At 46.5% G+C, this 123,841-nt stretch overlaps 6 protein-coding genes and 1 non-coding gene across 18 annotated transcripts in view; 4 read left to right on the top strand and 3 right to left on the bottom strand.

Annotated features, from left to right (window-relative positions):
- Window positions 1–13,279: 13,279 nt before the first annotated feature.
- On the top strand, window positions 13,280–26,545 carry LOC124511887 (C-type lectin domain family 18 member A-like). Its single transcript, XM_047079277.1, has 12 exons — window positions 13,280–13,418; window positions 13,929–14,020; window positions 16,115–16,354; window positions 21,496–21,593; window positions 21,984–22,105; window positions 22,295–22,402; window positions 22,983–23,075; window positions 23,479–23,585; window positions 24,195–24,324; window positions 24,617–24,713; window positions 25,904–25,995; window positions 26,508–26,545. The coding sequence occupies exons 1-12, from the start codon at window positions 13,280–13,282 to the stop codon at window positions 26,543–26,545; spliced, it is 1,356 nt and encodes a 451-aa protein (XP_046935233.1).
- An 8,500-nt stretch (window positions 26,546–35,045) lies between these two features.
- LOC124511483 (heterogeneous nuclear ribonucleoproteins C1/C2-like) lies at window positions 35,046–42,315 on the top strand. 11 transcript variants are annotated; one of them, XM_047078755.1, is made up of 6 exons: window positions 35,046–35,481; window positions 35,732–35,810; window positions 39,617–39,667; window positions 39,751–39,896; window positions 40,042–40,194; window positions 40,516–42,315. In XM_047078755.1, exons 2-6 carry the CDS (start codon window positions 35,740–35,742, stop codon window positions 40,911–40,913), a joined length of 819 nt encoding a protein of 272 aa, XP_046934711.1. In that variant the 5' UTR covers window positions 35,046–35,481; window positions 35,732–35,739; the 3' UTR covers window positions 40,914–42,315. The 11 variants fall into 11 exon arrangements, 9 of the variants coding, with proteins under 9 accessions (XP_046934711.1, XP_046934710.1, XP_046934709.1 ...); XM_047078754.1 differs by having other exon boundaries at window positions 35,047–35,481; window positions 39,614–39,667; XM_047078753.1 differs by having other exon boundaries at window positions 35,048–35,481; window positions 39,748–39,896.
- On the bottom strand, window positions 38,149–38,219 carry TRNAG-GCC (transfer RNA glycine (anticodon GCC)). Its single transcript has one exon. It is a non-coding gene; the product is annotated as a tRNA-Gly (tRNA).
- Window positions 42,316–43,072: 757 nt separating the features above from the next.
- Window positions 43,073–44,367, bottom strand: EXOSC6 (exosome component 6). The gene has a single exon (XM_047079252.1). It carries the CDS (start codon window positions 44,334–44,336, stop codon window positions 43,518–43,520), a length of 819 nt encoding a protein of 272 aa, XP_046935208.1. The 5' UTR covers window positions 44,337–44,367; the 3' UTR covers window positions 43,073–43,517.
- A 1,252-nt stretch (window positions 44,368–45,619) lies between these two features.
- AARS1 (alanyl-tRNA synthetase 1) lies at window positions 45,620–69,246 on the bottom strand. Its single transcript, XM_047078746.1, has 21 exons — window positions 69,198–69,246; window positions 66,097–66,261; window positions 62,021–62,209; window positions 61,528–61,673; window positions 59,116–59,307; window positions 58,425–58,569; window positions 57,917–58,062; window positions 57,186–57,294; window positions 56,880–57,030; window positions 55,804–55,928; window positions 55,228–55,372; window positions 54,270–54,448; window positions 53,041–53,154; window positions 51,393–51,599; window positions 50,682–50,866; window positions 48,797–48,905; window positions 47,973–48,086; window positions 47,253–47,372; window positions 47,051–47,137; window positions 46,534–46,647; window positions 45,620–46,145 (listed from the first exon to the last, which is right to left on the bottom strand). The coding sequence occupies exons 2-21, from the start codon at window positions 66,238–66,240 to the stop codon at window positions 45,960–45,962; spliced, it is 2,907 nt and encodes a 968-aa protein (XP_046934702.1). The 5' UTR covers window positions 66,241–66,261; window positions 69,198–69,246; the 3' UTR covers window positions 45,620–45,959.
- A 5,105-nt stretch (window positions 69,247–74,351) lies between these two features.
- On the top strand, window positions 74,352–94,759 carry LOC124511481 (ATP-dependent RNA helicase DDX19B). The gene is made up of 12 exons (XM_047078745.1): window positions 74,352–75,204; window positions 82,715–82,763; window positions 83,660–83,713; window positions 84,433–84,568; window positions 84,885–84,977; window positions 88,882–88,984; window positions 89,522–89,636; window positions 91,897–92,074; window positions 92,434–92,671; window positions 93,223–93,385; window positions 93,872–94,063; window positions 94,450–94,759. The coding sequence occupies exons 1-12, from the start codon at window positions 75,031–75,033 to the stop codon at window positions 94,509–94,511; spliced, it is 1,557 nt and encodes a 518-aa protein (XP_046934701.1). The 5' UTR covers window positions 74,352–75,030; the 3' UTR covers window positions 94,512–94,759.
- Window positions 94,760–107,068: 12,309 nt separating this feature from the next.
- LOC124511477 (ATP-dependent RNA helicase DDX19A) overlaps window positions 107,069–123,841 on the top strand; it is a 22,322-nt gene continuing 5,549 nt past the window's right edge. Inside the window, exons 1-7 of one of the 2 annotated variants that reach the window (XM_047078740.1) lie at window positions 107,069–107,182; window positions 113,049–113,097; window positions 115,658–115,708; window positions 116,948–117,083; window positions 119,439–119,531; window positions 121,288–121,390; window positions 122,004–122,118. In XM_047078740.1, the coding sequence (XP_046934696.1) occupies window positions 107,126–107,182; window positions 113,049–113,097; window positions 115,658–115,708; window positions 116,948–117,083; window positions 119,439–119,531; window positions 121,288–121,390; window positions 122,004–122,118 (604 nt within the window). In that variant the 5' untranslated portion in view covers window positions 107,069–107,125. Of the gene's footprint in view, window positions 107,183–113,048; window positions 113,098–115,657; window positions 115,709–116,947; window positions 117,084–117,392; window positions 117,440–119,438; window positions 119,532–121,287; window positions 121,391–122,003; window positions 122,119–123,841 lie in introns of those variants that run through there. The other variant, XM_047078742.1, reaches the window with a different exon arrangement.

Genomic DNA, 123,841 nt, shown 5'->3' with positions numbered 1-123,841 from the left:
GAGAGACAGAGCGCAAGCAGGGGAGGGGCAGAGAGAGAGGGAGACACAGAATCTAAAGCAGGCTCCGGGCTCTGAGCTGTCGGCACAGAGCCCAACGCGGGGCTTGAACCCAAGAACCGTGAGATCATGACGGGAGCCGAAGTCGGACGCTTAACCAACTGAGCCACCCAGGCGCCCCAGAGAGAGTCCAGATTTTAAAACCCCAAGCGATCCCATGTTTGGAAATTGCCTAGACCAATCAATATTAACTCATCCGACCCACACACCTGAGGCCTTTCCACCAGGAGCTGGGCAGACAAGCTCCCTGGGAGAGAATGAGGGAGGGCGTTTTTGTATCCATACGGCCACCGGACAACGCTGGTAAAAATAACAGCAGCAGGTGCCAGGCTAAGTCGGCTAAGTTCTTGCCATGGATCATTTTGTTTATTAATTTATTTATTTTTAGATTTTTTTTTACTTTTTATTTTTTTTAATTTTTTAAATTACATTCAAGTTAGTTAGCCTATAGTGCAACAATGATTTCGGGAGTAGATTCCTTAGTGCCCCTTCCCCATTTAGCCCATCCCCCCTCCCACAACCCCTCCAGCAACCCTCGGTTTGTTCTCCATATTTAAGAGTCTCTTCTGTTTTGTCCCCCTCCCTGTTTTTATGTTATTTTTGCTTCCCTTCCCTTACGTTCATCTGTTTTGTATCTTAAAGTCCTCCTATGAGTGAAGTCCTAGGATATTTGTCTTTCTCTGGCTGACTACTTGCACTTAGATAATACCCTCTAGTTCCATCCATGTGGTTGCAAACGGCAAGATTTCATTCTCTTTGATGGCCGAGTAATGCTCCATTGTACGTACGTACCACATCTTCTTTATCCGTTCATCCATCGATGGACATTTGGGCTCTTTCCTTACTTTGGCTATTGTTAGCGCTGCTGTGAACGTTGGGGTGCGTGTGTTCCTTCGAAACGGCACGCCTGTATCCCTTGGATAAATGCCTGGTAGTGCAATTGCTGGGTCCTAGGGTACTTCTATTTCTGATTTTTTGAGGAAGCTCCATCCTGTTTTCCAGAGTGGCTGCACCAGCTTGCGTTCCCACCAGCAGCGCAGAAGAGATCCTCTCTCTCCGCATCCTCGCCAACATCTGTGGTTGCCTGAGTTGTTCACGTTAGCCATTCTGACAGGGGTGAGGTGGTATCTCGTGGTGGTTTTGATTTGTATTTCCCTGATGACGCATGACGTTGAGCATTTTTTCACGTGTCGGTTGGCCATCTGGATGTCTTCTTTGGAGAAGTGTCTATTCATGTCTTTGGCCCATTTCTTCACTGGACTATTTGTTTTGTGGGTGTTGAGTTTGATAAGTTCTTTCTAGATTTTGGATACTAACCCTTTATCTGATACGTCGTTTGCAAATATCTTCTCCCGTTCCGAAGGTTGCCTTTTAGTTTTGCTGATTGTTTCCTTCGCTGGGCAGAAGCTTTTTATTTTGATGAGGTCCCAGTAGTTCATTTTTGCTTTCGTTTCCCTTGCCTCCAGAGACGTGTTGAGTAAGAAGTTGCTGTGGCCAAGGTCAAAGAGGTTTTCGCCTGCTTTCTCCTCGAGGATTTTGATGGCTTCCTGTCTTACCTTGAGGTCTTTCATCCATTTTGAGTTTATTTTGTGTGTGTGGCGTAAGAAAGTGGTCCAGGTTCGTTGTTCTGCATGTCGCTGTCCAGTTTTCCCAGCGCCGCTTGCTGAAGAGACTGTCTTTATTCCACTGAATATTCTTTCCTGCTTTGTCAAAGATTAGCTGGCCATACGTTTGGGGGTCCATTTCTGGGTTCTCTATTCTGTTCCATTGATCTGAGAGTCTGTTTTTGTGCCAGACACGGGTCATTTTAGATTCATAACCACCCTCTGAGGCAGGTTCTACTGTTCCCAATTTGAAGAAGCTAAAACTCAGGCTCGGAGAGGTTAAAGAATTTGGTTGACTTAGAGGAGAAGTAGTGGAGGAAGGATTCCAATCCAGGCAGCACAACAGGAGGGCTTAAGCTCCTCAATTCTCTACTCTGGGGGCGCCTGGGTGGCTCAGTCGGTTAAGCGTCTGACTTCGGCTCAGGTCAGGATCTCGCGGCTCGTGAGTTGGAGCCCCGCGTCCAGTTCTGTGCCCACAGCGCGGAGCCTGCTTGGGATTCTCTCTCCCTCTCTCTCTGCCCCTCCCCGACTCGTGCTGTCCCTGTGTCTCTCAAAATAAATCAATAAGCTTAAAAAAGTCATTTCTAAAACACCAGTCATCTACTTTGTTCATGAATCTGTCGTTTGGGCAGGGCTTGGTGGCGTCAGCTTATTTCCACACCGTGTGGCATCGGCGGGGGGAGTGGGGGGCCTGAAGGCCGGGGGCTGGAACCAATGAGGGTCACCTTTTAAGGTTCCCATCTTATAAAATTTCAGACTTCAGGTAATGGTGATAACTGAACATATATTTGAGGTTCCTCAGGCTTCCGGTTTTGTCACTGCAGCCTGTGAGATTATAAACGGCCCTGCTAATTTCTCTTGTCTCACCTGCAGCCTTCCCCCTGGGGAAAACCTGGATCCTTAGCCTCTTGCCAGAATTGGCAATTCCAGATGGCTGAAAGTTGTCACTTTGCACCTCCGTGGCTCTTCCCTCTGCACATCCTTAACCCTGCTGGCCACTGTTGCTTCTGTACCTCTCTTAAACCTGAAATATCGTCTGTTCCTCTGGCTTTTCTAGTTGTTTTCAGTGGGAACATTATTTGGCTGCCAACAACTCCATCCTACCCAGAAGTGAGAGTTCTTCATTTTCCTTTTATGGGGCCTGCATAGTACTGCATAGACCGGGTGTCTCATTTAAAACTTTATCCTCTCCTCTAAGTACATGTATTTTCTCATTATTATAACAGTCCTGTTTGTAGGTCTACCAATATACCTGAGTCCAGTTATTTTCCTAAGGTAAATTTATGGAAATAAAATTGCCAGATCACAGAGTGTGATGACGTACAGTTTTGACAGGTATTGTCAAATGGCCTTCTGGTGAGACCGGACGCTTCGGCTGAGCTGACGGTGTCTAATAAAGGACTACTGAGTTGTTCTGAGTGGGTCACTATCCTCTCTGCCTCTTCAGGTGCCCCAGGAGTCCTCCAGCCCTCTCTGTCCCAGCCTCGGTCTTCTGTGGTGAGTGACGAGGCAATCTACAGATCTAGTGTGTGGTGCAGGGAAGCCTTGCCTCTGTATTAGGCACCAATAAAGCCTAGAAAAAGAGAAAGAGCCTATAGGATGTGTGTATGGAGGGTGAGGTTTATTTTAAGGATTTGGCTCACCGGACTGTAGCAGCTGGTAAGTCCAAAATCTGTAGGGCAGTGGACATGGTGGAGACCTAAGAACGTTTGATGTTGGGTTCTTGAGTTCAAAGGTAGTCTAGGGGCTGAATTCCTTTTTCCTCTGGAGACCTTGGTGCTTTTTTTAATGCCCTGAAGTGAATGGATGTGGCCCATCCACGTTATAGCGAGTGATCTGCTTTCGTCAAACAGTTGACTGTCAATCATATCTAAAAAATACCTGTACAACAATATCCAGAGGAGTACTTGACCAAACTTCTGGACACCATGGCCTAGCCAAGTTGATGCATAAAATTAATCGTCCTAGGGGTGCCTGGGTGGCTCAGTCAGTTCAGCATCTGACTCTTGATCTCGGCTCAAGTCACGCTCCCAGGGTCATGCTCCCACGGTGTGGGATCAAGCCTCGTGTCCAGTTCAGACAGTGCAGAACCTGCTTGGGATTCCCTCCCTCTCCCTCTGTCTGTCTCCCTCTCTCTCTGCCCTTCCTCGGCTTGTGTGTATACAACTCTCTCAAAATAAATAAACTTTAAAAAAAAGTAATCATCCTAGCTTCTATCTACTTGCTTGTAAAATTAGCAATGATACTTTTTTTTGCAAGACTCAAACAATGTGTATAAAATACTTGGCTCCTTGCACAACAATCAGTGCCTGAGAGCTGCCTTTGTTACCACTCTTTTTTTAAGCATTGGCCTTTTAATTTTATTATTATTTTTTTCATGTTCTTTTATTTTTGAGACAGAGTGCAAGGAGGCGAGGGGCAGAGAGAAGGAGGCACAGAATCGGAAGAAGGCTCCAGGCTCTCAGCTGTCCGCATAGAGCCTGATGCGGGGCCCAAACCCACGAACTGTGAGATCATGACTTGAGCTGAAGTCAGACGCTTAACTGACTGAGCCACCCAGACGCTCCTTTCTGGCAGCTTTTCCAATGGAAGTTCAGCAGAATCGTGGGAGGGAGAAATTCCAGTGGCAACAAGCATGGAGGGCTTGGACGCAAAAAAGCAAGTTCCCATTCTCCTTTCCAAATCTACTGAGTCCAGAGCTCTGGGCCTGATGAAACACTTGCTTGTTCTAGACCCCACCTTTTCTTCTCAAAATGCTTTGTAAGTGTGTGTTCCCTCTACTCTTCTCAGTAAGGGTTAGGCACAGACTCTCTCCATATGACCTAGTGCCACACCTGATCTCAAATGTAAAACTCTCTTTGCCTAGCTAGGCTTTGCCTTCCTCCCCCAGGCGGGATTCCAGAACTCACACTGCAGCTGCTCAGCCAGCCAGGAGCCAAGAGGAACAGGAGATGGGCACACAGCCTCCAGGCTCCCGCAAACTCCAGCCCCCAACTGAGGCAGGGGCAGGATCTGGAGACTCTGGAGGGTGGGGGCCCCTCCAGCACCCAGGCGCCCTCCCCAGACAGAAGCAGCCCTGACCTAAGTGAGCCAGTCTTGGGCAATTTCAGGCTTCTCCCTGATCATCTGCCCCAAACAGGCAAAGGCTTCCGGTCTTATTATATTTCCAAGAGCTTAAGTATGAGCTTTTTGTGACTAATGTTTAAGTTTATTGATGTATTTTTGAGAGAGAGCATGCAGCGGAAAAGCAGAGAAAGAGAGAGAGAGAGAGGAAAAAGAGTGAGAGAGAATCCCAAGCAGGCTCCACACTGTCATTGCAGAGCCTGGTACGGGCTCAAACTCACCAACCTCGAGGTCATGCCCTGAGCTGAAATCAAGAGTTGGATGCTTAACCGCCTGAGCCACCCGGGCACCCCTGTGGCTAATTTTTTTAATTTAATTCTTATTTTTATCAAAGTAACACAGACACCAGTTTTAAGTTGAGCAATACTACGAGGCCGATAATGATAAACAGCAGGTCCCTGAACAACCCCACCCCTGCAATTCTCAATCAACTCTTACAGCTCTTTCTTCTGGTCATTAACTCAACCTCCTCAGTCGCCCTTATACTCGTATTTCTCAGACTTGAAGCCAGATACTCTCCACCGACTTAGACGGCCACGTAGCTCTCACCCCACCCCCATACTTGTCCCTTCCTCTTGCCACCTATTTTTAAACTTTGTCTTTCTTCTCCTTTTTGGATTACATCAATATTATTTATACTGTTTGACTTCATAAAATTTAGTCTCAGCTGAGCCATGTCCTGTGTTATGGATACATTTCTTTTTCCGTTTTATTATCAAAGATTTCAAAAGGTACTGCAAAGTTGAAGGATTTTTCAGTGAATGCCCAAATACCTAATGCTAGATCCTACCATTCTACTAAACATCTTTTGTCATGCGTTCGTTCATCTAGTTATCAATCAGTCTTGGTTTGGGCACATTTCAAACTAAACTACAGACATAGGGACACGTCGCCCTAAAAATTTTTCGTGTGGTATCTCTGTCCGGTTTTGGTATCTGTGTGATGCTGGACTCATAAAATGAGTTGATGTTTCCTACTGTTTGTTTTTTCTCTTAAACAGCTTTAGAGGGATATATTTTACCTGCCAGGAATTGCATCCATCATATATGTACAGTTGAATGATTTTCAGTCAGTTTATACATTTGGGCATCTGTCCCCACAATCCAGGTTCAGAACCTTTATGTCACCCCAAAAAGTTCTCTCATGAAATTAAAAAAAAAAATTTTGATGTTTATTTATTTGTGAGAGAGAAAGAGAGAGTGTGAGCAGGGGAGGGGCAGAGAGGCAGACACAGAATCCGAAGCAGGCTCCAGGCTCTGAGCTGTCAGCACAGAGCCCGACGAGGGGCTTGGGCTCATGGGCTGTGAGATCATGACCTGAGCTGAAGTCAGACGCCTAACCGACTGAGCCACCCTGGCGCCCCTCTCTCATGAATTATAGTCAGTCAAGCCCTATTCCCATCCCCAGGCAACCTTTTTTTTTAAAGATTTTTAATTTTTTTAAGTACACCCAACAAGAGGCTGGAACTCACAACCCCAAGATCAAAGTCGCGTGCTCTACACAAGCCAGCCAGCCAGGCACCCCCTCCCCTAGACAACCACTGATCTGCTTTCTGCCTCTAGAGAGTTGCCTTTGTGGACATTTCCTATAAACGAAATCGCCCAACGTATCACTTGTGTGACTCCACTCCCCTAGCTGAAGGTATTTGAAGTTCATCCAAATTGTAGTATGACTCAAAAGCATGTTCCATTACCGTCAATTATATCTCAGTAAAACAAGGTGGGGAAAACGTTTGGTCCTTTTTAATGCCGAATGGTGTTCCATTTTATGGCTAAACACAGTTTATCAGTTCAACATTTCAAAGGACATTGGGTTGTTTCCAGCTTTTGGCTGTTATGAATGTTACTGCTGCCATCACTTGTGGACAAGTCTTTGTATGGACGTGTGTGTCTGTCTCTCCTGGACAGATAACTAGAAGTAAAATTTCTGGGGTTCGTGGTAAGTATATATTTGACTTTCTAAGAAACTGCCACACTCTTTTCCAAAGTGTACAGTTTTCCCCGGCCACCAGCAATATATGCGGGTTCCAATTTCACCACATCTCACTCAAACTTGGACCTGTCTTTTGGACTATCCTTTCTTCTGGGTGCGTGATGGTATCTCATTGTAGTTTTAATTTTCATTTCCTTAGTGACTAATGATGTTTAGCATCTTTTCGTGTGCTTTTTCTCCATTCATATGTCTTTTTGTGTGAAACATCTATGAAAATCTTTTGCCCTCCCCCTTTTTAAGAGAGCGCGCGAGAGAGAGCATGAAAGGGACAGAAGGTGAGAGAGAATCTTAAGTGTGAGTGGGGGAAGGGCAAAGAAAGAGCAGAGACAGAGAATCCCAAGCAGGCTCCACACCGTCAGAACAGAGCCCGACATGGGGCTCAGTCCCACAACCCTGGGATCATGACCTGAGCCAAAATCAAGAATCTGATGCTCAACCCACTGAGTCACCCAGGTGCTGCACCTATTTTTAAAAATGGTTGTTTGTCTTCTCATTATTTCATTGTAAGAGTTCTTTGTGTACTGCATATGAGTCTTTTACCAGATATGATTTAAAAATATTTCCTATTGGGGAGTCTGGGTGGCTCAGTCAGTTAAGCATCTGACTTTGGCTCAGGTCATGATCTCACAGTTGATGATTCAAGCCCCCGCGCCGGGCTCTGTGCTGACAGCTCAGAGCCTGGAGGCTGCTTTGGATTCTGTGTCTCCCTCTCTCTCTCCCCTTCTCATGCTCTGTCTCTATCTCTCAAAAATAAATAAACATTAAAAAATTTTTTTTCTCTCAAAGTGAGGCCTGTCTTTTCATCTTCACATTGGTGTCTTTTGAGAGTCAAAAGTTTTTAATTTTTATGAAATTACTGATTTTTTGGTTTTATGAATTGTCTTTTTGGTGTCATATCTAAGAAATCATTGCCTGACTCAGGGTCACAAAGATATTCTCCCATGTTTTTTTCCCCCTAGATCTTTTACAGTTCTTGCTTTTATATGGAGGTCTATGATTCATTTGAAGTTCATTTTGTGGGTACTCTGAAATAACTGTAAATTTGTGTTTTTGAATATGGATATCCAATGATCCCAGCACCACGTGTTGACAAGATTATCCTTTCCCCCATCGAATTGTTCTGGCACGTTGGTCAAAAATCAGTTGACCATAAAACTTAATGTTTCTTTCTGAGCTGTCTATTCTGTTCCCTTGATCTGTAGGTCTATCCTTTCTCTAGAGCGCATATTTGTGATTGCTATAGTTTCACTGCACATTTTGAAATCAGGTACAAGTTCTCTATCTTTGTTTTTTTTTCGAAAACAATTTGGTTATTCTAATTCCTTCACCTTTTCCATGTACATTTTAGGATCTATTTCTCACCTTCTTTTATTTCTCTTTAAACATTTTTTTAACGTTTATTTGAGAGAGAGACAGACAGAGACAGAACTCAAGCAGGGGAAGGGCAGAGAGAGAGGGAGACACAGAATCCAAAGCAGGCTCCGGGCTCTGAGCTGTCAGCACAGAGCCCAACACGGGGCTTGAACCCATGAACTGTGAGATCACGACCTGAGCTGAAGTCGGCCGCTTAACCGACTGAGCCACCCAGGCGCCTCCTATTTTGGATTGTTTATTGCTAATTTGTAGAAATACGATTGATTTTGTCTATTTATTTTATATCCTAAAACCTTTGTGGTAGGGTTTTTTTTTAATTTTTATTTTTTAATGTTTGAGAGAGAGAGAACATGAGTGGGAGGGAGGGGCAGAGGAAGAGAGAGGGAATCCCAAATAGGTTCCACGCTCAGCACAGAACCCGACATGGGGCTCAATCTCACAACCCCGGGATCATGATCCAAGCTGAAACCAAGAGTTGGGTACTCAACCCCGGGCACCCTAGTAGGTTTTTTAAACATTCCTCAGGATTTTCTACATATAGGAGCCTATCATTTGCAAATGAAGATAGTTGTACTTACTCTTTTCCCTTCTGGATGCATTTAGTTTTCACCTTCTTGCACTAATCACACATCCAATAACATAATGTGGAATAGGAGTGGTGAGACTACACATTCTCACCTTGTTTCTGATCTTAGAAAGACAGTGTTTAGTCTTCCACCATCAAGTATGATGTTTGCTGTAGGATTTTCACAGGGTCTGTATTTGTTTGCCGGGGCTGTCGTAACAAAGTACCAGACTGCGTGGCTTAAATAACAGAAATGTATTTTACTCACAGTTGTGGAGGCTAGAAAGCCAAGATCAAGGTGTAACAGGACTGGCTTCTTCTGCAAGATGTCTCCTAGGCTTATAGACGGCCACCTTCTATGTCTTCTCTTCACATGATCTCCTCTCAGCGTTTATGTGTATCCTAACTCCTCTTCCTATAAGAGCATCAGTCATATTAGGTCAGGGCCCACCCCCATGACCTCCTTTAACCTTAATTACCTCTTTAAAGACTCTGTCTCCGGGGCACCTGGGTGGCTCAGTCAGTTGAGCATCAGACTCTTTTTTTTTCAACGTTTTTATTTATTTTTGGGACAGAGAGAGAGACAGAGCATGAACGGGGGAGGGGCAGAGAGAGAGGGAGACACAGAATCGGAAACAGGCTCCAGGCTCCGAGCCATCCGCCCAGAGCCTGACGCGGGGCTCGAACTCACGGACCGCGAGATCGTGACCTGGCTGAAGTCGGACGCTTAACCGACTGCGCCACCCAGGCGCCCCGAGCATCAGACTCTTGATTTCCACTCAGGTCATGATCTCACGGTTCGTCAGATTGAGCCTCGCATCAGGCTCTGCGCTGACAGTGTGGAACCTGCTTGGGATCCTCTCTCTCCCTCTCTCTCTGTCCCTCCCCTGCTTGTGCTTTCTCTCTCTCTGTCAAAATAAATAAACGTTAAAAAAAAAGTCTCTGTCTTCAAATGTATTCCAATTCTGAGGTACCAGGATTCGTACTTCAACATATACATTTGGGGAGGAGGACACATTCTAGCCCATAACAGGGCCCTTTATCAGGATGAGGATTTTGTTTTCTATTCCCAGCTTGTTGAGAACTTTCACAAGGAATTGGTTTGGGATTTTATCAGATACTTTTTCTGTGTCTTTGGGGTGATTGTGTGGGTTTTGCCCTTTGTTCTATTACATTACCTGACTTTCTTTTTTTAAATGTTTATTTATTTTTGAGAGAGAGACAGAGCGTGAGCAGGGAAAGGGCAGAGAGAGAGACAAATACAGAATCCGAAACAGGCTCCAGGCTCTGAGCTGTCAGCACAGAGCCTGACACGGGGCTCGAACTCATGAATGGTGAGATCGTGACCTGAGCCGAAGTCAGACTCTTAACTGACTGAGCCACCCAGGCACCCCATATTAACTGACTTCTGTTAATGCTCAAGCAACCTTGCATTCCTGGAGTAAATCCTACCTGGTCATGGTGTTGAATCCTTTTTCTATGTTACTAGGTAAGTAATATTTTGTAGAGGACTTTTGGGTCAGTATTCATGCCATATTCATGATATTGATCAATAGTTTTATTTTCTTGTGACATCTTTGTCTTGCTCTGATATCAGTGTGGTGCCAACCTTACAGAATGAGTTGGGAAATGCTCCTCCATTTGTGCTTTCTGAAACGTTTATGTGTGATTGGTATTACTCCTTCCTTAAATATTTGATGGGATTCAGCAGTGAAGTTGTTTGCACCTAAACTTCTCTTTGTGAGAAGATTTTTGCTTACTCATTCGATGCCTTCCATTGTGATTGGCCTATTCAGATTTCTTATTCTTCGTGAGTCAACTTTAGTAATTTGTCTTTCTAGGAATTTTTCCATTGTACTTACATTGTCTATTTTATTGACATAAAGTTGTTCTTAATATTCCCTTACAAGTTTTTTTATTTCTGCTGTATCAGTTGTTATGATGTCTCCCTCTTGAATTGGGTTATTTTGTCTTTCTTTCTTTTGTTTCTTTCTTTCTTTCTTTTGGTTACTAAAAGAAAATTTAAATTGTACAGCCACGTTGATAGCGACTTGTATTAATAATCAATTTCCTTTTGATTTACTTTATTTTTTTAGAGGGAGGGGGAGGGGCAGAGGGAGACGAAGAGTAAGGTAGAAAATCTTAAGCAGGCTCCACACCCAGCACAGAGACTGACACAGGGCTCGATCTCACCCCATGAGATCATGACCTGGATCATGACCTGAAATCTAGAGTGGGACGCTTAACCGACTGAGGCACCCAGATGCCCCAACAGCAACTTTATTCGTAATAAACAGAAGCTTAAAACACCCCAAGTGCCCATCAATAAGAGAATGAAAATCCAATGAAATACTACCAGCCAAACAAACAACAAAGCAACCTACTGACACAGACCACAACACAGGTGAATCTCATAGACCTGGAGAGCAGAGGAACCTAGGCCTTGAAGGGTGCGTATCCTAGGACTTGGTTTATATGGAATTCAGAACAATAAAACTAATCTTGGTGGTAGAAATCAGACTAGAAGATGCTTACTGGGACAATCTGCCAGGCAAGAAAGGAGGTGCCCACCCCAAATATTCAGCAGGCTCCTGTAAAAAGCCTGGACCCAGAACTAAATGTCACGTAAACCAAGGCACAAGGCCTGCTTAACACCATTGGACACTGACACCCAGGAGTGGAAGTGACAATCCCAGGGTCACACAGGGTGTCTCAGAACCCAGGCAGTCAGAAGTCTGGTGTTTTATCACCTTAGCTCCTCCTCTTCTAGCTCCTGAAGCTAGGTTCGCCCTGGCCTCCATTTGCAGTGGGCCAGGGCCCCTCAAAAGTTACTCCCCCCCGGGCCTCAAAATATATTTTCCGACCTGTCCCAAGTGCCGGGCATCGTGCTACACAGGAGAACCGCCACATTTATCTCTTAAGCCCAGGAGCGAGAATTGGGTTTTGTTACCCGGCATAGAGCAGGGCTGTGGGAATTTGGGGAACTCAAAAGGCCGCGGTGTAAATTAAACCAGATTTGCACCGGTGTCCAGGAATGTGAAGACAGAAACCCCGGATTGGCTGGGACCCTCCACGTGTTTGCCAGGTGACCTGGGGCAAGTCCCTCAGACACACGGAGCCCGGCTTCCTCATCTACAAGACGCGTGACTGCTGCGCGGTGCTGTTGCGACAATTAAGGGAACTCACGTGTATGAACGTGCTTTGTAAGCTCTACAGAAAGAGGTCACTACACTGTTGTTAAACATTGCTAGGATCCAGACACGATGACTCTGAGGCTGTCTCGCCATCCGTTTAGGGAGAAGACACTCAAGGCCCGGGTAGTCTGTTGGGGGGGATACAAAACCCCAGGCCAGCTTACGGGCCCTTGTGCCTGGCCCTGCCCCCACCCCCCATGAAGACAATACACGTTCCATCAGTGCTTCTCCCCAGAAACCCAAGCCCACTTGGGTCTCAGCAGAGTTCGCCAAAAGTGGACACCTGGCTCTGAGAGGGTGCTGGCCTAGAGGTCAGAGGTCACACAGACTCCAGAAGGAGGAAGTAGTTGGCTTCCAAGGCTATCCTCTGCGGTGGCGGAATAAACTTTGCTCTCCCCTGAGAGGGATATGGGCATTTGGGTAGGGCCTGCAGGACAGCCTCGTCTTTTCTAAGAGATGTGGGCCACGGTGCGGATCTGTTTCAATTTATTCTGGTGGGACTGTGTAGGCCTCGGCTAGGCCCCAAAGCATCACGGTGATTTGCTGCCCTCCTGCTACACTGCCTGTTTGTCTAGAGCCTGACTTGTTCCCAGCAGGACTCCAGTCAGCCAAGGGCATCACGTGGTCTCCTCTGCTTGCCTGGCCCTCTCCTGGCCTGCAGTCGTGCGGGGGGTGGGGGGGCCATATGCTGGGGCCCAGCCCCCGACACTGCCCAGACACACACCGCCCCGAGTCCTAAGGCACTTTTTTCGGCCTACAGGTGCAACCCTAGCCCCTATTCCCCTACAAACCCAACACCTCAGTGCCCCCGCCCACCAGTGGCACCTGCCTGGTGTGTGGTTACCATCCGTCTATGTTTAATTCATGGCTGGGGGTTGGGACGAGCTTCCCGAGAAAGGGAAGAATTCCCCTGGGGTCTTGCCCAGTTCCCGCCTGCCTGCCCCGGGCCTGGGAGTAGAAGCTACCGATGTGCCCAAAGGACACTGTCCCGGCCAGGGCACGGCCATCATTTGCTAATCCACAGCCCTGGAATGTCTGTGGGCCAATCGGCGGGGGCTCCCAGGGCTCCCCAAGGGCTCCAATAATCCTGCAATGATTAGCAGGGGCCACAGGGTCAGTGCACACTGCTGGGTTGGTTGTTATGGGCAGGGCTGCTGGCCAGGCCAGCGGCTGGAGGGGGGTGGAGCCCTGGGATTGGAGCTGGCTTTCTCTCATGCCAGGGCCGACCGGAGGCTTTTGGGATACACCGATTACTCACCAGCCTCCCCCTTTTGTCTGCCAGTACGGCCTGACCCCTTGAGATTGTGAACACTCCATCTAGCCTGGGAAGCGGGCTGGACGGCTGAGCCAGGCCACATCCAGAGTGGCCCATGCTGTGGCCAGAGCCCTCCACCAGGCTGGGGGGCCGCTGGCCTGGCCTCCTGCCCATACTTCTGGCTCTCCTTGGCATGGCCCGGACAGAGGTGGAGGTGCTGCTGCCGCAGGAGGAACAGGCTCCAGCGCCCGGAGGTAAGGGGCCCCCGGGTGAGGAAAGAGGTGGAGCCGCTGTGAGCTCTGCAGAGGGGTGCTCCGGGGCTGCTGGAAGCCAGTTCCCAGGCCTGAGCCCTGGGCAGGCTAGCTGTGGTTTAAAGAGTCCCCTTGGGTAGTCCAAGGGCCCAAGATGGTTGGGGGGTGGGGGCTGGGGAGCAGGAAGAATGAAGGGGAGTGGGCCCAGGCTGGGGGGTCCAGGAGGAAGACCAGCCAAGGGGCCCCAGGGCTGACCCCTCCACACACCCAGCCCCCGGCCCTCACCCCCTCCTGTTACCCTCACCCCCAGCCCTCAGCCCAAGGGTGCCTGGGCACCTGCCTCTCTCCCAGCCCCACACCTGTCTCCCATCCCTCTGCGCGAGCCCTCCCGTATGCCCACCATCCTCCCCAGCCCCTCCTGCTCTTGTTTCCTAAGGGCAGGGCTGCACTCTAATCTTGCCACGGTGACCCCCACCCCATCACCCAGGGGCCTGACCTTGTCTCCCACCCCAGCTCTGAGCAGTAAGGAGACGTTCCTGCTCCTGTCCCTCCACAACCGCCTGCGCAGCCGGGTGCACCCTCCTGCAGCCAACATGCAGAGAATGGTGAGGACCCCCAAGAGGGTGGCTGGAGGGGCAAACGTGAAGAGGGCTCAGGAGGCCAGACTGGTGCCAGGCGCCCATCCACCTGAGCAGGGCAGGGGGGTAGCCAGTCACCTGGCCCACTGAGGGGACCATGCCTGGTTGCGGGGGTTCCGCAGCTGCCTGCTTCCCAGAAGGGCAGTTCTTTGGCCTTTCCTCACATCCCATCCCGTTGCCCGGGAGACCAGAAGACAAGGAAGGAGTGCTCCACAAAGAAGTCCCAGCAGGATCAGAGGGGCAGAGGACTGGGAGGGAGCAGCACCCGCTTGAGGGAGGGGGCTTGAATGTGACCAGGGCCCAGTGCTTCTTCATGGTTTGTCTGGATGACTAAGTGGGGCCCCTCTGAGCTCCCTCCTCATTCACTGGGGGCTGGGTAGCATGGGAGGATTTCCCACCACACCAGCTGGGACCACCGGGCGGGCGGGCGGGGACCATCCGGGGCCCAGGAACGCAAGCCCGGCCCACGTTAACAGGCCCGGGAGTGAGAGCAGGATCGTGTGGGCGTGGGCAGGGTTCCCCATGGCTGCCTCCCATAAACTCCTCCGGGCTGGCTCAGTGGTGGTGACCTTGAGAGCTCCCGGGTCAGTTTCCCAGGAGGTGGGGGTGGGGCGAGCCGGCGGGAAGGGGTCGTTTCTCCCCCCTTCCCTGCTCCGCAGCAGCTCTGCCCCTCCTCAGGCGCAGGTCCTGGCCCCCACTGCCCACTCTCCTTGCTCCCAGCTCAAGCGCCTGGCGTGGGGGCGTCCCGATCACCTGGTCAGCAGTTTCTATAGTTTTCATGCCCCTTTGACCAAAGTCTTAGAAAAAGAGCATTTCATAAAAGATGAGAATGGAGCCCCACCACTCAGCCTCCCTCACCTCTGCAGCCCTCTAGGGCTTTCCCCCAGTGGAGGCTGAGGCTCTGGGGAAGTTGCAATCCCCATGACAATCTTACCCCGCAGGTACCTTACTGTCCTCATGTTGAGTCTCGTGGAGATTAGGGGACTGCTAATGGGGTGGCTGGGTTGGGCCAGGGCATGGTGATGGGGTGACCCATGTCTTCTTCATGGCTGAACCCCTCGTTTAAAATTTTTTAAGTTTATTTTGAGAACGAGAGAGCCAGAGTGTGAGCAGGGGAGGGGCAGAGAGAGAGAGAGAGAGAAAGAGAATCCCAAGCAGGTTCTGTACTGTCAGCACAGAGCAAAGCGGGGCTCGAACTCGTGAACCATGAGTTCATGACCTGAGCCAAAATCAAGAGTCGGATGCTTAACCGACTGAGCCACCCAGGTGCCCCAATGAGCCCCTTATTTAAGAGGACAGAGGACTACTGGGTGGCAGTGGGGGTATGAGGGGAAGTCTGTTGGTTTGTGGGTGGGGAGAAAAGATTGGGGCCGCTCCAGAGGACAGTGCTGGCTGGGGCCAGAGCCCTGAGGCCAGTAGCCTCTCTTGTCTTGCTTCCTTGTTGGCACCCCAACGCACTCCAAGGCCAGGGTTAGAGAACGGGACAAAGCAGCATGGCTGCTGAGGCCTTTTGCATCAAAGAAAAGTCAAGTGGGAGCAACTGAACCTTTCTGCCAATGGCCAAGACCAGTTGTACCTAATGGCAAACACAAAACCAGTTTGCAAGGCTTGGGCACTGCCCAGGGCTCGCATTACCAGACAGGAAAAAATACCAGAGAAGCCCATCCCATCACCCGGCTAACACTACTCCCTCAGGAAAACCCATCACCCCCCTTCCTGGGGTGGTGCCCAAGGCAGGGCCTAAGGGCACCCACACAGGAGTCAGAAGGATGGGAGCTCTCAGGCCTGGGTAGAGCCAGGCTCTGGGTCAGGCGTCCAAACATCGCCGGTACTTTTACAAACATATCTTGGAGATCTCCTTGCTCTCCAAGGTCCAGACTGACCTCCCCTGGCTCCGGGCGGGGGGTGGGAAGTGGGTGAAAGAAGCTTGGAGGGGTCAGGTGGCCAAGCAGGAATCCCCGTCCAGTGCTCTCTGCATGACCCTACACCCTGTGGGGAGGTTGAATCACTAAGGCCTGGCCCAAAGGTCCCTGCTGACGTCTCTGTTTGTGCCGCCCCCAGGACTGGAGCGAGAGCCTGGCCCGATGGGCTCAGGCCAAGGCGGCTCTCTGTGGTGCCCCAGCCCCGAAGTCTGCATCGGCACCTCGAGCCACGCAGCAAGTGGGCTGGAACGTGCAGCTGCTGCCCGTGGGTTCAGCATCTTTCGTCCACGTGGTGGGCCTGTGGTTCGCAGAGGGGCAGCGGTACAGCTACACAGCAGCCGAGTGTGCCCCCAATGCCACCTGCACCCACTACACTCAGGTGAGGCTGTGCCCCTGGCTCCAAGGCCCCTGGGCCACTGGGGGCAGCTCAGAAGGGCTACCGTTCGTCCTGAAATTGGTGGTCACTTTCCCCCCGAGTTGTATAGTTTTACTTTTTTCAGCTTTAAATACGAAATATTTCAAACATCAAATAATGGACTCCCTTTTACCCATTACCCAGATTTAGAAAATGTTTAACTATAGTTGTTTCTCATCTCTGAAGAAAAAACAAACAACAGAACTGAAGCCCTACTCCTGCTCTTTCCTCTGTCCTTCCCCAGAGGTGGGTGACCTTCCTGAAATCCAGGTGGATCCGTCCCAAGCACATTTCCTTTGTTTTATTTTATGTACCTGGCATTGTTTAGGCGCTAGGGTGCAGCACTGAAAAACACAGGCAAAGCCAAAGCATTTTTAATACTTTTACTGCATGTCTAAGTGTTTTCATACCTTTACAGCTTTTGCAAGTGGGTTGTGTGTTATTAAGTCCCATATTAGTGCTCTCTGTGTGTGTCTCGTTTACCACCCCAGACCATGTGTCTAAGATTTACTTCCATTGACCCAGATACACATGGGTGATTCACTATGAATAAACTGCAATTTATAGGCATCTAGGTTATTTCTACTTTTTTACTATTAAAAGTCATTCCGGGGGCACCTGGGTGGCTCAGTTGGTTGAGCACCTGACTCTTGATTCTGGCTCAGGTCATGATCTCAGTTCGTGAGTTCAAGCCCTATGTCAAGTGCACTGTCAGCACGGAGCCTGCTTGGGATTCTCTCTCTCTGCCCATCCCCTGCTTGTGTTCTCTCTTTCAAAACAAATAAACACAAACTTTAAAAAAATTAAAAAAATAAAAGTACTTCCACAATGCACAAATCCTACTTCAGCTCCTTTCGTGCATATGTGTCCAGAGTTTCTCTAGGATGCATTTAGAAGGTGAATAGCCAGGTCATAGCATAGCATGCAACTACGACCTTATGAGTTATTGCCAAAGTGGCCATGCCAACTGTACTCCCATCTACAAGTCAGTTCTCGCTTCCCCAGTATTGCCAGGCTCCTTGATTTTGACCAACTCGAGGCTGTGAAATGCTTCCTCACTTGATTTTTAATTTGAAATTGAGCATATTACCTGCTTTGTTAATTACCTGTTCAAATGTCTTGCCCATTTTTATAACACGGTGCATCTTTTTCTTACTAATTTTCAAGCATCCTTTCTACATTCTTTATGCTTTCTGTTGGTCATATGGATATACATTTTTTCCTAGCATAGGGCTTATATTTTTCTTTGTGTATCTTATATTTTATATGAAAGACCTTTTAGATTTTAGTATTAATCCATTTTCTCAGTTTAATGTATAGTTCATCTGTTTGTAGTATCATGTTTAAGAAATCCTTTTCCACTCTGACATCAGAAATATCTTTGCTTCCAAAGCTTTCCTTTTTCATATTGATGTCATTATGCCTCCTGGAATTTTTCATGCAGGTGTGGTATAGGATCTCATTTTATTGTCTTTCCAAATAAGCATCCTCTACTGAGTATTGAATCCTTCCCCACTGATTCATAATGCCACCTCAGTCATATACCAAGCTCACATCTGCCCGTAAGTCTTTTGCTGAGTTATTGGTCCTATTCTGTTGTTTTGTTGTTGTTGTTTATCCCCACACAAATCATATTTTAATTATGGCTTTATAGAAAAGTTTTTTTTTTTTCAACGTTTATTTATTTTTGGGACAGAGAGAGACAGAGCATGAACGGGCGAGGGGCAGAGAGAGAGGGAGACACAGAATCGGAAACAGGCTCCAGGCTCTGAGCCATCAGCCCAGAGCCCGACGCGGGGCTCGAACTCACGGACCGCGAGATCGTGACCTGGCTGAAGTCGGACGCCTAACCGACTGCGCCACCCAGGCGCCCCTATAGAAAAGTTTTGAAAGGAAAATTCTCCATCTACACACTATATGCTATAACAGTTATGCAAGTGCTAAAATACTGATGTATTAGTAAACAGTAGCTGCCCCAAGTTCCCAGAATGCACCTGGCCTAGCCTCTTCCCTGAGACCCCTAGAATCTGTCCCATGATCTAGAGGCAAAGAATGAATGCCTGGCACAGTATTGGGTCCCAGGATCCTCCTTCAGCCCAGTGTCTGTTCTGATTGGCAAGTACCCATGCCTACTGGTTGTTAAATATTTTGAATATTTGCCAACTTGGCATGTCATGTAATGTGAAATAATGTAATGCAGTGTGTGTGTGTTGTTGTTGTTACTGTTGTTGTTGTTTTAATATGTATGTATGTATTTTTGAGAGAGAAAGAGTGAGCAAAGGAAGGGCAGAAAGAGAGGGAGACAGAGAATCCCAAGCAGGCTCCACACTGTGAGCACAGAGCCTGATGGGGGCTCAAATCCATGAACCATGAGATCATGACCTGAGCCAAAATCAGCAGTTAGATCCTTAACTGACTGAGCCCCCCAGGCGCCCCTGTTGTTTTTAATTCATTGCTAGATCTGCTTTGCTAATTATTATTTGATATTGAAATTGACCTCTGATTTCCTTTTCTCATACTGCCCTTACTTGGGTTAGAGCAATGCTACCCTGACCTCATAAAATGAATTGCAAATTTTGCCTCATTTTCTCTTTCCTGGAATAGTTCCTATAATATTTGCTGTAACTCTCCTGTAAAACTATTTGGACCTTGTTCTGTTTTGGGGCTGTTTTGTGTGTATATGCGTTGTAAGTGTGGATTTTTAACTGCTGATTCAACTTTTAAAAAAATTTTTTTTTTCAACGTTTATTTATTTTTGGGACAGAGAGAGACAGAGCATGAACGGGGGAGGGGCAGAGAGAGAGGGAGACACAGAATCGGAAACAGGCTCCAGGCTCTGAGCCATCAGCCCAGAGCCTGACGCGGGGCTCGAACTCACAGACCGCGAGATCGTGACCTGGCTGAAGTCGGACGCTTAACCGACTGCGCCACCCAGGCGCCCCTGATTCAACTTTTAGAAACGGTCAGAGACCATTTCAGACTTTCTCCTTCTTCTTGAGATAGTTTTGCCAAGTTCTGTTTTCTAGAAAATTGTCCATTTTATGTTTTCCAATTTATTGGTCAGAATTGTTCAGTATTTAACAGAGATTTAAAACTAGAATTAAACAGGATTTTAAAAAGATTTGCTGTGTCTGTAGCTAGGTCCTTTCAAACTTTTCAGCTTTATCTGTGCCTTCTCTCTCATTCTTTACTAGTCTTGCCAGAGCTGTGTCTATTTGAACAAATCAGCTTTTTTTGATTTTTAGCCTCTTTTTTCTTTTTTTTTTAATTTCTGCTTATTTTTATTATTTACTTTTTAAGAGTTTAAGAAATTTTTTTAGTAATCTCTACACCCAACATGGGGCTCAAACTCACAACCCCAAGATCAAGAGTCCTTTGCTCTTCTGACTGAGCCAGCCAGGCGCCCCAATATTTACTTTCTCCTACTTTATTCAGTTTATTATTCTTTTTTTTAAATATTTTTTAATGTTTATTTTTTTTCTGAGAGCAAGCAAGAGGGGAGAGGCAGAGGGACATAGAAAATCCTAAGCAGGCTCCACACTGTCAGCACAGAGCCCAACGCCAGGCTCACACTCACAAGCCGTGAGATCATGACCTGAGCCGAAGTTGGATGCTTGACTGACTGAGCCACCCAGGCGGCCCTATTGTTTTTTATATTCTTGATTAATTTTTAAGTCTTTCCATTTCTGCTAAATTCACTTAAAGCTATAAATTTCCCTCTAAACTTCATTAGCTGTATCCCTTGAATTTTGCTGTTCAGTGATTTTTCATTTCTACATGTTTCCTATTTTCCATCATGATATCTTTGATTTCGAAGTGTATGCTTAAATTTTCTATGTTTTCTCCTTTCCCTTACTTCTAAGCTATTTACTCGATATTTTATTGCACTGTATTTATAGAATGCAGCCCATAGGCTATTGTTCCTTTGGTCTTTGTTGAATCTTGCTTTGTGGCTTAGGGAGGGGGGGTCAATGTTTGCAAAAGCTTCGTGCATCCCTAAAGAGAATGTACATTCTCTAATTATTGGGTACACACATATGACTACATGTCTGTGTCTCCCTAGTTCACAGTTGTCATTTTAAGTGCTGCAGGAGTTGAACTATTCCTGCGCTGTTTCCAAGTTATCGCTGATTTCAAGATTTTAAATCTAAGTTTGGAGTACTATCCGAGACCTACGCCTACCAGCTTTTGCCGTATGATACACTACCCCAAAGTTTAGCATCCTGTGATTCTGCAGGTTGACAATCTGAGCTGGGCCCAGCGGGGAAGTTCTTCCGGCCTTGGTGGGGCCCACGTACAAGGGCAATCACTTGGCTGATTTTCTGGGAGCTGGCTGTCTAGAGTGGCCTCAGCTGGCTCACCTCTGCCTGTGGGGTCTCCTGAGGCCTAGGTTCAAAACTGGCTCAAAATCACTTCTTCTGCATTCCGTTGGCCCACGCAAGCCACAGGGCCAGCCAGAGTCAAGCTGGAAAAGAGGGTCCTCCTCGTGATGCAAAAGAGCACATTTAAGCGTGGGCTGTAGGAAGGAGTGAAGGGTTGTAGCCATCTGTGCAATCAGTCACAAGACCTTTGATGTCCAAGACTTCTTTTTTTTTTTTTTTTTGAGAGAGAGAGAGAGAGACAGAGTGCAAGTGGAGGAGGGACAGAGAGAGGCGGAGAGAGAGAATCCCAAGTAGGCTTTGGGCTGCTGTCAGCCCACATCCCATGCGGGACCCCGTCTCGCATACCCATGAGATCGTGACCTGAGCCAAGATCGAGTTGGACCCCTAACGACTGAGTCACCCAGAAGCCCTGTCCAAGACTTTCTTTTGCCACTTCCACCCACACACCCACGATTCTCTCCTTTCTTCAGGTATCTGCTGACTGAAACCCCTCCACTCCCCCCACCCAGACAGCCTTCCTAGGCTATTCCCACCTGTCCTCATAGCCCTGCCCAGCCCAGCTGCCACCGCTGAGGCCCCGGGAGGTGATGGAGTTGTCTTTCTGTCTGGTTTGGGGCAGAGGCTGCGTCTCCCCTCCCCAGACAGGCATCGTCAGTGCCGTTGGCCCCCACAAGACTGGGGAGGGGCCCGTGATGACGGTCTGAGCCACTATGTCTCCTGCAGCTCGTGTGGGCCACCTCGAGCCAACTGGGCTGCGGGCGGCAGCCCTGCTCTGGGGCCCAGGCAGAGACTGAAGCCTTCGTCTGCGCCTATTCTCCCGGGTAAGCGCCCCCCGCTGCGTTGTGGGGTGGAGGGTACGTCCTCCCAGGGTAAAACGCTCACCCACCCACTCACAAGGCCTTTGCCCCTTGGTCTGCACCCTCACAGAAAGAAGGAAAGGGAGAGGGTGTGGAAGTGGGCAGCACTCACGAGCCCGGCCAGGCAGAATGTGGCTTCCCAGATGCCCGTCCTTGGAGGCACTGTTCCGCTGTGCCCGGTTGAAGTATGGAGCATTAGCCTTAGTTTGGAGGCCATTTTTTTCCTTTCCTAGGACACCTCCCTGTCACCTCCCTGTTCCCTGACTCCCTGGCCGGGCCAGAAGGAGCTGAAGGGGCCGAGGCCCTTTCCCCAGGCCAGGCCCTTGCAGCCCTCTCTGGTGCTTACTCTCACAGAGGCAACTGGGAGCTCAACGGGAAGACAATCGCCCCCTATAAGAAGGGCTCCTGGTGCTCTCTCTGCACGGCCAGCGTCTCAGGCTGCTTCAAAGCCTGGGACCACGCAGGGGGGCTCTGTGGTAAGTGCCCCGCCCCGCCCGCCTCCTGCTGGGACAGTGGTACAAGAGAGCTTGATGTGGTGATCCTCGTGGAGGGTGGCAGCGTCCTGTAGGACTGTCCTCCAAGCCGTGGCCCTTAGCACCCGGGAGGCACCTGGCTGGGCTGCCTGAAGGAGGTTCCCTCTCAGAGCTCCAACCTCGCCTGACCAGAGGTCCCCAGGAACCCATGTCGCATGAGCTGCCGGAACCACGGACGTCTCAACATCAGCACCTGCCACTGCCATTGTCCCCCTGGCTACACAGGCAGATACTGCCAAGGTGAGGGGCACGTGGAGCTCCAGATCACCCAGGGAGTGAAGTCCGGGCCCAGGGCACATGCAGGCAGCCTCAGGGGGTGGGGGGACACACGGTGTTGCGTGGGTGACCAGGGGCCGTGTTGCACTCACTCAAAGTGTTTGGAGAGAGTCTTGAGGGAGTTGGTGGGTGCTGACCAGGTACTTGCTGCCCCGGACACTGCATATAGTCATTCAACAAACAGCCTGAGCACCGCCGGCCAGACCCTGAGCTTTGTAGGGGATTCAGAGTAGATTCCGATCTGGCCTTTAGGCCGTGGATGGTAGCAGGAGGACATTATCAGGATCTAGAAGTAGACTCTCCTCCCAGTGTCCCCCTCCCGGCTCGGTGACCATGGGCAGGTCCCCCTCCCTAACCCCAATTTGCTTCTCTCTACAATGGAGATCAAACCAAGTGTAGCAGCAGTCGAAGCCGGGACGGGTTCTGTCCCTGAGGGGCGTGCTGGCCGCAGGTGGCCATTCCCCACACTCCGAGGCCTGGGAGAGGCAGCGTGGGGTCCCGGGGCTGCGGGCTGAGCTCTGTTCCTCCCCGCCTGCCCTGGCAGTGCGGTGCAGCGTGGAGTGCGTTCATGGCCGGTTTCGGGACGAGGAGTGTTCCTGCGTCTGTGACGTCGGCTATGGGGGAGCCCAGTGTGCCAGTAAGTCCTGCCCCCGAGGTCCCCCGATGAGCCAGGCCACACCCCAGGGACCCCCTCAGCAGCAGAGCGTTGGAGCCAGCTCGGACCGGCTCCCAGGAGTCTACTGTGCACATCTCTTCCCAACTCCCTGCTCGGTGACATCACATTGGTACCTTGAAATTGTCCCTGGTGGGGGTATTTGCACCGCACAGATTGGCAAATTCTATATATCTTTTTTTTGTCTTTGAAAGCAAGCCGACTGTTACACATTCACCAGCACGACACTGACTCCCACCCACTCTCCGGCTTGGAGAGGGTGGCCAGAGGAAGGGGAAGGGGCTTCTTGAGCTTGGCGCCCCGGCAGGGAGCGAGGCGTAATGAGTCTGAGGTCCCCACGCACACAGTCAGGCCCCCCTGTCCCCAGCCAAGGTGCGCTTCCCCTTCCACACTTGTGACCTGAGGATCGACGGAGACTGCTTCATGGTGTCCTCAGAGGCAGACACCTACTACGGAGCCAAGATGAAATGCCAGGTGATGGTTGACCCCTGCCTTCCCAGGGACCCCCAGAGTCTCCAGTAAGGGTCTCAGTGGAGGGAGCTGGGACTGAGAAGTGGCTCCTTTGACTTCTTCTGACCTGACTCTGGTCATTAGTGTAAAGCGGGGTTACTCAGAGGCCCATGGGAGCCAGGAGGTCACCTAATGAGCTGAGGGACCCAGGGGTGAGCCCTTGCCCAAGCCCCACCTCAGGAGCCGTCCTGATTCAGTCCTAGCTACTGGCTCTCACGTAGGTGTAGGAGTTCACAGAGGTCAGAACTTGGGATTTTTCAAGAGCACCAGCAATTCAGATTTTCATGGGCATCGCTAGATTTATTAATGTCGGCAACCAACTCAAACGTATTAAAGACACTGAACAGATGAAACAAAACCTTCCCGAGGTCAGGGCCCTGCCAGTCTGGGCCCCTGTGCACAGAGAGAGGAGATGCAGGCAGGGGAGAGGAAGGGGGACCCCTACTCTAAGAAGCAGGAGGCTGTGGGGCGGGGGAGAGGATGTCCCTGGCCACTTCGGGGTGTTGGGATGGGTAGGAAGGGCCGGCCTGAGCTCTGGGGCCCTGCCAGTGTGACGTGGAGTGGGGGTTACAGGGAAAGGGCGGGGTGCTAGCCCAGATTGAGAGCCAGAAAGTTCAGGACATCCTCGCCTTCTACCTGGGCCACCTGGAGACCACCAACGAGGTGACCGACAGCGACTTTGAGACCAGAAACTTCTGGATCGGTGAGTGCCTGGCTGGTTGGGGGTGCAGGAATCTGGGCTGCAAAACCTCCCCCAGCAGACGGTAAGGGTGTGATGAGGCCCGAGGACCCGGAACGGGGCTGGCGACCTCCTTCCCTGTGGGGAGCACTGACGAGAGGGAGGGGGAGAGCCCCTGGGGGCCGAAAGAGCTGGGAAGGTGATTAAGGACAGGCATTAGGCAGCAGGCTCCAAGCTCGGGGGCGCTCCTCTCAGGGAGCCTGGGCTCTGAGTGGGGCCCAGGGCTGGTGGGCCAACCTCAGCTGCTGGGGCCCAGGGCTCACCTACAAGACCACTAAGGACTCCTTCCGCTGGACCACCGGGGAGCACCAGTCATTCACCAGTTTCGCCTTTGGGCAGCCTGACAACCAGGGGTGAGTCTGGAGTGCCCTCCCTCCTCCGGGCTCCCTCTCTCACGCGGGACCGCTTGCTGAGCCCTCAGATGCCACTGAATAACCTCCACCCGGCCTGCTGCCTGGCTGAGCCCTGTGAGGGCCTGGGCCTTACCCGGGGCCCAGGAAGTCTGGGTACAGCTGATGTGAGCCACAGCCCAGCATCTCGGGGCTTACATAAAGGAGAGGGACCTCTAGAAGGCTCCATCCATCCATCCATCCATCCCCGCTGTTCCCTCAGCTGTCCTCCCAGCCCTCCATTATCTCCACCCGTCCCCCACCACCACGCTCCTCTGCCTACATCAACACCCTCATTCTGGGGTCTTTAGCAATCCACCCACCTGCATCCAGTCCTGCACATGCCCATCCCCCAGCCAGCCTGTACGGAGGGCCTTCTGGTTAGGCGGCCCTGCCCCGGTCATCAGAGCCCAGGAATGCCCAGGGCAAGCGGGGGGCAGGGTAGAGGAAGTCGGGCTGTGTGGACTAAGGGCTCCAAAAATCTGGCCCACGTCCTTCGACCTCATTGATGGCAGCCGGGCCCATGCCCCTGCTCTGTCACCTAGAGGACACTGTTCCGGTTGGGTTCTCGGGCACACCCTCTCCCTGCTGGGAGGAAGGACATGGGCCTGACTGTTCCAGGTCCTACCTTCACCCCCATCGGCTGGCATGGCTGAGTGCTGGCACTGGGCAGGGGGAGTTGCTGCCCAGGTAGGGGGTTTGCCGAGACCTCCCAGCTTCCCTGAGAAGAGCTACAGAGGCCTGAGTGGCAGGCATGGGAGCCTGGGGGTGGGTCTGGCTCCCAGAAGCCCCTTATGTGGGCTGGAGGCACCTAGGCTTCTTAGACGCAGGTGGCCTGCTGGAGTGGAAGATTTTTTTTTTAACGTTTATTTATTTATTCTGAGAGAGGAGAGAGCGAGCGCATGCTCATGAGCAGGACAGGGGAGGGGCAGAGAGAGAGGGAGAGAGAGAGAATCCCAAGCAGGCTCTGCACGGTCAGTGAGGAGCCCGACACGGGGTTCGATCCCACGATCCATGAGACCATGACCTGAGCTGAAACCAAGAATCGGACACTTAACTGAGCCACCCAGGCGCCCCTGGAGGAAGATTTAATCCTGCCCCAGGCTCCTAATTTTGTCCGTCCACCCTGAGCACCTGACATCTTGGCCTGGCAGGTTTGGCAACTGCGTGGAGCTGCAGGCATCAGCCGCCTTCAACTGGAATGACCAACGTTGTAAAACCCGGAACCGTTACATCTGCCAGTTTGGTAAGGGCCCTCTCACACCTCCCCTTTCCGGGTCCCTGTCCTCTGAGGTCCCTGCTGGCCCGCTGCAGGCACTAGGATAGCCAGGTCGCAGGCCCAGAGAGAGTCTGAGCGTGCAGAGCCGCCGGGGATGTCCCGCTCGGGGCGTTGTCGTACCTGCGGGCCCCTGAGGCCCAGAGAGGAAGAAGGGCCCGGTTTCGCTCGTCTGCACAGCAGCAGGACTGGAATACAGCCTGGCCAAGGATCTCTCCAAGGTCCCTTTCCTCCTGTCACTAAAGCTGCTGCTTGGGGACCTGTTGGTTTCACTGGTGTTCCTGATTCCCTAGGGCCCAGTGAACGACAGTGGGGAACAGGGGTGAAACCTGGCCCAGAACCGGCCCCCAGCAACACCCGCTGGAAAGGTCTGGAGCTCCATCTGGGCACGATAACCATTTCAGGGCCAGCTACAGGAAGGTCCCCGTCCGAGGACTGCCTGGGCTGCCACTGACCCTCGCTCGGTTCGGCTTCCTTTCCAGCGGAGGAGCACATGTCCCGGTGGGCCGCGGGACCCTGAGACTCAGCCAGGCCTCTCCCCGCCAGCCTCCCGAGGCACAGCCCTGTGTGCCCATCTGCACACCTGCCTGGAACGAGGGCCAGGCCAGGGCTGCAAGCCCAACATCCACAGAGGTCGCAGACCCTGTGGGAAGTGAGGCAGGGGGCACAAGTCAGACCCAGAGAGGGCTGGGGCCCCTCAGCCTGCTTTCATTGGGAAGATGGGTGTCAGGCGCCCCGGGCCGGCAGTCAGAAGAGACCACTCTCCTCCGTGCGTGCCGGACCCTGTGGGGCAGATGGGGGCTCCTCACTGCCCAGGGTGCACCCCACAAAGGATTAAACTAAGTTATGAATCACTTGTGCCTGCTTGTTTTGAAGGGGAATCTAGCCGAGTCAGGATGATCCTGGGAACACCAGAGGGTGCCTGAGGCTTTCCTGCTGGTTGCCCACCCCCGACCCCAGTCCCTTCCCTGCTCACCCATATGACCCAGACCACCCTCTGGAAGTTTTCTGGTGTTAGCCCCTGAATGATGCACAGATTTGGAAGCCTTGTTTGCATCCCTGACTTCCTGTTCCAGCTCCCCCTCACCGCTGCCTCTGTCGGCTTTGCGCTTCTGCCCACACCCTCTCCCTGTATTCACCGTGCCCGCCCCTACGTGTTCCCGCTTTCTTTGTGATTACCGGAACTGGGGTGGGTTATGGCCCCGTTGCCCTCCTCTCCCTTCAGTGGTGAGAGCGGCCGTGGGGGCAGGTGAAGACTGGCAGGTGCCATCATTAGCGTCCAGAATGCACCCCTACCCAGTTGCACGCTGTTATGTGTGAACATTGAGTTGCTTTGCTGGTTGGAGGTGGGAGTGTGGCCCGGGGTCACGAACGGAGAGAAGTGTAGCAGCCACAGTTTCTATTGTGGTTTTAAGCAATAGAAACATAGAAACAGTTGTGACTTAATCACGGCAGAAAAGGAACTTATCAAAAAGACAGTGATTGGGGTGCCTGGGTGGCTCAGCCGGTTGAGCGTCCAACTTCGGCTCAGCTCATGATCTCACAGCTTGTGGGTTCGAGCCCCATGTGGGTCCCTGTGCTGCCAGCTCAGAGCCTGGAGGCTGCTTCGGATTCTGTGTCTCCCTCTCTGCCCTCCCCTGCTCACGTGCTCTCTCTCTCTCTCTCTCAAAAATAAATAAACATGAAAAAAAGTTTTTTTTTTTTTTAAAGACAATGATTTACAAACAGGCAAAGGACATGAATAGACAGTTCCCCAGAGGAGCTATACAAGTGACCAACAAACACAACATCACTAGTCATTAGGAAATTCACAGCAAAACCACACTGAGATACCACTTCACACCCATTACGATAGTTGTTATCAAAGAAACAGATGATAACTGGGGTGCCTGGGTGGCTCAGTCGGTTAAGCGTCCGACTTCGGCTTAGGTCATGATCTCACAGTTCATGAGTTTGAGCCCCACATCTGGCTCTGTGCTGATAGCTTAGAGCCCGGAGCCTGCTTCAAATTCTAGGTCTCCCTCTCTCTCTGCTCCTCCCCCGCTCATGCTCTCTCTCTCTCTCCTTCAAAAATAAATAAAAACATTAAAAAAAGAAACAGATGATAACAAACGTTGATGAGGTCTTGGACCAACTGAAACCCTCATACACTGCTGGTGGGAACATAAAATCCTGGAAACAGTTTGGGGAATCCTCAAAAAGGTAAGCACAGCTACTACATGCCCCAGCAACCCCACTGCTAGGTATGTACCCGAGAGAACTGAACACAAGTACTCCAACAAGTCCTTATGCACCAACAAGTCCTTATGCACCAACAAGTCCTTATATGCACAAAGTTCCCAGCAGCATTATTCGCCACAACCCAAACGCCCATCAACGGACGAGTGGATAAACAAATCTTGGTGTGTACGTGCCAAAGAATATTATTCAGCCATTAAAAGGAACGAAGTACTGGGGCGCCTGGGTGGCTCAGCCAGTGAAGTGTCCGACTCTTGATTTCGGCTTGGGGCATGATCCCACAGGATTCTTTCTCCCCTCTGCCCCTCCCCGTGCTTGCGTGACACGTTCTCTGTCTCTCTCTCTAAGAACAAAAAGGAATCAAGTACAGATACGTGCTGAGGTGGATGAACCTTGAAAACATTTTCAGTGAAATAAAGTAGCCACAAAAGGTCACATATCATGGTTCCATTCATACGAAATATTCAGAATAGGTAAATCCACAGAAATAAAATCCATGTTGGTGGTGGCCAGGGGTGGCAGGAGAATGGGGAGTAACTGCTCGATGGGTCTGAGTTTTGTTTTGAAAACTTAGAGGTGGTGGTCTCACAAATGCCACCAAACTGGTTACTTTCCTGCTATGTGAATTTCACCTCAATTAACAACAAAAATCCTGATCACAGGATCCCAGGGAGAGTCAGAGAGCCAGCCCGGGGGCTTACGCAGCCAGAAATAGTGCCCCAGATTCGGCTGAAAGTCAGGCCAGGTAGACACCCAGGCCAGTGCTGGCAGGAACTGCGGAGGGTAAACTCCGGCAGCGACGCTGGAGCCACCCGTGTGGCAACCCCACCTCTGCGCTGACAACTAATGCTGGCAATCCCGTGCCCTCCTGAGCCCAGACACCAAATTCCCATTCTGCTGCGGCCTCGCCGGTCAGCATTCCCTGCACGAAGGCTTGTGCCCCGGCCGTGTATTTCTCAGCGCTGTGGCAAAGGGGCCATCCAAGAGTTTGCGAGTGGAGGTGGCAGTGGGCAGGTCCTACCTGAAAAGTCCATTCCAAGCTTCTCGTCTGGAGGCGGGGCAGCACAACGCGGAGCTTCTCCAAGTCAGGCTGCAGACCAGCGGCATTGGCGTCAGCCGGGAAAGTGGTAGAAAAGCAAATTCTCGGGGCTCCCAGGTGGCTCAGGCGGTGAAGCGCCTGGCTCTTGGTTTTGGCTCAGGTCATGATCTCATGAGTTTGTGCGCTTGAGCCCCGTGTCCGGCCCTGCGCTGGTGGAGCCTGCTTGGGATTCTCTCTCTTTCCCTCTCTGCCCCTCCCCCACTCGTGCTCGTATGCTCTCTCTCTCTCTTTCTCTTATAAATAAATAAATTTTAAAAAGAAGAGAAAATTCTCAGCCACCTCCACCACCTCCAGCCAACTGAATGGGGAAGGTGAGGCCAGGGCTTGGGTTTTAACAAGATCTCTGGCTACTTCAGACGCAGGCTCTGGTGCCAGAACCACGGCGGGGAGGTGGAGAGTTTGAGCCTAAAGTCAGGCCACCTGGATTTCAGGGCAGGCTCTGTCACTTACTGCGTTACTTTGCGCTAGACCCGTCACCCCAGTCTGCCTGGAACGGTCTGGGTGTGGGCACTGCAAGCCCCACGTGCTTGGAAACCCCTCACTCCCAGGCGATCCGGGACACTTGGTCACCCCAAAACATCTCTCTGCCTTCTGTTCTTCTGTAAAGTGAGGATAATAAACTGACTTGGTACATTAAGGTGTTGGCGACAGAGCCTGAGGTCAGCAAACAGGGATGAATGTCAGCTCAGCTGAGCTCGTGCCCCAAATTTTTTCGATTCCTTCATCAACAGTACACCATCGAACCTCGCTTGTTAACTAAGTAAATCTGTGAAACAAGTTGCTTGAAACTGTGCCTGGTCGTTAGTCAACTCAGAAAGTCAGGGGCTCATTTTTCTTCTTCGCCCTCAGCTAATGTCGTTTGGCCACGATTAAGGCCGGGTTTCAGGCAACCACCAGGGCAAACAATTAGAACTGTCCCAGCTACTCAGACGAGCCCCACTTAGTATCAGTACGTTCGACCCTGTCTCATGTTGTTTTCTCCCTCCCCCAGCCCTCCACCCTCAGAATCCGTTCCCTGATCACTGTGCCAGGTTTCTGCCGATATAAATTAGCAAAATCTCTGGGTTCTTTTGGTGATTCCATATCCTCCTTCTAGATTTGAAGTCATCGGCCCCCTGGGACCTGCAGGGGTCTGACTTGGTGTCTCAGTCTGGAGAAAGTGAGGGGTGGTGGGGTAGGGCACGCAAGGGGACTCGTTCGTGGCAAGGTCATAAGGGGGTGTGTTATTTCGGGAAGTGCCAGCTGCTGGCCACGGTTGCACGTGTGTACTGGTCACGTAGCACGTAGCACACTAACTGCAAGGGAGGCCAGGAAACTCCACCCAGATGTGTACCCAGGGAGGGGTATGGGCTTGGCAAATAGCCAGCAAGTGTGTGCCTCTAGCGTGTTCAGTAGGACCAAGAGGTAGCGTCTGCTGGCAAGGGAGGTTCCCTGGGCGTGGGAGGTGCCTAAGTCTTCCACCTTCCCAAAGAGCCCCGTTCTGATGGCCTTGCCTTCCATTCTCCATTCTCTCCCAGCTAGAGACCTAGCAAGGAAGGGTATGAGGCCACCTGATGGTGTTCTATAGCCACTGATCAAGCTGTAACATTGGTTTATTTTACTCTCTCATCCTTGTAACTGCAAGATATAAAAATTCCTGCTTTTGGGGGCGCCTGGGTGGCTCAGCCAGTTAGGCCTCTAACTTTGGCTCAGGTCATGATCTCGCAGTTCGTGGGTTCGAGCCCTGCGTTGGGCTCTCTGTTGTCAGCACAGAACCAGCTTCAGATCCTCTGTGGCCGTCTCTCTCTGTCCCTCCACTGGTCTCACAAGCATGATCTCTCTCTCTCTCTCTCTCTCAAAAATAAATATACATTTAAAAAAATGCCCTGGTTTTCTAACCATGACTTGAGCAGAGATTTTGGATTCTGAGATTGTCCTTTCCTTTAAGCTGTGCGGTGCCATTAGCACAGCCCTCTGGCCAACAGCCCTTGACCTCAGGGTAATCTTTATACCCTTCTATGTCAGGAGCCGCCAGATCCACAAAGCCCTGCCTTTGAGGGCCACTTTGTTCTGGGGGACCGCAGGATTAACTATCTCACCATGGCATCCCATGCACTCCTGGTATCCTGTCCCTTAATACTAGCTGGATTTTCACTGTCCTCTGGCCACATTCCAGCTTTAAAGCACCCCCGTTTCCCCCGGGCTTTTAGCCCCTTCCACACCTAATCCTATTTTGTGTCAATCAAGGTTCTTGTTTTAAGCAACACAAACCGCTTCTGGCGACTCGAAGCAGAAAAGGAATTTGCCGAAGCTACTGCTTAGTTCCCAGGAGCTCTTGGAGAGGTCAGAGCATCAGGTCGGGAAAACACCTCGCTGCCTGTGCCGGGCGCAGACGCCACACCAGTGCCTCCAACGTGGGGCGGAGGTGCACCGCCCCTGAAAGCTGGATGTAGCTGCGGCCACTGCCACCATCAATTGCTGAGAGGGACTTCTTCACGCTGGCAGCTCTCCTTCAAAGTCAGGCATGTGGGTCTGAGGAGAGGGGCCACGTTACGTGCCCAGGCCCTAAGGGCAACGAAGGCCGGGAGAGGGAGGCGGAAAAGGGCATTTTCAGCCTCTTTCATGGGAGGCAGTTTATGTCTCAAAGCTGGGGGATACCTGTAACACAGGAAGGGGGCTCAGATGTGAAGGGGTAGAAGGAATGACTCACCTCCACTGTGAGAAGCCGCCTGGCACGTCCGGGACTCAGGCCTGCAGCATTGCTCTGTCTGCCGGTGCTCTGTACTCACCCCGCTTTGGATTCTGCACAGGGTGGAGCCGGTAACGGAGCAGTCTGGCGCCAGGACTGTGCAGCCTGAAGGCGCTGACAGACCCAGCCTCCACTTCCAGCCGATCCCACTGGGTATTTTCTTTCTTTCTTTTTTTTTTAAGTTTATTTATTTCGAGAGCAGGGGAAGCAGGGGAGGGGCAGAGAGAGAGAGAGAGAGGGAGAGACAGCATCCCAGGCAAGCTCCTCACTGTCCGATGTGGGGTCGAACTCACAAACCCATGAGATCATGGCCTGAGCCCAAATCAAGAGTCAGACTCTTGAGCGACGGAGCCACGCAGGCGCCCCCCCACCGGATGGCTTCAAGTAAGTCCTCTAACTTGTTGGAACACTGCAGCGGTTGCAAGGCTGGGGACTGAGATCCCACCGCTCCTCTCAGCTCACTGTCCACCTGAGCCCGGTTACTGTAGCCCTGAGACGGGGACTCAGAGCATCTACCCTACGAGGCTGCGGTGAGGGTTGGGTGAGGTGCTGGGTGTGAAGATGCAGCCCCATCTGGCAGATGGTTAATTTCAATCACTTCTGGCCGCTGGTTGCAACATTCTAGCATTGGGGATGACACGGCGACCCTTTCCTTCCTGGGAGCCCTATGAAAATAAGTGAACTACTTTGCACCCATTTGATGAGGTCAGAGTGGGCACATCAGGGAGTCGGCTCAGGGAACCCTGGAGACCAGTTGTCCAGGATGTCCACCCCCTTCTGCTTCTCTCCCTTTTCCTCATTCTAGTCCTTCCATCCACTTGGTCTGTTTCTGTCTTCTGCTTCCTTCCCATCTGACTGCTGACCTCCCCTGCCCTTGTGTCATCTGCGGTCACTCATTATGACTTCTGTTCATATGACTCGGGACTATCTGTCCCGAGTTCCATGAATCAGGCTCTCATAGCCCCCGGGGGAATGTAAGAGGGCATGTCCCCCAGGAAACCTGTCCCGGGGTCTTTATGAGAGATGAATGTGGAACAAAGACCTCCACCCTGTTTCTTGGTGCTTGGTCCCTGTGATGGTTAAGTTTGTGTCTCACTTAGGGCCATGGGGTGCACAGAGATTTGGCCAAATATTATTTTGGGTGAGTCTCTAAGAGTGTTTTTGTTTTGTTTTTTATTTTTTATTTTTTAGTGTTTGTTTATTTTTGAGAGAGACAGAGACAAAGTGTGAGTGGCAGAGGGGCGGAGAGAAAGGGAGACAGAATCCAGAACAGGCTCCAGGCTCTGAGCAAGCTGTCAGCCCAGAGTCTGACGCAGGGCTTGACCTCACAAACCGCGAGATCATGACCTGAGCCAGAGTCTGACGCTTAACCAACTGAGCCACCCAGGTACCCCATTAAGAGTGTTTTGGGACGAGATCAACATTTGAAGGGGTTGATGCAGTAAAGCGGATGTGGGTGGGCCTCATCCAATCAGTTGAAGGCTCGAATAGAATGAAAAGATTTACTTCCCAAGAGTAAGAGGGAACTCTTCCTACCTGACTGCCACTGAGCTGGGACATCAGTTTTCTTTCTTCCTGCCTTCAGACTTGAACTGAAACTGACTCTTCTAGGTCTCAGACTTGTTGGTCTTTGGAATGGAACTATGCCATTATCTCTCATGGGTCTGCAGTTTGCCGACTGCCAATCTTGAGATTTGTCGGCCAATTCCTTATGATAAATCTCTTTCTTTCTGTGTATACATCCTATCGGTTCTGTTTCTCTGGGGAATCTTGACGATACAGCCCTTGAATGGGGGTGGGGCCAGCCATAACCAGGCTTACCTGCTCTGGGCTGCAGGTGATAGGTGCTCAGGAAGATGCCCATTACACATGTGGACATGGTTTGCCATAGGTGGTGAACTTCCCAGACACTCCACTAGCCCCCTTGTGATAACTGACTCATCACTGGCAATCTGGTAGCCATTGAATGGTTTTTCCCCCAAAGCTGGGTCCTATGATCGGGGCCCCAGGAGAATGATGCAGGTTTCTGCATTCTCTCATTTCTGTGCAATCACATCCTACTCAGTATTCTCATTTTTAGGGGATAGTGATGATGTTTAGCCCAAAGAGAATGATGAATTTATATTAATGCTGTGCCTTCTATCTTGGGCACATCAGGAATTTCTAAGTGCCTCTGCCCTGTGTGGTGGACATGCGTGTGATTTTCTGTCCCCGGTGGACATTGCAAATGTGAAAGTGACCAGGAGTATTAAGATACGTCACTGGGTGCCTGGTTGGCTCAGTCGGTTAAGCATCCGACTTCACCTCAGGTCATGATCTCACGGTTCATGAGTTCGAACTGACAGCTCAGGACCTGGATTCTGCTTTGGATTCTGCGTCTTCGGCTCTCTCTGCCCCTCCCTCGCTCATGTTCTGTCTCTCTCTCTCAAAAATAAATTTAAAAAAATAGATATTCCAAAGGAATAGACACAGAAAGCCAGATGAGACAAAGTACAGGCGTTCACCTTGGTACATGGACATTTGGGTAATGTGTCCTTAAGTGGATGAATCAGAACCATGAATGGAAGAGGAAGGCTAAGGTGGGGGTGATAAATTCCAACTTCCTCGTAATTAAACACACAGTCTGGATCGTCAGTGCCTCAGAGACACTATGGCCAGTCTCCTGTTCTCCACGGCAAGCAAGCAGGTGCTGAGTAAGTGCTCTTGGCTCTTGTGTTGCATGAAGTCTTGAGAACAGGAAAATGAGAAGGCTCCCATTTGTTACCATCTTGGCAGCCACAGTGGACCACAGACAGGAAGAAAGGGGTTGGGCTCAGGGGAGGGGCCTTGAAGTCACAAGCGAAACTCTGGGGTCTGATCCAACCCCCCCCCCAAAAAAAAAAAACAAAACAGAATCGATTTCATGGACTTCCATTCATGAATTCTGCAGACATCAAGTGGCACTTACTTAGGGCCAGGCCCTGAGCACCGAGTGAGGGTACGCAGGAGTCCCCTCCCTCTCCCACTGTGGAAGAGCTGCTTTCTCCAGTGGTGAACAGCCAAGGAGAGGAGCCCAGAAACTAGAAGATCTGCGGTGACTGGCGCACAGACCCATCTCAGTCCTCCCCTACATGGGATCGGCCGACTCTTGCCTCCCCCACCGACAGAGGGCAGTGCGGTGTTTGTTCCCCAGAGCAGGCCAGCTGCCGGCTTTGCTTCTCACTTAGAGCCAACGCGACCATCTCCGACCCAGGGGCTTAGCCCACAGGCAGCTGCGGCGTGGGCCGGGAGCAGGCAGGCAAGTGGGCAGGCAGACAGGCAGCAGGACACTCGAAAACTATCTCTGGCCAGGGCTAGGTGTCTCCCCAGAGGACACGAAGACCACGGATATCGTCCCTCCTGCCTTTTGATGGTACCACCAAGGGCATAGGCAATGGGGTTGATTGCCATGGTGGGTTCGGGGTGTGAAGGAGGCCAGGCCAGGCTGCCCATTCTGCTGCCCCGTGTCTCGGGGCCACTCAGGGGACCATACCCACTGCCTGGGGGCTGAGGAGCAGGGGGGGGCCAGCCTGGAAGTGAGTGAAGCCCCTGTGCACTTGGGCCCTTCCTCTGCACCCCTCCCTCCCTCCTCTTATGCTCTGCCCTGCTCTTTCTCTCTTCAGATTTAGACATGGCTGGAGAGCCCAGGCCCGGCCCCACCCAGCCAGGCCAGAAGAGGCAGCCGGGCACAGCCATCTCCTGGTGAGTCTGTCCAGGGTTGTCCGCAGAGGAGGGGGGCTGCTTGCGGGCTTGTCTGGGGCTCTGGGTCCCCCTGGGATGGAACAAGGAGCTCAGGAGGCCAGCTCAGGGAACTCACTGAGGCACCTGAGGGTTCCTTCTCACTCGGCCTCAGCTTTTGTCCATAAACTGAAGGAGATGACCCGTTCATTCCAAGGCTTCTCATCGCTGATGTCACCCAGCACCACCTGCTGACCGAGGCAGGATGCCCCCTCCTCCCACCTGGAGCCAGGGGGCATGGGTCCTCCCAGGGGATCCCCACCTTCATGGTGCTTGGGGGCTTTTTCCAGGTACAGATATTTGGGAAGTAGCAAATGGGAACTTCCCTGGATGAAATCTTGCCCCAAACTTGGGAAGTGTAAGAAAATGTTAAGGGGTGCCTGGGCGGCTCAGTCGGTTAACCATCTGACTTCGGCTCAGGTCTTGATCTCAGGGTTTGTGAATTTGAACCCCAAGTCAGGCTCTGTGCTGACAGCATGGAGCCTGCTTCAGATTCTTGGTTTCCCTTTCTCTCTGCCCTTCCCCAACTCATGCTTGCTCTCTCTCTCCCAACAATAACAAAATAAGCATTAAAAAAAAAGAGGATAATGTTAAGAAATCTTTAAACATTTTCAGAAAGGAGCTTGCCACGTTCTGCCAGCTAACGTGCCCTTTTCACAGGCGTAACGAGTGTCCCCTCAGCTGGGCATCTGTGATGGCCTCACTCAGCTCCTGGCCCTCCTGCAGGCATTTGGGTGGTTTCTGTCTTGCGGTGGAGGAGGCAGTGGGGCAGGTGTTTGCTGTTAGGAACAGCAGTGTGTAAATCCCCTGGGGCCAAAGTTTCCAGTCTCTTTTGGGTTTCACCTTGCCTCATCTTCCTGGAAAGGAGATGGCGGAGTTGGGCTGGGGGCTGATCTGAGAAGTCCCTGAACCTCCAGGTTGACCTTGAGAGAGATTAAACCAAATCTCTCCCTGTCAGCGTCAGCCTGAAGGTCTGTGTCACCCTGTGAGTGTGCCGGCGTGGGTGGCTTTTGCACTGCGTTTGTTTGGGGCTGATGAGTAGGTGTGTGCTCACAGGTAATGCGGTTTTTTAAACTCGCATCTCTTCAGTGGAGCAGAACTGCATATGTGGTGTTGGTTTGCCTTGCATCTCATGTGATTCTGGGGGTTTGGTAATTATCACTGTCTGATAGGAGCAAAGTGATTCTCTGCCGTAGTTCTCTCATGTGCTTTTTTACCGTGGCCACTTTTGAGGCCAATTTTGAGGCCTCCTGCACACCCCAAACTGACCATGGGAATCAACCCCATTGACCCTAAGGGCCTCAGTTCTTCGCTTTGTCACCTTCGGATTTCCTGTCCTCCCCAACTACCTTCCCAGCCTGCTCTGACCTACTTCTGCCAGACTTCTGAAGGGTACAGGTGCAGGAATAGGGAGGCAATGGGGTGTAATGGCAGCTGCCCGGCAGGGGCTCGGACTCCATTCAGAGGGGACCCGGCCTTCAAGGCTGGGGGCAGGGGTGACCTCCTTAAGTCACACATCCCCAGCAGGGACTCCAGTAGGGAGAATGAAGCATTTTGCGGGGTGGGGGTGGGGGCTGGGGGGCTGTCACTGGAGCCGCCTGGGTCCAGGGCAGCAGTGGGTGGGCCGCTGGGACTGTGGCTCTGGGCCTTAGGATGGTGCCCAGAGGAACGACAGGTTGGGGATGTGGTTCTGGCAGCCGCTGAGCTGCTGGATGACCTGTCCGTGAGAACTAGTCAAGTCCAGGACATGTGACCTGAGCCTCCAAATGGAATTTTTCAACCTGTAGGGAAAGGCCTGTGGTGTAAGGATTGTCCCAAGTCCCCGCGGACACGGGTGGTTTGACCTCTGCCCACAGCACCGTTCTGAAGGAGTGTTCTGTTTCTCCTTTTGTGGGAAGCCCGGACTTGCAGACTGTAGCAATTAACCCAGACCAGAGGACAGAGCACGGAGAAGCCATGTGACCAGGCCACTGCCCCTTGGGGGAAAAGACTCAAGGGCAGTTGCCATCAGCCCTGGCTGATGACTGAGGGGTGGCATGGGGTGGGATGAGGGTAGGAGGGCCGGCACCAGAGCCCACCTTCCTTCAGGACAAGAGGGACCCCGTAACTGCAGCAAGCACGGCTGTGGGGCGCATGTAGCCTAACATCTAATTCCCAAACCCATCCTGTGTGTGTTTCAACTCAGGCTGCTCTCCAGTCTGTGCTAAGCAGTCAATGAAATATCATTCCTACACCATTCATTTTTGACTACGTCAAAAAGTTGTAAGAAAAAAAAATGGAAGGGAGGAAAAAGTCAAACCACTGCATTGGCCGGGAATCGAACCCGGGCCTCCCGCGTGGCAGGCGAGAATTCTACCACTGAACCACCAATGCTGCTATGAAGAACTGTTTGCCGCGGAGACTCAGGTGGTCAGCCACAGGCTTCAGCACTATGTCTGCTCTCCGTCAACGTTTCCGTCCGGTCCGAGGGGGCGGAGCTCTCCAGCCAATCCAAAAGGATCCAGAAGAGAGAATTTTCCCTGAGCAGTGGCGCCCAGCGGAGACGCATCAGCTTCAGTTCTGTCCTAGCGTCCTAGCCCCCAAGCCCCCAAGTCCCCAAGCCCCCAAGCCCTCCCGCTGGCTGGTTCCAAGCCCTCCCGAGGCTGCGCTGGGCGCTGGGCGCGGGACCCCCACCCACCTCTAGCCCGACCCCCGGGGCTGCGCACGCGCCCTCCTGGCGCGCCGCCGTCACTTTCTCCTTTCTCCAAGGATGATCCTCCCACCACCGGAATCAGCAATCGGCATCCCTGCTGTGTCCAGGCCGCCCGTCCAGATCTCCTGAAGCCAGAAAGCGGAGGCGAGGATGGCCGGAAATTTCACTAACCGGCCTGTGGGGCGTCTCAGGATGAAGGCGAACTCCCTCCCCTCGCCCCCAACGTCCTCCATTCTGACCCAGTAGCCTTACAGGCCTCGCCCCTCGTGGGCTGGGCCTGAGCTGGGGACGCACAGCACCAGAAAGTTGTTTTAGAAGCTGTATTGCTGCCGCGTGCATCCCCTCCCCGATCCTTATCCCCCGTTCCAGCCCCGGGTGCAGATGGCAACCGAAGCTCCTGTAGCTGTGTCCCCACAGAGCCTCCCTGCCCAGTCAGGTGCTTAATTCTCTTTGCACCCATCTCCACATCCCTCCTAGGCACCAATTCCCTGCCTGGAGATGCATGGTACATGAGAGAAGGGGGAAAGGCCGGGCAACGAGAGTCTGGGACTTTCCAGACTCCTGCTCTCTCCCAAGGACTGGAGCAAAGAGGAAGGCGGCCTGGCCACAGCCTTAATCCTGCCTGGCTGGCCCTGCCAGTCAGTGCTGGGCCACATCCTGGCAATCCCAACCAAGGATTAAAGGCTCTCACGCCCCCACTGTGGCTTTGGGCCCTGACTTAACTCTTTCCTTTCATCCTTTGCCAGACTACGATCCAGAACATCAGCTGTTCCTGGGTCAGGCAGAGGAACTTTTGGAGAGCCCTGATCTGGCCGGCCAGAAGGCTGCAGGCGATTGACCCCTCCTGCCCACCGGGGCCACCTGACAGATACCCCTTATTAGAGGCCAGACATGGGGAAGCTGGTTTGCTGTGTTCTCTCAAAATGGCCTTGGTCAAGTCCCTAAGGCCTCTTCCAATGGAGAATTCTGGGATTCTAAGGAAAAGTTGCACACCTCAGTTTCTTCAAGTTAAATGGGTCTGGGAAAGGACTCTGGCCATGGAGAGTGACCCCTTCCCCATTTGTCTCTGTTGCAGCAGCAGTAACTATGACCTGGACTACAAGCTGTACAGGGAAGATGTCCCCTACCGGTAGGTGGGTCTTGCCCCGTTGGTCCTCTGGGTAAACAGGTGGGGCTGGTTGGCCTGACTCCCTCTCTATCCTGTCCCAGTAGTGTGTATGAATGCCAAAGAATCCCTCCACTCATTAACCGCGTGCCTGTCAAGATCCGGAGGATCCAGGTGGGCATGGGGATCAAGAGCAGCTGCAGTCCCCACAAGGGCCCCAGGAAGAGCCACCTGCCCCAAGAGCAAATAAAGCGTGAGTGAAGGGGCAGAGCCTTCACCTACAGGGCTAGGAAAGAGCTGGGAGGACCTCGGCAGTGAGGGCAGGCCCGGGAGCATGGGCAGCCATGCCCTCTGCCTCCTGGGCCGTGGGACACCAGCTCTGGCCCCTCTCCACCCAGTCCAGACCGAGGAGCTGCACTCCATCAGGGGGGAGCTAAGCCAGATCAAAGCCCAGGTGGACCGTCTGTTGGAGACTCTGGAGCGCATGGACCAGCAGAGGGACCAGCTTCTGGGTCAAGCACCTCCAGCTGGGGGCCCAGCCTGCACTCCAAGTGAGCTCCAGCTTTGCCCACTGCTGAAGGTGCCGGGGGGCATGGCACCTGGCATCCTGCTTTCCATCTGCAGGGCTCCTTCCTGCCCTCCCCAGGGTCTGGTTGTCCCCATGGCTGAAGACCCTATGGCTTCAAGGTTGTTCTAGGACCTTCCCCCCACCACTCAGCAGCTGTCTGGGGGCAGAGCAGTGTCCCAGTCCACCCCCATCTTGTCGTCTCAAGCCCTAGGCACCCTAGATCAGTGCCGGGCACCAAGCAGCCTCTCTGAGATCAGCCGGGACCTCCAAACCTGGCCACTAACTGGCGACTGTCCCTGAACAGGGTCAGAGGCCAGTGAAGAAAACAGGGCCCTGGTGAGTAAGAGATCCTCATGCAGAAACACTGAAGCCAAGCAGGAGCCCAGGGGCCAGAGGCCCCATCCAGAAGCAGACAGCCCCGAGGACAGCACAGACCCAGAGGAGGCAGTGAGTGGCCCGGCACCTCCCCTCATCCTCACCCTCCCTGCGTTTGAGTCCTTGTGGCCTCCCTGTGAACAAGGGAGAGACTCGGGTTTGTGCGGGAGCCCACAGTGGTGGTTGAGGGGAGACACAGGACTTCTACCGCAGGCAAGCCCCAGAACATGGGCCCTGCACTGCGTTGTCTCCCACTCTCAACTCGGGCTTGATGAGCTCAGCTGGACTAGGGAACACAGCCAGGCAGCTGGGCCAGTTCTGGGCTGAAATACCATCTTCTCCAGGAAGCCGGGAGGCGGGCTTTGAGCACCACAGACATCACAGCTGTGCCTCATGGCCCCACACCCCTTGCCTGAGAACCACCTGGCAAGCTTGTTAAAACCGATTTCTGCCTTTTCCCTGCCCCCACATCTTATATTGTACCGTGCTCCCCGGGGAAGCTGTGGCACATGGACCTTCCCGGATGGAGAACATCCAACCTGAGTCTGATAAGAGCCCTTCGTGCAACATCAAAGGGCCCAAATGTTCCCTGACCTACCATATCCTCCTCCCTTATTGGTAGTCCCTGAGATAGGCCGAGCCCCGGGTTTGTTTGGGCCATCTCAACAGGGCCCAGGATGCCGGTGCAGGGGCTGGCAGTAATGAACTTCCCTTCCTCTACCTGTCCAGCTTTGCCCCTCCAACTGCTGGGCTCTGGAGGGCCATTACTATTGCCCAGGCCTGAGTCACATCTGGGGAAAGACTGGGCTAGAGGAAGGGAATGTTTGTTTTGTCTAGGGGTTCTGGGTTCCCAGGCCTCTAGAAGAATCTTGAGGAGCACTGAGCTGCCCAAGCTGCCCAGAAAGAGATGTGGAGGTGAGGGGAGATGTTGGCAGACAGACCTCCCCTTCCCAGACACCCCATGGCTCTCACTCCTCCTGGCCAGAGTCCTGCTTCTGTCTTTCTACAGGTGAAGAATCATGCATCAGACCAGGAGGGCAGTCAGTAGAAGAGTGGAACCCCTCCCGGCTCCTTCCCAGACTTCCTTCCTTGCCTCGTATGATTTCTGGAAGGCGTCCTGGTGGCACCTGTGCAACCAGAGGCACCCATTTTGGAATGAGGACAATGAAGTGGAGGCTTGGCTCAGCCGCACCAGCAGGGAAGCCTCTCCGTAATGGTGGCTTTTGCTTTGGAGGCCAAGCTTCCAGATAGTCGGGGGGCTGAGAGGGAGGCCTGCAACTGCCTAGCACATGCTCGCCATCCTCATGAGGCTGAGGCCCAGTCTTGCAAGGGGCAGCTGAACAGGCCCCTGCCTTGGGAGCGCCTCAGCCCCTCTGACTGCAAGCACTGCTTTGGCTGCTTTTCCCTCCTCTCCAGGTCCTGCCAGTTCCAAGTGTGGAGCGTCCTGCAGCCACCAGCCCCGCTTTCCCAGTTCCAGTGATGCACAGGAAGATCCACTCAAGTTCTACAGTCCCTTCCGGTCTTTAAGCTCCTCGGTGTGTGTCCCACATAACCCACCTTTGGTTCCAGACTGCCCACCCACCCTATAAAGCCCTCATTCAGAACAGGGGTATCATTTTTATGTCCTGTTTCTATCTTGTCTCTCGCTTGACACTGTGTATTTCAGACCTGCTCTGGAAATGCTGTAATGTCAAAGGGGAAAAATAAAATTTGTATTTTTCCCTGGTCAGGGGTTCTTGGTATGGTCTCCAAGCTTCATTCTGGTCCTTTGGCTGCCTTAGGTCAGGCCTTCCGGGAGAAGCTGAGCAAGCCCCGGACACACGCACATTCAGAAGCTCCTACCAAGCCAGGGCACAGGAGCCACACAGGGAAGATGCCACTCTTGTGGTCACTCAGCTAGGCCAGCTCTGCCATATGGAATAATGGCCAGGCTGCACCTGGTCTCCCAACATCCAGAAGCTCTTACTCCTGGCAGTTTATCCGCCATCTCCCAGGAGCCAAGACTAGACGATAACAAAGCCAGCCTGGACCCCTACTTCTTACCAGCAATGCAGGAGGCCTCCGGCTGTGCTGCTCTGCACACGGCCAAGGAAAGGTGGGATCTGGCTTCCACCCAGAGCCAAACCCCTTTCTGCTACCCACCCCTGAGCTTTGGTCTTGCCCAGCACCAAACCAGAGGCCAGAGAGTGCACCCAGAGTGCTCCTGGGGCCACACAACCCTCCCTACTCGTGCCACACCTCGGCAGCAGCCGCTATGGTGCTCAAAGGGGCAGCCTCTCCTTCTTCAAAGCACATTTCCCCACACCAACCCCAGCACCTCCTTCACCTTCAGCCGGTCTCTTCTGCTTATGTTGCTCTAAGAAACAGGACACCTTTATGACAATGCTGTCCCAAGCCCTTGACACCAGGGGCCCAAGACCACATTACATGCTCAGAAGAGCCTTGCTCCGTTAAGTCCGCCACTGACAAGAAACACAACAGAAGACTTTTTCAGATATAAAGGAGTTTGTTTTAGCTCAGATATAAATGACAAGGCACAGCCCCCTGTCCACTCTCTCAAGAGCAGGCCAATTCTATAAAAGGGAGTCACTAGCTGGCCTGCATAGGGTCCATCCCTGACAAGACAAGAGCTCCAAGCCCCGTTTTCCAGGCCAGTCCAGCTGAAGTCTTTTTCAACGTGGGAGTCAGGCCGCATTCCCAAGTTTCCTCTAATTGGTCGGAGCTGGGAAGCACCGGCTCAAGTAGAAACGTTTCTTTAATGAAATCGTTGCAACACAGCTGTCCAGTGCCATCAGTTCTGTGCACGCCTCCTCAGATCCTTTCTGGCCTCGAAGTTCTCAGCTCGGCGCAGTCTGGAAGCTGTCGGCACAGGTCCTTTAGGGGATGGCGGCAGCTCGGTCCTTGGCGTCCGTCGTGGCTCAGGCTTCTGGTTCAGGACGGCGCGGCGGCGCTCCTCCGCCTGGCAGCCCGCACCAAGCACTGCTGCAGTACGGGATAGAGCCGCTGGCAGCCCTCGAGGCCCAGACGCACTGCCTCGGCCCAGCTCTCGGTCGGGCCGCCCTCCCCGCTGCCCAGCAGCCCGGCCACCTGGTTGAGCACGGGCATGAGCGCCACGGTGAGGCCGGCGGCGGCGTGCTCCTCCTCCAGTCGCGTGGGATCCAGTAGCCAGGTGGGCGCCGGCTCCGGCGTGCGGCTCAGGCCGCAGCCCACCACCAGGTCGTACATCTCGACCCCCGCGTCGGCCAGGGCGAGCGCGGCGGCCGTGAGCGCGGCAGCCAGCGCCGAGCCACCGTCCTCCAGCAGCAGCGCTGACACCTCGAGCTGCGCGCGCGGGTAGCGGCCCAGGCGCACGGCCGGCTCCAGCGCCTCCTGCAGGGCCAGCGCCAGCTCTCGCTCCTCCCCGCCGCCCGGGGGCGCGCGGCGCCGGCGGCCGGCGAAGGGCGCACGGCGGAAGTCGCAAAGCAGGCGGCCGCGCAACGCGGCCGGGGCCTCGCCGCCCGCCCCGGCCGGGCCGCCGCCGCGGTCGCCGCCCTCGGCCTGGCGCGGGCCGGACACGGCGCACAGCACCTTGGTGCCTCCCGCCTCCAGATAGGCCGAGCCCTTGGCCTGGCTCAGCAGCCCGGCGCGCGCATACACGGGCCGCAGCCGCGTCGGGTCGCGGGCTGCTGGCGCCTCCTCGTCATCGGCCGCGTACAGCTGCGGCGGCTGGGACTCCTCGGGCCCTCGGATACGGCGGTGGTCCCCAGGCATGGCGGTGCCTGGAGCGCGAGCCGCTTCCGCCCGCCGACCTGGGCTCGCGCGAGGGCTCTTCCGCCCGCTTAAAGGCCCGCGCCCGCGCGGGGTCTGTCGGGATAGCGGCGGCTGACGCGGCACCGCCCCCTGCCGTCCTGGAGGGAGAATAGCGAGCGGAGCAATGCCCTGGGACCGCAACAAGGATACCTGGATCTTGAGGGGTGAATGGATGAATAGATGGCGCGACGGGGCAGGCCTGCAGAAGTGAGACCTGGGCCGGCCTGGCTGACCTCTAGCCTCTAGGGCCAGGGCAATCCCAGGGCATAGGTCTTTGTCCTTTCACTTGTGCAAGTTATAGTGATTTTAATTTTGTGCTTATTTGTGTGACTATCTCACACATATTCCCCACTGCCTTGCTCCAAAATGATTCTTGTCTTTTGTCTTGGTCATTCCTGCCACCTTCAGTACCCTACCTGGAGTAATGCTTGTTGATGAATGGAACAGCCTCTCCTGCACTGGTTTGTGTAAACGCTTTGTATCCCTAGGGGTCCTCTGCACCCTCCCTCTGTGTGCTTCTCTCACCCTCCAGGCTAGGACAGCTTCTCGCCCCCAGGCCGTGACAGCTAGCTTCTGCTGCTTCTCCCAGCATAGGCCTGCTTTCCTCCTTCTCCTGCACCAGCAGGACTGAGAGTGAACCTGGGGCCCAGGGCCACCTCTTGTACCCCAGGGACATGAAATCAGCCAGAGCCAGCACAAGCAAGCAGTACCCATAACCTCCCCGGCACACTTTCCAAACCCAGCTATCCTCAGACCTGAGTGAAGAGATTCAGGACCAGGGCAGGTCCCAATCCTCACTGTATACCTTTGGGTCAGGAAACCAAGAATGATGGGTCAAAGAGGTGGTGGTAGGCAAGTGACGTACCCTAAATACCTCCTGTACTGGAGAACACCTCTGATCTCACACCCTACGACTCAACATCAAAAGGGAGGGACACAGGCCTAGGAAATGGAGAGCTTCTCCTATGAACTGCTTCCAGTAACCCCATGGCCCATCTTCTACTGAATGACTAATGCCTTTCTCCATCTCACCCTCCAGCCCCACGTTCTATGGGCCACCTCCACAAGTGTCTTCAGGTAATCCCAAATTTGGGCCATTCCCAAATTTCAGGGGTCTGGAGCTGGACTTGGTGAGGACCACAACCAGAAGCCAGGTGGAGGCACAGCATTTATTCGATAGATACCCAAGGAGCCACAGGCTGTTACACAGGGGGAGGTGGGGGTTAAGAGATCACATGGCATCATCAAGTATTGCACATGGTCCTTTTATTCTCTGCAGCAAAAATGATTCCTCCCTGTAGACCCACAACCTCAGGCCTACAAAGAACTCTACCTACAGACACGAGCATGACAATGATAAATAGCAATCCCGGGGTAGTGGTTTTACACAGATGGCGCTGGTGTGTAGGGCTCAGGGGAGAAACATAACGTGGGCACTGAGTCACGGGCCAGCTCCCAGGTGAGTTCCAGTTAGTGCTGGGTTAGGAGGACAGATTCACATGTCCTCGTGGCAGATGGAGAGCTGGCTGGACGGATGCATCGGGTGAGGGAAGGATGCTTCCCAGTGGAAGCTGCCCCTACCACTCAGTTCTTCACATCTCCCAGGCGGAGCTGGGCAAAGGAAGTGGCCAGTTGCAATGCCTCCTGCAGGCAGCCCACATTCTTGCCTGTGGCCTGAGCAGACACATCTTTGCCACCACCTTTGCCATCCATCAGGCCTGACACCTGCTGTACCCACTCGCTGGCTTTCAGGCCCCTGTTGGCTGCATTCTGGAAGACAAAAAGGAAAAGTGGGAGTCAGGACAGAGGATGAGACTGAGGGAGACATGGAGAAGGGACAAAAATAAAAAGGATGGGGGAGCCACAGACACCCACTCCCACCTGCCTGGGTGCTGCTACCGATGGAGACCAGCCCGCAGCCAGGATGAGGCACGCAGAGCGCAAAGCCGGGTATCAGCACAGTTACACACAGCCCCTAGGACAAGGCCTGAGGGTAGCGGTGCTGGAGGAGGTGACAAACAGGTGGCCAGGAGAATGGCCTTTTCTAACTGGTTGCACCCACACACAAGGGTCTTGGCAAACAACTCTAAGAAGCAAGCTTCCTCAGAAAAGCTACCAATACCACGACAAACAGCACAGGGCTGCAGGGTGTGCTGACCTGGGGGACTTGACACAAGCACGTGATCTTGCCAGCTTCATTATCCACGGTGAAGAGCATGGCAGATGTCTGAGGGGAATGTGTCTTGAAGAGCTTCAAGGCTTCATTCAGGGCCTGTGGGGAAACCTGCTGTCAGGCCGTGGCCTCAGGAAGGGGAGCCACGCTCTCCACAGGGCAGCGAGCCTGTGGAGGTCAGTTTTCAGAGCACCCCCGACTGCTACCCCCTCTAAGAGCAGGTGCTAGTCCCAGGAGACTCACGGAGAAGGCCCCAAGAACAAGGCCCTGCCCACATCTCTGGCTCTGAGGTTTGCCTTCCATCTCAGGAGCTGTAGCTCCACAGCCACCAGGTCTCTCCATGGCTCAGCCTAACCTCAATCCCAGAGAGCAGGCTGTCAGACAACCACTCCACTCAGAGCCACAAAGCTCAGACTCCAGCCACCAGAGGGCTGAGGCCCCAAGAAGAGACAAGTAGTGGACAGGCACAGGGCAGCACGTGCAGTCCCAGCCCCTGCGTTGCCTTGGCTGAGGCGCCGTTCTCCATCTCCAAGATGACAAGGGGTTGGTTGGGGTTGCTGTCAATGAGCTGCTTTGTCTTCTCCAACACCTGTAAGGAAGTCCAGAAGAGAGGCCTGAGGTCAAAGGCCCAGACAGCGGTCTGCACAGTCTTTGCTGGGTGAATCCTCCTGGCTCCCTTCAGCCACCAGCACTGTGGGACTCACTCGCTTCTGGACATCGGCTTTGCTAGCCCGGTCCAGGTCATCCATGATCTTCTTCAGGGATTTGAGATTCTCCCGGAATTCGTCCTTCTGCCACTGGGGGATGACTACGGTGGCCAGGGCCTGGAACGAGAACCAGAACACCACTGGGACCTGGACCACTAGGATGTGAGGCCCAAGTCCATCTCACCCTTCTGTCTTTCAACACCAAAGTCTTCCCTGACTACTATCCAGGAAGAGAGTGAAAACAAAAAACAAAAAGGTATCCACTGGCCTTAAGACCAGTCACTTTATGAGCAACTACGGCAGATGTAACAAGTAGGGCAAGAGAGAAAGAGGCAGATAAGGAGGGCTGGGACCCCCTATAAGCGCTGGTCCCTACCAAGCAGTGAATACAGCCTATAATGGGCTCACAGGAAGCCCCCACCTATTAACAGACATGAGGAGACCTGGAAATAGTGGATACCCACTCCCCCAACTCCCTCAACACTGCTGCCCACTCATGCTTGGAACGGGCTCTGCCATCGGCAATGGGGGCAGCAAGCAGATGCCAGGGGTCCACAGGCTAGGATCCATGGAGTCCCCTTTGTAAGGCTGCCAGATAACAGCAGTCAGTTCAAAGGGCCACTGGAACCAGGATCTGAGAGTTCTTCAGGGAGTGTGTGATTTATCTGGGCTAGCACTTGGCACTGAGCAGGGCCTGAGGAGGGAGGCCGCACCTACCTCACCAAGGTCAGCGATCTCCCTCTGCACATCCTTATTTGGCGCAGTCTGGGCCTTCACTTTGGCCTCCATGACAGAGAGAGATTTCTTCAAGCTCTCCGCCTTCCTGAGGGCCTGCACAGAGACAATCAGAGTTGTAAACTCCCAGTCAGGTAACTTTCAGCTTCACTCTTGTCTGGAAACAACTGTGGCAACTGATGGCAGGCTATGGAACATCACATCCCCAGGACACCAGAAGTTTCTTGTCCTCCAAGGAGCATGTGTTGGCAGCCTTGTACCCCAGAAAAGAGCACCCTCCTCACCGGTCTGACCAGCAGAAAGGCTGCACTAACTCAGGCTCAGGAGATAAACAAGAACTCCTGAGTTAGGAGGGCTTCTCACCCCAATGAAATGATCAATCCTCAAGCTTCAGCACACATCAGGCACCAGCTACAGCCCCACCCCCAGGGCCACTATCCCCGTACACAGTGCATCTCAAACTAGGCACGTACCCTTAGGGAGATGGCAGGAAGTGGCTGGGGGCACTGGAAGCCACAGCAAAATCATGGTTTACCCTTCTAGACACAGATATGCTATGGAGCAAATAGCAGAATTTACATATATTTTTAAAGATCAAACACAACATAGCTAGGAAGTCTCGTGTGGTGGTGGCTTTCTTCTGCCAGATAGGAGTAACCAGAGGACATTTGGGGGGTAGCATTGTACTTCCAATTCTGAATGCAGCAGCTACAAAACCAGCTACCTAATTCACAGACTGGGCTCTTCCTACCTTGTAGGCCACGAACCAGCCACGAATAAGCCATGAACCAGCCTGATGTGCTCACCTTCTGGGCTTCCGCACCTGTGACGGCAACAATCCTCCGGATGCCCTTGGCAATAGCTTCTTCACTCACAATCACAAAAGCTCCTGCGTGACTCGAATTCTGCAGGTGCCTGAATGGCAGAACATAAAGTCCGTGGTGACAAAAAAGCCCATGCACCCCGGTCCTTACCACATCTGCCCTTGGTGAGGACCTGAGGTCTTTGAGGTCCCAGGGAACCTCCCTTGAGGGGACAGTGGGAAGAGGCCCTTCAAGTTGACTTCAGGGTATGGCTCAGACAGGAAGCCCAGGAAAGTCTGGGGCTAAGAGCACTCTGACACTGAGCAAAACACCACCTTTCTGAGCTTCAGTTTTCTCATGTATAAAATGGGGATAATTCTGGGGCTCCTGGGTGGCTCAGTCGGTTAAACGTCCAACTTCAGCTCAGGTCATGATCTCACAGTTCGTGAGTTCAAGCCCCACACCGGGCTCTCTGCTGTCCGCACAGAGCCCGCTTCAAGTCCTGTCTTCCTCTCTCTCTGCTCTTCCCCTCCTGTGCTCTTTCTCTCTCAAAAATAAATAAACATTTTTTTAAAAATACATTAAGTAAAACGGGGGATAATTCTCCCTCAAAGGACTACAATGAAAATCAAAGGAAATCAAACAAAAGTGCTTTGTAATCCCTAACACCCAACACAATGCTACTGCTGGCAGGCTCTACATTCATTATTTTTGGTCCTCTTTGGAACACAAACTATATTCTTCAATCCCTGCCACTAGCTGAGAATATTGGAGGATTACCTTTAAAATCTCAGAGAGAATGCGAGGCAGGGAGGGACAGAGAGGGAGACACAGAATCTGAAGCAGCTCCAGGCTCTGAGCTATCAGCACAGAGCCCTATGCAGGGCTTGAACTCACAAACCGTGATATCATGACCTAAGCCGAAGCTGGACGCTTAACCGACTGAGCCATCCAGGTGCCACCCACCCCTCCGACCCTGCCGTAAATAGGTTTTATTCCCCAATTGCTCAGAGAACTTCAAACTCTGAGCTCATGAACTTTCAGTCATTCTGAGAGAGTGGTATAAAGGCTTTGCACGCAGTTTTCTGTGCTCCAAAGAATGTCTAAGGAGGCATTAAAGCAGAGTGGGACTCATCTGAAAGCCTGATTCAGCTGGGCAGAGGAGGGCCAGGAATGTGGTGCCCCAAATCCCTACCCCTTCCTCCATACGCTTACCTGTTCCCTACCTGCCTGAGGCTAGCAGGAGGCCCGGGATGGGCTCCATCATGACCTTAAGAATGTTCTTCTCAACAAGATTCCTGTGCAAGCAGGAGCTTCCCAGGCCACCACACCATCCCAAAATGACCCCAAGGGCTACAGAGGACTCCAAGTTGGAACAAACAAGTGGCTCTCCCAAGCCAACCTGAGCTGGGTGTGCTGCAGAGCCTGACTCAGGGGCCCTGAGACAATGGGGTTAACCCCCAGATGCTGCTCAAGCTGGCCAAGGAAGCTAAGTGAAGGCCCAGCGGTGGAGAAGAGCTAGGACCAGCTGGGGAACGTAGTGACCGCTCCATGGCCTTTCTGAATCCTGAATTCATAGGCCGCATTGTCAGGATCAGCCCAGGACACAAGAGCAAGCAACTGTAAGTGTTAAGATAATGCTTTTTCCCAGCCTAGGAAGAATATTTCATCACAAACCCAGCAAATGTCAACATCAGACACCAAGGGGTTTGACGGGGGCACAAGATACTAAGGTTCTTGGGAGTGCTGTTTGGCAAGTACATTTCTGAGAACTTCATGCCAACCTTAGAAAAATAAGAGTGGGTCTAGCCTATTACCCACATCCTCCAAGGGTAGCACCAAATTAACCAAAAGTGAGTCCATCCACTGCTCCCCCTGATGTACTCACGTTCCCCCACAGAACTCAACAGAAGTGAGTGAGCCAGCAGGACCAGAGGGGTCATCCAACAGCTCGGACACTGGGACCCCAATGGAGACGACTCGCACAGGGTCAGGATAGGTTTCATCAAACACAGCCCGCAGGCCCTGGATGGCTTTAGCTGCTGCCAGGGGACAATCCTGGGTGTAGACAGGCTGCCATGGAAAGAAGACAGAAAAAAGCTGGGAAAAGATCTTCTCTGGAGGTGCAGCAGGCAGGGGCAGGGAAAGTGTGGCCTTGTGGTCTTGCAGGCAAGATTCTGGGAGTCTAATCCTGGCTCTACCCATCACGTGCCCTGAGCCTGCTGATACAAGGCACTACATGTAAAGTCAAGGGGATCAAAATGGGAATTTCCAGTTATTTTGCTCAACTGTGAACCAAATCTTACGTGGATGCACTACATATGAAGGAGACAAAACCAGAAGAGCTCTGATTGTCCCAAGGAGGGGGTGGAGCAAAAACCTCCCTCTGCCCCCTCCCCAGGGGCCCTAAGGCTGCTCTGCAGGATACCACTACTGCCCCTACACCCAGTGTGGCTGACAATCACTGCTTCAAACAAATGTGCATGCTTGGCAGGGTATGTACAATAGAGGAAGGGCATCTGTACTGCTGAGAAGGTTCCACGGAAGGAAAGTGAGGGAAGAAGCAAGGCTCACGACCCAAGAGCTTACACACACCTACCTTGGCTGCCTCAATCATCCCGTTAGCAATCTCTTCAGCCTCCTTGATCTGCTGGGTGGACATGGCTCCTTTGGCAGTGAAGTCAAACCGAAGGCGGTCAGGAGCAACCAGGGAGCCTCTCTGGTCAGCTTCCCCGAGCACAGAGCGCAGGGCGAAGTTCAGGATGTGAGTAGCTGTGTGGTTGCTCATGATGGGCCTCCGTCGGGGCTGTGAAGGGCAGAGGCAGCTGGTGGAGAGGTGTGCTAGTCATACCTGCTCTCTGCTTCCCGACTACTCGAATTTTTAGGTGGACACATGGCTGCCCAGAATAAGAGCTACATTTCCCAGCCTCCCTTGCAGTTAATTGTGGCCATATGAATAAATTCCGGTCAGTGGGTTGTAAGCAGGTATGATGCACACCCTTAAAGGGAAGGAACATGCCCTCCCCTTGCTCTTTCCCACTGTCTAGAACAAGAGTTGGTAAATTACGGCCTGTGGGTCAAATCTAGCCTGTTGTTCATTTTTACAAATAGGTTTACTGGAACAGAGCCACTCCCATGTGGTTACATATTGTCTCTGGTGCTTTTATGCTACAATATTGTAAGTATATAGTTGTGATTGAGACCATATGGGCTCACAAAACCCAAATTACTTACTATCTGGAACCTTACACAAAAAGTTTGCCAACTCCTAGCCTAGAAATGGATCTGATGGCTACCTTCTTGGACTATGAAATCAAGAGCAACATCCCAGGAATGATGAGAGACAAACAAGCAAGGAATAGCTGGGCTCCATGATTTTGTGGGGCGGAGCCTCTATATCAGCTTGGACTTTGAGGTGAGAAACACATTTCTATCTTGTTTTAATCTACTGTTATTTTGGAGCTCTGTCACACAAACAAAACCTATTTCCTAATTAATACAGAATTTCAGGATCCTGAAGAAGTATTTGAGGTTAATCTGGAGAAAGGCAATCCATGAAACAAATCTGTAAGTCAACTAATATCACTGTCATCTGGGGTGCCTGGCTGGCTCAGTCAGAAGAGCATTCGACTTTTGATCTGAGTTGGACGTTCGAGCCCCACGCTGGGTACAGAGGTTACTTAAAATAAATATATAAAATTAAAATAAATAAAATCAGGGGTGCCTGGGTGATTCAACTGAGCCTCTGACTCTTGATTTCAGCTCAGATCATGATCCTCAGGTCATGGGATCAAGCTCCACAATGGGCTCTACAGTGAGCATGGAGGCCGCTTAAGATTCTCTCTCTCCCCGTCTGTCCATCTCCCCTGCTCACACTGCTCTCCCTCTCTGTCTCTAAAATAAGAAATAAATAAAATAAAAATCACTGTCACCTGACTTGGGAACATACACATTTAATAACTTGCTGCTGCACCCGTCATAAAATATACTCCTGTACCCGATTTATAATAATCTACTTACAATTTCACTTAGGAGTAACAATAATGATAGACCAATTTAAAGCAAAAGGAGATGAATACTTTTCATAATGTGTATCAAATCACCATTAAAGTGATGTACACTTTAATATCTTAGAATTTTGTATGTCAACTGTACCTCAATAAAGCTGAAATTTAAATTAAAAAAAAAAAAAAAAAGGAACAGGATTACTAATCAGGTCTAGTGCCAACTAGCATAACACAACTCACCTCATCAATAAACAGCCGGACCTGGTCCCCCACTCTCAGGCTGCCGTAGATGGTCCCGATGTGCAGCACATACCCTCCTCGCACCTGAGCATTCTTCACTGTAAACTCTGTTTTCTAAAAGCAGTCCAGGAGACCAGTAAGTAAATAAATCCAAATCTTATATATTTTTATATATAGTACATGCTATACACACATTCTCGAAGACGCTCCTTACTAGTGTGTATATACCATTATACACATGTTGCACCATTAATACCGTTGTACTTATTGTACATATACACATGCGCTATTATTATACGCCAAAAACTAATAAGGAGAAACCTCATTAAAGTGGAGCCAGGGAGCTAGGATCAGGAGCAGTAATCAATTTCAGAAAGAACTGTCAATTACAGACCCAACTGGGCATCCTCAACAGGAAAGAACCATCAATTACAGGCCCTAACAAGCAAAGATGCACACTGCATCTCCTGCAAGAAATCAACTCCCCTGCAACTCTGCCAGTGAGAAACCATCAACACGCCAAATTTGTGATTTTCTCTCATGGACTTTCCTTTAAACAACCGCTTCCAACTTCTTCCTCCTTCTTGTCTATAAAATATCAGTTCCTCTTTGTTTGTTGGACTTGCCTATGGTTTTGCCACAGCTTGCATGTCCCAAGTTGCCATTCTCTGCTATTCCCCAATAAACTCACTTTTCCTGGTAAAATAATGGTTTTGTTTTTAAGGTTTAACAATACTTATATTTACCATTAAATATACAGACCACTTTATATATGTGCATATATATGCATACATATTCACAGATACATAGACGTTCCCTTTAGGAGCATCTTAGAGAATTTAAAGCCATCATAAGGAACTTCAAGCCCATGAGACTAGGAAACTCATCCAAGATCACAGAGTCTGCACTGGCAGAGCTAGATGCCAAGGTTTCTGCAAGATGTCTGCCCTCTTCTTATTCACGAGGAAAGCTGGGAGGACCCAGTATCAACGAAGCAGCCTAATTGCAGGGATCCTGCTAAGAGGGGACCTAATGGCAATGAGGTCAGTGGTACGAGAGGCAGCTGCCTCAGCTTCAGAGACACTGACAACGGACTGCAACTCAAAGACTGGTCAGGTCTGCTCCGCAATGCCAGGATTATGAGGAGCCAGAAAAGCAACACTGCGTCCAGGCCCAGCCCTCTGTTGGGATTCCCCTTTCTGGCTGACAAGGAAGAACTGCTTGCTCACATCTTCGCTGCTGTCCTCAACCTTCACCAGGTAGCCTTCATCATAGATCTGCCCTCCTTGCTCAGCATAGAAACAGGTCTTGTCCAGCACCACTCCACACTCCTGGCCCGTGGACACTTCTTCCACGAACATCTTATCCCTGCGCAGAGCCATCACTGTAGCCACTGCACTCTCAAATGCTGCACAGAAAGGGGAAAACAGGGTCAATGACTTCATTCACATGCTCTTAGCTGGCTTTTGCTCGATTCTATTTCTCAAGCTCTCCTTAAGTCCTAAGTGTCTAATTTTATTTTACATGCAAGCCCATTAGACTCCACAAAAGGGCTTCACACCAGGGAATGTAACACTCAGTAGGGTGACCCACTGTCACAGGGAATAGGTAACTGGGACTGAGGAGTTCCCAGGTAAAACTTTGATAGTTCTGGTCACTCTAACTCTGAGCTACTGAGCAGAAACCTAGCAAGTCTGGTAAGTATTTAGGAGTAGTAATAAGTCCCCTACTCCCAAGGTCAATTCACAAAAAATGTATTCATTTTGTGGGCTTGCCTGGATACATTTAGGTATCTCTGCTGGAGCAAAAAAGAGGAACTATGCATTACCTGTTTATTTCTTTTGATTTCTTAACTTTAGAATGCCACTGTCCTGATGCAAAATTCAACAGCCACTGAAGGCTGTATCAGTGGCCATTTCCTGGTTTTCTGCAGGGTGTTACAATTAGGGGAAACTGGGTACAGGGGACAAGGACTGTCCCTGTAAATGTTTTCACAACTCCCTATGAATCTATAATTATTCCAAAATAAAGAGAAAATTAATCGCCAAGGGACTCTAGTATAAAATCACAGAGCAGGACTACACAGCATGACAGGAGAGGCCACAATAGATATCCTCGGTTCCTAATCTGGATGGAGACCTCTCTCAAAAGCTACCCGAGGTAAGCACAGTAAGCAGAGTAACATACCATAGCTCCCACTGGAATCCGAATGGTAATTATACTTCGGGGAATCATCTGTTGCTTCCAGACCCTTCTCCCTGAGCTCTTCAATAGCATAAATGTCCAGCATAATGAGATCTTCCGCACCAGCTCCCTTGCCCTGTGATTTCAGCTACCAGTATGAGAAAGAGACAGAAGTTACCTTAATGTGGAAAAAAAGAATTCTGAAGGACTCAAAAATCGCTAAACTATGCTCAATATAAAGCTCCAGAAGAGAGTTTTTCAATCTCGGCACTACCGACACTTGGAGCCAGGGAATTCTTTGCTCTGGGGGGCTGTCCACTGTACGATGTTGAGCGGCATCCCTGATCTCTACCCACCTGACACTGGTACCATCCCACCCTCAGTTGCAAAAACCAAAAACTGTCTTCATACATCACTACCAAATAGCCCCCTGGGCTGGAGAGCCCCTACTTGACACGCAGTGGTCTTGGGAAAAACAGACTTTCAAAAGACTTTAATGGAAGGAACCCTTGTTTGCTTTGCAGCCAAGTCCTGCCTTGTTTCGTGCTGGGTTTTCTGCTCACTCCCCAAGTTCTTTACCTGGGCCAGTTTCCTCTCCTCTTCAAATCCATCCATATCTACCACCAGGCCCTTCTCTTCAGCAATCAGTCCAGTGAGATCCACTGGAAAGCCATAGGTGTCATAGAGGAGCCACGCAGTGTCCCCTGCACAACACAAAAGAATTGTGTAAGAATGATGCAGACAGAGGCACCTGGGTAGCTCAGTTGATTCAGCGTCCAACTCTTCATTTCGGCTCAGGTCTTGATCTCGAGCTTTGTGAGTTTAAGCCCGGAGTCATGCTCTGTGCTAACAGCATGGAGCCAGCTTGGGATTCTCTGTCTCCCTCTCTCTCTAACCCCTCCCCTGTGGATGAGTGCACACGCATGTGTTCTTTCTCTCTCAAATAACTAAACATAAAAAAAATAAAAAGAAAAAAAAACGACATAGCCTCTTCCTTTTCATCCCAAGCCCTTCTCAAAGGATGCTGGCAGTGACAGAAGAATTGGAGACAAGGCAAGTTAGTATTGGTTCTGTGCACTTGTCAGAAAATCCATCAAATCTTTCAGAATTGACCTGGAGGAACCACAAGAGGTCTCCTAGTAAAAGTTCTGTTTCTTAATCTGAACACAAGTGTATTCAGTTTGTGGAAATTCATCAGGCTTTCCCCTTGTCCATTACACTGAAATAAAAAGTGAAAAAAATAAAGTTTTTTTTAATTAATTTTCCAGTCTAGTAAAACACAAAGCAAGTTGCAAAACAGTATATACCATATGTTCCCATTTTTGCTGGAAAACACACACCCCCCTACATACGTTTGTATGCGAACAGATAAAAGCTCTGAATAGTTATACAACTCTTAAGAATCGTTACTTCTGAAAAATGAGTTTAGGAAAAAGAATCCTCATTTTTTACTTCTGTGTTCTTTAAATACTTTGCCACAATAACATAATACTTTTACAATTTTACTGTAAACACCATTTTATACCAAAAGCAGCGTTATCAAGCTATCCACAGCCCTTGGAGACACAGACTCCACTGTCATTTGTGAAAAAGGGCTTGCCTCTTCTGGAAAGATGAACCAGGCTGGATGAAAAAAGGAACAAACTGGTCCTTACCAGGAATGGTTTTACAGTCTCCCAGGCTCTGAATTTTCCTGTCCAAGATACGACGCCCTCTGCTAAGAGTCTTGAGAAATTGCACTTCCTCTTCATTAATGATGTCCTTCACCATATCTGGGTCCTTCTTTAGCTCAGGAAATGCATCCCCCTGGAAAAGAGGAAACAGAGATGTGGGCACAAGAAAGACAGAGACCATTCTATGACCCCCCCTAAAAACTCTCATTAGCAGTATATGATTTCTCACCCCATCCCTCTAAGCTGTGTGCATTAGGAGAAAAGAGGTAAGCAGGGAGATATACCTACCAAGGACTGGACAACAACATCTACTAATGTGGCAAAGAAACCCCTGCTGGCGTTGAGTTTCTCGTGGGAATATCGAACAGCCCGGCGGAGAATTCGTCTCAACACATACCTGTAAGAGGCAGAAACCCATCTCCTCTAGACAACCTTCCCAGCTAAGCATTTTGTAATGGAGCTTTTGGAATTCTATCCAAAGCAACATGACCAGCTTTTTGTCTTTCTTTTCCAGAGACTTTGTTTTATTCTAAGACTGCTTCTTTTATGTGCCAAGGTCATTAACACAGTCCAGCAGAAAACTCAGGAATATACCCACAAATATGCATTAAGGGTGACCTGGGGTAACCCCAGTTTGTTTTTCTACCACATTCTGCTGACCCAGAAATGGAGGCAAGTACAACCCAGATGGCTGATGCCCACAATTCCAAGTCCTCCCTGTCAATAATAAAGCTGTCCAGGGCCAATCAATACCTACCCCATCCCACCCTGCCAATATCCTATCAGACAGCCTGAAATACAATCTTGACCACATCTTGTACTTAGCACCAAAGATTTAATATAGTGGCAACTCTGTAATGTTGAGCCGGAGCTCTCTTAATCCATAAAAAACATAAAGGGACCCCTCCAACTACCGAAATGACAAAGAAAACAATAATAAAGTACGGCTTTCAGTTTCATAGGGAGTCATCAAACTCACAGTGGCAGTCCTAACCCTGTCACATGTGTAATTCACTCACCCCCGCCCTGTGTTGTCAGGTCGACCACCATCCGCCAGTGCCACGGTGATGGTCCGGGCGTGGTCAGCCAGGACCCGATAGGCCATATCGATCCCATCGGCATCATCAGCACCAACCTTCCCAGTGTATGGCCGGGCACCTGTGCCCTACAGGTAAAAACCAGGAGGCAGCTCATTAGGAAGCAGCGCTTCTGGCACTGCCTTGAGCCAGAAGGTTCTGAGGACACTGAGTGGGCATTAAGAAAAAGGCTGGCCCTCTTGCCAGACTTTATAACACCAAGAAAGGTGACAGCAGGGGTAAAGAGCCTCCAGCCAGGCCCCTGCACTCAACAAACTACACCACCTGGTGTTTAGAGCCTCAGGTGATTAATGATTAAGTTGGCAGGTGGTCACAGGGACCCTTAGCTGGTAAAGCACATGATTATTTTATCTCTGGCAGTACTGCTAACTGTCCAGCCTAACAGTCCAGCCTCCGGGGAAGTTTGCAATGTTTGCGATAGGACCAGTACCTTCTGAATGGCCTCAAAGTAAGGAACAAAAAGGTCAGTGTCATAGTTGGACATCTTATTTTGCAGCACAGACACCAGTCGCTCCAGGCCCATCCCCGTGTCAATGCTTTTCTTGGGAAGAGGTTTCAAAATGCCATCGGTTTCCCTGCACGATCCAGAGAAAAAGGAAGTTGAAACAAGCACTCTGGGGTGTCACCCCTCCCTGCTGGCTAAAACTCATTTACAGAAAGCACAGATTGCAGGCTGGGACTATTTGCCACTTTCCTCTGCCTGGTTTGGTGGGAGGAGGGGAGTAGAGGGAAAAAGGGAAGAAGTAATCAGGGGTCTATTACAGAGTAAGGTGAGCTTCAAGGAAATGAGCTTTAACACAGCAGTGCAAATTACCACAAAAAATGACATTACAGGAATAGTCAGTCCTTAAGCAGGTACTATGTGGAATAAAACTAGTTTATAAAAGATTAGATCTCTGCTCTGTCTCAGAGATCAGAGGAAAAACCTGAGAAATAAAATCTAAATAAATAAATAAAGTCATCAGGCTCTCCTGATGCCTTTAGTGCCTGCTTTAGCTCCACTCCACTGTCCCCAAAGACGAGGATGAGAAGACAGCCTTGTGCTCCAAGTTCCTCTTTCTCTATTTGGCTTGAGGAAAGGTGCTGCTATTAGCAGATACAGTCCAGGACCCCAAGGCCACCTGTTATACTGGATGAACACAAGGTTCCAAATCTCCAGCACATTGGGGTCATCTTGGTTGACGAGGTGTGCAGCATCCCGACCACCAATCCGGTCATAGTGGATCTCACTGCACGGACCACAGGGGCCTGTGTCACCCATCTCCCAGAAGTTATCCTTCATGTTGCCAGGCAGGATTTTGGAGTCATCCAGCCTGTGCAGAGTGGTGAAGACAAACACAGTTACAACCAATGACAAGGATTCTGCCCAGACTTGCACCCACCATCAAAAGACCTTACGCGTTTCTATTAAAAAAAAAAAAAAAAAAAAAAAAAAAAAAAAAGGCCCACTCTTTGGCAATTACTAAGGCTGAGCCTGAAGATGCAGAACATGACTCTTCTCAAGAGTGACTACAATAGAATACAAAATACACATAGGCTGCCATCATAACCACATAAAAATAAGCAGAGGTATGGATAAAGCATAGAAAGGAACACATAAAAATGAAAACATCCATGCTGAATATGATCAGAATTTAAGCAAATCTTTTCTTTGCAAATGTTCCTTTGTTTTAAAAACTGAAATGACTTTCCTGTATGACAGTTACTATAAGCATGAAAACACCGGGGCGCCTGGGTGGCTCAGTCAGTTAAGCGTCCGACTTCGGCTCAGGTCATGATCTCATGGTTTGTGGGTTTGAGACCCACATCGGGTTCTGTGCTGACAGCTCAGAGCCTGGAGTCTGCTTCGGATTCTGTGTCTCCCTCTCTCTCTCTGCCCCTTCCCTGGCCGTGCTCTGTCTCTCTCTCAAAAATAAATAATAAACATTAAAAAATTAAAAAAAAAAAAAAACACATTAAAACCCTGCTGAGAAAACAAAACAAAAAACCCTGCTGAGTATTTCAAGCCATTTCTCTAGGCCCCAACGTAGTCAAGTCTTTCACCCTAAGATGATACCGAAAGAATTTAATAAGATCAAAATATTTCTAAAATATTGGACTCCACTGAGAGCCGCTAGATAACAGTGCACTCAAAAGAGATTGTGCTTGCAGGGGTGCCTGGGTGGCTCAGTTCGTTAAGCGTCCGACTCTTGATCTCAGCTCAGGTCATGATCTCAGGGTCGTGAGTTCAAGCCCTGCACTGGTCTCTGCACTGGGCATGAAGCCTCCTTAAAAAAAAAAAAAAAAAAAAAAAAAAATGACTGTGCTTGCTTGACAAACAGAGTCTGGACATACACAAGCCAAGCAAAACAGGACTCCAAAGTCAAGAGTAGTATGTAAGGTTCCCATGCATTACTGCCCAAAATGTCCCAAGTACACTTAGAACATAGTGTCTAACCAAGTAGGGATTTCAGACCAAGTACCAGGGGAAGCTGGGTTGGAATAACATACGTAGAGTAAAAGTAATTAGTTAATAAATGACAGAATGAATGAAACAGAGAAGTGGCACTAGTTAAGCGTGGTAAAAAGCTATGCCTCTTTTTTAAGACTTAAAGTAAAAGAATAAAAAAATGAGACAAAGACATAGGCATGCCAGCTATCTACAGGAGGTATGTCACCCCATTTTCAGATTCCTCTTGATGCTGCACTTCATAAGTCCTATTAAGTTCGAAGCATAGAATACATACTGCTCATCTGTCGCATCAACTTTCATGCTCCATGATTTTTCTTTAGAATTATATTACATTAAAGGGGGAAAAAAAAAATAAAACAACCCAGGCACCTGGGTGGCTCAATCAGTTAAGTGTCTGACTTCAGCTCAGGTCATGATCTCACAGGTCATGAGTTCGAGCCTCACATAAGGCTCCAAGCTGATGGTTCAGAGCCTGCTTGGGATTCTTTCTCTCTCCCTCCCTCTCTCTGCCCCTTCTGTGCTCTCTCTCTCAAAACCAATAAATAAACTTAAAACAAACAAACTTCCTTTGTCCTCGATCTGTTTGAGTCCATTCCATTTCCATAAGAAATAACATGTTTCATATGAAGAAAACCAGTGTGTTGAAGAAAACACACACATATACACAGGGTGACAGAAATACAAAAAAATGCCTGGAAGACTATATACATGGGGCATCAAACTATTAACACTGATTAATCTTAAGGATCTTCTATTTCCTATTTTTCACATTTCTATGTACTGTAGTGTGAATTTTTACAACATATGCACTATATGCACAATTTCTAAAAATATATAAAAAGCAAAACAATGAGAGACTTATATATACAGGCTTTGAACACTGGAATGATCAAGTAAATCTAGTAAGAAGCGATGAATGCACCAAAGGAGAATTGCTCCCAGTCACTCCCCACTCCCCCTCAAATTGCACAGCCCAAAACTGGAAAAGGCAATGCACTCCAAGACCTAAGACCCGTCTCTGGCACTGAGTCAGGAATCACTTTATTCCTCCACACCCTCAACATGTGAGATGCATTCCTACCCCAAGTTTTGCCAGATCTGTTTGCACTCCAGGTCTGGTTCTAAGCCGGCAGCTTCATCCCCACCAAAGTAAGTAACGTAAAGTCTTTCAACTGGAATGCCAAACTCTTGGGTGAGAAGCTCCAGAGCCATCTTACACGCCAATTCCTACAAAATAACAAAAAGAAGTATGTGTCATGTGGCCAAACCAAAATCCATTTAATATGAGTAGGGAAAGTCCAGATCCTTAGGAACACAAATATAAAACTACAACACCTTCACTGTAAACACAGCCAAATTCTGGATCAATTTATAGGAGACATCCAAATGTAAATTGAAATCAAATGATAGGCACTGCTTCCAGGAAGTCTTAGTATTAATAAATGCCCTTCACTCCTGAATCCCCTGGATAATGATACTTCATATCTTAAAACAAGCAAAATTAGAACCAATTTCCTTCAGTGGAAATGACCATTTTACTCAAAACCCCAAACTGATCTCCTTTTTGAGCTTACCTTGAAATAATCTCCAAAAGACCAGGAGCCCAACATCTCAAAGAAGGTGTGATGATAGACATCCTTGCCCACATCATCGAGATCATTGTGTTTGCCCCCAGCCCGGATGCATTTCTGGGTATTGGCAGCTCTGCTCAGCTTTGCCATCGGGTGAGATGGGTCAATAGTGTTCAGAAAGATGGGTTTGAACTAAAAAAAAAAAGGGGAACATTTCAACCTTTAAGGAGCTGCAGCTCTATCAGGCTGGCAGGAAGAAACCACACATGAACTGTTCAGCTTGTAATTTAATTAGCCTGGAACAGGGAAAATTCTGAGGCAGGTGGCCTGACAGGGCTGCGATAGAGGCAGCTGATCTTGAAGCAGCTTGTCCCTGTCCTAGTTCTCTAACGGTCCCAACCACTGCCAGTAACACCACCTGCACAAGGGAAAGGCCTTCTGGATGTGTGATAACAGCCAGAGGCTGATGTAGGGAAACCCGTGCTTCCTCACAAGTCTCTGGTGGTCAGGACTTACATCTTTCTGGAAGAACTTATTCTAAAAGTGATGTGCTGGGGGTGTTGGGCTGGCTTAGTTGGTAGAGTGAGCGACTCTTCATCTTCCCCGTTCAAGCCCCACATTGGGCATACAGCTTACTTTAAAAAAAAAAGTCAGCGAGCCTGTGTGGCTCAGTTGGTTGAGCATCGGACTCTTGATTTCAGCTCAGGTCACAATCCCAGGGTCATGGGGTGGGACTGAGACCTGCATCAGGCTGCACACTAAGCGTGGAGCCTGCTTAAGATTCTCTCTCTCTCCCTCTGCCCCTCTCCTTCTCTCTCTCTAAAATAACATTGAATAAAAAGAAAAAAGAAGAAAAATAGAAGAGTACAAAGTGATGTGCTGGCTCAATAGTAAAGGTGATAAGGGAGAAAAAAATGGAGACCTATTAAGGGAGTAAAATCAGCACATTTAATGAATGACTGGATGTTCAGACATAAGATATTATTTGCCCTTAATATTTATCAAGTTACAATTTGATGTATCATTGTTATGTGACTTAGTTTTATTTTCCCACTAGACCTGTCCAATTTGGTAACCACTAGTCACTTGTTACTTGTAAACTTACATTAATTAAAATGAAATAATTAGGAACTAATTAGAATTTTTAAAAACAAAAAAAATCTGTTCTTCGGTCACACTAACTCAATAATCATGCATGGGGGCGCCTGGATGGCTCAGTCGGAGGAACATGCAACTCCTGATATTAGGGTTGTAAGTTCGAGTCCCACGCTGGGTGTAGAGATTACTCTTAAAAATAAATAAATTAATTAAAAATCTAAACAAATAATCATGTATGACTAGTGGCTACCATATTGGGCAGCCCAAATATAGAACATTACTATCACTGCAGAAAATTCCATTAGACAGTTCTGAACTAGACCATGAACTCCTTTTTTTTTTTTTAATGTTTATTTATTTTTGAGAGACAGAGCATGAGTGGGGGAAGGGCAGAGAGAGAGGGAGACAAAGAATCCGAAGCAGGCTCCAGGCTCTGAGCTGTCAGCGCAGGGCCCAACACAGGGCTTAAACTCATCATCTGTGAGATCGTGACCTGAGCTGAAGTCAGACACTTAGACTGAGCCACCCAGGTGCTCCCAGACCATGAACTTCTTAAAAACAATAACTATTATTAGTTATCTTTGTATATCCAGCACCCAGTCTAGTACCTGAAAAAGGGAAGATGTATAATAAATACTGTTTCTAAATATTATAAAGAAAAAAAGAAGCAAAACAACCATTAAGATATCTCTGATTAAGAGACAGTACAGCACAAAAGTTAAGCAAATGACTACCTAGGCTCAAATCCACACTCCAGCACATACCAGCTATGTCAGCTTGGGCTATTTACTTGAGCTGTGAGTGCTTCAGTACAGAGTGAGGATCAAATTAGTCAACATACATAAAAGACACAGATCAGTGCCTGGCATATAGTAAGTGCTACAAAGAGGGGAATAATTACTGTTATTCATAGAACATTTAGAAACACTGAACTCTCATGGTTCTTCTCCCAAGTATAGTCAGCACATGTGGGAGAAGACAAAACCCATGCCTAGGAATGCCTGAGTAGAAAAGAACCTCTCCAGTGTTCCAGAAAACCAATCACCTTGCAAGTCCACATAAAATCAGTGCCCCCATCCCAAGTGTATACAAAAGATTTACACATATAATTGAAAACCTGTATAATTTCATAGTTAACGTTATACAAGATGGAAAATGTTCCCATTGCCTCTAATTTTCCATGCCAGGAAAGAGACCAGAAAGAAAAGAAAATGTCAACTTATCCTTTACCCAGGGTGAGACACATTCTAAGGGCCAGTGGGTACACTGCGTTAAGCAGGGCTCCAAAAGAACCACCAAAGGAAAACCCTGAGAGCACTATCTAACCTGAATCCACTTCCATAATCAGCCTGGTAAACAGTTTTCAACATCACAATAAAGCTTTCAAATTATCTTTTACATTTTATAGTTCAATTGCCCCAAACATAAACCCTACTAATAGTTTCTTCAGCAGTGGATCTAAACTGGCATCAGTGGCAGCAGCTTCAAGAAAGAGTTTTTAAAAAATCAGTAAAGCTGAATGGTTCAGAATGGGAATGAATGCAAAGCTTTGAAAGAATCCTGAAGAACTCATTAAAAAAAAAAAAACAACAACAAGGATAATGGAGGATTGAAGGAGAATGACAATAGCTGAGTTAAAAAGTCTCTTCAGAGCTCAGCAAGATTAACCTAACCAACGACTAATAAAACCCAGCTTTTTCCTTAGCAGAAAATAAAAGCAAGACTTTACAGACTAGGGGCGCCTGGCTGGCTCAGTCCGTAAAGCATGTGATTCTTGATCTCGGGGTCAGGAGATCAAGTCCCATGTTGGGCATTGAGCTTACTTAAAAATATAAATAAAGTGAGGGCGTCTCAGTGGCTCAGTCAGTTGAGACTTCAACTCTTGATTTTGGCTCAAGTCATGGTCTCACAGTCATGAGATTGAGCCCAGAGTTAGGGCTTAAGATTCTCTCTCTCCTTCTCCCTCTGCCCCTCCCCTTGCATGCATGTGCTCTCTCTTTGTAAAAATATAAAATAAATAGGGGTGCCTGGGTGGCTCAGTCTATTAAGGGTCCAACTCTTGGTTTGGGTTAAGCTCATGATCTCACGGTATTTGAGTTCAAGCCGCACACTGGGCTCTATGCTCACGGCATGGAGCCCGCATGGGATTCTCTCTCTCCCTCTCTTTCTCTCTCTCTCTGCCCCTCTCCCTCTGGCTCTCTGTCTCGCTCAAAAATAAACATTTTGGGGCGCCTGGGTGGCGCAGTCGGTTGAGCGTCCGACTTCAGCCAGGTCACGATCTCGCGGTCCGTGAGTTCGAGCCCCGCGTCAGGCTCTGGGCTGATGGCTCAGAGCCTGGAGCCTGTTTCTGATTCTGTGTCTCCCTCTCTCTCTGCCCCTCCCCCGTTCATGCTCTGTCTCTCTCTGTCCCAAAAATAAAAATAAATAAATAAATAAATAAATAAATAAATAAATAAAAATAAACATTTATTTTTTTATTTTATTTATTTTTATTTTTTCAATGTATGAAATTTATTGTCAAATTGGTTTCTATACAACACCCAGTGCTCATCCCAAAAGGTGCCCTCCTCAATACCCATCACCCACCCTCCTCTCCCTCCCACCCCCCATCAACCATCAGTTTGTTTTCAGTTTTTAAGAGTCTCTTATGCTTTGGCTCTCTCCCACTCTAACTTTTTTTTTTTTTTTTTTAACAAACATTTAAAAAATAAATAAAAAACAGGGGCGCCTGGGTGGCTCAGTCTGTTAAGCATCCAACTTCGGCTCAGGTCATAATCTCGCAGTTCATGGGTTCAAGCCCCACTTCAGGCTCTGTGCTGACAGCTCACAGCCTGCATCTTGTTTCAGATTCTGTCTCTCCCTCTCTCTGCCCCTCCCTTGCTTGCGCTCTGTCTCTTGAAAATAAACAACTGTTAATAAAAATAAAAATAAAAAATAAAAGTAAATAAATAAACTGTTACGAAAAAGCAAAAAACCCTTACCTGGTTCATGCCTGCATTGGCAAAGAGCAAAGTGGGATCGTCCAATGGGATGGTGGCAGATGAGTGAACATAGGTGTGCTCGTTTCTCTTAAAGAAATCTATAAATCGTTGCCGTATTTCACTTGCTGTTAGAGTTGAGTCCATCTTGAAACTAACCCTATAGAACTAACCAAAGAAAAAATAAAGGAAAATTAGGAGAAATGAAACTAAGAGATAAGCAGACATTACACAAGATTCCTGGCTTCTCAGGCCAAGTCAAAGCAGGACACCGGTAAGCTGCTTGATCCTACCGGTAAGCTGTTTGATCCTAAAACCTCTATGTTGTAACATCCAAGGCTAAAATCATCATCGAAACAAAATTTGCTGCAGCAGCAGGCAACAGGCCCACGTGTTCTTCCTTTCTGTGCCAACCTCAAAAGGTTCAATATACCAACACGTCAAGTAGAGCATGAGTGCTTTCTTCACGTATTCATTTACACCAAACGTCTGCCATGGCCTAGGCCAGGAATTAGGAAATCAGAATAAAAACGTCATGGTTTATGGTCCAGCAGAGCAGCTCACTGGGGTTGGGGGAATGGTCAAGAGACCTGGTTCCAGTCCTAGCTTCAAGTCCTTAAGGGAGTTACTTTACCTCACCAACAAAAAACGGGGTCCATATGAGATGAACTCTAAGGATCCTTCCAGCTCTGTTCATCTACATGCCTAGAATCGTGCAAAATCCTATTATCCCTAAAGCCAGGGTCTCTGGGTTTGGCCTGACCATCTTGGGGAGGCTGGTGGCAACACAGTGGACCTGGGGATGGGCCTGGCTACACCTGGGACCGCCTGCAAGTAGGACTATACCTACCCCCACCTAGCCTAAGCACCCCCAGCACAACTGGTAGATTGCGACCTTCCCACCTATTAGATTCCTAGGGAGTGAGGAAGGTGCAGCCACACTGAGGAAGTGGAGCTCAGAGCCAGTGGAAAAAGAAAGGGAATCAGAAGAGAAACTGGGAAATAGAACAACTTTACAATTTCAAAACTCTTTCACATCTATTATGATTTTTCTGAGAGGCAGGTTAGGGAAAAGTGACAGCCCTTAGTGGAGGGTACCAATCACTGGCATAGTGCTGTAGGGCCATGCAGCACTGGGCATCTGGAAAAAAATGGGAACCATCTCACTGACATTAGCTAATTCTCTAGGATTCAAGACCCAACTCTAATCTTAAATAAGTCACTTTATCACAACTCGTTTCCTTTTTTGTAAAAAAGTAGCATCTACTCTGCCTACTCCACCCAGGTATCGTGACACTCAAAAGCCATCCTATATTTGGGAAGCAATTTGTACACTGGAAAGCCCTATAGGAATATGGATGCTATTACTTTAAGTCACTTAGTACAAAGGCCTTTCTTCCTTCGTATAAGGATGATAAAAAATAAAGACATACAAGGTGAACAAGAGACTGTGACTCAGATTTATGCATAAACACAATTTCAACTGATTTATTCACAACTGAATCAACTCATTACTCAAACAAAAGCCCTTTGGGCAAAAAGATGGTGAAACACTGGCTGAAAGAGGCAAAGAGCTGAATAAAACGCCCATAGATAAGGATTTTTATGTCCATGCTGAGAGTCAAGGCTAGGGTTTTTAGAAACTCTATCACACCATATTCTTCCTCGTCCCTCCTCATCACGGCTCTCACTGAATTGTAATGGTGGCAAACATGAACGTACAGTGCCAATTCTGATTGAGCAACAGCACAATTTCAGAATGTTCATTGCTCCTTCTCTAAATGGGCTACCTGAGGTAAATAAACTGAATTACAAAGGACACATAAATTTTCCATTTTGCTCACTCATTCAACCTACATAAATGCACACTGTGCTGGGAATCGAGAAGAATGACTCTCTGCCCTCAACAGGGAGACAGTCACATACAGAAATAACTGCAAAATGATGTAAGGATCCAATATATTGACAATAAGCTCTATGGAGGCTGAGACTACTAAAAAAAAAAAAAAAAAAAGCTGTGTCACCATCACAAATTTATTTATTCAGTATAAATATACTAGAAGGCTGTATGAGATACAGAGGTAGCAAAAAGGATGGTCCTCAGATTCCACTTCCAAACAGGGCTGTACAGGTCTTGAGTACCTTAAATCACACTGGCCCTTGGTTGAGGCTCCAGCCACAGGACCTTTCAATGTGCTCTTTATGTCTACCCTACTCCTCTTTCCATTTTCCTACTTGTTTCCTCATTTTTGACATATCAATTGCAGAGACTTATTTAAGAAAGTCTTCTCCTTGACCAGATTCTCCTTATTTTATTCTGGTAGCTCCAGGTGTCTTCCTTCATAACTTCCACATGCATTGGACTGCTTGTTTCATGTCCATGTCCCCAACGGGCTGCAAGTTTCACCTCTGTGAGAATCATGACTGATTTTTGCTCACCAAAGGGGTATATCCTCAACATCTAGTACAATGGTTGCTAAATAAGTACTTCAGGATTAGGTATAATCCTTTAGCAGCAAACTGTTAGTGAACTTAAAGCACACCGGGAAATGCAGACTCCAACAAAGTAATAGCTGAATATGATGGGGCATAGAAAGTGCTTCCAGGTGAACCAGAACCAGGATCAGCTACTTAGCTAATTTTAAGAAATTAGGAAATGGCTCACAAGAGGCATTCCAACCATCCAGAACACCCTCACTACCACCCCCAAATCCTCGCCCGCCCCTAGGGGATTAAAACCGGGGGACATAAAAAACCTCAGCTTTGGGCGGGTAGTCAATGGCAACCGTGATCCTCCCAAGGTCCTGGTCCTCGGCAAGGCCACCCGAGGCCACTCCACCCTCGGCGCTCCAGGGGTCTACAAGAGGCCTTTCCCCCGCTGCGCTGTAGCCAGGCGGCTGCCCGCACCGACTCCAGCTCAGGCTCCGGTTCCAGAGGCCTCGCGAGGCCTGGCCCAGAGACCCGCTAGGGCAACTGAGCTCTCAGGCCTCAGGACCCAGCCGCTCTCGCGGCGCCTCAGAACTGTCCGAGGTCCGTCTGCTTCCCTCAAAGGTCGTCGCCCCTAACTCCTCCCTCAGAGCCCACCACCCAGAGCTCGCGGTTACCTGTTCCTGCAGAGGAGCAGCTACACCCGCCCGGAGACACGCCGGACCGCAACCCGCACGGCCCTGCCCAATCAGAGCGCGCCCATGGAGAGTGCCCCGCCATGGCTTACCTACGCGGGACATTTATTGGTCAGTCATCATGCCAATCAACCCGAGCACGAATCAGCTTATTAGTCGGGTTCCAGGAAGGCGGCTCTAAATCGGCTGATGCAATGGCGGGGAAAGAAGGGAATGGAGTACGTCACGTGACTGGTTTCTGGAGGCCGACATTTTCGTTTGCAAAGTCCTCATAGTTGACTTGGTTAATAAGGGTAACGGGCGACATGTTTGGTAGAGGTCACAGCTTTTGCTGTACAGTTCTGTTGTGTTCATTTTAGTCGCAGAATGGTTTCAGACTTAAAAGATTCTGATTTGTTGTGCTCATGGTTACACTTGTCTTTGTCAGACCTTCTTGGATTTGGTGTGAAAGATTCAGTACTTGAAGAGGGACGATTGAGTTGGTATCTGGTCCTCAATTTGCCTTTGAAAAATAATAGTAAATATTTATATGTGAAGCATTGTATTTCACACAGATTGTTCCACTTGATTTTTCAACTACATATGAGGCAGGTCAACTGGCATCCGTCTTTACAGATGAGGTAACTGCCTTGCCCAAGTTTGCTCAGAAGAGTAACTTACAGAACTATGATCCAAACCCACATGTGTTTAACTCTTTCTTTTCTTTTCTTCTTTTTTTTAATAAGCTCTATGCCCAGTGTAGGGCCTGAGCCAGCCAGGTGCCCCTAAAGTCCATACTCAAACCACTACACTATTACCTCCATCAACTCATACATCCAAACACATGAGTATAAATAAAGTTGTGCTGCTGGTCTGGTCTTAACTGGGTTAAAGATATTGCAGAAATATTTTACTTTTATATGTAAAAGAGCATTCTATACAAAAAGAAGGTCAAGCTCAAAAGCCAGTAAAAAAAAAAAATCACTTGAATTAACTTCCCAGTTCACAGTGATTCATTAATCATCATCCTACTTATTTACATTTGTTGAGCGTTTAGGATGCAACCGGCACTGATCTAAACTTTTGATCTGATCTTCACAACAACCTTACAAGGAGTTACTAATATTACCTGCTTTTAAAACCTGAAGACACTGGGGCGCCTGGGTGGCGCAGTCGGTTAAACGTCCGACTTCAGCCAGGTCACGATCTTGCGGTCCGTGAGTTCGAGCCCTGCATCAGGCTCTGGGCTGATGGCTCAGAGCCTGGAGCCTGTTTCAGATTCTGTGTCTCCCTCTCTCTCTGCCCCTCGCCCGTTCATGCTCTGTCTCTCTCTGTCCCAAAAATAAATAAACGTTAAAAAAACTTAAAAAAAAAAAAAAAACCTGAAGACACCGAGACACTCAAAGATTAAGACAGCTAAGAGCAATTTTTTTCTGATGCAAATTGGCTCTGATGCAAAATAGCATATTTAGCCTAAACAATCTGAGAAATAGGTCAGACTTGTGTGCCACCACAATTAAAATGGAAAGCCAAAATTGTGCACATTATACTTTCAAAATAAAAGTAATATTGGTTGTAGTCTCAATAACTTCACTATGTTGCCAGAGTTGTCACTATTAAGATAGTGTTAGGATGTCCTTGGAACCACAGTAGAGGGGACGGCCATCTTGCCAGCGCAACCCAACGAAAAGCCCCTAGGAGCGTGCCAGAACGAATTGGAGGTCAACCAATCACCGAGCGACAGCACGACCTGACGCGAAAAAGGCCCACCCGGGCCTAAACCCAGAACCGCTGCAGCTTAAAAACCCCACCCCACCACACTTGGGGGTGACTTCCCTGACTCCTCTCTCTCTCTCTCTCCCTGAGTCACAGAACCTCACCCTAGACCTTAGTTCCCAAATAAAGCCTTTGCTAAATTTTTTAGCCTCTGACTCCTATCTTTACCCTGCCTTACACCTGACCCTAACAGATAGCACCTTCACTAGTGAAAGAATTAAAGACATATATACTTTTTAAGTTTATATTTATATATATAGTATATATATAAGTATATATTTATATATATTATCTATTTTGAGATAGAGCAACAGTGAGAGGGGGAGGGACAGAGAGAGGGAAAATCCCAAGCAGGCTCCAAGCTAACAGCACAAGGCTTCAACTCACAAACTATGAGATCTTGACCTGCGCTGAAACCAAGAGTTGGAAGCTTAACCAGGTGGCCCTAGAGACATTTTTTTTTTTAATTTATTTTCATTCACCCAACAACTGGGTCAATACACATGAAGAGAAATAATTGAGGCCCAAAAGTCAGATTGTTCTGAACATTCTACTTGAATTATTCAGCTAATTATCCAGTTCTCTATGATATTTTCCTCTTTTAATGTCAACCATGTACTAGAAGGAAAGCTATCTCAAAACAACATCCAAATTGTGTATTTTAAGAAATCTTTTATTCTGGGCTGAGCAAATAGGCCTGCAGGTAAGAATAAGTACTACACACACTCTGCAGTAGAACACTGGTTGACCCTCTTGGGACATGACAAAGCTAACAGAGCTCAAGAGAGTACAACTAAAATACTTCATTTTGGAAATATATAGTCCTAGATTCTAATTCTCCCATAGCACCTAAAATATTTTATCATCGGGGCGCCTGGGTACCTCAGCTGGTTGACCTTCCGACTTCGGCTCAGGTCATGATCTCACGGTTTGTGGATTCGAGCCCCACATCGGGCTCTGTGCTGACAGCTGGGAGCCTGGAGCCTGCTTTGGATTCTGTGTCTCCCTCTCTCTCTCTCTCTCTCTCTCCCCCTCCCCCATTTGTGCTCTCTCTCTCTCAAAAATAAAGTGTAATATATATTAATATATATTTATATTTTTATATATTTATTTAATATATATTTATTTATATATATTATATAATATATATTTATTTATATATTATATAATTATATATTATATATTATATTATATATTATATATTGTATATATATTATATTATATATAATTTATAGATACTTATATAATATATATTTATATTATTTATATATAATATATATTAACATATATATAATCTATAACAACGGATTTAGATTTTTCATTTATTTACTATCAGGACAAATGGGAATGACTGAACAGTTTTCAAAGTGTAAGTTGTTAAGGAATCACCTGGTATCTTAAAATGCAGATCCTGATTTAGTAGGTCTAGGAGTGAGGCCCGAGATTCTGAATACTAAAGGGCTCCCATAGACGCTGATATCTACACTGCTGCAGGGAGATCACACTTGCAGTGGCAAGGACATAAACGAGAGAAAGAGCTTCTTCACCTATTCAGACATAAAGATTTAAAAGTTTGATCTATGTGGGGGATGGGCATTCCTCATCTAATTCTTCACCAAATGAAGGTCTGTTATGCATTAGTCCCTGAAGGTCAACATTAAGGAAAGCAGACACTGCCCTGCACTCGTGGAGTTTCCAGCCTAGCGAAGGAAGGAGCTGGATATTCAGCAAAAAAAATGACAAAGTTCAATACACAAAGGACCCTTTGCTGGAGCCTAGACTCTGTCTTTCGCTCCTTGGGCCCCTATGTACCCGGGCACGCTTGCCCGACGCTGGGCCGTCCCCTCCGCTGATTGGCTGGCTGGACCAGACCTCAGCCAATGAGGCTAGGGCAGTGAGTGGCCGTTGACCGAGGTAACCGCCCTGCTGAGCGGCGATGGCGGGGGCTGCTGGCCGCATCCGAGGCCGCGCCCTGGGGCGCTTTCAGCCCGCCCTATCCGTGGGCGATGTGAGTATCTTTGAGGTTAGAAATGAGACCCTTTTTAACACATTTAGGCTTGTTCCTGACTCTCACCCCTAGAGGGGCAGGAATAGTAATTATAGCTAATATGTGTCAAGCTTTCGCCATAAGCCAGCCACTGGGCCAAAAGCCTTAGTTGAATAATTGAACCGTGCAGTGGGTACTTACCATAATTTCGGAGGAGTTGGAGGCTGCCTGAGGTCACATGGGAGTAAATGCCAGGATGCTGAATTCAAATCCAGCTGCTCTTATGACCCTGGGTCCTCTATGCATCACTTTGGAAACCAGTTTGCTTCTTAGCAGTTGTCTCCCATTGTGCTGGTGTGTGGGATGGTGACAGAGTCTAGAATCCTGACGCTAATTAAGTTTGGGGGTTGTTTCTTAATAGAGAAAAGCAACCCATGCTAATAGCATTTATGGGAAAGATAAGCACCAAATTTAGGAGAGCTGCTGTCTCTTGGATGGCTATACAGGGGCTTCAATCGAATGTTAACTGTTTTACTTACTAAGCCCTAGGTGGGAATCTAGATGTTTATTGTATTATTCCCCTTCTTGCCTGAAATTCTCACAACTTTAAAAAGAAAATATGCACATGGAAAATGAATTTCAGAGGATAAAGTGTACACAACGAAAAGTAAGTCTTCTCCCACCCCAGATTTCTAGAGCCCCTCACTAGAAGCAGGCACTGTTAGCAGTTTTGTATCTCATTCTCTATAGTATGTACAAGCATATATGAGGTAATTTTTTTGCACAAGTGTATCCTATTATATACAGTCCTACACTTTGGATTTGTTTTTAATCTCATTATACTTTAAAACAATTTGTTAACCTCCTTTAGCCCTGTGATCAATTTAATTTTGCTGGCAAAATTTTCTCAAGATTGCTTCTGACATGATGAGATGTAGGTCATGTCTTCCCTGGATGTGTTTGCCTTTTTCTTTTTGCACATCCTCACCTATAGATTTCGAAAAAAACTTCACCAAATTAACCCTAAAGGGTGCAGAAGAAAAAGAATCATGGCAAATAGGGTATTGCCTAGAAATACTTTACTATTTCCTGAACATTCTTACTCATACTCTACAGGTAAAATTCTACAGCCTGCTACTGCTTGAAATTAATTTACTGGAGTGGAATATTGGCAAAGAGAGAGAAATGGGGATTCGTTTTCTCAGGTTGCAGGAAAATGCCAGCTTCTTTCTAGTGAAGCAATAAGGGAAGAGGACCTTGTTTGTTTCCAGTTAGGGGAAAAAGTGTGTGTCACACTTAATCCTTATTTTACCTCTTCTAAAAGCCCAAGATATTTTTTTCTTTAAAAAATTCTCCCAATCATTCAACTCTTAAACGGGAGAGCTGGGATTCCAACCAGGCACAGCTAACTCCAAAAGTCATGCCAGATAGGGAAGAGTTTCCTGGAATGAACTCATTTGCTCCTCAAGCTGCTTTGCGTGGCCCTTTGCATCTACCTCCTACCAATTTCATCCCTGGCTCTTGTCAGTACTCACAGAAATTGAAAGAAATTGTGTCCTTCAGACACAAACCTCCTTGCTCTTTCTTGTTTCAATTCTCTACCTGGAACACATTTCCCTAGCACCTTCCTTGAGTCTTTTTGAAGGTGTAATTCTTTTAGTCTGCCAAATTTTTAACCAAATGGCGTTTGATATGGCTGACTCCTAACACCTGGGCACTGAAATGACAACCTGAAGATCTCCTTGTTTCAATATGCATTTTGGTGGCTACTGTATCTGTAATGGCTGTTTTGATACATTCAATCTATGTGAGCTGCTGTGGCAGCGTGCTGAGCGGGAATGTGGTTTTGCTCGTGGGTTGGAGAGCCAGTTGGCAGAAGTTTAGGTGTTTTCAGACAACTACCTACCTCAGTCTGTGTTTCTGGACATTAGATAAGAAAACGTGAGCTAAGCAGAGGTAAGGGTGGGGGTCCGAAAGCGACGGAAGCTGCAGCTGGAAGTGGGCGAGGGGAGAGCCGGCGCGGACTCCGACGTCACTGTGGCGCGCCGCTTCCGGTCTCCAGCGCCAAAGCGAATGACTTCCCCCTCTGTGGGGCCGGAGCGGGGCTTGCTGCGACCCCACGGAGCCCACGATCGCGCTTCCCCAGCCAGCGAGTCCGCCAGCACCAGCGTCCCACCGGCGCCTGGGACCATGGCCACCGACTCATGGGCCCTGGCGGTGGATGAACAGGAGGCAGCGGCCGAGTCGGTGAGTTGGCTTCAGCCATCAAAGGGTTAGGGGTCAGTTTTGACCGACGATCGGTTCCCTTGGAAAGACAGTTGCTACTTTGGTCAGGATGGGTATAGAGTGCGTGTGGGAATGAAGCCTGGACTTTGAGCGGCTTTGTTTATCCATCCGCCTCCTGGGTTACATAAGAGCAGGTGAGTGCTCCCAGGGATGAAGAGCTCAGCCGCCTGCCCGTCTTCCCTGAATCAAGACTGATTGTAGACTGCACTCCCCACTCCCCACTCCCAACCTTGGATTGTAATCACCTTGTGTCATTCTCCATCTCTGGATTCTGAACTTCCTGGACTCTGGGACCGTGGCTTACTCATCTTTGTGTGCTTCCTCAGCATGCTTAGTGATAATGAATGATCGACTTACTAGGCCCAGCAGTCAGTAAATCCTCTTCTGATCACCTTAACTTTTGTTCTGGGCCTCATGCACAGTAAACAAGATAGGAGTTAAACGTGACTATGTAGAATTCGTTCTTCCCACCTAAACACTCTAAGTTCTGATAGTGCTTTGAACCTATTTGTTAGTACTTATTTCTGTGAATCTCTTGAGAAAAAGGACTTTGTCTTATTTTTTATAACTGATAATAATTTATAAGCACATAATTCAGAGTCAAATAGTTTTAAAAACTGGTTCCACCACCACCAATTTTTTCCTCCCCAGAGACAACTAATAGTTCTCTTGAAACTGATTTACATCATTGACCTCCTTGTTCCCTTTAGGGAACACATTTGTTTTGCTAGTTCTTGAGTTTTCAGTTTTAGGTATTTACTGATTTTGATTCTTTCCTCCATCCTCCTTTCTCCACCACACATGCACACTTTCCCATTCCCTACCTTTTCATTATATTGTAATTTTAGTTAGATCAGTATTTCATGTTTCTATAATTAGTAACTTATCAATACTTTTACTTTCCTCTAAAACTTTCTGTTTTTCCTTGGAATTTATAATTGCCTTGCAGTTTTTCTTCATGTTCTTTGTATTTATCACCAATTCAACCCCAAGCTCTTTGCTAATTGTCTAAGATTATCTCAGGATGTTCAGACACATTATTCTATTAATTTAATTTCCCCCACATCTTTTAGCCTCCTTCATTTTGGACTAGTTCTCCCTGTGTTCAGAACAGAACTCATTTTGGGTTCTGGAGGAAAACAGGGCAGATTTCCCTTCAGCTTCATTCTGGGGATTCACTCCTCTTGTATCCCCTCTCTTCATCTTTCTTTTTTTTTAATGTTTATTTTATTATTTTTTTTAATTTTTTTTTTCAACGTTTATTTATTTTTGGGACAGAGAGACACAGAGCATGAACGGGGGAGGGGCAGAGAGAGAGGGAGACACAGAATCGAAACAGGCTCCAGGCTCTGAGCCATCAGCCCAGAGCCTGACGCGGGGCTCGAACTCACGGACCGCGAGATCGTGACCTGGCTGAAGTCGGACGCTTAACCGACTGCGCCACCCAGGCGCCCCTATTTTATTATTTTTGAGAGAGAGAGAGAGAGAGAGACAAAGAGTGAGCGGGTGGAGAGGTAGAGAGTGAGAGGAAGACACAGAATCTCAAGCAGGCTCTAGGCTCTGAGCTGTCAGCACAGAGCCCGACACGGGGCTTGAACTCGGTAATAGCCAGATCGTGACCTGAGCCTAAGTCAGACACTTGACTGACTGAGACACTCAGGTGCCTCTCATCTTTCTTCATTTGGTGGAGCCATCCATCAGCTTTCTGGAGGTGTATGGGAAGTAAGTATTTTTAAGATACTACTGAATTTCTGGAAATATCTTATTTTGCCCTATCATTTGGATAATATGGCTGGATGTAGAACTGTAGGTTGGAAATTAATTTCCTACCAAATTTTAAAGGCATTGTGTCATTGCCTTTTAGATTTCTTTATTGGTTATAGAGATGTCTGAGACCATTCTGATTCCTGATATGACCTGTTTTTCCCTTTGTAAGCTTGAAGAATCTTCTGTTTGTCTCCATTATTCAGCAAATTCATGCTAATAAGTCTTGGTATGGATCTATTTGCATCCATTTTGCTGGGCACTGGGTGGGTCCTTTCAATCTGGAAAATCTTGTCCTTAAGTTATGAGAAATTTTCTCAAAAATTTTCATTGTTGATTTCTCTCCCTTATTTTTCTTCATTTCCTCTTTCACGAATTCTTACTAGTTGACTGTTGGATCTCTTGGACTGGCCTTCTATAAAGTTTTTGCTTGTTTAAAAAAAATTTTTTTGTGTTTATTTTTGAGAGAAAGAGAGAGACAGAGCGTGAACAGGGGAGGGAGGGGCAGAGAGAGAGGGAGACACAGAATTTGAAGCAGGCTCCAGGCTTGAGTTGTCAGCACAGAGCCCGATGCGGGGCTCTAATTCACAACTGTGAGATCATGACCTCATCTGAAGTCGGACGCTTAACTGACTAAGCCACCCAGACGCCCTGGCCCTCTAAAGCTTTTAAGTCAAGTTTACTGAGATACAATTTACGTATAGTAAAACTCACCCATATTCTGTGAATTTTGACAAAGGCATCCAGTTGTGTAACCATCACCACAATCAGGATGTGGAACATTTCCACCACCTCCAAAAAGTTCCCTCAAACTTTAGTCACTCCGTTCTCCCCACCCTTCTCTGGCAACTGCTGACTTGTTTTCTGTCTCTTTAAATTTGTCTATTCTGGACATTTTATATAAGTGGTATCATACAATAGATGGTCTGTTGTGTCTGGCTGTTTTCACTTAGCATAATGTTTTCAAGGTCCATTCATATTGCAGCAGGTGTCAGTACTTCATTCCTTTTTATTGCCAAAAAATATTACGTTGTCTAGATATATCCCATTCTGTTTATCCCTTCATCAATGTCCATTGATGAGCATTTGGATTGTTTCTACTTTTTGGTTATTTTGAATAATGCTGGCTATGATCATTCATGTACAAGTTTTTCTGTGAACATGTATTTTCATTTCTCTTGGGTGTACACCTAGAAGTGGCATTGTTGGATTATATAATAACTCTATGTTTAACTTTTGAGGAACTGTCAGCATTTTTTCCAAAGTGGCTGCACCATTGTGTCATCCTTAAAATGATTCTTCTCTTTTTTTCTTTAGTTTATTTATTTATTTTGGGAGAGTGAGCAAGTGCATACAGGAGAGGGGCAGAGAGAGAGGAAGAGAATTCCAGGCAGGCTCTGTGCTGTCAGTGCAGAGTGCGACGCAGAGCTCGATCTCACAAACTGTGAGATCATGACTTGAGCTGGAAGAGTCAGATGCATAACTGACTGAGCCACCCAGCTGCCCCTAAAATGATTATTTCCTATGAGAATAGTATTATCTATGAGAGGCACCATTGTGTAGAGGTTAAAACCTTAGCTTTTGGGGTGCCTGGGTGGCTTAGTTGGTTAACCATCCAACTCTTGATTTCAGCTCAGGTCATGATCTCCCAGTTTGTGGGTTTGAGCCCTAAATGGGCTCTGTGCTGACATCGCAGAGCCTGATTGGGATTCTGTCCGTGTCTCTCTCCCTCTCTCTCTCTCTCTCTCTCTGCCCCTACCCCACTCACTATCTGTCACTCTCTAAATAAAATAAACTTAAAAAAACAAACCAAACCCTTAGCCTTTGTAGCCAGACAGACTTGGATTTGTATTCTGGGTCCATCATTTACTAGTTATGTGACCTTGGGCAAATGGCTTAACCTTTCTGTGCCTCAGTTTCCACATCTGTAAAATGAAGATAATCAGATTACCTCATTGGGTTATGGACATGCCTATTACAAGTCCTACATGCGTAATAGCTATTATTATCATTATCTATAATGCGCAGTTTCTTTGCAGGAATCTTTTAAATTACTTGCCCATATTGTATGGATTAGTTAGTTGAGCCTGGATAAGGTTTGTGAATCTACTTAACCGTGCACAGGTAAATTAGATCACAATATTCTAACACTGAGCAAATGAGTAAAGACACCTTTGTTACCCTCTGCCTTATGGAACTGCTACTGGGGATCACCACAGGTACTGTGTGACATAGGTGACAGTGATGTGTATAGTACAAGGTTACTGTATTTTAAATATTCATTAAGCTTCATTCCTTATTCATCTTAGATAAGAAAAATTAGATTCTATTTATATTTATTTCCTTGTTCTTCAGTGGCTCCACTCTGTTCCCCTCTGTTCCGTTGGAGACTTCTTTTCAATTTAGAGGAGGGCAAACAGATTAGAAAACTGATGAGTATGACTCAAATCCTCGACTTCACCATTTTGCCGAAGACAATCTCTATTCAGTATAGTTCATTTGACATTAAATCTTCCTTCTTCTGTCTCAAGAATCCTTTCTCAAGTGCTTTTGAATAAAATGCAATGTGTAACTGTACAATTTTCAATTATTTTAACACATCTTAAAAACAAATAATAAAGGCATTGAAAGAATGTGGATCTTACAAAGTGGATGTTTTTGTTGTTTTGCTTTTTGGTTAATTTCAAAATGGTTTGTGATGAAGTTGCATCAGAAAATCGTTTCTCCTTTTTGGTCCAAGTAAATAGAGCAAAGGAAGGTATCTAAACTAACTATTTTTTTATTGTATTAAAAAAATCATTTTTAATGTTGATTTATTAAATCAGTTAGAGAGAGACAGAATGCGAGCAGGGGAGGACTAGAGAGAGAGGGAGACATAGAATCTGAAGCAGGCTCCAGGCTCTGAGCTGTCAGCACAGAGCCTGATGCAGGGCTCGAACTCATGAACTGCGAGATCATGACCTGAGCTGAAGTCGGCTGCTTAATCAACTGAGCCATCCAGATGCCCCTAAACTAACTGTGTTTTTAATATAAATTTCACCGTTCAGTTCACTGACACTGTACTGGGTAATCCATCCTTCACGGTCTTGCTTTATAGGCTTTGAGGTCCTTATAGCCAAGTGAGGGCTGAGGTTTTTTTGTTTGTTTGTTTGTTTGTTTATTTACTTTAAAAAAATTTTTTTTGAATGTTTATTTATTTTGGAGAGAGAGAGAGGCAGAGCATGAACGGGGAAGGGGCAGAGAGAGGGAAACACAGAATCTGAAGCAGGCTCCAGGCTCCGAGCTGTCAGCACAGAGCCCTACGGGGCTCAAACTCACAAACCGTGAGATCATGACCTGAGCCAAAGTCGGACGCTCAACCTACTGAGCCACCCAGGCGCCCCTATTTGTTTACTTTTTGAGAGAGCATACAAGCAGGAGAGGGGCAGAGAGAGAGGGTGAGTAAAAATCCTGATGTGGGACTCAGTCTCATGAAATGTGAGATAATGACTTGAGCGAAATCAAGAGTGGGATGCTTAACCAACTGAGCCACCCAGGCCCCCCCCCCCGGGTATGTTTTTAGATTCTGCTGGAACCTCTCCAGAATCCTGATACATCTGTTAATTTCACTTACATTGTTGCTACCAACTTTTCCTGCATTTCAGTTATTTTAACTATTTACTCTGTTAACTTCCATTTGAACAATATATTAGCAAGAGAATGGTTTGTTCTTTTTATCATTGATAATTAAAATGCTTTAGGGTAATAGATGTTTCTAATACTTAAATCATTTGTACCTCAGCCCTATCATTTGTTGTAGCTAGCAGTTATCACCCTAGGAGTGAGTGCTATTAACTGTTTAAATATTGCCAGTAAGTCAGGCAGTCTGTCTCTGTGCCCCTGCCCCCCAATCTCTATCCCTCTCCCTCTCCACAGCCCTGAATACTACACTTGAACTAGATTTGTTGGCAGGGTGTGGAGGAGTGCTTTAGAGAAGACTCAAATACATTGAACGGTGCCATACGTCGTATGCTGCACTGGTTGCTTCATATTGACTGTCTGTTGGTGTGTTTGCTGTCATGTGGAATTAATGAAGGATTTTTACCGCTTTATGACAATTTCCTTTCTTGCCAGTCTCTCCAGTGTGTCCCTCCCCCCACCCCCCCACTTCTCCATCCCCTACCAGTAAAGCATACAGAGACACCAGAAACTCCCTTTTCAGTTAGCAACAATAGAGAAGTGAGGTTCCTCCATCCCAACTAACCACCCATCAAAATAAACAACAGTTTCATTCCTCTCTTGCCTTTCCCCTTTCTTGGACTTAGAGGAAAGACAGAATGAACCTCAAAACATAAAGAATTGCTGGTATAGGTGGCACTTTAAGAAATAGCCATTTTCGGGGCACCTGGGTGGCTCAGTCAGTTGAGCGTCTGAATTCAGCTCAAGGCATGATCTCACGGTTCGTGAGTTGGAGCCCTGCGTTGAGCTCTGTGCTGACAGCTTGGAGCCTGGAGCCTGATTCGGATTCTGTGTCTGTCTGTCCCTCTCTCTGCCCGTCCCACATCACACTTTGTTTCTCTCTCTCTTTCAAATATAAATAAACATTAAACAAATTCTTAAAAAGTAGCCATTTTCATTCTTTCACCCTTCACTAGATGATGTCCTAAGCCCCCTTAATATTTTGTGGTTAGAGCACCTGCTTTCTGCTAGATCCAAAGATCAAGTAAAAATAAAAACATTCCTGTCTTTAAGGTATTTTCTTTTCCACCCAGCTTTTACTGAGGTTTAATTGACAAATAAAAAGGTATTTTCATTCTAATAGAGGAGATAAGTCCTGCCTAATTTATAGTGTTTGATCAAAGTCCTAATAATTCTTTTTTTGAATTCTTTGCTTTCCCACTTCAGATTGCTAGGTATTTTGATTATACAGTGTGCTATGACGCCCCAGACTGTTTTCTGTTTAAAATATCAGACTTCCAGGGGCACCTGGGTGGCTCAGTTAAGCATCCAACTTTGGCTCAGGTCACGATCTCGTGGTTTGTGGGTTCAAGCCTCTTGTTGGGCTCTGTACTGACAGCTCAGAGTCTGGAGCCTGCTTTGGATTTTGTGTCTCCCTCTCTCTGCCCCTCCCCCACTCACACTCTGCTCTCTTTCTCTCTCTCAAAAATAAATAAACACTAAAAAATAGACATATATCAGACTTCCATCACAAGGAAATCTTGAATGTGAGGATGCATATCGGCATGTTGTGGTCCTGTGGCTCACACATATCTTGCAACATAACTGATGCCTACCCACAGATGCTTTTCATTGCAGCCCTCCCACCTGATATTCTCTGTCTGAAGTGTGACTGCATCTCCCAGTATCTTTTAAAATTTCCTGTTTGTAATACAAGAGAATGACAACTCAAGTGGTATTCTACTGAGAGAGTCTTTGTAATAAGGGCCTTAAGCAAACTCACAAATTATAATTCTCTCTAGGGATTATAATTAGGAGGTGTGGATTTTGAGCTGTTGTGTAACCAGGTTTTTTCTATTGCTGTATTTATGGGACATTTTGTTTATTCTCACTCATTTAGTCAACAAAAGGAGCCCAGCAGAACAACCTAATGAAAAGGTCTTGAGTGTGGCTCATTTCTCCCTACCTTCATTGGGGAGGCTCTGTTGATTCACAATCTTTTAAGTGATTTTCCTGACACTTTCCCCCTCTCTCCGTATTCTCCATTTAGTTGAGCAACTTGCATCTTAAGGAAGAGAAAATCAAACCAGATGCCAATGGTGAGTAAAAGCTAGTTTGAAAGCACATGTGATTTCCTTTAGTATTTCTGCTGTGACATAACACCTGTCTGGAAAAAAAATTATATATTTACCAGGAAGGGGGCTGACAGATACTGGCAGTTGTTTGATTTGGGAATTAAACTGGACTGTTTTGCTTTGTATTGTCCTTAATATAAGCATGAGGATGCCTAATTGACTTATAAATGATCAAATTGATTGCTGTCCATGAGAATATACTGCCAAAGATTATTTGTTTTTTTCAAAATATTCCTCAATTTGAGATGAGAGAGGCAAAGTATGAGCAACCTGAGAATTAAACTATTGTCATTATCTAAAATCGTATCTACCAAAAATCCATTAAATTTTTGTTGATGTACTTAAAATTACTGGCGGGGTGGAGGGAATAGGAACATTAACCTCATTCCAAATTTACTTACAATCTTTTTCTGTATATTTTTTGATAACGACAACATTGTTTGAATATGCATTTCTATTAATCGATAGTTTATATACATAGAATCCTAATGGCATTATAGCGTGTATATATTGATGAAATATGATTTCCTCTGTTGAACATCAAGGTGGTTTGTGATCATTGCCTACTGTGATCATCTTTCTATAACATTTCAGAAATATTGATGATATGAGGGAAAGTCACATTTGTTTGAGGTATAGTGAGAGGACTTGGAATAGGAAAGAATTGAAATGTTAGAAACATTGTTTCATACCTTATTTATTTAGGAACAATAAAATGTTTTTATCTGTGGCTTGGTTTCCTCATTTATTTTTCTGCTCCCCAGGCCTTTACATTTCTAGTGTCTCATAGAATTTGAATTGTCTCAGCTGTTGGGTATGGGATGTGATACTGAATGACGGCCACTTTGTGTCTGATAAAGGTGCTGTTGTCAAGACCAATGCTAATTCAGAGAAGGCAGATGAAGAAGAGAAAGGTAACACAGCCTAGAGCTATACCCACAAGGTTCTACAGTCTTAAGAGAATAGATTGTTACATGGCTTTGTTTTTATGCCCAACTTGGTTTGACTTTAATGGGAGTCACAGTGCTAATAAAAGTTCAACATAGTTGTTGAAAGAATTTTCATTGTTTACATTTTAGGGAAATTTTGTTTTGAACCACTGATGGACTCCAGCAGCAGGAAATATTCCCTGAATGATTATCTTGTACAGGGTATTACAAAAGAAATTTTAAGTTGCATCCCCACTGTCTAATAAAGTTAATGATATTTGGACATATTAAACATAGATAACAAGATAGAAATAGCTTATATGATATCAAAATATAAACTTTGTTAATTTCTGGGGTTTTTTTCCTATTGCTGTGATGTGTTTGTTAAGCTAATAATTTTTAATTTTCTATTGAGCATAGATTGGGGAGTAAATACTTAGGTACACATAGGAAGAATAGATAACCTCCAGAAAGGACAGCTGTTTGGAATAGATCCTGGAGAGGGATATGAGGCCGAATTGCATGATAAAGTCCTAGCACAAATACATGTTACTGCTTAAAATGCCAATGGCAAGTAAATTCAGATGAATTCATGGTGGATTTCATGGCCTTTTAAAATTCTTTGCTCTCAAAAAAGTGAAAATTAAAAATAAAATAAATAATAAAAAATAAAATAAAATTCTTTGCTCTTTTTTTCCTGACAGAAGACAGAGCTGCCCAGTCTTTACTCAACAAGCTGATCAGAAGCAACCTTGTTGATAACACGAACCAAGTGGAAGTCCTGCAGCGGGACCCAAATTCCCCGCTCTACTCTGTGAAGTCCTTTGAGGAGCTTCGGCTGTGAGTATTTGTTTACTTTCTGACTCTCCCCTTTGTGTTTAGATAGAGATCCTAGTCCTATTATATATGTATTTTTCATCACAGCAGAACATTTTTAGCTAATACAAGTTTAATAAAAGAATTTAGCTGCTTTGGGCTATTAAGTAAAATTGCCAGGTAATGTGAATTGTGCTCAGTTTCACATAATTCAAGTATTGTTAGTTGTAAATAAAATGTGTGTAACAACAGTAAGAAAGAGAAAAAGAAATCCCTCAGATATTTGGCTTCTTTCCTCAACCAAAGAGACAGTGACTTTCATCTTTAACTGTTTTCCTAGGAAACCACAGCTTCTCCAGGGAGTCTATGCCATGGGCTTCAACCGTCCATCCAAGATACAAGAGAATGCATTGCCTTTGATGCTTGCTGAGCCGTATGTGTCCTGATACAACTCTATCCCATTTTTAATATTCCATTTTTTAAAAATCATATTATTTTTTGAAACTATACTAGTAATACATGCTTATTTTAGAAAAGCTAGAAAACAAGGAAAAATAAAAATCATTTGTAGTCTCCACCCCTCACTAACATTTAGAGACTTCTAGACTTTTTTATGTAAACTTACATATCTATAGCTATACCTTTTTTTAATAATGTTTATTTATTTGAGAGAGAGAGTGCACGAGCAGGGGAGGGGCAGAGGTGGGGGGAAGAGAGAATCCCTAGCAGGCTCCACGCTGTCAGCGCAGAGCCTGATGTGGGACTCAATCTCATGAACCATGAGATCGTGACCTGAGTTTAGATCAAGAGCCAGACGCTTAAGCGACTAAGCCACCAAGGCGTCCCATACCTTTTTTTTTTTTATAGCTAGTTTATTTTTTATTTTATCATGTGTGCAGTTGGGTAAGGGGCAAAGGGGGAGAAGAGAGAGAATCCCAAGTCCCAAGCAGGCTTCACACCTAGTGCAAAACCTGACAGGGGCTTGATCCTGTGACCATGAGATCGTGACATGAGCTGAAATCAACAGACACTCAATTAACTGAGCCACCAGGTGCCCCTATACCTTTTTTAAAAAATGGAACCATGGGGCGCCAGGGTGGCGCAGTCGGTTAAGCGTCCGACTTCAGCCAGGTCACGATCTCGCGGTCCGTGAGTTCGAGCCCCGCTTCGGGCTCTGGGCTGATGGCTCAGAGCCTGGAGCCTGTTTCCGATTCTGTGTCTCCCTCTCTCTCTCTGCCCCTTGCCCGTTCATGCTCTGTCTCTCTCTGTCCCAAAAATAAATAAACGTTGAAAAAAAAAAAATGGAACCATATAAAATCTTCAAATGCTTTTTAAAAACTTAATTAGGGGCACCTGGGTGGCTCAGTTGGTTAAGCGTCTAACTCTTGATTTTGGCTCAGGTAATGATCTTAGGGTCATGAGATCAAGCTCCGCATCAGGCTCTGCACTGACAGCTCAGGGCCTGGAGCCTGCTTTGGACTCTCTGTCTCCCTGTCTCTCTTTGCCCCTCCCCCGCTTGTGCTCTCTCCCTCTCTCTCTCAAAAATAAATAAACATTAAAAAATTTTTTTAGAAACACACAATAAAAAAAGAAAACTTAGATGATCATCTTTCTATGTTGATAAATAAACATTTATTATTCATATACACTATGATTTCATTAGATGGATATATAAAATTTATTGTGTCAAATATAACAGGCAAAAACCAGTGTTCTGAAAGACCAGAATAGGGTAATTACCAAGGTTGTTTTCTGGTGTAGTGCTTTTCACTCTTGCATAGGCATATGAATCTCATAGGAATTTAGTAAAATACAGATTCTCATTTCAGTCTCCATCTGAGGTGGGGACTAAAGTTCATCTTTTCTAATACGCTTCTAAGTGATTATGATGATGCTAGTTTCAGACCACATTTTGAGAAACAAGATTCGAGAGCATGAGGAACTCTTTATAAAAATAAATCCCTACCTTATATATGATTATGTAAAATTATGCTGCATATAATTTAAATCCTGAAACTCCTTTTCCTATGGTCTAAAAGTACATATTTTGGGGGTGTGCCTGGGTGGCTCAGTTGGTTAAGCGTCCGATTTTTTTTTTTTTAATTTTTTTCTAATGTTTATTTTTGAGAGAGAGACAGAGAGACAGAGTGTGAGCAGGGGAGGGGCAGAGAGAGAGGGAGACACAGAATCTGAAGCAGGCTCCAGGCTCCGAGCTGTCAGCACAGAGCCTGACGTGGGGCCCAAACCCACAAACTGCAAGATCATGACCTGAGCCAAGATCATGACCTGACTTTAACCAACTGAGCCACCCAGGTACCCCAGACATCCAACTCTTGATCTCAGCTCAGGTCACGAAGTCAGCGTTGTGAGTTCAGTCCTGCCTTGGGCTCTGCACTGGGCATGAAGCCTACTTAAAAAATAATAAAATGTAAATGGGGCGCCTGGGTGGCGCAGTCGGTTAAGCGTCCGACTTCAGCCAGGTCACGATCTCGCGGTCCGGGAGTTCGAGCCCCGCGTCAGGCCATGGGCTGATGGCTCAGAGCCTGGAGCCTGTTTCTGATTCTGTGTCTCCCTCTCTCTCTGCCCCTCCCCCGTTCATGCTCTGTCTCTCTCTGTCCCAAAAATAAATAAACGTTGAAAAAAAAAAAATTAAAAAAAATAAATAAAATGTAAGTAAATAAAAAAAAGATATTTTAGGTCTGTATTTTCTTAACATTTTCTTTGTTCCATGTCATAATAGTGACTTTTTTCATGATGAATAATGTTGCTTTTTAGCTTGACACTTTGAACATAGAGATGAATAAAGGGAATATTTGTTTCACATTGGTCATTTGTGTTTAGAGATTTTTTTTTTTTTAAGTTTATTTATTTATTTAGAGATCAGGGGAGGGGAAGAGACAGGAGAGAATCCCCAGCAGGCTCTGCAATGTCAGGTCAGAGCCCAATGTGGAGCTCAAACTCATGAACCGTAAAATCATGATCTGAGCCGAAGTCAGACACTTAACTGACTGAGCCACCCAGGTGCCCCTAGAGATCTTAATGCTTTCATAGATGCTCAATTTTTAAATCATCAATGTTAGAAGAGACCTAAGAGAACTATTTAGTACTATTCTTCATTAACAAATGTGTATTGAGTACAGGTATGTAACAGATACTATTGTAGATCCTTGGATACATTAGTAAACAAAGCAGACAAAAATTCCTGCCCTATATAAGGAGCTTACTCTGGAGTATAGATCATTTATTTTTATTAAAAATAAATAAAATATACAGCATATAGCATGTTAAAAGATATAAGTTTTAAATGTAATTAATGCCACTGAATTGTACATTTACAAGCTGTTTTTAAAAAAAGGTGATAGGGCGCCTGAGTGGCTCAGTTGGTTAAGTGTCTGACTTCGGCTCAGGTCATGATCTTATGGTTCATGAGTTTGAGCCCTGCATTGAGCTCTCTGCTGTCAGCATAGAGCCTGCTTAGGATCTTCTGTCCCCCCACTTGTTTGCTGGCTCTCTCTCTCTCTCTTGCTCTCTCTCAGTAAATAAACGTACTAAAATAAATAAAAGTTAAAACGGTGACAAATGCTAAAGAGAAAAACAGAGCATAGTAGGGGAGATGAGGAACACCAAGGAAATGAATTGCAGTTTTCCCCCAACTTTATATTATGAAAATTGTCGAACTTACAAGAAAATTGAAAGGATTTTATAGTGAACACCCATATGCCCATCATCTAGATTCTGTCACTAACATTGTATTATACTTCATCACATATCTATCCACCAATACATCATTCTTTAAGGTATTTCAAAGTAGGTTACAATTCTAATCAGTAGATGATGTGCGAGCAAAGCCTTGAAGGAGAGGAGAGTTGACATGTTGTCACCTGGAACAGTTGCCCCAGGCAGAGTATAGCCAGTGCAGAAACCTTGAGATGGGGGCATGGCTGGCATGCTTTTGGGGCAGCACTGAGGCCTTTGTGGTGGAGTAGGTGATTAAGGGAGCAGGTAGCAGGAGCTGAGAACAGAGAACCACTAGGGAGCCAGATTGTAGCACAGAAGCATTTTCACTTTTATTCTGAATGAAATGAGGAGTGACATAAGCGGTCTCACGTTTTAAAAGAATCACTCACTGGCTGCTGTGTCAAGAATAAAAGATACAGAGTGTGCTTTGAATCCCACCATAGTCTTCTCTCTGTGGTGCTTTGTTTGTGGAGCTAGGATGTGTAACTCCACTGCAGAAATCAAAGCCTCCTTCTGTAAACTAAGCCTTATTCTTCATTGTGCTTAACTAAGAGAATACTTGAGATTTACACTCCTAAACAGTTTGTTTTCTTGTGCAGCCCACAGAACTTAATTGCCCAGTCTCAGTCTGGCACTGGTAAAACAGCTGCCTTCGTGTTGGCCATGCTCAGCCAAGTAGAACCTGCAAATAGATACCCCCAGGTAAGGGCTTGGTAAATTTGGATTTTCTGCTAACATGTAGCTAGAAATTACATTTGATGGAATAAAAGCCAAGGTGCTTATTACTTTTTACATAAACCATGGCCCCTTGTGGAGCACAAGCAATATGGTTGATTTTCTAGTAGCCACACACATCCTGTTCTTTCTCCGTGGTTTGCCAGTTCTGGGATACTGCTGACAGACTTGGCACCTCTACTTGCAGGAAAGTATCATCCTTTGGAAAGTTCTGAGAACTTTCTGAGTAAGTGAAAAGGAAGCTAATCTCCAACTGGAATTTCAGATCCTTGCTCATATGGGGGTTTTTATATTCCTGTGGCCAATAGCTATTTTCAGCGGTCTTTATCCAGCCAGAGTTCTGACCCTTCAGAATTCTACCTTATGACTTTGCAGCTTAAAAAATCAAATGGTGTGCACTTTAATTTACATACCCTTCTTCAGCGTCAGCTGGAGGAATAACTGAGTCCTGACAGTAGTTCCCCACTGCCCTTGAGATCTCACTGTACACTCTTTCCCTGCCAGTGTCTGTGCCTCTCCCCAACTTATGAGCTCGCCCTGCAAACAGGAAAAGTGATTGAACAGATGGGCAAATTTTACCCTGAACTGAAGCTAGCTTATGCTGTCCGAGGCAATAAATGTGAGTATGAATATGTGATTCTAATTCTTTAGGCTAACCACTTCTATTTTATTTAAAAGTTTATTTATTTTGAGAGAAAGAGCATGCACAAAAGTGAGGGGGGTGGGCAGGGAGTGAGAAAGAGGGAGAGAATCCCAGGCAGGCTCTGAGCTGACACGGGGCTGAAACTCATGAACTGTGAGATCATGACCTGAGCTGAAGTCGGACACTTAACTGACTGAGCTACCTAGGCTCCCCTAACAACTTCCATTTTAAAAATTTCAAATCATACACAGTAGGTGAAATAATAAAGATAACACACGTGCCCTTTACGTACATTCAAAAACTCATCACTTTGCCACATTTACTTTATCTGTATGTGTGTGTGTGGTGGGGGGAACCATTTGAAAGTATATTGCAGATGTTGTGGATCTTTATTCCTAAATACTTGAGCGTGCATCTCATAATAAGGACATTCTTCAGCATACCCACAAAACCCTTATCACAAGAGAGTTAGCAGATTCTCTAAGAACTGGTATCTAGTCCATTTTATTTTTCCCCGAAAGTGTTTCTTTGTGGCTGCTTTGTTTTTGAACCAAGATCAAATTAGTGGATATGCACTCTTTAAATCTAGAATAGTTCCTATATCTTCTCCTCCCCCAGTACATTTGACTTTTTGAACAGGCCAGACCAGTTGCTTATAAAATGTTGCACATTTTGGATTTAATTGCCTAGTTTCTTTTTAATGTCATTAGAAGAACAAAAAATGTTCTAGAATATGAACAATTAACTCTGGCATTTCATTTTTTTTAATTGATTGTAATTAACGTACAGTGCTATTAGTTTCAGGTATACAATATAAGGATTCAACAATTCTTTTTTTTTTTTTAAGTTTATTTATTTTTGAGAGAGAGCACACAAGTGAGGGAGAGGCAGAGAGAAAGAGAGAGAGAAAATCCCAAGCAGGCTCTGCATTGTCAGTGCAGAGCCCAATGTGGGGCTCGAACTCACAAACCCTGGGATCATGACCTGAGCCGAAGTCAGACGTTTAGCCAACCAAACCACCCAGGCACCCCTGTGATTCAACAATTCTCTATTTTTCTCAATGCTTATCAAGATAAGTGGATTAAATGTAAAAGATAACCCCTCTATCTATTTCACCTTCCCTCACTCACCACCTCCCCTCCACCAGCAAACACCAATTTGTTCTCTGTATTTAAGAGTTTTTTTTGGTTTGGGGCTTTTTTTTTTCCCCCTTATTCAGGTTTCCTACTTTTATTATACAACAAATCAACAATATTTAAGTAATTAAAAAAAGTCTTGCTGAAAGTTTGGCTAAGTCCTGTGAATCTTTACCACTAACCTGTAACTGTGACTACAGAAATCTACTCAGTGTACAATGTCCTAATACCAACTTAAAATTGTTTCTAAAAAGTAAATAAGACTATAAAATTTAGTTAAAGATGATAAGACATTTAAAATTTTTCAATTTGGGTTAGAATGGCAGAGGAGTCTGAATAACTTTTGTGGGGGGCTGTAATTGGTTTGTTTAACAGAAGTAAGAAGGGGCATTTGTTGGCTTTGAATTCACTCAACATTCACATTAGGGCAAAATTTTGGCTGTTTAGAGGAAGCTTGCATGTGTCTGGTCAAGACTGTAATCAAAGGGCTAAAAATTATAAGTGCCATCTAATTCAAAATGAAGAGCCAAATCTTCTAAGTTCCAGACTGCACACACAGTCAAGAACATGCTATGGTCCACCAGGCCTTGTCTGGGGAAGCACTTTATCTAATAGAGGCATTTTGTGTTTCTTTGGGAAAGCAAAGTCTTTCATGATGAATCCTGTTTACTGACCCGGACAGACAGTGCGTAGAGGCAACCGGCTTGTTTGACGTAGATGCTAAGGTAGCTGAGGGACAGAGTGCACTGAAGAGAGTGCTGTGAAAGTCTGCTTGGGAGAAGTGCCATCCTGGGCTGGGGGAATGATGTTGACAGAGAAGAAATAAAGATAACGACAGAGCCTCCTTGAAAGAGAACTGGATGACTACAGAGAATGGAAAAGAACACTACTGAAGAGGCTTTCATCTTTTCGCTGTGTATATCCTTACCTTATCTGTTCAGCATTATTAAATACTGTAGTGATATCATAACCTTTCCTTAAAACAGTAAGGCAAACATAAAAACAGTTGCATTAAAATACATCATAGCTTTACATTTTTCTCAGAGAGGAAAGCAGACTTTTTCATGGAAATACCCATGGAAAACATCTTGTCTCCACAGTGGAAAGAGGTCAGAAGATCAGTGAACACATTGTCATTGGCACCCCTGGGACTGTTCTGGACTGGTGCTCCAAGCTCAAGTTCATTGACCCTAAGAAGATCAAGGTGTTTGTTCTGGATGAGGCTGACGTGATGATAGCTACTCAGGGCCACCAAGACCAGAGCATCCGCATCCAGAGGTAGGAACTCTTGAGCCAAGAGGAACGTCTCAGCCTCCTGATCTACAGCATCTTCTCCTTTTACTTCAAACACTTCTTCTTGCTCCTATCAGGTTCTTTACTGTAGTGCTTCCAGAAGCATTTGTTTGATAGGCCATTTGCTCCTCAGCGCTGACCGTGGGTTGAGGAAGGAGACTTAGGGAATCTAACACCAGCCCCCTCCCTGCCCCATGGCTGCTCTTGCCTCCTCCCTGCTGTTCTCCTCCCCCCTTTTGCCTCTTTCCCCGGCGTGTAGAGCTTCCAAGCCTGGGGTGGCTGTCTTCTGTTCCTTCCAGGGAAAGACTCGGGGTCATGCCACATACCTGGGTCTTCCCTTGCAGGATGCTGCCCAGGAACTGCCAGATGCTGCTTTTCTCTGCCACCTTTGAAGACTCTGTATGGAAATTTGCCCAGAAAGTGGTCCCAGACCCAAACATTATCAAACTGAAGCGTGAGGAGGAGACGTTGGACACCATCAAGCAGTATTACGTCCTGTGCAATAACAGAGATGAGAAGTTCCAGGCCTTGTGTAACCTCTACGGGGCCATCACCATTGCTCAGGCCATGATCTTCTGCCACGTGAGTAGCAGTGGCAGCAGCAGGCCTGCCGGGGGAGGAGCTCCACTGGAGGGTGTGCCTGGCCCTCCCTTCAGCCAGCTCCACCTCAGTGCTGAGGAGGACTGGGTGTCCTCTGTGTGGCCAGAAAGGAAATGATGAAGCACCTCCACCTGCCCCAGGGCATATTCTCCTCAGACTATAATGAGTTATGAGGGAAAGACTGTGAAGAATTGAACTTTTCTTTGGTCCCACCTCTTAGACATACCTTGGGAAAAACTCCAGATAACATCCAATGAAATGATTATATAACATTAAGAATATAGACTATTTGAGAATGAAGATATTGGCTCCTACCACACTCTTCCTAGCTGAACACTAAGATGATTTAAGTAATTCATCCAAAAAAAATTCACATGGCTGAAATTGTCTTTGTAAAAATGGTAAGCCTACCCTGGTGGCTGAACTCAGCAGGCTTTCACGTATTTTAATGGAAACAAGCCACTTTTTTGCAGGTTTGTTTTTGTTTTTATTTTTCCAGGTGTCTCCATTTAAAACCATTCTTTTCACTCCAGACCCGCAAAACGGCTAGTTGGCTGGCAGCAGAGCTCTCCAAAGAAGGCCACCAGGTGGCTCTGCTGAGCGGCGAGATGATGGTGGAGCAGAGGGCTGCGGTGATCGAGCGCTTCCGAGAGGGCAAAGAGAAGGTGCTGGTGACCACCAACGTGTGTGCCCGCGGTGAGCAGAGAATGTGCCTGTTCGCCAGGCTGCGGATGGCGAGCGCAGGGCTCCCGTACGGGACGCTCAGATGGTTCGGGGGAGTCCAGCTGGGGTTGGTGCTGACTTTGTTTGCTGGGAGAGGCTGGATTCCCCCAGCAGATGAGAACTTTCACAGAAGCCAGGAGTCCTGATGTGGTGGAAGGAAACAGGCAGTGACTGGTTTAGAGTGAATGGTGCCTGCTCTCCTGGGGGCCCCTAGTGAAGTTTCGGCCGCATCTCCAGATTCTTGTATCTAGCAGAGGCTCTTCTAGCGATGTCATAATTTTGTGAGCACCTGCCAGAGTTCTGCTTTTCCCTCTGGATTCTGCTGCGTGCCCCCGGTCCCCGAATCCCAGAGCTGGCCTGCCCCAGACTCTTCCTCCACCTGATGCTGGCGTGTGGCAGCCTCGCCTGGTGGGTGGTGGTTTTTGTTTCCCGTCCTGACTCCACCCCTCTTTCGTGCAGGTATTGATGTTGAACAGGTATCTGTCGTCATCAACTTTGACCTTCCCGTGGACAAGGATGGGAACCCGGACAACGAGACCTACCTGCACCGGATCGGGCGCACGGGCCGCTTTGGCAAGAGGGGCCTGGCAGTGAACATGGTCGACAGCAAGCACAGCATGAACATCCTGAACAGAATCCAGGAGCATTTTAGTGAGTGCCTGGGAGTGTCCCCTGCCAGGGCCCTTTCCTTAGAGGGGCAGGTTCTCCTGGGGCCTCCTCGAGAGGCCTTTGTCCTTGTCACATTCCCCTCCTTTCCTACAATATGGAAGTTCTCGAAGAGCACACCTGGTGAGTTCAGGTCAGGAACTCGAACAACAGCGCCCCCTTGGCCAGGCTTGAAGGGCCTAGGGCTCTGTCCCGTGCTCAGGCACCAGGAGCCCGTGGGGTTTCATGAAAGTTTGCTGTGGCCAGAGGCTTGGCATGGGGGCAGAAACCTGTCTGCCTCCTCCCTCCCTGCTGTGCTGTCCCTTCCCTAGGTGTGTGTGTTCATGATAGCCCCGTGTTGATGTCTCTGTGAATTCTCTTTTTTTCCCCAGATAAGAAAATAGAAAGATTGGACACAGATGATTTGGATGAGATTGAGAAAATAGCCAACTGAGAAGCTCCATCAGTCACCAGTGCCCACCCCTGGTGCTCCCCCTGCACGGGAGACTGGTGCTTTCACGGCACAGGCCTCGACAGTCGCCACAAAGAAGAGGAGGCAGAGGAGAGAGAAACTACCTACCTCATTTTAAATTACGTTTGGACTAGACAAAAATTGTGCAAATGATGGGGGAAGGTAGAAAAAAATTGTTTACACAACTCTTGAAGATTAGGCGTGAATACACAGAAATTTACCTTTTGAAATTCTGTCTTTTTTTTTGGCCAGCATTTTCCCCATCTAGATGCTGTAACTAATCACTTGTTCAAGATCTTTGCAGCAGCCCCTGCCTATTCTCTGGCCAGGAGTGTTAAGGCCAGCCTCCAGACAGAATAGAGATGAAGAGGGACACAGATAGGGGCGCCTGGATGGCTCGGTCGGTTAAGTGTCTGACTTCAGCTCAGGTCATGATCTCAGTTTGTGGGTTCGGGCCCTGCATCAGGCTCTGTGCTGACAGCTCAGAGCCTGGAGCCTGCTTTGGATTCTGTCTCTCTCTGCCCCTCTCCTGCGTGCACTCTGCCTTTCTCTCAAAAATAAATAAATGTTAAAAAAAAAAAAAAAGAGAGAGACACAGAGACAGACAGAGAGAGATCCCAAGTAGGATAGGTGATAAGCCAGCCATCATGTTTGGAGTATGGCATGAGGCCTGTGAGCTGGGGGTGGGGCACCTTATCTGAGTGTTGTCAGCCCCGCCTGCCCTGTTGCCCACAGCATGGACCAAAATGCCAACCTGGGGCTTTTGGCGTATGCAGGTTTGTGTTGCAGGACCACGACCTTGTGGTTTTCATCAGCAGGTGCAGTCTGTATATAGTGCACATCTGATTACCAGTGGGTCCATTGCCTGTGCTTGAGTAAGGCCTCTGGTAAAGTCATAGTGGAGAGTTGGTGGTGGCCCTAGCTTGCCACACAGCCTGGGCTTACAGGCACTTGCAGCATCTTTTTTACATCCTAGGTGTCACCTTGACCCCTTCATAGTCCCAGGCAAATAAAAGGTGATCTAAGGTTTGGATCCTCAGTGAAAATTATGGCTTCAAATTGCTAATGACCAGCCTCAAGGCAGTTCCACAAGTGATCAGCAATAGTGTGACAAATACTGGCTTTGTCTCCAGATCCCAGAAGGCAAATTTCTCAGAGCTGGGAATGATTTCAGATATTTGGTGTCTTGATTTTAAAGGGATTCTGAAAGTCTGAGCTCACAGTTCTTGGAATACAAACAATGCAATAAGGGACTAGATGGACTAGCCATTTACCTGTGTAAGGCAGGAGTAACTGCCAAGGACTTGGCTTCCTTCTTACTGAGCATCTTTGTGTAGAACATTTAGAGCAAATACTAGTAATCGACATTTCTTACCTGGCCAAGGCTGATGGTACCCACAGAGTTACAGAGCAAAGATGAGATGAAACTGAAACTCCAGCGAAAAGGACTTCTCTCCAGCTCTTTGACCTTGATACAGAACTAGGCCCAGGCTTGGAAGAAGGATTTTCTGTGATGAGAACTGCTCCAATCCCAGATTATCCTTTTAAGTGTTCCTGTGTTTTAGGACCAGATTGGTTACCTGGGAAGGGAAGGGGCCAATGCCAGCCTCCAGATGGTTCCCTTAATCTGACATTACAGATACTGCAGAGACCAACAGACTGCTAATCCTACTACATTTCCCCAGTTGGCATTTGACTATAGAGTCTTCTCTGTGCTTCTGGCCAACTCTGACCCACCTTGGGAGTCTTCTTGTAAGAAGAAATTTTATGTCTCCCACCTCCTGCAGTGCTGTGGACCAACCCTGAAACAATTAAAAACAAAGGCAATAATTAAAGGAGTATAGACTCCTCACAAGGCTGCAGGCTGATTCCCCTCCCACCTTCTCACAACATGTATAACCAGTCTACTGTGTAGCCCTAAATCTAAACAAAATGGGAAGGGATATGGTTCAGATTCAAGAGTAGGAGTAACTAGTTATCTGGTAGAAATCTAGGTCAACAGTTCTTAATTGGTCCAAACCCCTAAGAATTCACTGGATGGGTTTCATGGAATCTATGAAGCGTTTAAATGCATTTTCCTGCAGAGAGGTCTCCCAAAGAAGTGTCTTTTAAAAAGGTAAGACTCACTGTTATGGATTCCTTCACAATCCATATTCATCCCTGCCAGAGCTTGGCTTCCAGGGCTCAGTGGCCAACAGCTGCCTCTGTGACCATGTGCTATCTTGAGCCATCAATGATCTGTTGAAAATGTACTGAGCCCATGGTAAGCTTCAGTCCACAGAGTTTCTTTTACTCATTTTAGTACTCATGTATGGAATGATATGTCCTACAATAGAGAAACAACCTTAGCAGAAAGAGATTTTTGGCCCAATGGAAGATTCTGGATATGTTCATCATCCATAAACAATGGATTTTATTGCTTTTTTTTTTTTTTGAGTGTCATTCATTGTATGCATAAGAATTAGTCAGTTGTTGATGTATTTGTTATTGATGTTAATTGAACTTAATTATGAAGTACACGTTACTAGGACAACATTAATGAGTATAAGAAAACATTATGTTTTTGGTTGCTGGTATTAATGATCATGTCTAAGTGGAGACAACTATGATTTCATAGGCTAGTCATCACCTGATACTACTGTTCCATTTCAGAGTTGACACTGCTCCAGCACAAACAGTTGCAATGTCTCCATAGGCCGAGGGCCCTACTCAGTTGCCAGAGGGCTCCTCACATTCCTTTTTTTCCTGCTGGTAAACCAGGGAACACTGGCTACCTAATTAGAAAGAAAGCAGCAGCCAATACAAAGTCCTTACATAAATTTTTCTCGTCCTAGGGAAGAAATACAAATAGGTCTTGGAAGCAGGTATTCTCCCTTTGTTCCATCTTGTTTATTATTTAACATGAAGGCAGTTTCAGTGTCATTAGTATTCAGAAGGTAAGGAATTCTGAGGCCAGAGAAGATTTCATAAAGGAGTGGGGTTTGCTTCTGAGAGAAAAGTGAGAGAGTGCCCTAGGCAGGGGAAAGTAATATTAAAACTAAGTTTCTCCAGAATAAACCTAGCATACTGGAAAGACAGTATGGACAGCAGACTTGCCACATAAGCAGAGAAAAGTCTTGATACAAAACGAAAACTTGATTGAACAGTATTTGAGTTTAGTAGTGAATTAAAGGTTGTTAAATCACAGAAAGGCAGTTATAAAATTGGTGGGGTTGGGAGGAGTGTCCAGCACATGTACGTAGGATATATTGGAGCTGGAAAAGGCGGGCATCTGAGAACACAGTTTGAAGAGGATTTCATCGGTCCCATCACACAGCAAGTGCCAGGATACCATTGATTGTACTGAAAAAGCACAAAAGAAGAAATGGGACTGGAGGGATATCACAGAGGAAGAATGATAGGGTTTCATGCCTACTTGTTATTCCAAAAAGGATTGTGGCTCTAAAAGATCCACTGTACAAAATAACTCTGGGGAGAAACCCAAAGGGAAGGTCTGGAAAGAACAGATGCATCAGGGTTGAGTCTCATACACAGCATGTAGGATTTCAGGCCTGTCGCCTTTGCAAGCAGGGACTTGGCCCCTCTTCATCAACTTGTAGATTTCAGGGGTCTTCAGGTTTTTCTTGGTCTTAGACATAGATGTCAGGTTCTTAGGAACTCCCTATAGTTTTACCTAATTTTGCCTTTTTTTTTTTTTTTTTGCTTGAGAATAAATGTTTTTATTCTGTTGATTGACTCAGATTGTAGCATCTCCTAAAAATGAGCTGAGGGAACCTGAGGGGCTGATGCTAGGAGGCTCCAGTCCCTTGCCTTCCTAATCCTGAATCTGGGACAGGGCTTTCCCAGAATAGCTTCAAACACCTATTTGCAAGTCAGGCCAAGTGGGGATCTGCTTGGAGGATATTTGTCACACCCCTACATTATGTCTTCTCATTCTCCAGCCCCTGTTGCTAGATGCTTCTGCCTTGGCTTAGAAACTGTCCCACTGTTGAGTATTCATTGGAGCAAGGGGCTTCTCCATGGTAGTTCTAGTTGTAAGATGGGGGATAGGAGTAGGTGGAGGAAAACATTAGATGAGGTCTGAGATAGGTGGCTGTTTGGGGGATCAGCGGTTCAGATCAATGTCATTTCTGCTTTAGTGATATCTCTCAGGCAGGGGTAGCAGATCTATAACCCAGGGCTACAGTTGGCTTCTCTCATAAGAAGGGGTGTTTGTGTGTGTCGGGGGTGGGGGTGGGGTGTTTAGACGGAACTCTTCTGGAAGTACCAGTACACATTTTGTGAGTCTTTGCAACTAACTGTACTGTTCTATCCTCATCCATAGGCTTCCACTATCCTGGAATTGTCCAAGTGGAGAAAAGCCAAGTAGTCTCATTCTTATCCCTGAGAGCACACATCCCCATGCTTAGTCTTGAAAGGACTTGAATCCTGAATCAGCCCTGGTCGGGCATTCGGTCAAGTGTGCTAGGTGTGTTGTCCTCTGGTCTTTGTTCCCCTCAGACACCAACAGCTTCTAAATTTGCACAAAAATTGTCCTGATAAACCAATGTCATTTGAGTCCAGGTTTAACAACAGAACAGGTCCCAGTGTTCTGGCATTGCTTTAATTTCTAAAGCAAGTAGGATTATGCTACGTTGTTTGATTCACCTGATTTCATATTTAACGTCCATGGAGGGAACTTCAGAAACAGCAGCAGTACCTCTAACCTCATGGTTCATTAGTCCTTTCTAGTTAACTCTTCCACTCTGTCCAGTGACCATTTTAAGACTTCCACTCACCTCAAACTTCCAACCCCATTATCTCCCTACTCAAGAGTAAACAACAGAAATCTGCCCTCAGCCCTCTGCCACCAGACCTTCCCCCAATCATACCTATCCTTCCCTCTCCCTCCTGTTACAATGGGAGAAGTCCCTATTGTCTAAATTTCTCTACCAGTGCACCAAATTCCCTCTCCTGTGACTGTTTAAGGACCTGCTCCATCTACGCCCTCTCATATTTTCAACCTCTCCCACCCCCATTAGCTGGTTCCCTCTCCCCTCAATTTTTCCTTGTGTGTGGAGTGGTAAAATACACCTAACAAAATTTACCATCTGAACTATTTTCAGTTGTACAGTGGTATTACAACGTTCATAACGTTGTGCAACCATCAGCACCACCTATCTCCATAATTCTTTTGGATCCTGCAAAATTGAAACCATACCCAATAAACAATTCCCCATGACTCACTGCCCCTAACCCCTAACAACCACCATTCTACTTTCTGTTTCTAGGATTCTGTTCTTAAGTACTTCATGTAAGCAGGGTTATACTGTATTTGGCTTTTTGGGACTCGCTTATTTCACCACAATGTCTTCAAGGTTCATCTATTTACTCTTCTTGATAGTTCCAATTGTTTATAGCTATCTCCTATTTAAATTCAAACTCCCTCTATTCTTTATCTTCCAGCCTTACATTTTTCCCTGGTGGCCAAAAATCTAGGAGTTGCTTCTACCCACTGAGTCCCATTCCTTATCTCTCTGCAGTCCACCTTCTGCCTCCACTGCCCCTTGGGAATAGCCTTCACCAAGGGCACCAATGACCTACATGTTGCTAATTCAGAAAACACTTTTTAATTATATCTGACTCAACAGCATTTAACACCATAACAATCTCTTCTTTTAACGAGTCTTCTGGTGACTAAAGTGACACACCACACTCACTGGTCTTCCTTCACTCTGGTCACTTCTCAGTCTCCTGGTTAGGCTCCTTTTTTATTTACTTCTTATATGTGACTGTACCTCATAGGACTGTTTGGGGTCATTTCTTCCTCTTTCTCTCCTGTGGGCAATCTTGTTCACTTCTCTAGCTTGCTTTCTGCTGGCAACTCCAAAATCTATACCAAGACCCAATTTGTGAGCTCCAGGGTTACAAAAAACAACTGCCCACAGGACACTTGCACTTGGGATATCTTCAAGGAATCCCATACTCAACATATCCAAAGTTGAACCCATTATCTTGTACTACCACCAAACACTATCACTCCAAAAAACTCATGTTCTGCTTTTGGCTCTCCCTCTAACGATCTCACAAAATGGAACTATAATTGTCTATTGCTCAAGCCAGAAATCTGGATTCATCAGGAATCTTCCTGCTCCCCAACCAATAATCCCAAGGTCCTTTTGTATCTATCATCCATTGCTATGTAACACATCGCCCCAAAACAGTGGCTCAAAACAACTTAGTCTGGGTAGCTCTGCTGGTCTCTCCCAGGCTCACTCATGCAGCTGCATGCCCCTGGCTGGTGTCTGGGCTCAGCTGACACAGCTGGGCCCCTCCACAGTCTTTCACCATCATAGCATGGCAGGTGGTCTGGGTTTCAAGAAAGGAGAGGAGAAGCTGTGAGTTCCCTTGAAGCCGTGGCTCAGAACTCCCCAGTGCACTTCTGTCACATTCTTTTAGTCAAAGAAGTCACAAGGCCAGTGCAGAGATGGGGGGAAATAAAGATCTCTTGATGGGAGGAGCTTGAAGTATCTGTGGCTATTTTTAATCCACCACAGCTATCCATTCTAGCTTCTATCATGTTAAACCAAATGAAATGCGCTGTTTGACCATTGTCGACCTATAAAAGTGGCACTTTCATATGGTTCAATTGGTGTTTCTTGAATTCACCCTGGTCTAGATCACCATTGTCATATCTATCAAATCAACTTCCCAGCAGGTGCTCCTGCCTCCAGTTGGGTTTTCCTCCAGTTCATTTGTCACATGGCAGCCAATATGATCTAATACTTGAGTCTGAGCCCACTCTCCTGCCTAAGATCATCCCCTCCCATACACACTCCATATTTCTTAAGATAAGCCCAAACTGTGTTAAATGATTTGTACTAGGCTCTCCCGATCTGCCTCACTTGTCTTACTTTCTCCCTCATACTTTCTGCTCCACTATCACTGAAATCTGCCCTTGTGCTGGGCTACGTCTCAGAAAAGATGGTGATCCTGTAAATTCCCTCTTTAATTTCTCAAAATCATATTTCCTCCCCTAGCCCACTTTAAAGCCAAAACAAACGTGAAAAGATATTGCTAGGACTTAAGGCTGAGGTGGAGAGGTTTTCACCTCCAGCACTGCGGCTAAGATGAGCATGAGGAAAAAGAAGGTAACTAAAAACAGGATCCCTCCAATGCTGCAGGCAGCCAGGGAACCGTATGGAAGGAGCTCAGAGGACACTCCTTTTGCTTTACTCTGGGGCACTGCCTGGGGCCAATGTACTGTTCCACTCCTGATCTCTTGGAAGTCCCCCCTCAGAGCATAGGAGACTGGGATATCCTGCTTGGGGAGAGGATCCTGGAGGGGGAATCTTGCCCTGCCCCAAGTTGCTCCCTCAACAATCTGTGACCAGTTGCATCTGCTGCCATGGTTATACTTCTTGGAACTCCCCTCCCAATCCTTCCCTTTCTTCTGCCCCTTCCTGGTCCTTTCTATTTCAGTGGTAAAAACCATGTCTTCAGGAAGGCATGCCTCACTCCCCTGTCATTAACTTCCATCATGCCCTGTAGTTGTTTTATGAACATTGTGTCAGGTAACCTTTTAAAGGTCTACTTGGATTAACTGGGGCACCTGGCTGGCTCAGTCAGTGGAGCGTGTGACTCTTGGAGTTGTGAGTTTGGGCCCCACGTTGGGGGTAGAGATTACTTAAAATCTTTAAGTCGGTTAAGCATCTGACTCGTGACCTCAGCTCAGGTCTTGATCTCAGGGTTGTGAGTTCAAGCCCCACACTGGGCTCCATACTGAGTGTGGAGCCTACCATAAACAAACAAACAAATAAAATCTTTAAGAACAAAGGTCTGCATGGATTAACTTATTAACTCTTCATAACAAATATTGTTCCTACCTTACAGATGAGGAACAGACACAACAGAGAGGTTAAGGAATTTGCCCTACCACATACAGCTAGGAAGTAGCAAGCCAGTCCTCACACCTGGGCAGTCTGGCTCCAGGGCCACATTTTTAACTGCTAGGCTGTATTTGCCTCAAATATAAATATGTCTAAGTTTGGGACCGCTTGCTTAGCGCCTGTCTCCCTCATAGTTAAGTACAGTAAGAGTGGGAAGTGGTTTTACTCAATCACTGAATTCCTAGCTGTCTGCAGGATGTGTTTTATAGGGAAATCTGCTTTGTTAATGTGTCAACAAATGAAAACATGGAATATGTTTGACATATTTTCTTTTAAAATTATCCCCATTTTCGCCTGGGTGGCTCAGTCGGTTAAGTGTCCGACTTTGGCTCAGGTCATGATCTCACAGTTTGTGAGTTCAAGCCCTGCATCGGGCTCTGTGCTGACAGCTTAGAGCCTGAAGCCTGCTTCAAATTCTGTGTCTCCTTCTGTCTCTACTTCTCCCCCGCTCGTGCTCTCCCTCTCCTTCAAAAGTAAATAAAAACATTTAAAAATTTTTAAATTATCCCCATTTTTTCATTCATATTTTTTGTTATTATAGTCATTAGACTTTTATGGGCCAAATACAGACTTAGTCTGGCTCCTGCCATTATTCCTGTTATTTTCTGAATCCTTCTAGCATCCCTCCTCCCATTCCCCTCCCTTGCTTCCCACATGCAGAAAGAAAAGGAGAAGTTCCCAGAGAAGAGCCACCATCCTATCAGGCTTACCCCCACCGCAGGCACAAGCAGGGAACATCCCTGCACCCATTCACTCAGAACAAATGATGATGCCACAGAGGCAGGCGTGTCCATCAGAGATGGTTACTTATTGATCACCAGTTCATTCACTGATTCGTTCGCTACCTAATTCAACAACTGTTTACTGTGCCCTTGCTCTGGGTGAGATGCTGGAGAACCACCGGTGAGCAAAGCAGATAAGGTCCCTGCCCACAGGACTCACTGTTTAGTGATGAAATCAAAATAGTCATGTGATCAGGCAATTCCATGTAAGATACAGTTCAAGCTCACCCAGGCCCAAAAGGCCAGTTAGAAAGTACTCCCAGGAAGGGGTCCCAGGAATGCTGGCCCTGCACTCTGCCCTTAGTTTTTGGTTTTATTGCCCAGTGCTTTCTGAAATTGGGTTGCCCTGAATTTAAATCCTAGATTTGCCACTTACTAGGCCATATATCTTGAAAAATTTGACTTCCCTGCACCTCTATTTCCTTACTTGTAAAATGGCGATAACAATAGTAATGTGAGAATTTACTTAGCTGTTTCAAGTAGATTGTTGTAGGATGCATTTAAAAAAATGTTAATGCATTATGTTATCATTGCCCAGTCTAGTTGAATCTGACTCAGGGCAGGAGGCTGTATAGTCCACAGCTTCAGAACAATGTGCCCTTCCTATTGGTCTCTGGTCTGGAGAAGAGTGGGATTCTCAGTGGCTTCTTCCTGGAAGAATATAATATATTCTCCTTTTGGAATATAAATGCTAACTGAAGGGAAAGAGATAGCCCTGTTGCCCAGAAGTGCTCTAAAACAGCCTGGCTGATTTCATTGTTCCAGCTGGAGCCTCAGCCTAGACCTCCCTAAGAGCACTCACCTGGACTAAACAAATGCCCACCAGCCTTCCAATAGATATGGGTGGTAAACTAAAGAAAAATTTCAGTAAACACCCTACAAATCCAATGCAAGCAAAAATTCTAACTTCAATTCTCCTACAGACCATATTTAGCACAACGAATTGTGTCTCAGTGGAAGCAATGTAGGAATAACCCTCCCAATGCTAGAGCAGCAGACTTTGTAACGAAATAGCAATCAAAAGAGGACAGTGGGCACCCAGACTTCAATACGGCTCTAAGCAAGATCCTCTGCCTCCAAAGAACTTACAATTGAGTCTTATGGTGTTGCTCCTTTTGCTTCTCATGAGAGTTTTCTGTGTAGATGTTTGAGATAAAAAATCCTGAGGAAAGGCTGCCTCAAAATCTATTTGTTTCTTTAGGCAATTGTTAAAATAGTAGGACAGAAGGAACATTATTCCTCAGAAAACATATTAGCAGTCTCCCCCAGGGTTGCGCTGCCCAACATAGAGTTACACCATGGTTGTGGCTCCTCATTAACAATGCAGTTTGTCTCAACTCATTGGTGGTATAGTTGCTGGGAATTAGATCAGTCACTTGGGAAGACAATATGGCATTTGACATTCTCACTTCTGTAGCACAGTATGTGCATGCTCCGTTTCAATGAATCGTTAAGAGCTGAGAAAACATTCTAACCGCCTCCAAACCCAGCAACCACTGTTCTGATTTCTATCACTATAGATTAGATATACATACCTGTTTTGAACTTATATAAATGGAGTCATGTACTATGTACTTTGTGTCTGGATTCATTTGCTCAACATGTCTATGAGATGGCAAAGCTCTCATTTCTGTTGTTGTATTATCAGTACTTTATTCCTTTTTTGTTTTTTAAATAAATGTTATTGAAAAGTATAATGTATATACAATGAAGTGACATTTTAAATACACGATTTCATGAGTTTTAACACATTTATGTATCTATGTAACCAGAACCCCAATCAAGATATAGAACATTTCTATTACCCAGGAAGTTCTCTTGTGTCCTGCTCAACCTTCCCCGCTCCAGATGCAACCACTGTCCTGACTGTTCTCACTATAGATTTCATTTCTCCTATTCTTGACTTGCATATAAATGGATCCTACAGCAATCATCTCTCATGTCTGACATCTTTCCTTCAACACAATGTCTCTAAAATTCATCTACTTCATCATGTGTAGTTTGTTCCTTTTTACTGCTGAGTCGTGTAACAGTCCATTGAATAAACATACTATAGTTTATCCATTCTTCTGCTGATGGACATTTGGGTTGTTTCCAATTTGGGGCCATTTTGACTAAGTCTGTTATAAACATTTGTGTACAAGTCTTTTTGTGGATATATGTTCCATTTCTCTTGGATAGTAACTGGGAGATGTGCTGGGTCAAAGAGTAGGTGTAGGTTTAACTTCCTGAGAAATTGCCAAACATGCAAACCAATCGTGCCATTTTACAATTTCTGTAGGAGCGTATGAGAGTTTCAGTTGCTCTTGACTAACTTTCTTTGCTTGACTTCAGTCGGGTTCTTGAACCTTCTCCTAAACTTAACCTGTGCAGTTCTTGGTAAAATCCATTTTAGCAAGAAACCCCTACAGGTGGCATCTGGTCACCCTCGATGTCTGATAGAGTCTTCATCTTTGCACTATCCCCCCCGTGATGTCTGATCATCCTGGCATTTTGTCAGCAAGAATCCTGTTAGGTTACTTAACCAGAATTCCCCTTACTCTTTATGTTTCTTCGTAGTAATTTTCCATCCACTGACCATGCATACCCTCCCTCCCCCGTCCTCGGCTATAAATTTTCTCTTGTTCATGCTGTATCTCACCCTCACTGAAAAATCCCACTGCAGTCGTCCCTATACCTATCCTCTATGCCTTACCATCTTTACCATGTTGTTGAATTTTTTTTTCTTTAACATTCCACATTTTTACCAACACATAGAAAGTTAATCTTTAATTTCAGCGATTCTAGCAGTGTGTGCAGTGGTATTTCATTGTGATTATGATTTGCCTTTCCTTAATAACCAATGATTTCAAGCTCTTTTTCATATGCTTACTGACCACTAGTTTCCTCTCTTGCAAGTGTTCAAGTCATTCACATATTTTGACATAAATGTTGCTATTAGAAATGTGTCCTTAACACATGTTGAACTAAAATCTCTATTAGTCTATTCATCTACACATTAAAAAATATTTATTGAGAGGCTATTATGTGCCGTACACTTTTCTAGGCTCACAAATTGTGACTAAGAGATAAAATCTTTGCTCTTGTTTGAAGAGTTCATATTCTGCGAGCGGCCAGGAGACAAACAGCGAAATGGAAGCAAAGAAGATGATTTTTGGTGGTATGCAGATGCTCACTGAGAATTAGTGATAAAATATTGGAAATAACCTATATCCCCACGGTGAAAGATGTAGGGGAGTCAGGTAATTTATGTGATAGGAGTTTGATGGAGTATTATAATGCCATTAAGTTAATAATTACAACATGAAATTTTATGTGCTTTGTTTAGGACTATGTAAAATACCCGTACTTTGATGCATACAAAGACTGGAAGGAACCAGAAGAAAAAGAAAACACTGTTGTGTTTATTTTTCGGAGTGGTTGAATTATGGGGGTCCAAGGGCAATTGCTGTCGTTTTGTTTTCTTACACGTTATCGCATCGTTAACATGCAGAAACTGGCATCTACAGCACCTTCACGGGACTTACCTTTGTGTAAAGCTTTAGAATTCACTGAGACATGTGACGGACTTAAAATAAAACTTGGGTTACTTCAGTGTGAAGTAAGGCAATAAAATGAGGACTAAGAGTTTGACATCGCAGAGATTAGGGATTTCAAGAAAGCACGAGACTGCTCCTGGAAAGTCCGAAGGAGACGCCCGTCGGCGCACGACCGGCGCGGCGCAGAATAGTGACGCCTTGCGCCGGGCGGGAACTGACGTCACTTTTGGCACCGCCGCTTCCGGTCCGCGTGGGGGCGGTTCTTGCGGAGATAGTGGACTCCGGGCAGGTGTTGGCGCGCGGTGCGGTGAATTTTTTCCGAAGTCAGCCTCCCTGCTCCCCGCATCATGGCCACCGATTCGTGGGCCCTGGCAGTGGACGAGCAGGAAGCGGCTGTCAAGTCGGTCAGTGGCTTCAGCTCTCGCGGGGCGAACGTAGCAGGGGCCCGAGCCGACCCTGATTCGAGCCCCGGGAGCTGCCCGGGTTGGGAAGGGTTGTGGCCCACACCTCCCTAGACTTTGCGGCGGTGAATCCCGTGGCCCTGATTTGCGCCTAGGGCGATAGAGACCAGTGTCAAGCTTGTTCTATTCATCTGGGCCAGTTAAAGACTTTTTTGTCCTGTAGCAAATTTGTTCCCGCTCTGTATGTTTTCTTTCCTTGTATTACACTTCCTCACTGGGGATTGTAGACACAGGAAAATTTAGATGCTGATTCTCTCTTTGATCTGTTTTCCGGATGAATCGGTGCTAAACCCTTTTTTGTTTGTTTGTTTGTTTTTGGATTTTTCTTAACGTGGCTGGCATTTGGTAGCTTTTTGCAGGATAACAGATTCAGGTTTAGATTTCGTGTTTCAGTCTACTGCAAATGTTGGGAGGGACTACAAATTGTTTCGTTGATGTTTAAAAGGGATATTTAGTTTCACATCCTGGTTCTTTTATAAATGAAGATCTATTCAATTGTAAGGTAATTAGTGTAAACTGGATTTCTGTTCTTATATGTAACCGTAGGTTTGTTTAGTGATAATTCACTATTGATTTTAATAGTTTTGTCTGGTCGTCTGGAAGTCTTATGTAACTTTTTAATGCTTAAGTTAACATTTCTTCTGCAGTCATCCTTGATTGCCTTGGGAAGATTGTGAGTTTGTCAGCAAATATTGTGGTCTAAATCCAGTGGAATACAGGATGAATCTTTACAGTCTAGTTGGGAAGGTGAGAATGTGGGAAATGCTGTGAAAATGGTAAGAATAATGCGGTAAGTGATGTCTGAAAAGAGAGAGGACGTTTATGAATAGGGAATAAGAAATTGCTTGTGGAGAAGTTTCAAATGGATAATAGAGAATGAGTCATGTAAGATAGAGGTAAATAACATTTCAGGAGAAAATGCACAAAAGTGCTGAACTTGTCTAGAGAGCAAGAATCAGAACTCATTTTTGCTGCAGCTTAAGTGTATGGGTTGTAATAGAAGCTGTACAGAAAATATAGAGTGTACTTTGCAACCTCAACTGAGAACTTCAAGAGGAGAGACTTTTCTTAGTCGGTTTGGGGATTTTTCAGGATACTGACAAGATTAGATCTGAGAGCTGGCAAGATTTATTGAACACATAGAATGTTAGTGGTGTCTACAGGAAAGGCAGTCAGTGTGGAAGTTACTGTAATAGTCCAGAGAAGGGCATATGTTGTTGGGTGGTGGAAGTGACGATGAAGAGATGGATTTAAGAGATAATTGTGGCGATATAATGTGCGGGATTTAGGAAAAAGGCAAAGGTTGTTGTTTGCAGGCGGCATCCCAGAGGTGGTATTAGTAAAATGCTAATAACAGGACTAGAGAAGAGGGAAGATGGGCAGATTTGATTTGGAGGTCTCTGAATTTTAGACAAGGAGGACATCTTGGTAAGTACCTGTGTTGTGAGTCCCCAGGAATTGTCTAGGTTCAGTGATTTCTTGGGAGAACTCATAGGACCCAGCACATAACTACTCTCAGCTCTGATTTATTACACCTCTCCTGGTGGATTTACACACAGCTTAATTAAAGTCCTATACCAGCTAATTGTAACAACACATGTGAAGTATTGTCAGGGAAGCTCATTAGAGACTCAGTTCTTAGGGTTCTTATTGGAGAGTTGTCACAAAGTCACCCTCTGCTTAGCATGTACCAAAATTCCAGACTTACAGAAGGAAAGCAGATGTTTAACGTAAATCACATGTTTTTACAATTTAGGTATAGCAAACCCCTCAGCAGTTCTGGGAATGCTGGGAACCCTTCTGAAGTCCAAGTTCCCAGGGGCCAACCAGGGGCCAACCTTGCGAGCTGGTTTTTCTAAGGATAGGAAACTGTTAACTGTGTTAACTGTTTTCTGCAGAGCATGTATCTCACATTTGGAATTGTGGCATTGGACTTCAGAAGAAGAATGAGGGCAAGCAATGAAACTCATTATAGGGGCACCTGGGTGGCTCTGTGGGTTGTGTGTCGGACTTTTGATTTTGGCTCAGGTCGTAGTCTCATGGTTCATGAGACTGAGTCCCATGTCACGCTCTGTGCTGACAGTGTGGAGCCTGCTTGGGATTCTCTCCCTCTTTCTCTCTGCCCCTCCCGGCTCGCACTCTCCCTCTCCCTCGCAAAATAAATAAACATTAAAAAATAAAATAAGGTGTTAACAATAAATAAAACTGGCTATTATCCACAAAGAAATCAGAGTATTACAAAGGATGAGGTTCTGGCACCGTATCATTTAAAATCCACTGCTTCACACAAGATCTTTTCTAAAAGATAGTTACTGAGAATTGTTTTCAAAATTTTTTTTTAATGTTTATTATTTTGAGAGAGAGTGTGAGCAGTGTGTGGGGAGGGGGGTGCAGAGAGAGAGGGAGAGAGAATCCCAAGCAGGCTCCACACTTGGCACAGACCTGAGCCAAAATTGAGAGTCGGACGTTTAACCATCTGAGCCACCCAGGCACCCCTCAAATTTTTTTTTAAATCTATGACTCTAATCTAGCTGTGATATTATGAATATTGTACATATAGACCTAAACATACTTGGCATCTGGTTTTAACCACTCTACTTCTCAGAGGCTGATGTAAATAAATGTGTGAAAATATTGCTTCCTGATAGCTGGGGAAGACCCTCCTCCACCCCCCCCCTTTTTTTTAATTTCCATGTAAGTCTTGTGTGTCTTAGTTTAATAATTAATTCATAGTATTAGGTTATCATATGGCTGTGCTCTCAAGTGTACAGGTAGTAAATGGAAATGACAGAGACGAGGACAGAGAAAACACAAAGACAAAGATCTTATATTTACACACAGGACTTTTGTTTGGTTTACGCTTATGTGAGCAAAGGTGTGTCTTCAGAGTCTTCCTTGCATACAAAATTGGTTTTGGAGGGGAAAGAGGGGTATGTCAGGGAGTTTAGTTTGGATGCAATTTTAGGAGCCCTAATAAAAGATTCTGAGAGTTTGAATTAGTAGAAAGGACCTGATGCCAGTTCATTTGTTACTGTCATCTCTTCCAACACAAATGGCTTCCTTTGCTGCCTCTTTTGGTTGTATGACCAGTTTAATAGCTTTCTTTCTCTTCCCCGGGTCAGCCAAAACCAAAAAACCAAAGGCAACCCTAAGAATCTTTTGGAGACATAATTTGACCCTTTTGTGATTAGAATTGTCATAGAGGTAGATCTTGAAGCCTTTCTGAAGTGTCTTTGAGTGCCAGAGAGTTCACCCCTCCACAGATCAGGGACTCTGGGATTGATGGAAGGTTGGCCAACCTTCAGGAGCTACTCTTTTTTTTTTTTTAACATTTTTTTATCTATTTTTGAGAGCCAGAGTGCCAGTGGGGGAAGGGCAGAGAGAGAGGGAGACACAGAATCTGAAGCAGGCTCCAGGCTCGGAGCTGTCAGAATCCCACGCAGGGCCTGAACCCATGAACTGCGAGATCATGACCTGAGCTGAAGTCAGATGCTTAATCAACTGAGCCACCCAGGTGCCCCCAGGAACTACTGTTAATTTGGATAGGGAAGGGATGTTTCTATCATAACTGAAAGCCTGTGTCCAGGGTCAGGGACGCTGCCTTCTGTTGGATGCATGATTAATAATTGGAAGGTTCCTTGGTGAAGATGAATTCAGAATGAAGGAGAATGGGACTCATTTGGCCTGCCTCTTTCCCATGATGGAGTTACCTCTCAAGACAGGAATACTAGTCTGCAGGTAGTTTTACCCTTGAATGCAGCTGAATAAATCCTGACAAATTCATAGATCTGACTATCTCCTAAGCATGTCATCTTTTGTTACCACATCTCTTTGTCAAATTATAGTACATTAGATTTGTTTATTGTTTTCTTTCTCATCAGTCTCAGGCTTTGAGACCACTCTAATCAACTTGGTTGGATTGGGGACTCTGGACTGTTTTATTTGTGTTTTTCAGCCCATCCCAAGAGTAGTCTTCTTCTGTGAATCCCTGTGTATTCAGCCTAAAAATGAGGTTAATCAGTGGATAAGTTCTAGTATGAAATACCTTCTGTTAGGTACCAACATTCCTCTTAGCCTTCAGGGAAAGGGTGTCCACCTCCAGTAGTATGTTGGTCTGATTTTTCTCTGGACGACCTGGTTTCTAAAGAGATCAGATAAATATTCCTACAGTGTGAGGGTGGACTTCCAAAGACCATGAGCAGGGTCAGTTGAGGGGAGGGAGAATGGTGGAAGAAATGGTTCTCAATGCCCTCAGGAAACACTGGTGGTCATTATAAGGATAATGAATGATTGCATCAGTTCAGGGATCTTGTTGGGGACAGGGCTTGGGGTCTAGGGCTTGATTTGGGGTACTCCTTAGAACCTGACAACACACCTTTATAATACCACTTCTGTGTCACACCCTTACTCTTACCAACACTTTGAACATGGGAAAATAATTCCCATGAGATTGGAGACTTCATTATGAATGTATAAATTACTGTTCTGCTTGCACTTTAATCTGCAACTTATAAGCAAGTTTGCATTGACCAGGACTAGTGGCCAAAATCAATAAAAAACCTGTGTTCAGGTTTCTGATACATTAAAAAAAAATTTTTTTTAACGTTTATTCACTTTTTTTTTTTCAACGTTTATTTTATTTTTGGGACAGAGAGAGACAGAGCATGAACGGGGGAGGGGCAGAGAGAGAGGGAGACACAGAATCGGAAACAGGCTCCAGGCTCTGAGCCATCAGCCCAGAGCCTGACGCGGGGCTCGAACTCACAGACCGCGAGATCGTGACCTGGCTGAAGTCGGATGCTTAACCGACTGCGCCACCCAGGCGCCCCAAATGTTTATTCACTTTTTGAGAGACAGAGACAGAGTATGAGCAGGACAGAGGCAGAGAGAGAGAGGGAGACGCAGAATCTGAAGCAGGCTCCAGGCTCTGAGCTGTCAGCACAGAGCCCGACAACGTGGTGTTTGAACTCACAAACCGTGAGATCATGACCTGAGCCTAAGTCGGACGCTTAACCGACTGAGCCACCCAGGCGCCTCCTGAAATATTTTAAATCAGGAACATGAGTTTGTTCTTTGATCATAATAAATAACTTTTTTTTTACCTAACTTGTAGTGGAGGTGGTTGGTAAGACAAGAAAGAAGGCTGTAATTTATTTGCTTAGTGTTGCATGAATACAGTGTGGGTTTCGTGACTAACAACAAAGTTGAAATACTTAGATGATACTTTTTTTTTTTTAAGTTTATGTATTTTTGAAAGAGAGAGGACAGAGCTCAGGGGAGGACACAGAGAGAGGGAAAGATAGAATCCCAAGCAGGCCCCATACTGTCAGCGCGGACCCCAATGTGGGGCTTGAACTCACCTGTGGGATTATGATCTCAGCCGAAATCGAAATTGAGAGGCAGACACTTAACCAACTGAGCCACCCAGGCGCCCCTGGATAGTGTTGTTCTTCAGTGTATCTGCAAGGGAACTGTGTGTTTGCCATTGATAGGCTATCAAAGGCATTTAATGAAGGTTAGATGTTCTAGAAAGAGCATAAGTTGGAAGAAAATTAGAGGTTTGAGACTGTTGTCAAACTTTTCCCCCCAACTACTATGTTTAGTCCACCCCATTCTCCTTTTTGAGGTTCTTGAAGTTGCCCAAAATGATGTCTTCACCCAATCTTTTAGGACTCCTGCTTGAGCAGGATAACTCCCTGAGTAAAGGTGCTGAACTAGTTCTGCTGGACTTTCACTAGGGAACTTCTCTTGGCTAAGGGACTTCCTTTGGGTCCTCTGCTTAACTCTGTTTCCTTTTATTCCCATTCAGATGAGTAATTTGCAAATCAAGGAAGAAAAAGTCAAACCAGATACCAATGGTGAGTCACTTGTAACTATTAGCTCTTCTGCTTTGCAGTAGTAGCTGCAGTGTGAAAAGGAGTTTTCATATAGTATTTGGGGAATGACAGTACGGTATTTGAGAGCCAGTAAATTCAGTTTCGTTACTGAAGAGGATACATTAGTTTTCCAGAGTTTATCTAGTCTCTAACTCCTGCCACTGTTCGCTTGATGTGTTTCTTTAAACTTTGTATTTAATTTTTGAAAAGTTAATCTGGGTTCAAAACTCGAAGTATTAAACAGGTGAAAGGCTTCCTTTCTGTTCTGGACTGTCATTTACCCAGTTCTCACTCTCTGTCTTTATTAGTTTGGTAGGCTGACATGCCAAGTATCACAAACTGAGTGGTTTAAACAACCGAAGTTTACTGTCTCCTAGTTCTTGAGGCCAGAAGTCTGAGACCAAGGTGTCAGCCTTCCTTCTGAAGGCTTTAGATCTTACATTCAAGTCTTTAATCCATTTTGAGTTAATTTTTGTGTATGGTTAAGATAGCGGTCCAGTTCTGTTCTTTTACTCGTGGCTGTCCCGTTTTCCCAATACCATTTATTAAAGAGACTGTCCTTTCTCTGTTGTATATTCTTGGGTCCTTTGTCATAAATTAATTGACCAAATATGTGTGGGTTTATTTCTGAGCTCTCTGTTCTGTTCCATCGATTTATGTGTCTGTTGTTAATGCAAGTACCATACTGTTTTAATTATACAGTTTTGTAATCTAGTTTGAAATCAGGGAGCATGATGCCTCCAGCTTTGTTTTTCTTTCTCAAGATTGCTTTGGCTGTTCGGGGTCTTTTGTGGTTCTGTACAAATTTTAAAATTGTTCTATTTCTGTGAAGAATGCTGTTGGGATTTTCACAGGGAGTGCATTGATTCGTGTTTTTGGTAATAATGGACATTTTAACAGTACTCTTCCAATCCATGAGCAAGGAAAACCTTCCTATTTGTTTGTGTTTTCAGTTTCTTTCAATAATGTCTTATGATGTTCAGTATGCATGTCTTCTACCTCCTTGGTAAATTTTTCCTAGGTATTTAATTCTTTTTAATGCATTTGTAAATAGGATTATTTTCTTAATTTCTCTTTCAGATAGTTCATTATTAGTGTATAGAAACACACCAGATTTTGTGCATTGATTTTGTATTCTGCAACTTGACTAAATTCATTTATTAGTGCCAACAGTTTTTTGATGGCATCTTTGGGTTTTTTATATATATCATGTCTTCTGCAAATATTGACAGTTTTCTTCCTTTGAATTTGGATGCCTTTTATTTATTTTTCTTATCTGTCTACATTTAATATAATTGTTGACATGGTAGGTTTACTTAAGCAGTTTTACTATTTGATTTGTTTGTCTTGTAGTTTCTCTTCCTTTCTTTTGCTGCCTTCTTTTAGGCTAATTGAATATCTTAGAATTCCACTTTAATTGATCTATTGGCATTTTAGCTATACTGTTTGCATTATTTTATTAGTGTTTTAAAGTTTTCTTCATTTAAATCTTGCATATTTATTTGATTTTGTTAATTTTATTTCTTGGTGAAGTATTTCATCGTTTTAGTTGCTGTTATAAATGGGAACTTTTCAATTATATGTCTGTATTTATGAAAACTACTGATTTCTATTTATTTTGTACCTAGTTTTTTTGTTTTTCGCTAAGATACGTTATTTTGTAAGGGTTTTTTTTTTGTTTTTTGTTTTGTTTTGTTTTGTTTTGAGAGAGAACACGAGTGAGGGAGAGGGACAGAGGGGGAGAGAGGGAGAGGGAGGGAGGGAGGGGGAGAGAGAGAGAGACAGAGAGAGAGAGAGAGAGAGAGTGAGAGAGAATGAGAGAGAATGAGAATCCCAAGCAGGCTCCATGCTGAGCAGGGCTCAATTCCACAACCCTGGGATCACGACCCGACCAAAATCAAGAGTTGGATGCTTAACAGACTGAGCCACCCAGGCACCCCTATAATCGTTTTTAAGTTGATACTTAATCCTGCAGGTTTACAATCCTGTAATCCACCAAAGTGAACATTTTACCTCTTGCTTTTATTTATTTTTTTTATTTAAAAAAAATTTTAACATTTATTTATGAGAGACAGAGAGAGACAGAGCATGAGCAGGGGAGGGGCAGAGAGAGAGGGAGACACCGAATCCGAGCTGTCAGCACAGACCCTGATGCGGGGCTCAAACTCACAAACCGCGAGTTCATGACCTGAGCTGAAGTCGGATGCTCAACCGACTGAGCCACCCAGGCGCCCCTCTTGCTTTTAATTTTTAATACCTGTTTTCTTTCTTATGTATGATTGTGTTTGCTAATATAATAGTATATTTTAAAATAGGATAAGCAAATCAGAGGTGACATATTCTGATCCACTGTGAAGTCAGCCAACATTCCTAGAAAGTTGAATTTTTCTTGTGTGCTTTCTAGGAATAAAAACCCATTAAACATAAAGAAATGCCAAATATTTACACTTTGATCACCTAAGATTTAGTTTTTATGTTGTCACACCTTTTGGGTGGGTTTGAAATTTGCCTTTCTTACTATGATAACTGTTTTCTTTTGTAGGTGTTATTAAAACCAGTGCCGCTGCAGAGAAAACAGATGAAGAAGAGAAAGGTAATTTCTCTTTAAAACTTTGTAGCAAGAAATAGAATATGACCCAAGATTTGCCCTCCTGGAGCCAGAGGCACTGGATCAAGGAGATGAGGAGGAATTACAGAGGAGATTGAGAAGAAGCAGTCAGTAAGGTAGAAGGAGAATGAAAGAGAGTGGTATCCTTTTTTTTTTTTTTTTTTAATTTATTTTGAGAGAGAGAGAGCAAGTGAGGGAGGGGCAGAGAGAGAGAGAGAATCCCAAGCAGGCTCTGCACTGTCAGCGCAGAGTCTGATGCGGAGCTCAATCTCGTGGACCATGAGATCATGACTTGAGCTGAAGCCAGGAATCGGACCCTTAACCGGCTGAGCCACCCAGGTGCCCTCAAGAGGGTGGTATCCAGAAACCAGAAGAAGGAAGTATTTCAGAAGTAGGTAGTTAAATATAAGTAATAAGTTGATTAAGAAGATATAAATATTGGGGCCACCTGGGTGGCTCAGTTGGTTAAGGGTTCAACTTCTGCTCAGATCATGATCTTGTGATTTGTAAGTTAGAGCCCAGCGCCGGGCTCTGTGCTAACAGCCTGGAGCCTGCTTCAGATTCTGTGTCTCCCTCTCTCTTTGCCCCTCCCCCAGTCCCTTTCTCACTCTTGCTCTCAAAAATGAATAAACATTAAAAAAAAAAAATGTTACAACGTGTTCACATGCTGGTGGGAATGTTCCAGTGGAGCAGGAAACTGATCACGCAAAACAGAGTCAGCGTCAGGAGAAATATCCTTGTGGGCAAGAGGGGCTGGGACCTGTCGTACCAGTGGAGGGGTTAGCCTTAGGAGCACAGGCTGTTCATCCCAGGTTACCAAAGGGAATGTAGAGAACATGGGCGCACATGCAGGTAGATGTATAGGAATGTCACGACAGAATGGGGAAGTGTTTCTGATCACTGGTACTTTTCTGTGAAGGAAGACGAGAGGTCATCAGGTGAGTGAGGATGTGAGGGATTAGAAGTTTGAGAAGAGAGGAGGAGGTAGAAGTGGAGGTCTGAGAAGAGTGAATGAGTGGAGAATAGAAGCATGAAGACGAATAGGGCAGCTTAGCCCTTTTGGGTTTCCCAATCACCGTGCTAAAGGGAGACCCGTGGGAGTGACTGTTGTTCTCCAGCCAAGCCTGGCCGCCTGGGTGCTGGTGCAGAGATGGGGAGAGAGATTTCACGAGGGTGAGTTTGCCAAACGAGCGTGAAGACAATCTGCTGGTTTCTTCCGGACAGAGGACAGAGCTGCCCAGTCTTTACTCAACAAGCTGATCAGAAGCAACCTTGTCGATAACACGAACCAAGTGGAAGTCCTGCAGCGGGACCCAAGTTCCCCGCTCTACTCTGTGAAGTCCTTTGAGGAGCTTCGGCTGTGAGTATTTGTTCTTTGAACAGCTGCTCCTTGTCAGGCCCTCCTTTGTAAAACAGCATTTCCAAGATCTTTGGGGAATTTTACTTTTTACTTTTATTTTTAAGAATCTTAATGTATTTGCTTCTTTGATAATTCACATGACTCAAAAGTCAGAAAGTATGAAACAGTTTACAGTGACGGTTTCCCTCCCACCCTTGTCTCTTGGCTACCCAGTTCTCCTCCTCTTGGGAGGGATTTTTAAATGCCACAGATTTATTCATCATAGCTGAAAGTCTTTTTTCTTTTATGCTCTTAGAACTTTCAATAAAATATTGGCTGACAGGTGATTTCTGGATGTCAGGAACATTTCTTATTAGGTAAGCCCTTTTGTTAGACTATAGGGTTTACGGTTAAGAACAGTTTATCTGCTTTTATATAATCGATCAAAAGAGCCTTTGCAGGATTTCCAGTACCTACAGTGGAAAGCAGTCTTCAGTATTCCAGAATGCAAAACAAAAACCAATCCAGAACCCAGAATTAAGCTGTAAGGGAGCATATTCATGTCATTGTGCTAAGAATAACTTCCAATATCGCTTTATTTTAAAAGCAGAATTATGGAAGGTCATACCAATTTTTTTGTTTACTTCAATATATTAGTAAAACAATGTTTATGAATCATTGGTTTATGTACCTGGTACTGTGCTGGGTGTTATGAGTAACACAAGACATAACCACCGTTCTTGCTGCCTGCCAGGACCTGAATCATAGACAGAAAGCAGCTGGTGAATAAGAAAGTGGTGGAATTACCTTTATCAGCAAAATCTTTAATATGCCCACCATGGGCCAATAGGGGCCACATTCCTGCCAACTGTTACCACTGCTTTAGAATAAGAGACACTTAAAATATAAGAGCTAACTTAAACCAAATCAAATCATTAATGAAGTAACAGTTAAGAACAAGTTTTTTAAAGCGTTGTTGTTTTTTAATGTTTCCAGGAAATTATTCTTTTCTTTCTGTATTTCTCCCATCGGGGGCTTCATTCAGCAATTCTGCCATCTCTGCTTCTATTCGTAAACTATATCAGGACGGCTAGATGTGCTCTTTTGTTTCCTGAAGTGACAGTTTTGCTTCCCCAAGTATAGATGGTTTTTAAACCCCCTTTCATTTAAAGGACTTGTGCTCTCAGTCTGACCAGTGAGGAATTGTCCTTTCTGAAAAATCAAGCTCTCTCTGATTTAGTAGTTGTTGGCTAGAAGAAACAAAAAATAAAACCTAAGTTGCCTAATATAATATATTTGTTTTGTACTTAAAAATTTTGAATTAATCTGCAAAATAAAAGGAAAATAATGAACCGCTGGAAGCTCTTGGATCATTTGGATCTTCATTCAGTTGTGACTTTGTTTCCTTAGCAACCAAGTCACAATCTGTTGAGCTTCATAGCCTTTTCTTCTAAACAGAAGACACCAAAGATTATGCTTTCACATGTCTTTGTGTCTGAGAACCAACATATGCCAGATGAATGTGCCTTTTAGAGAGCCTGTTAACTCCAGGGAAGGCTCAGAGAACAGAAGGCTTGACTTGGTTTGGCTCTTCTTTACAAATAGTGTGGTGGGATTTTTGTCGAACACCCTGTCGGTGGTAGAGGTAACAGAGAGGTTATTGTAAACGCAATGAAAAAGCAACTTTAATTTGTATTTGTTGTGTAGCTACTTATATAAGCTGGTGCTTTCCTATGCTTGATTTTGACTAAACATAATAACCAAATATGAGCATTCGTGAAGTTCAGTACAGGTGATTGAACACTCCTCTTTACCAGAAACTGGCTAAATCAATTCTCTTACCTCTTGATTGTCCTGAGTGTTTGTATAGCTGGCTTTGGAAGGACCATGGAATACAAAATGACTGTGGTTCGTTTTAACATCTGCACCAAGAAATTAAACGTGAATCTTGTTTTCTAAAGGGACTTCTATATCTTAGTGATACAGTTAAGCAGTGTTTATTTTTAGGTACGCCTTTTATAATTCATTTTATGCAAATTATACAATTTATACAAATTAATAAATTCCACTCTTGCAGTATCCAGGGAACATTTGCCATCCAAGACCAATCATATTTGTGGGGGTCTGCTGAAAGCATGAATTTCTCCAAGAAAGAAAACTTGTCTGTATTCTACGAATTGTCTAATAGTTGTAGATTAAGACTGAGGAGAGAAGGATGATGGTTTGGTTTCATTTTAGATAATATTTTTTAAGGCCTAGGAAGATATGTCTGACAGAGATAGGAAGCGTTACTCTTTGCTAGATATAGGGAAAGAGTTTTAGGCCTTTAAAACAATTTGAACTAGGAAACGATCCTTTCTCTCCCTGGCCTCCTAGGAAACCACAGCTTCTCCAGGGAGTCTATGCCATGGGCTTCAATCGACCCTCCAAGATACAAGAGAATGCATTACCCATGATGCTTGCTGAGCCGTGAGTATGCAGATCCCAGTGCACCTCTTCAGAATTTGGTTTAACGTCCTATACCAATAACTTACTGTTCTTGAGAACAAGATGGGACATTTGGGACAGCATGTTTTCCTCAGGGAAACAGCTTGAGCAAGTACAGAGAGTCAGATGGAATTTGGTACAGCTTCTGCCTTTCCCACTTAGCAGTAAAAACTAATGGGGGCACCTGGCTAGCTCAGTTGGTGGTGTGGGTTCAAACCCGCATTGGTTTGTAGGGGTTACTTAAAAAATAAATAAAAATCTTTAAAATAAATGAAAAACAGATAAAGCTAATGTTATTCTGTGCATTTTTAAAAACAGGGTTTTTTAAAAATAGGAAATTTTGGGGGCACCTGGCTAGCTCAGTTGGTGGTGTGGGTTCAAACCCGCATTGGTTTGTAGGGGTTACTTAAAAAATAAATAAAAATCTTTAAAATAAATGAAAAACAGATAAAGCTAATGTTATTCTGTGCATTTTTAAAAACAGGGTTTTTTAAAAATAGGAAATTTTGGGGGCACCTGGGTGGCTCAGCTGGTTAAGCATCTGACTTTAGCTCAGGTCATGATCTCACAGTTCATGAATTCAAGCCTTGTGTTGGGCTCTGTGCTGATAGCTCAGAGCCTGGAGCCTGTTTCAGATTCTGTATCTCCCTCTTTCTCTGCCCCTCCCCCACTTGTGCTCTGTCTCTGTCTCTCAAAAGTGAATAAATGTTAAAAAAAATTTTTTTTTTAGTATGAAATTTTTGGAACTTGCAAAAAAAGGTGTCAAGAACATCTGTAACCCTATCTTGTCAAGAAATCTAGTTGACAGTGGAAGCCCCCATGCACCCCTCTGCATTCACATCCCCGTCCCCAACCCAAGTAGTGTCATCCTGAAACAGGTCATCATTCTCTTACATTTCTTTATACTTTTACTACATATCTACACATTCCTAAGAATCTAAGAGTTGTTTACATATTTTAAACTGTAGATAATTGGTGTCCTACTTTATGGAGCAACATTTCCCATTCAATTCTATTATTTTTCTTGCTTAATGACAAAAAATTCCACCTATTTCCATGACTGAGTTACAGGAAGTAAAATGTGAAAGTTCCCTCTAAAGCATCTGCCTGACTTGGTGTCTTGGATTTTCATAAAGAAGGGAAAAGGGGAGGGGCGCCTGGGTGGCCCAGTCGGTTAAGCCTACAACTACAGCTCAGGTCATGATCCCACAGTTCGTGGGTTCAAGCCCTGCACTGGCCTCTGTGCTGACATCCTGGAGTGTGCTTCGAATCTTCAGATTCTATGTCTCCTTCTCTCTCTGACTCTCCCCTGCTTATGCTCACACTTTCTCAAAAATAAACATTATTAAAAAAAAAAAAAAAGAAAAGGAAACACACGGGGAGCCAAGTGCTGGAGACACATTACAGCTTGGCAGAAAATGTCTTCAGGGATTTTCCTTGGCACAGATTTTACTCTGCAGTGTTAATTTCCATGCGGCCCCTGGGGTACAAAACTAGGGCACCCTGGCTGTGCTGGAGTCTAGAGTGAGGATTCTTGGTGTAAACCCATCTAAAAGAATCATTTTTTCCCTTAATATTTAAGCAGTTTTTTAACATCATATAAAAAATTTATCATTGTCCTCAATGCAGAAAACTTGGATTAAAGGAAGAATATTCTGTATTCCTACCATCCAGAAAGAACATTCTGGTACTTTATTGTGTTTAACCAATATTATTTTCCTTTCTGTTCCTGATCCAGCCCACAGAACCTGATTGCTCAGTCTCAGTCAGGTACTGGTAAAACAGCCGCCTTCGTCCTGGCCATGCTCAGCCGAGTGGAACCAGCAGAGAGATACCCCCAGGTGAGGGTTGGGGGATCCTGAGGGCCCTGGCTTGCCTGCCCTGGGAAAGACAGTGCTATCTGGTGGGCGGTTAGTGAGGGCACCCCTTAAGGGATCTGAACATTTCCTGGGCCTCAGACTGTGGATCTGGCAGAGCAGGTTCATGTACTAGGCCTCTAGGTAGAGTTCATTCAGAAACAGCAGCTTTAAACAGTGGCTTCTGAAGGCATTCACCCAGCCAGGGCTCCCTGCTGAAGGCTTGGGTCTATAGCTGAAAAGTGGGCCTGGTTGGAGAGGATGTGGTTCCCTGCCTTTTTAGATGGTAGTAAGATCAGGGGTGACTGGGTGGCTCAGTCAGTTAACCATCAACTCTTGATTTTGGTTTGGGTCATGATCTCACAGTTCATGAGATCGAGGCCCGAGCTGGGCTCTGTGCTGACAGCATGGAGTCGGCTTGGGATTCTCTCTCTGCCTCTCTCTCTCTCTCTCTCTCTCTCTCTTTCTCTCTCTCTCTCTCATAGATAAAACATTTTTTAAAAAGTGATAATAATATAAGCATATTTGTTGCATTAGCACCTGTTGTCTTTTACTAAAAGACTCTCTTAAACTCAACCTTTATGATTTCCTCGTTCAGTGTTTGTGCCTCTCCCCAACATATGAGTTGGCACTTCAAACGGGAAAAGTGATTGAGCAGATGGGCAAATTTCATCCGGAACTAAAGCTTGCTTATGCTGTTCGAGGCAATAAATGTGAGTATAAAGGGGTGAAACCTAAGCAGTGAGCAGGATAGGGTAGTTGGGTGTTTGAATTTTGAAGATGTGATGATGACATTAAACTTTCTGGTTCAATTGACCTTAGGGCCCACTGCATTGCTTTCAGCAAATCTGTTTTAAACTTGTTATTTAACAGTCCTTTCTACTCTTAAAAGATTTAGAGTTGTTAAAAAAAAAATCTTTGTATGGGTCATGGAGTTCTTAAAGTCTGTCGTTCTTCACTAAGATAACAGGGTTTTGAATTCAGCATTCAGAGTTCTGGAAGCTGCTTATTAACAAGGGATTAGTAGGTCTAGGATGGCAGGTTGGGGTCATATCCCTTTGTTTCAAAACAAGCCCAGCTTTAGTAAGAGTAAACTAGGAGCAGATAAGACCAGATAACTTGGTCTTATTGAAACCAGAAATCCTTCCACCAATTATTTCTCCCATGTGTTCTATGGTATGTAGTGTAGAGAGTATGGACTAAAATGGTGAGGAGGGGCAGGTAGAACATGGTCGTTAGGAAGTTATCAGAGTAGGGAGCGCCTAGTTGGCTCCCTTGGTTCAGTGTCCGACTCTTGGTATCACTCAGGGTCTTGATCTCAGGGTCATGAGTTCAAGCCCCACATTAGGCTCCACGCTGGGCATGACGCCTACTTAAAAAGGAAGTTAACAGAGTATATAAAACTGTAATTCAGTAAGAAAAAAGTAGGCAGTCTAATAGGAAAATGGACAGAAGAGGCCCAGTTGAACAGACACTGCACAAAAGAAGGGAATTCAGACGGCCAGTAAATATGAGATGATAAGCCTCGTTTGTCATCAGGGAAACGTAAACCTAAAACCACTGTGTGCTTCCCAGATGGGCAAAAATGAAGTCTGACAATGCCAAGTGTTGATGCAGACGAACAAGAACTGGCATGCCCGGGACACCTGGGTGGCTCAGTTGGTTGAGCGTCCAGCTATTGATTTCAGCTCAGGTCTTGATCTCACGGCTTGTGGGATTGAGCCCTGTGCTGGGCTCCGCACTAACAGTGAGGAGCCTGCTTGGGATTCTCTCTCTCTCCCCCGCCTCCTCTACTTGAGAGCTCACTAATGCTCTTTCCCTCTCTCTCTCAAAATAAATTTAAAAAACCACAAAAACCAAACTAGAATGCCCATACACTTCTGGTGGGGAGTTTACATTGGTACAGTTACTTTCTGGAAGCAGTTTGGCATTACTTAGAAAAACTAAAAACAGGGGCACCTGGGTGTCTCAGTCAGTTGAGCATCCGACTTCGGCTCATGATCTTGCCGTTTGTGAGTTCAAGCCCCTGTGCTGACAGCTCAGAGCCTGGAGCCTGCTTCAGATTCTGTGTCTCCCTCTCTCTCTGCCCCTTCCCCACTCATACTCTGTCTCTCTCTGTCTCTCAAAAATGAATAAATGTTTTAAAAAAACTTTTTTTTAAAAGAAAAACTAAAGACAGACATTCCTTTGACCCAGCAGTTTGTAAGTGCCTGGAACAGTGGTTCTCAAACGTGTTGGTTTCTTATACTCTTAAACATTACTGAGGATCCCAAAGCATTTTTGTTTATACAGGTTTTATCTTTCGATATTTGCCATAGTAGAAGCTAAAATTGAGAAATTTCTTTTTTTTTTTTTTTTTTTTTTTTTTGAGAAATTTCTGAAAATACTTACTTTAGAAGAATATGAAGAAAGTCTGGCCTTTCAGATAATTTTAGA

This window comes from Lynx rufus, unplaced genomic scaffold, assembly GCF_022079265.1.
Source record: "Lynx rufus isolate CCGP_SWC_20201006 ecotype Redwood Valley unplaced genomic scaffold, mLynRuf1.p SCAF_16, whole genome shotgun sequence".
Taxonomy (NCBI): domain Eukaryota; kingdom Metazoa; phylum Chordata; class Mammalia; order Carnivora; family Felidae; genus Lynx; species Lynx rufus.
Note: the sequence above shows the minus strand (reverse complement) of the source record. Positions and strands in the feature narration are given on the sequence as shown.

What these genes read in the sequence shown, in the direction of transcription:
- LOC124511887 (XM_047079277.1), top strand. Translation starts at nt 13,280, where the DNA reads ATGCTGTGGCCAGAGCCCTCCACCAGGCTGGGGGGCCGCTGGCCTGGC. An exon ending in CCTGCACCCACTACACTCAG is followed by an intron (nt 16,355 to 21,495) that starts GTGAGGCTGTGC and finishes TGTCTCCTGCAG; the next exon opens with CTCGTGTGGGCCACCTCGAG. An exon ending in TGGGGGAGCCCAGTGTGCCA is followed by an intron (nt 23,076 to 23,478) that starts GTAAGTCCTGCC and finishes CCCTGTCCCCAG; the next exon opens with CCAAGGTGCGCTTCCCCTTC.
- LOC124511483 (XM_047078749.1), top strand. Translation starts at nt 39,462, where the DNA reads ATGGCCTTGGTCAAGTCCCTAAGGCCTCTTCCAATGGAGAATTCTGGG. An exon ending in AGGGAAGATGTCCCCTACCG is followed by an intron (nt 39,668 to 39,747) that starts GTAGGTGGGTCT and finishes ATCCTGTCCCAG; the next exon opens with TAGTGTGTATGAATGCCAAA. An exon ending in GGGCCCAGCCTGCACTCCAA is followed by an intron (nt 40,195 to 40,515) that starts GTGAGCTCCAGC and finishes GTCCCTGAACAG; the next exon opens with GGTCAGAGGCCAGTGAAGAA.
- EXOSC6 (XM_047079252.1), bottom strand. Translation starts at nt 44,336, where the DNA reads ATGCCTGGGGACCACCGCCGTATCCGAGGGCCCGAGGAGTCCCAGCCG.
- AARS1 (XM_047078746.1), bottom strand. Translation starts at nt 66,240, where the DNA reads ATGGACTCAACTCTAACAGCAAGTGAAATACGGCAACGATTTATAGAT. An exon ending in AGACTGTAAAACCATTCCTG is followed by an intron (nt 55,929 to 56,879) that starts GTAAGGACCAGT and finishes TGTGTTGTGCAG; the next exon opens with GGGACACTGCGTGGCTCCTC. An exon ending in AGATCGCTGACCTTGGTGAG is followed by an intron (nt 47,373 to 47,972) that starts GTAGGTGCGGCC and finishes TTCTCGTTCCAG; the next exon opens with GCCCTGGCCACCGTAGTCAT.
- LOC124511481 (XM_047078745.1), top strand. Translation starts at nt 75,031, where the DNA reads ATGACTTCCCCCTCTGTGGGGCCGGAGCGGGGCTTGCTGCGACCCCAC. An exon ending in AGGAGGCAGCGGCCGAGTCG is followed by an intron (nt 75,205 to 82,714) that starts GTGAGTTGGCTT and finishes TTCTCCATTTAG; the next exon opens with TTGAGCAACTTGCATCTTAA. An exon ending in TCCTTTGAGGAGCTTCGGCT is followed by an intron (nt 84,569 to 84,884) that starts GTGAGTATTTGT and finishes CTGTTTTCCTAG; the next exon opens with GAAACCACAGCTTCTCCAGG.